This window comes from Podarcis muralis, chromosome 14, assembly GCF_964188315.1.
Source record: "Podarcis muralis chromosome 14, rPodMur119.hap1.1, whole genome shotgun sequence".
Taxonomy (NCBI): Eukaryota; Metazoa; Chordata; class Lepidosauria; order Squamata; family Lacertidae; genus Podarcis; species Podarcis muralis.
Window position 1 is genome coordinate 34,193,843 of NC_135668.1, and position 144,179 is coordinate 34,338,021.

The window sequence follows — 144,179 nt, forward strand, 5'->3', positions numbered from 1 at the left end:
GGCTTCCATTAAGCTCATTAGAGTTCAGCCCCATTCTGAGCTAAGACCCCACTGTGCTTTTGTGATGTCACTAGGGATACCATGGAGACCTCCCTTGAATGCCATCATGAGCTTCCTCCAGTTTCATTGGTGCTGGTGCTGCTGGTCAGGCCTCACTTTGAAGCCTCCACAATTTAGTTACTGCTTCAAATATTTGCAAGCCACTTTTAATCTCTAATTTATCACAGACTATAGTTTTCGCAGCTCAGTGCCATTCAACTACCAACTTACATTTCTCCCCCTCCTGCATGTACTTTCCAACTAAGATTTCACCCCATGCATCTGAACAAATGGGTTTGAGTCCATGAAAGCCTATGGCAAAATAAATATTAGTTTTTTGGGCTACCACAGGACCTTTTAGTTGCATAGGCACCATTTGCACAATACATTTGAGGCACTACTTTAAACATCCATGTCTCCTCTCAAAGAATCTTGGGAAGTGTAGTTTGCTTAGAGTGCTGAGACTCCCTATTCACCTCACAGAGCTATAATTCCCAAAGCAGTTTAGCAGACAATCCCTCTTCCCAGGGAATCCCTGGAAATTGTAATTCTATGAGGGGAATAAGGTTCACCCAAAACTCTCAGCACCCTTAATAAACTACAGTTCCCAGGATTATTTGACGGCAGTCATAGGAGCCAACTCCTAGGGGCTGTGGGGGCTTTGGCCCCTACAATAAAATATTTGAGGCAGCCAGACCCCACAAAGTTGATGGGCATTCCCATTCAAATGATGTGTGTGCACTGCTTCATGTGATCGATTATGTGGGTGGGGCTTACTTGGGCCCCCACAATATTTATTCAAGTTGGTGCCCCTAGTGGCAGTGATTGTGGGGGGAACATCATAACTGTTTAAGGTGGCATGCTACTGCTTTAAATGTATTTAATTATTATAATTAATTTATTAATCACCTTCTACACTGGTGTCTAAAGGCAATTTACACATAGGACAATTAAAAACAGTTTAAAAACCTCTTGTGTCTGCCCCTCAGGAAATGTTTACCCAAGGGAATGAACAAAATATAAGCCTTAACAATTTTGAAAGAATAGCATTAAAAATAAAGAAATGAAAGAAACAAACTCTGTGTTAGAAAATAATTCCGCTAGCATAAAAAGAAGCACACCAAAACACTTCCATAGTAATAAAACAGCAGCATGACCAGTAAAACATATAACATGCACATTTGCAAGTGGTGAATTTTCCACAAGGCATATTATAGCTTTCTAACTCTGAAGAGCTTTGGAGGATTTAATAAAATAAAATAAAATAAAATAAAATAAAATAGCAGAGGTGTTTTTTTTTTTAAAGCTAAAAGTTCATTTTAAAAATCTTGTTAAATGTATATCTATATCTCTCTATCTATACAGATTTTTAGTTCAGGATAATATTCCAACATTTGCAGCAGTGAGTGAAGAAATAAATAAATAACCAGCACAACCCTTACCTGATTCGAATACGCTCAGATGAGAGCAGTTATAAAGGACTGACTAAGTGCAAGTAACCCAGTACACGACCAGGCAGAATTTGAAAGGATTTGGAAGCAGAGAACTGTATGAGAACTGTAGCTAATGAAAGAACATGTGAATAAGTAGGCTCAATATAGAGGATAAAAATATCACAGCTCGATGGCCTGGATCACATACTCTGTTATTTCAAACCATGGCTTAAGGGAATGCCGCTGCCTTGCACCTCACCTGTTATTTTGCTGCTGCACCATACTAAGCTAAGCCATGGTTTGGCTTAGCATGTCATCCCAATATGGGCTTGTAGTTTATCTCTGCTGGTTAGAAACCATGAGCCATAAACCAAGAATGAACATTGGCTACAGCTCGTGGTTAGTTCGGAGCATTTCATTTTCTCCTGGAGGAAGATATATGCCAGCTGCAGCAGTAGCACAAGTTCTTTCTTATTTTTGCAACCGGAAGCAATGACAACTGTCTTGCTATCATTTTGCCTACTCTGGATGCCTTAGACCAGATGTAACCAATATGGTGTCTTCCAGGTGTGGTTTGACTAAAACTCCCATCAGTCAGTGACAACTGGAGGGCTCCATTTTGAATGGTTTCTTTAAATGTAAAGGTTCATCATTGTTCCACTCGATGTGTATGTCTTTAAGGGGCCAGAGCAAGGGCCAGAGCAAGGTAACGAGACCCAGCTTTACAGCTGTGAAACATAGCAGGTGCTGCTGAGTTGTATTTGATTAAGGTGTGTCAGCATTTGGGTGTAGTATATAAGGAGCAGCACCTAGCTCTCCCATTACCCTGGGGGATGGGTTGGTGGTTGGGTCATGTTGATGTATTTAGTGTAAATGGAGTTTTTGTTTTTGTAATTAAAACCTTGTTTAAGTTATTTTTGAGTCCTTTTCTTTTTAATGCATGATCTCCCCAGCAAGCTCTCTGCTGCGCTACCATACTGCAAATAGCCAACAACCTCTTCCTTAACCTAGCATTGTTCTAGAATGCTCTCTCTCTCTCTCTCTCTCTCTCTCTCTCTCTCTCTCTCTCTGTGTGTGTGTGTGTGTGTGTGTGTGTGTGTGTGTGTGTGTTGGGCATTGGCAGCTACTAGGGGGGAAAATGTTGAGAATATTTCTGCAAAGTGGTCCTCTTTTACTGGGAGGGAGGCAACTGGAAAAAGAAGAAATATCTCAGAACTTCTCTTAGGAAAAAACCTTCTCTTGGCCAAATTCCAATAGTCTTATGTAATCTCCTTCCCCTCAGGATTTCTCCACACCTTCACAGGAGCTTCTACATTCCATAGGAACTTCATCGAAATGTCACAGTTCACCTTAAGCGGGGTTTTTTGAAGGTTTGAAGAAACTGATGTACTCTAGTTGTTGCTGACCTTCAACTCCCATCACCCTGACCATTGGCCATACTGGCTGGGGCTGATAAGCATTGAAGTCCAGCGACATCTGGATGGGCACAGGTTTCTCACTCTTGCTTTGTGGAAATCAGGTGACAGGCTAGGGAGCATGTAGAATCCTTTTGAGAAACTTTAATATTCTAACCTAGAGTCTTTGGACTCCCCCTCAGTTTCCTCAAATGTTTCAGGAGCTTCAGATGTCTCTTTAAGTGAAATTTAATTGTGAACTTGATGCTGCAGCAAACCTGTCCATATTTTTCCTTCCTGGCAGAAGAAGAAGGTGCACCACTTGCAGGCAATTCAAGGTAGATCTGTTTAACTACAAGAGTTCATATCGGTTTCCCCATTGCTAGAAATGGCCGTAGAATTAATGGGCCAGGGCTTAAATAAGCTTAATAACTAAACTGTCATAAGCAGAAAAGTCAAATGAGCAGGCAGATGTTCCATTAATTATAATTAAGCTGCTGTTAATAGATACCTGTCTTACCAGCTCTTCATTCAGTGTAATGGAAGGAGACAGATTAAACCCCAATGCTAAATCTGAGGTCCGTCTGTTTACCAAATAATTACACACACGCACGGGAAGTCCCAGAAGATAGTTCTCCATTACACACACACACACACACACACACACACACACGAAAAATGGCCCCTTATCACTTAAACAGTTGGAAAGCTCTTTTAATTCAAGGCAGTGGCACTCAGGGAGATGTTTTATTATGCCATTTTTGACAAGGAAAAGTGAGGATGGAATTCAATTTTAGTTTTTGGGATGGAGCGAGAGTGAGATAAAGCTGAATGAGAACATATTGTAGCTCCTGCGTTCTCTCGACAGTGTGCCTATTTCAGGCGAAGAGAGCCATCTGAGAACAGTAGGGGAGAGATTGAGAGGAGCCAGAGGGAGGTAAAGAGGAGAACGGAGGGCAGAGGAGATAAGCAACGTGTAAGAGCAGGCAGGGTGGGTGAGTGGAGGGGAGCAAATGCTCTCCCAGAGCTCTCACCAGGTGGAATGAGGAAGAGGAAGGAGCGGTGTGGGCAAAGATAAGCATTGATAGGAGTAGGTTAGACATTGTTTCACAACAACACATTAAAAGTCTGCATTTCAGCTTGTAAGGCCTGGCCAGCAGACAGCAAAAGTCCCAAAATATAAGAGATCTCGTGTTGCATTTCTTTTTTTGGATCTTTCACACGGTTGCTATGTCACAAGTGGAACATGCTTACCGTCGGCTCTTCACAAAGTGGGACAGAAGGTCCACAGATGGTGGAAGGGTCTTGAAAACAGGGTTAAAAACGGCTCAGTTTGCTTTCAACCTTTGCCTTGGGCAAGGTGCTCACTTGGAGCTCTCCGTGGTGATGACGCTCCTGACCAGCCTTGCTGCTTTGGAGCTGCCTGTGATGCTGCCTTGGAGCTACTGTAGTTGCTTGCTCACTTGGAGCTCTCTGTTAAGTACTACAAGTCTTGACTTCCCTTGAGACATGCCCTGTCCTTGCCACTGCAGAATCTCACCTGACCAGGACAGGAAATGTCTCAAGCACAGTGTTTAGGAGGTTCTTAATTAAGCCAGCATGTGTTTGGAGTGAAAGGCTTCTTCAAGGGGGCAACATTTCTTACACAATTCAGCAAAATTCCTATAATTTTAATTCTAACCTTACTTCTCATTGAGGCTTTTCAATGTGCCATCTCCTAGCACCATTGAGGTCCCCTGCTTCCTGTTTTTCTTCCTCCATTTTGGTGCTTCTATTCATTTCCCCCCTCCACCATGAATGGAACATTTTTTTGGGATGTGTGTGTGTGTATTCCACTTGCCCCTGATACATATGTTTTGTACAAAAAATTTTATGTGAGCACTGCACTGTAAATTATGGAGATGCACACATTTGGAAGGACAGCAGTGGGTTTTAAAAAAAGATTTTATTTATAGTTTTCATTTATATACATTCTAACAATAGCATTTCAACCCTTGACTTCCTTCCTCTTCTTTCTGCGGTTCCTTAAATTTATTTTCAGCATTTCCTGCATATTCTAGATTATCTTAATTTACACTTTTATTCCTCTGTTTTGATATATATTCTTTTTGAAACAGCAAGTTTCAAATCCCACCAATGTCTTTATCTGTTTACAGTTTGTTTGTAAATAATCAATAAACCATTTCCATTCTTTTATAAAAAGTTTGTTATCTTGATTTCTTATTCTTCATGGTTTTGGTTCATGTATTGTTTTGGGAAACATGAATTAGATAGGTTCTTATTAAAAGGCAAACCATGTGGAATGCCTCTCCCATTCCTTATCCAATGAGCAGCCATAGCTCAAACCAGAATAGTAGAAAATGGCTGAGGAATAGCACCTGATATCTCAACCGCACCTAGCATGGTAGAATCATAGAATCATAGAATCATAGAGTTGGAAGAGACCACAAGGGCCATCGAGTCCAACCCCCTGCCAAGCAGGAAACACCATCAGAGCACTCCTGACATATGGTTGTCAAGCCTCTGCTTAAAGACCTCCAAAGACGGAGACTCCACCACACTCCTTGGCAGCAAATTTCACTGTCGAACAGCTCTTACTGTCAGGAAGTTCTTCCTAATGTTTAGGTGGAATCTTTTTTCTTGTAGTTTGGATCCATTGCTCCGTGTCCACTTCTCTGGAGCAGCAGAAAACAACCTTTCTCCCTCCTCTATGTGACATCCTTTTATATATTTGAACATGGCTATCATATCACCCCTTAACCTCCTCTTCTCCAGGCTAAACATGCCCAGCTCCCTTAGCCGTTCCTCATAAGGCATCGTTTCCAGGCCTTTGACCATTTTGGTTGCCCTCCTCTGGACACGTTCCAGTTTGTCAGTGTCCTTCTTGAACTGTGGTGTCCAGAACTGGACACAGTACTCCAGGTGAGGTCTGACCAGAGCAGAATACAGTGGCACTATTACTTCCCTTGATCTAGATGCTATACTCCTATTGATGCAGCCCAGAATTGCATTGGCTTTTTTAGCTGCCGCGTCACACTGTTGGCTCATGTCAAGTTTGTGGTCAACCAAGACTCCTAGATCCTTTTCACATGTACTGCTCTCAAGCCAGGTGTCCCCCATCTTGTATTTGTGCCTCTCATTTTTTTTGCCCAAGTGCAATACTTTACATTTCTCCCTGTTAAAGTTCATCTTGTTTGTTTTGGCCCAGTTCTCTAATCTGTCAAGGTCGTTTTGAAGTGTGATCCTGTCCTCTGGGGTGTTAGCCACCCCTCCCAGTTTGGTGTCATCTGCAAATTTGATCAGGATGCCCTTGAGTCCATCATCCAAGTCGTTGATAAAGATGTTGAATAAGACCGGGCCCAAGACAGAACCCTGTGGCACCCCACTAGTCACTCTTCTCCAGGATGAAGAGGAACCATTGATGAGCACCCTTTGGGTTCGGTCAGTCAGCCAGTTACAAATCTACTGAGTGGTAGCATAGTCAAGACCGCATTTTACCAGCTTCTTTACAAGAATATCATGGGGCACCTTGTCAAATGCCTTGCTGAAATCAAGGTAGGCTACATCCACTGCGTTCCCTTCATCTACCAGGCTTGTAATTCTGTCAAAAAACGAGATCAGGTTAGTCTGACATGACTTATTTTTCAGAAATCCATGCTGACTATTGGTGATCACAGCATTCCTTTCTAGGTGCTCACAGACTGTTTGCTTAATGATCTGCTCCAGAATCTTCCCTGGTATTGATGTCAGACTGACTGGGCGATAATTATTTGGGTCCTCTCTTTCCCCCTTTTTGAAAATAGGGACAACATTTGCCCTCCTCCAGTCTGCCGGGACTTCGCCTGTTCTCCAGGAATTCTCAAAGATGACTGCCAGTGGTTCTGAAATCACATCTGCCAGTTCTTTTAATACTCTTGGATGCAGTTCATCTGGCCCTGGAGACTTGAATACATCTAGACTAGCCAAGTATTCTTGTACTATCTCCTTAGTTATTCTGGGCTGTGTTTCCTCTGCTGAATCATTTGCTCCAAATTCTTCAAGTCGGGCATTGTTTTCTTTATCGGAGAAGACTGAGGCAAAGAAGGCATTGAGGAGTTCAGCCCTTTCTGTGTCCCCTGTTTGCATTTCACCATCTTCTCCTCAGAGTGACCCCACTGTTTCTTTGTTCTTCCTTTTGCTACGAACATACCCATAAAAGCCTTTTTTGTTGCTTTTAACCTCTCTAGCAAGCCTGAGTTCATTCTGTGCTTTAGCTTTTCTGAATTTGTGTCTACACGTGCTGGCTATTTGTTTGAATTCCTCTTTGGTGGTTCCCCCCCTTTTCCATTTTTTGTACACATCCTTTTTTAATCTTAACTCAGTTAAAAGTTATTTAGATAGCCACCCTGGCTTCTTTAGGCACCTTCCATGTTTCCGTCTCATTGGTATTGCCTGAAGTTGTGCTTTTACTATCTCCCTCTTAACAAACTCCCAGCCATCATGAACTCCCTTTCCTTTTAGTATTACTGTCCATGGGATCTCACCCAGCACTTCCCTAAGTTTTATGAAGTCGGCTTTCTTAAAGTCAAGAAATTGAGTCCTAGTATGCTTGGCTGCTCCTTTCCGCTGTATAGTAAACTTCAGAAGAGCATGATCACTCGCGCCTAATGATCCTTCCACTTCTACCCCACTAACCAGGTCCTCAACATTGGTTAGGACCAGATCTAAAATGGCTGTTCCTCTTGTTGCTTCTCCCACTTTCTGGACAATGAAGTTGTCTGCAAGGCCAGTGAGGAATCTGTTTGACCTTATGCTCTTGGCTGAGTTTGACATCCAACAAATATCCGGGTAATTGAAGTCCCCCATTACTACTATCTCCCTTCCTTTTGCATGCTTGGCCATCTGTTCCAGGAAGGCATCATCTATGTCCTCCGTTTGGCTTGGGGATCTATAGTAAACTCCCACAATGAGGTCTCTGTTATTCTTCTCTCCCTTAATTTTGACCGAAATGCTCTCACTTTGGCTTTGAGGTTCTAAATCTTGGATCTCTTCACAGGTATACACATCCCTGACATATAACGCCACCCCTCCTCCTTTCTTGTCTGGTCTGTTTCTCTGAAATAGATTGTATCCCTCCATTATTACATTCCAATCGTGGGACTTATCCCACCAGGTTTCAGTGATGCCTATTATGTCATATTTAGTTTGCTGTACCAAGAGCTCAAGCTCATCTTGTTTATTTCCCATGCTTTGCGCATTAGTGTACAGACATTGAAGTCCATTAATCATTCCCCCGTGTCTCTTATTTAAGGATTTTTTCCTCCCACCACTAGGTCTGCATGCTGTTTGCTCCATTCGGTCTATGACATTTGGATGATCATCTTCATCAATGGATAGACTCCTACCTTCAGGTGCACTGTCTCCCTCCCCCACATTAGTCAGTTTAAAGCCCTCCTGATGAGGTTTCTGAGATTTTTGGCAAAAACATTCCTCCCAACCGCTGTGAGGTGCAGCCCATCGCTTGCCAGAAGTCCATCTTCAAGAAACTGCAGTCCGTGATCTAAGAATCCAAACCGTTCCTGTTTACACCATTTGCGAAGCCAGCTGTTCACTTCCAATATTTTTCCCTCTCTCCCTGGGCCACGTCGTTCAACTGGGAGGACAGATGAGATGACAATTTGTGCATTTAATTGCTTCAATTTCCTGCCCAGAGCCTCGTAGTCTCTTTTGATCTTCTTCTATTGCTTGCAGTGTCATTGGTTCCCACATGAACCAAGAGGAAGGGGTATTTGTCAGTGGGTTTTATGATTCCTTGCAGTCGTTCAGTTACATCTTGGATCTTAGCCCCGGGGAGACAGCACACCTCCCGAGACATCTTGTCAGGCCGACAGATCACTGCTTCTGTTCCCCTCAGTAGGGAATCCCCTATCACCACTACACGCCTTAGTATGGGCTAAACCATTGAAACGATCCATCTTGAAAAATATATTCTTTTGGTGGGGGTGTTTTAAGCCCTTTCAGAAACTTGACCATAGGTGCTGAATGGTTGTATCAACTCAACTTGGATTGCCAAGAGGATTGTCCTGTGATGAACAATGATTTATGAACTTAGACTGTATTAACTCCAGCATCGAGGAAATGACCATCTTCCTCTTCCCGTCTCCCAGCTCACCTGAATAACTTGGTGAGCCCTCTTAAATAAATTAAAGGCATAAGTGAAAGTGACGGCAAACATCGTTGGAGTATTTAAGTAAGCTACAGAGAACTACCCTTGATAATTTATTCTTGCAAGCAACCTAATGATCACCCAACAGGTTTGGTTAAGAAAACGGTTTATCAGGCCCCCTTGATATAGTAGGGTGAAAAATGCACTGAGCACCTCCACATGATGGATTGCAAGGTTTATTCATACAGAAAAGGATTGAGATTTTCCCCTCTTCAGGGTGGATTAAGGTGTTTAGACACACTCAGGACTGATTCCTTTAAAGACAACAGGGGACTACTTTCCCTTCTAGATAAGGACTTACTTTTTTTTATTGAAAACCTAGCACCCTCAAAATAGTTGCTGCAACTGAAGTGCTGTTATGCTGTCAAAATAATGCCATTATTAACAGCTTAGCTCGACAAATCTCCCACTGTTTTTGATAAAGGGAGTCGTCCTCCTGATTTGTATGACTTAAGCAAATGGTTTCCAGAAAAATATGAGTTTTTAAACATTGGGATACACTTAAAATTTCCCCCTTTTTGCTGGCCCTCCCTCCCTGACAGCTTTTCTCAGGCACAAGAGGTTTAGGGTGGAGCAGGTTATTGTGGCAATCACACATCTCCTCCCTCCGTAATATGTAGGAAAATGATACCCCTAAGTTGCAGAGAAGCTGGTAAACTGTGGGCTGGATGAGGCAACTCTTAGGTTTATTTTTAGCTGGTTTGCTGACCCAACTTATAGTGCTCACTACCGATTCCTCATCATCCTGGAAAAAAGTGACAAGTGGGGTGCCGCAGGGTTCTGTCCTGGGCCCATTGTTGTTCAATGCCTTTATAAATGACTTGATGAAGGAAATGAGGGGGTGCTCCTCAAATTTGCAGGTAAAACCAAACTGGGAGGGATAGCTGCATTTTTTACATTGTAATTTTAAGTTGCAAACTGCCCCGAGATCTATGGGTATAGGGCTGTATACAAATTTTAAAAAATAAATAAATGCTGCAGAATAGCTAATGCCGCAAGATTCAAGATGACCTTAACAGATTGGAGAACTGAGGCCAAACAAACAAAATGAAATTCAGTAGGGACAAATGCAAGGTTCTGCACTTAGGCAGGAAGAACCAGCTACACAGATATAAAATAGGGGACACCTGGCTTTCCAGTAGTACATATGAAATGCATGTAGGGGGTCAAGCTTAACATGAGTCAACAGTGTGATACAGCAGCAGAAAAAAGCTAATGCTATTCTAGGCTGCATCAACAGAAGTATAGTGTCCAGATTAAGGGGAGCAATAGTACCAATCTATTCTGCCTTGGTCAGACGACATCTGGAGTACTGTGTCCAATTCTGGGCACCACAATTTAAGAAGCATGTTGACAACCTGGAATGTGTGCAGAGGAGGGCAACCAAGATGATCAAGGGTATGGACACTAAGCCTTGGAAACATACCCAGCTTCAAGGAGCTGGGTATGTTTAGCCTGGAAAAGAGGAAACTGAGAGGAGATATGATAGCCATCTTCAAATATCTCAAGGGCTATCACATGAAAGAGGGAATTTTCTGACAGTAAGAGCTGTTCAACAGTGGAGTGGTCTCCCTTGGGATGCTGTGGACTCTCCTTCATTGGAGGTTTTTAAGCAGAAGTTGGTTGGCCATTTGCCATGGATGTTTTAGCTGAGATTTCTGCATTGCAGGGGGTGATTCTAGATGACCCTTGCGGTCTCTTCCAACTCTACAATTCTATGATTCTATGATTCAATGACATCATTACACTCCAACTTACAGCTACTGGAGTGAGGAAATTGAAGCTCAAAACACAATTGTGTCACATCATTGGTTTGGTATTCCTAAATTATCCAGAGAGCCATGTGGAAGAGATGTAGCTCTTGTCCTGGCTAGTAGTAACTTGCTTTCAGTGGTAATTCCATAAATTCTGTAAAATCTCATTGCAACTTGCTTTCCCCTGCAGATGTGGGGCTCTATAATGTTTAGTTGCAGCTTGTTTTCCATGTTGCTTTTAAGTCCAGAATCCCTTCATTAGACCTGTATGTCAAATATCTAGCAGTTTGGTTTTGTGAAGTTAAAGAAGATGCTGATGATAGCTGCTGCTACTGTTTATCTAGCAACTTAGTTTGATTGGCTTTTGATCTGTGCCATAAAGCATTCAATTTAATCATTTTTTGTAATTGTTGACGATATTATTTTGGAAGTGCTCATGCAACAGAGGAGGAACAGGCAAAGTTGGGAAAGTGGATTTAAAAACTTGGGCCTCCTTCTCAAACGAGAAGGCTAAAAATTCAAATCGGATACTGATGCAAAGACAGAAGTTGGTAACTTCTGCCAGACTCTGTCAGAATCACACACTATGGGAATTGGGGCGGTAGAAGTGGCAGGTACAGAGCGCCCGAGGAATTAGAAGGTCATCTCTTCTTTGCAAACTTGCATTCCTTCCATTTATCAAGTCATACGCCAAAGTAAATGGGGCAGAATTAGCTGGTAATGAATTAAGCCGCTCCAACAGCCATCTAAACGCAGATGTGAGACTCGGTAGGAATTAATGGATTAAGAAGTGGGAGGGAAAGGGGAAAAGACTGGAGCCACAAATGGCTAGGTATTTTCATGCCATCTCAATTATTCACAGTCCAGTTCCTAATCAGCAGAGTGGCAAAAAAGAAAACAGTTTTCCCTGGGAGACAATTTACTTTTAATTCTTTATCAGTGAGATTATTCTAAACTCCTCGTCTTGGAGCCAATCAACTGTTGAGTTATAAAATCACCAGTCAACACAGAAAATTGTGCGCTGGCCAGGGGAGATCCTGTAAAAGGTCTGCTTGAGAATGTTAAGTTGGATATTGTTTGCAGCCTCAGTCTTGCTCATTGTTTTCGGCATTGTAAATCAGGCTTCCTACTTTTCCATCTTCACTTATCTGCTGGGGAACCCTTGTATGTCTCCCATACCCCAGAAGGTTACAGAGGTTTCTGGGATACGTTTTAGCATACACCCAGAGTAGGGATTGATGGCTTGAATCTGTGTCAGTTTTGAAGGCGTCTGTTCATAAGTCCACTTCATTCCATTTCCATGTTAATCTGCAAATTGTATTTCAATGCACATTTGCTCACAAAGTACACATTTACAAATGTATTTTAGGAATAAAGGGACACAGGAAGCTGGTTTACACTGGGCCAGGCCCATTGGACCACTTAGCTCAGTACTGTCTCCACTGACTTGCAGCTTCTCTTCAAGGTTTCACACAGAAGACCTACCTGGAGATGCCTGATGGGACCTTCTGCATACGCACCCAATACTAGGGCCGGCACTGTTATAAAGCACTTCCCATTCAAAAAGCAATTTAAAATGTCTCCCCCTTCTTTTTGTCCCTTGGTTACAATAGAAAGCCAATGTTTTGGAATGGTGGGGTCCTTCAGCATCTACACACCTTCATGCTGCAGTGCTAACCTTCCAGAATTATGCTAAGTGGAAGTGCTCCCACAAGAGGCAATGCTTGGACAGGCGGATACAGCTATCAGTAGCTCTTGACCCCAATGGCTGCGTTCTCCCTCCACTGGAGTCAGCATGCTTCTGAATACCCATTGCTGGAAACTGCGGGAAGGTTGATGCTGTTATGTTCATGGACTTTTTGTGGGCTTCCTGAAAGTGGCATCTGGTTGGCTGCTGGGAGAATAGGCTGTTGAACCAGATGGGCCTTTGGCCTGATCCAGCACCCAGGCTCTTCTTATGTTCTTAATCTTTGTTAGCAAATGAGTCCAAGCATATGAATTACACTCCGAGTCAGAAGATTACAGCCTCTATCCTATTAATATTTAGAAAGCGTATTTAATAAATACCGTATCTCACTTGATGTTATCTGCATTTGTGATACTGGGGTTTTCAGGGAATTGAGAGGATAGCTTCTCATCCCGACAGTTTGTCAAAAAGCCAACAACAAGGCTGTCAGATGTTGCACTCCTAGTATCTGGCATTCTACGGGGATCTATATTTAGTCTCTGACCGTGTTTATCTGTATAAAATGATTTCTATCTATCATCTAAAAATCACTCAGAAGGGCCTGTGTGTGCACAGCAAACAATATTGGAGAAACAACCTTATCCGGCTAACTCAAGGGAAAAGATGGCAAACACTCCGCGTGCATTGTAATTCCCAGTATTAAATGAGGCTGGTAGATCTATCCTGCTTTTCATTTTACCTTCTGTGCACATCTCAGTTTATCCCCCCTTTCATTATCCTTTCCTCTGCCTTTTTCCTTGGTCACTGTGGTTTTCCGGGTTTCTGTCAATGCACTTCACAAGTTTGGGGTGAATGAAGGGAAATAAAAAAAATTGTCTCCTTCTTAATCTGGCAATTGAGAACCTTAAATAGGTTGCAAAGGTGGCTGGGGTTGGGGACTGCATTCCTGAGGAACTGCCAGGGGGGGACCAGGCTCCTTGGGGATGCCGGTATTATTATTGATAGTAGTAATAACAACAAGAGCAACTCACCCTTCACTCTCAGGTCCCAGGGTGTTCACAACAATTGAAATACAACATTAAAAACAGTTACAGGTAGGTAGCCGTGTTGGTCTGCCGTAGTCAAAACAAAATAAAAAAATTCCTTCCAGTAGCACCTTGTTGTTGTTTAGTCATTTAGTCGTGTCCGACCCTACGTGACCCCATGGACCAGAGCATGCCAGGCACTTCTGTCCTCCACTGCCTCCCGCAGTTTGGTCAAACTCATGCTGGTAGCTTCAAGAATACCATCCAACCATCCCGTCCTCTGTCGTCCTCCTTGTGCCCTCCATCTTTCCCAACATCAGGGTCTTTTCCAGGGAGTCTTTTCTTCTCATGAGGTGGCCAAAGTATTGGAGCCTCAGCTTTATGATCTGCCCTTCCAGTGAGCACTCAGGGCTGATTTCCTTAAGAATGGAGTAGCACCTTAGAGACCAACTAAGTTTGTTATTGGCATGAGCTTTTGTGTGCATGCATCTGAAGAAGTGTGCATTCATACAAAAGCTCATACCAATAACAAACTTAGTTGGTCTCTAAGGTGCTACTGGAAGGATTTTTTTTATTTTGTTTCAACATTAAAAACAGTTTGAAACAACTTACAGAACTAAAGTGGGTTCTACAAATATATAACTCAAATGTCAACAGCTAGGGTAAAGCATCTTCAGTATTAGCCAAATGGTGTGCAATGAATTGCCAGATGTACCTCCACAACTTAGGGGCTGCCACAGAGAATGTCCTCTCCCAGGCAGCCACACCTCAAGCCTCTGAGGCCGAAGGAATTTCCAAGAGGGCCCCCTCTGCCGATCTGAGCACCTGTGAGGGACTGTAGGGAAGGAGGTCATCTTTCAGCTATTTGGTGCCTTCTAGGACTTTAAACGCACCTTGAATCTGGGCCTGGAAACAAACGGGCAGCCAGTGGAGCTGCTTTAAAATGGGGGCTACATGAGACCAAATTGGAACTTCAGCCAGTAATCTGGCTGCTGTATTTTGGACCAAATGAAGTTTCTGCACCATTTTCAAGGGGAGCCCCACACAGAGTGCAGGGACAGCAGCCAAGATGACAGCAATCCCAAAAGGGACAGATGAGGGTGTCATGTTTAGCTTTCTTTCTCATTTTCCCATTCTTTCTCAAAAGAAATTGACTTTTAAATTCATTTAGCAAAGCATATCCACAAAGGGGAATACAGAGCTTAACAGTTGTTCAGGAAAGAAAGAAAAAGATCAGCTGATGGTTGTGGTTTTAAATGTTCTGGTGTAAGCAGTCTCTCCACAGGATTTCAGTGTTCCATTGTCTTAACAAAGACAATAAAATGACACAGTGTTGTATAGAAGGTGTGTGTCCTTCCCCTCCAGCTTTCATTGATGTTGCTTTTGTGGTATGGCTAATTTGTCCATATGCACAATGTCCCATCCTTGCAAAATCCAAGCTTCAAAAAGATTTGCATTTAAAGCTTGTGCAGCTCCTTGATATCACTAATCCATCTGCAGTTAATAATTGTTGATGGGATATTTTAAAATTATATTCTTAATCTAAGGAGTAACATAAGATAATAGGGCTAGTTTTGAGTCTTGTTTTAGTGATTGTCCTGTCATCTGATTAATGATTTAAAAGATTCCCCCCCCCTCAAAGGGAATAATTTTGGGGCAAAACCACCACATGTGTATTAGGGAACCAGGCAAACCGCTTTCCTGCCAGTAGAATTTGGATGTATTGTAGTTAACTTTGTTCAATTTGTCTGATACACCAGTGATGTGCTGCTTTAGAGCATTTTCTTGAGTCCTAATTGAGATAGATACAAATGGCAGTCTATCCCAAATTTGTTTCCAAAGTTATTCCTCTAGCTCTTCTCCAAAACATTCCCCCCGTTTTAGCCTTAATTAAATATGGAGAGGGGTAGCCAACTGTGTGAGGATTTTATAGAGTTGGAAAATGATTCCTTTTTCCAGTGTGTTGGTAGAAGCAAATCATTGTTCAAAGCTGTTTAGGTTACATAGTGCCCTTATGTTTGGTTGCTTTGGGAAGTGTATCTGGTGTATCTCTGACCAGCCCCAAGATATATCTTCCAGCATAAAGCTTATTTCTGGAGTTGTAAGGAGCTTTTGATTAGTGCAGAAATCTTTAAGTTTATACAGCCCCATTGGTTCCCATCTAACAAATGAGCCTGAGCTGGCTGCAATGCGAAAGGAAGAGTGCTAGGTGAATCAAGGGGTAAGAGTTTTAGCTTCCATTCCTTCTATACTTTCAAGTCTGATTTTAAGTTCTTAAGTTCTTAAGATCTTAAGTTCACCCCACATCTGCAACTATTTTCTTTTCTTTCTTAAATCTGCATGAAAATTTGTAAGGATTCTCATGTGCATTTCTCTGAATGCAAAATTTCTGCATGAACTTTTCCCTATGACATGGATTTTTGGCTATGGCTTTCCCCTAACAGAGTGCATTTTTGTTATGTTATTTTCACTAAGATGTGCATTTTTGCACTCTCTCTTCATAATACACACATTTTTATTTCCACACTTTGGCTGGGGATCTATAGGGTAGTATCTGGAGAAAGGCATATTTTGAAGAATGTAAGAGGAGCCCTGGTAGAGTAAGACCACACCCCACCTAGCCCAATTAGTGCCCCCCCCCCAGATATCCAAGGCAAACCCACAAGCAGAACCTGAGTGCAACAGTGTTCGTCCCACTTCTGGTTTATGCATTAGTTCAGGAAATGCAGATTTGATAGGCTCGTATTAAAATATGAACCAAGTTTAAATGCCATCCTAATGAATTTCTCACCCAAATCTTAACCTCAGGCAAAGCTCAGGTCTGAAGAGTTTATAGTTCTTCCTATGGAGGCTTGGGAGCACAATATAACTGTGGGCGGTGCTATTTTTCTAGGAAAAAAAGTGCTGGAACTCATCATGGCAATGAAACCCACTTGAGAGGTGCCGGAACTCACCTGAAAGGTTTTGGAACCTACCTGAGAGGTGCTGGAACTGAGTTCCAGTGAGTTCCCCCTGAAAAAAAGCCCTGACTGTGGGGATTTTTCAGACCTGAGTGGCTTGCCAGGAGGAGGAACAAAAGACAGATGTGTTTTACTGCTGGACCAGGCAGCTCCACACATAAAAGGAGCCTGCTGCATCAGACCAATGGCTCACCTAGTCATTTGCAGTTCTGAAGAAGCAGCCAGAGCTGGGGAACCTGTGGATTTCAACTCCCATCAGTCCCAACCAGCATTATCAAAAGACAGAGACCAATGATGGGAGTTGTAGTCCCACAACATCTGCAGGGTCACAAATCTCCTGCCCCACATGTAGTCAGCAGTATGTTAAATAGACCAATGGATTGACTACATACTCAGAGGAGACCCACTGAAATTAATGGAGAATGAATAACTTAAGTTCCTTCATTTCAATGAGTGGTGGTCTGGGGTCACACGGGGTTAAAAACTTATTGCTATTTCTGAAGCAAGGTCCCTGGCTAACTAGCGCTAACCAATCTGAATTGAAAGGGGAGCTATTTAGTCACTATGATGTCTGCACTCCCTTTGTCCAGATTGGAACCAATTAGAGTGAAATGAGGTGTGTCACCAACTAAGGACTGGTTCATAGGGTCACTCTGGAAAAGATGCCTGGGAAGAACATTGAGAAGGAATTGTTCTGTACGCTCCAAAGTCAAGAATTTAGGAGCACCTTGTCTTTAGTTTCAAGAGAATGGTACACGTTGTGTTATGTGCAATGGAACTTCAAGGAAAATGCAGCCTAAATCACTCTTAAAGAAAATATTGGAGCACTCCATGTCATTTGCATATAAGTGCACATAAAATAGTTGATTTAGCTAAAAGGCAAGACATGGAGATCTGCACTGATCATTACAATGTATCCCAAATCATTATGATTATTACTGTATAATTATAACAATGGGTGTATTCTGAGTATGACATACAACCCCCTTTTAAAAATGTTTTGTACAATTTTGAACGATTCCTAGAGGCTGATTTTCTGTTTCAAGCTCAATTGTGGGGGGTTTTTCCATTAAAAATTGTTAGAATAAGTCCCGGACTAGTATTTTCCTCTTATTATGTATAAGATGCAAGAATCTGCACTTATGCTGGGAAAGTGCTGGTTTACTGGTTTTCCCCTCATCCTCATCGCTATCTGCTTTCAGCAGAGTCAGCTGCCATCTGAAGGTGAAAGAGAGGGACCAAGCAAAGCTTGAATCAGTATTTTAGTGCACTCGGGCATTTCCGACAGGGGGAGAGAGAGAAACAGCCCCTCAAGGATTAGCTTAAGAGATATCAAGGGCAGGTGACGGAGAAGCTGAATAAGGGGAACAATGAAGAAAATGAGCGAGAGCCATCGATGTCGAGATGGCAGATGCTCTACTGGAGAGAGACGTTGGAGACTAAAGGCACGATGCAGCATTTTTTCCCCAGGAAGGAAAAGTGGCTCTATCCCCTTGAAGCTTGCCCATAAACCTTGCTGTTTGGCATGCAGATGTCCCCAGATGTCCCAGGCAGAACTAAAAGCAAAGTCCCTTTTTCCCACCTGGAAAAGCAGGGCAAACTTTGAATTCAGAAGGCTCATTTGGAATAGGGATCCTTCCCACAAAAAGTTTAAAGCATTGCTCAGCAAAAAAAACCCTATTCTTTGGCAGAGAGAGAGAGTGTGTGTGTGGCATGAGAGTGCAAAGGACGATTCCTTTGGGGGACTGGAGGGGGACTGCTTATTCTTTCCAGCTGCAGATTTTTCCATTGCATTGCATTGAAGTCCACTCTGCAGGGTCTTCTAGCTTCCAGGCAGTGGAGTTTGAGAAATGCATGCAGTGAGATGGGGGACTAGAAAATTCTCATTTTACTTAAACTCTGCATATGGGCTCCACTGTCCATCCCCAAACGGTGAAATCTTTTTTGGCTGTATAACACCCTGCTTCTCCCCAGAATGTTCCCCCCCTTTTTTTTTGCTCATGGATCTAGGATTAGCGTTGAACACCCAGATGACATCAGTGGCAAGGAGTGCCTCTTTCCTTCTCTGGATGGTGTGCCAGATATGACCACTTCTGGACCAGGAAATACTTGCCATAATAATCTATGCTCTGGTAAGCTTGTAGCTAAGAGTACTGTAATGTCATTCTATATAGAACTAGCCTTGAATGGGTCTGAAAGCTGCAGCTGGCATAGAATGCAACCCCCCAATATATTTGAAAAATATATCTAACCAAAATCATATAATATCTGTACTGGCTCCCAACACACCACTGAGCCAGCCTGAATCTTGAGATCTGCAGGGCGGGGTCTTTTTGTGATTCCACCAATGGGTGAAGCTTGTTTTGATTTGATGAGCTAGACCTACCCTGAATTCATAGGATCAGCCATGTAATTAATTTAGGGCAAAGAAACGAAAGAGAAAATAATCAAAGAAAGGGTCTAGTAAATGAGGATCAGACCAGGGGGAAAATGTATCTAAGGCTACATTCAAACAACAGATTATCCAATTTTCCTGACATTTCCATAACTGATAACTTCTGTGTTATATTTGAGCTTGCACATGATGTAAAAGCCACTTCTGGGAAACTAATGGAATATAGCACATCTTCAGCACTTATTTCCCTGTTAATTGGTTGCAGAAATAATCCAATTGCAGCCTCCTTAAAACAGAAAATTGTGGGTGTAAAGTGGTGAAATTTGCGGCAGTGTACTGGCTTACAGTTCTTTTCTACTGTTTTCATGGGGGAAATAATGGGGGAACAGAAGTATGCATATGCAGAATGCGTTGGGGAGTGGTAAGGTTGCCCAGTGAAATTCATGGTTGTGTCATACCACACCAATTAAATCACCAAAAAGGAGTCTAAAATGTGCAGATTTGGACAATTAAGGGAAGCCAACTTCAACAAAATTAGTAGTCCTGATGGGAAAATGGATGCAATCCTAACTTTGTTGATAAGTGCTGAATTTCTTCAAATTCGGTTGTCATTATTTGAAGGGGGCCATCTCTCAGATTATGAAAAAAATAATAATCACTGTTCATCCTTTTAAGGTTTTCTTTTGCTGTGTCTTCTAGCAACAGCCATGACAAAAGCACCACACATCTCTTTAACCTTCTTCTGCCATGTGTGAGTCCTTTTCAGATGTGAACCGCTTGCCTGGGTCCCCAGTAGTATTTGCTTGATAGATTGCTGGTGATTTCTTCATTGGAGCACCTTGGAGCCCTGGCTTTAAACCCCTGACAGCGTTAGCATAAAAGATTTACATTATGTTATGAGGGCCACACAAGAATAATAATTTTAAAATACATTGCCTTGGCTGCTGGTGCACCATGGGAAATCTAGAAACGGCAGGCGGTGTGTGCTTGCTCAGTAATTACAAAATGGCAGCGCAGGGGGGAAGCTTTGGAGACAAGGAGCTGGAGACGAAAGCCATCTGCGTGCCTTGGCGAATTGAAATTACAGTAATATATGAAGACATTACCTGGAAAACCCGGTGCTATTTAAATGATTTACTAGTACGCCCCAGCAAGCTTTAATTTAAGGATAAAGTCATTCGGCAAGCTAATCTGATAGAGGCGGCATTATTTCACGCAGTTAAGTTAATTTACACTAGCCGGTTTGTTGTTGCAGTTGGCATTATTATCTGCACAAACACCCGATCTGCCTTGACAGAAGCAATATACTGTTTAATACAGCATCTTAATTCAGCCAGCAAGCTATCTGGGATAAAGGTTTGTTTATAACCAATAATGGAGTGCAAAGTCATTTGCGGGGCTAAGCTGATAACATTGATGAGAAGCAGAATGTTCCTCTCCCCACCCCTCCTTTTTTAAAGGAAGGAACTATCCATTCATTTGTTTGCTTGTATAATAATGTTAGCCCGGTGGGTTGTTTACCCATTGCTCTCACTTTCCTCTCATTACAAAGTGCCCCATGGTGTTCTTCTTATTTTTCTTGCCATTTCTCTTCCAACTTCGGCCAGGCTACTAGCAAATACATTTCCCACCCCTCTCGCTTCAAGTCAAGTCAGGATTGTCTGACAAAGCCTCCAGGACTTCTCATTTAATGGGAACTAATTTTGAAAACATCTGATAAGTACATTAAGAAGCAAGGTTTTCCCCCCCTCTCTCATCCCCACTTGCCCCCAATTTATTAATCTTCCATTTAAAAAAATTAAACCAACTAAATTGTCAGTGGCATATATCAATAAGGATATTGGTTTTTCCTCAAGGATACTGTGAGTTCCAGCTAGGGCTGTGCTGAACATTTCTCTTGCATTTCTTCAAACCATTCTTTCTCAATGAACAGGGAAAAAACAGTATTTGAAAATCATCAAAGGGAGAAATCAACAGAAATGGAGTGGAGGGTTTTGTTTTTTTTTGACATGCTTATCTTACTTTTGAAATGGCTGAGGGGGGTTTGAGAGCATCCTTCTATTAGTCTGCAGAACATCTCCACTTTGCAGCCTCCTCAGATGCTCACTCTTCAGTTCAGTCCCAGACATCATGAGGTGATGGCTTCCCTGAAGCTTTTTCATATCAGGAAGTGTGGGCAGCTGGGGAGGCTGCAATGCCCTAGAGAAATGTTTACTGGAGGAAAAAACACACACCATTCTTGGCCACCCCACAATAATAGCCTAAGCTCTCTTGAACCTGAGATGTGTGTTTGCAGGACCTATCCTATTCCTGTGGCTGTAATTTATTTTAACTGTTTTTAGGACTAAGTTTTTATGTGTTGTAACCCACCCTGGAATCTGCTGGCGAGGAGCAGGTGGTACCACTACTACTGCCACAACTACTACTACTGACAAGAACAACATATGGCAAGTGAAACTTTCTCTCAATCATCTGCTTAATCTTGGGATATTTGGATTTACACCTAACGGTCATATATTGTCTACATGCTTCTTTATTGAAATAGTGGTGATTCAGATGTTTCCTGCTGTACTTTGCATTTTATAATGTGCATGTAAGGAAGTTACTTAATGTTTTTTTTAAAATATGGCTTTCTTCCTTTCTCCATTCCTTCTTCCTCTCTTTTTCTTTCTCCATTTTTCTCTTTTCTTTTGGTATTTTTTCATTGTCATTTTTTTGCATGCATTCACTGCTGAAAATACAATCAAAAGTTAGTTACAAAATAGTAGTAAAAATAGTAGTAACTCGCACCAACTAAAATTGGAAATAGATTGTCAAGTGTCCTGAGAAAAAGTCAGAAAAACGGAAGTCCCTTTGCAGGGGAAGAAAACTTTTGAGAAATGGGAGGGCAGATTTTGGCACAGCACTAGTTCCAACACAAGTGATGTTTTCAAGGCAGGGGATAGGAGTTTAGATCCTGCACACAGCAGTACAATAAATTTCCTGATGGTAGATCTATGCATAATTTGGAGCCAGTGGCGTAGCGTGGGGGGTGCAGGGGGGGCGGCTGCACTGGGCGCAACATCTGGGGTTAGGGCAAATCCATGGGTTAGGGGGCGCAAATCCACAGGTTAGGGGGCGCAAATTACTTGCCTTGCCCCGGGTGCTGACAACCCACGCTACGCCACTGTTTGGAGCAGATCAGCAACAGCTTCCAACTCTCCCATAACTGTATATACTGTGACACAGTGACACACCTAAGGCCTATTCATTGTACTGTGTGACAGAGTGGGAATTTGAACCAGCATTTGCAATGTCCAGATTTGGATCGCTAACCAAAAAATAATAATAATAAAAATTTGGCTGGTGCTCACTGATTTGTCCCATGCCCAGAAGAGAAATCAATCCAGCAAATAAAACCAGTGTTTGTGGTTGTTGCTTTCAGCCTGCAAATGTTCTGTAACTGATTGCATGTGAAGACAGGCTCCGGTGGATTGAGTGGATAAGACCAAAAAGTGAGTTTGATGGTCAAGAAGGCAATTTCTCCACCTGCTGTAGAGGAAAGTGAGGGGCAGATGGGGCTCATCAACCTGGGAAAGTAGCCCATCTTGGAGATGGGAAACTCAGATCATAAAACCTGTGATGGCCTGGGACTTGGGCTCGGACTTGGAACCAGAGGAGACACAGTCTGCACCGGATCCTTTGTCTCAGGCATCATCTGAACCAAGTCTGGGGCCTGATCCTGAAGAGTCCCAGTCTGCACAGGTTCCCCTGCAACAAACACCAGCTGGGCCGAGTCAGGGGTCTGAGCCTGCGCTGGCTTCAGCTGGGCCATCACTTACAGCTGCTCCACTACTGGTTTGGTCAGGGGAGTCTGAGGTGGCCCCTGGGTCTAGTAACCCACTGACATCTCCCGAGCTGCAGAGACTAAGGTCTGAGAGAAGGAGAGACCTGAGTACTCGCAGGAGGAGTGCTCGCCTTCAGATGAAACAGGGAGGTGTGTCGCCAGGGGATCAGGACTGGCTGCTACCCCGACAAAGATAAAAGGCTGTCGGACCCCACCCCAGGTTGCGGGAGCAACATTGCTGTATGCTAGATCCTGCCTGAGATCCTGAACCTGTCTTTGCCTGGTTTCCTGCCTCATGTCCTGCCTTGGCCCTGTCAGACTGACCCCCAGCGGAATCTTCGGATTCTGGACCGGCCCTGGACTGCGTTTCACAGGTTACCCCCGGGCCCAGCACAAAACCTATGCTGCCATGCAGGATATCTCTAGGAGAAAGCTAATTCTACACAAAGCTGGAGTGGAGGCCCTAAGACAGCTGGATGGTGCCTTCTATGCCTCCTTCCAACTATGCCTGCAGCCAAGCTGGTGCCAAACATAATGCTTTCCTTTCCTTTCCTTTGGAGCACATCAGTGAGGCCAAGAGGAAGGTCCTGTCATCACACTTCTGTGACACTGGGTAGACCAGGACTTCCAAACACACTGCCCAGTCTTGTGCCTTGGGGAGGTTACTTAGGTGTTGCTAAGGGAGTGGGGTGGGTAACACAGCTGGAAGTGTTGCATCTGATGAATACAGGGTGGAATGGAAAATGATACTTCCCTATCCAAGACAGAAACAAGCTATCGGAGAGGGGGAACTATGGATGAGGCACCATCAACTTCAATCTATGATGCATATATCTTTGTTGTTCCTAAGCCTGTCAAAGATCTTACTAAGTGTGTGAATCATAGGTCAATTTCTTCAACAAAGCAAACAGAGTTCAGGCAATGATGAGAATAATAGTACATGCAGATCAAGTGGGTTTTCTTAAGCATAGACGGGGAGCAGACTATTTAAGGTTGGAAACAATTGGGCTGCTTTAAATCATAGAATTGATCCAGTTGCACGTAGTTCCCTGGACAATGAAAAGGCATTTGAGAAAGGATGTTGCCAATTTATATCTCTTACTTTGGAAAAACGTGGATTTCCTCAAGAATTTATGAAGTGGATTGGAAAACTACACCTTGCTCCTAGATCACAAGTAAAATCAAATGGAATCCATTTGGTTTGTAGAGAGGTGGAAGACAAAGCTTTCCTCTTTCTCCATTTATATTTGATTTATGTTTGGAACCACTGGCATGTGCAATTAGGACAGAGAGATTTTGGGTTTTGTTCATGAGGAAGCTGGATTTAAATTAGCTTTGTATGCAGATGATTTACTATAATTTATTAGTAGTCCAGAAGCATATATACCAGATATAATAAAGATAATTAATAGTTTTGGTAGTATTTCAGAGCATATGATTAACTGATTAAAATCTGAATTAATGCTAGTGGGCCACATACTTTGGATACTAACTAGGAAATTCACTGATGCTCAGAAACATCAGCTCAGTACTGTCCACATTCACTGGTAGCATTTCTCCAGGGTTTCAGAAACGTGTCTCTCCAGCCTTACTGGGATATGCTAGCAATCAAACCCATGTCTTTCTGTATGCCAGGGGTTGCCAACATGGTGCCCTCCAGATTTTGCGGACTGCGGATCCCATCATTTGTACCCCTGAGCTGCTGCTCCTCCCTTCATACTGAATGCTTTGAGGTAGCTGGAGAAACTTGTTCAAAATGTCTTTAACAATGAAGTTGTCTCCCAGAGCCAGCATCAAGAAAATTGGGTGTAGGTGTAATGGATTGGTGTTGCTTTTGGAGAATTACTGTATATTCATACTTGCTTCCCAACTACTCAATCTGCATATACAGTAAATAAACAGTGTGTTATAAAAGTCACCATCAGTGAGGAAGAAAGACACGCACACAGAGAGACAGGCAGAGGGAGAGGTTGAAAATTAACACAAAATTATTTGGGTGGATAAATCAATTCAATATTTTATGGATGGATTAGATTTATGTCCCGACAAAATGGATTAGACAGTTCATGGCACCATAAGGTAATGAGACAGAGGGCTAAAACACAGTGGGAAACTGTGGCCAAAAACATGATTTTCACAGTTGGAAGCAGAGTAAGGGGAAGTCAAGGATAACAAACCCCTTATCTTGGATTTTTGAAGTGCTTTTAGCTTGTTTGCTTTCCATAAAGTTTATACTAGAACTCAGCATAAAAAGAAGTTCAGATGTGACACAGAAGTTTGTTTTCATTTTTAAAATCTGCTAGGAAAATGCATTTCTTCACATCTTTGACTTTTTCTCTCTGAGATGTTCTCACTATTCTGCCAAAAGTACTGGTTGCCTAAGACAGGGCTGTTTTTTTAAAAAGATTCAGCTGGACAATGAATACCATCAAACTTGCTCTTTAAGAGGTTTTATTTACAGGAGGAAGGCAACAGAGAAAAAAGCAAGAGGAAACAGAAAACATCTTATAGCTGTATCTGTTGCCAGATAATCTCTTTCTTTCTTGGGCAGGCAGTGGGTTGAACCCACTGTAGGTGATAGGCGCAATATCAGTGTAGACAGCAAGATCTGTAGTGAGATTCCCATTGGCCCTAGGTGGGCTTAAGCCTCATATACAACCTAGAAGTGTTGATGACACTTGATCACCAGTGCTGAGGGTCACATTCTCATGACCTTCTCTATGTTTATGCCTGGCAATGTCAGGGGAGTAGTCCTAACAAACAGCAGACTACCAAGGGGGTGTGGCGGCTGAGTTCTTCCCATGCTCCTGTACTGTCCTGTGATTCATGTGGGGACCCAGGTGGACCCATCTTTAAAGGTTGCAAGGCCCTATGTCTCCTTCAGTCAGGTGGCCTTTCAATTAAAATTGCTGATTCTAGCAAGCTGTGATCAATTGCAGACCTGTACTCTACAATGCTGCCAAAATTTAGCTATCATCAAGTGCTAGGTCCAGACCTGCACCTGGGCACCTCTTAAGGCATCCAAAGGGGAAATTTACAGAACACCTCTCCTATCTCCTTATATTACAATGGTCTTCCAGATAGGTCCTAATACACCCCATCCTCCCAGCTATAATTCAAAACTTTGTAATAGTTCTCCATGCACAGAATGAGATGTATATAAGGTGCTGGAAAAACACCCAACTCAAAAGAAGAACAGAGTTTTACAAGCTTCACACCATCCAAACAGGAGAAGACTGCCCCTTAATTTTAGGCAGGTACCTTTGCTGGATTGCTTTTAGTGCCTGCTAAAAATGCATATAAATTTAGGCAAGTAAACCCAGATATGTAATGTTGATGCATAATTTTACTGTTCAGTTTTATTATATTTGTTTTAAAACTACTGATTAAAAATAATTATATTGTTTTATATATGTTTTTATTATGCCATGAAATCCCCGCAGGATGCTTAAAGGAAGCAATTCATAAATAAAATAAAGCCTCATCCTCTTCACCCCAAACACTTCTCTCATTGGCTGGGGAGCAGGAGTGGCACCAGCCAAGAACAAACCAGACCTTCCTTCTTTTCACTATTCTCTCTCATTTGCCTCTGATAGCACAAACAGAGATCAACAGCATATTTTCTTTTTCCAAAGTTCCTCTGGACTGGGGTTCAGAATCTGAGAGTGTATGGTTTGATGTCCTTCAGGGCTTGAAGCCAATGGGAAGACTGCAAGTATTGTCCGCTGTGCCATTGTTCATTATGCTTTCTCCTGAAGGACGCTGCTCGATCAGACCAAAGGCCCATCTAGTCTAGCATTCAGTTCCCAGCAAGATTCCCACAAGCAGGACCTGAGCATAATGGCATATTCTCTACTTATGATACCCCAGCAGCTGGCATTCTGATAGTGGAGTTAGAGCATAACCATCACAGCCATTGATAGCCTTGTCCCCCTTGAATTTGTCTAATCCTCTTTCAAAGCTATCCAAGTTGGTGGCCACCATTACTTCTTGTGGAATCAAATTCCATGGTTTAACTATGTGCTTCCAAGTCTGTTGCTTGGGCCAAGCAAAAACTATGGTTAGGCAAAGAATTATAGACACTGAGAGACAACAGGACTGCCTAAGGTGCCCCGACTACAAAACTGCCGAAATCGAGATATATATAGCTGCACTGGCAGCATATCTCTTATTCTAGTATCAAAAAATGCAAGAAGGGCTTTTACACTTGCCAGAAGCTCGGCTCTGCCCTCGCCTGTCCTGGAAGGATCCTTTTAAAAAGTTCCATATGCCCAGAGACTTTGCGCCTGCCCATTGTTGGATATAGGAAGCTACGAACACATATTTTTTAGATGTCCCTTTTACAACAAGGCACGTAGAGAAACCATTGACCCCCTGCTGGTGAGGCTTGCTGACCTCCTGGTAAAGCAAAAATTTGATCTTCTTCTGTTAGGCAAAGATCACAAGACGACCCAGATGGTTGCCAGATTCTGTGCACAGTTCTGTAGGCGCAGACCACCCCCATGATTCAAACTAGTTTGTTAAGAAAATTCCCAAACTCAGATCCATGAGCGACTCTGGGTCATTTCTCTATGGTAGTCTATCTTAAAGTTTTTATGTGTTTATATGCCTACTGCATTTTAAAACTTAAAATCCATTGTTGTACATTGTTTTAAATGTTTGTTTTACTTTTGGGATTGTAGTTCCATTTGTGTTTCACAAGCTGGCCTCCGACCATTATTATTATTATTATTATTATTATTATTATTATTATTAATTGCTTTGTGTCCTGAATCTTTTGTCAGGTTGTCAAGATAAGACCAAAGTAGGCCAAATTTTGATGAAACATATTACAATTTTAAGTGGCAGTTTGAATGCAAATTCAAAATTGAGAAGGGGAATGACAACTTTTAGAATATTTTTGACAGCTTCATCCTACAACCTTGGTTTTTACTGAATGCAGAATTATTCTCATTATTAGAATCTGTCCTTTTCTAACTTATTTTCTGAGTTTACTTTCCTTCCCACTTTACCTTCTCATTCATATGTTTTCAGAGTTGTCATCTGAGTGCCTTGCACTGTTTCATAAGTATACTTAGTTTAATTTTATGCACATTTTCTTTTTTCTTTTTTTAATAGACAATAAAAAAGACAAATATTTAAGATGAGGCATATTTTAAGTGTGATATAAAATGTTGTTAACTGTGTGTACATGTACTTCTAAAGATATGGCAACTCACTTGCATAACTCTACATAGACTGCTTTGCTCTCTAGAGATCATTAGCCATGATTTCTTTTATTAAAGTAAAGAAGAAAATGACTTGGGGTACTGAGAAGTGTAAGCACAGAAGGAAGCAGGACTCTGTACTATGTGCTGTAAATACATTCAAAATACTGTGCAAGAAAATCTAAATACCTTGGCCTGTATGTATTTTGCAACTTGAGTAAACATACAGGATTTGTCTTATTTTGCATGATTTAGGTTGCAGTTCTTGCTACTTTAGCATAGGGGAGTTTGGAACAAAGGGCTCTTCAGGCAATGAACCCCTACCTGATGAATAACCTGATCTGCAGCAACTTGGGGCTCACAGGAGAAGTGGAGGCAAGATCAAGACCAAAAAGGCAGATCAGGACCATGGACAGCACCCAAAGGGTCTGATGGCTTCTCTTTGGAAGTGTTGTCTCATCTGCATCTTTCTCAAGGTAGAATAAGGGGCAGGGTTTGATGGTCATGATGATGAAAGTCTTAACCAGCAATTTCACTGGCTGATGAGATTTCAACCAGCATTTCCAACACATTTTCAAGTCTGTATTTCCAACCAGAGAGACTAGAAACTTTTAAAACATACACATCCTGAGAGAGAGAGAGAGAGAGAGAGAGAGAGAGAGAGAGAGAGAGAGAATGAGAATGAAAGCTCCATTCATTCCCAATATATTATTGCCTTATATCTGAATGGCACTGCTAGTTAAGGAAGACATGGTAGTCAATATACTTTTTTGAATAACAGCTGCTGAGGACAAACAACTTTGGGTGAAGGTTTTCTTCACATCCTGCTCCTGCTCACGAGCCTCCAGGGACATCTGGATGGCTGCTTCTACTAGAATGGATTAGAGTCATTGCTAACTTTGACTAAAGTAAACTCCTGATGTGGATTTCATCATGCAATTGATCAGGACATGTATGATTATCTAATGCAGGGGTGGATAATCTGTGATCCTCCAGATGTTGGTTGGACTACTTTATCCCAGAGCTTTGGACACACTGGGTTGGAGCTGATGGGAGTTGGAATCTAACAATATCTGGAGGGGCACAGGACCCCACCAATTCCTTGACTGAAGGAATTTCAAGGTAAGTAAAAAATGTTTCATTAAAGCAACCTTTCTCAGGCAGTTCCTGCTATTCTCACCTGAAACCCATGAAAATCATGAATGCATATTAACAGTAAAATCCTATAGATGTTTACTCAGAAGTAAAGCGCACTGATTTCAAAGGGATTTATCCTAGGTGAATATAGGATTCCAACACAAGACTTCAATCACATGAATATCTACTTAGAAGTAGGCCCATTGAGTTTGATGCTCACTCCTGAGTAAGTGTGTATATATATGCATACTTACCCAGAAATAAGGCTCATCAAACACAATTGTAATTACTTCTGAGTTGTCATCTTGAGCATTTCACTATGAATTCAGCATGGCAGGGAATGATGGAACTCTCCATGCAAAAGGCCAAGTTAACAGAACCTCAGAGCAGAGTTGTCACCCTTTTTTGTTTGTTTGTTTGTTTGTTTTATCTCATGTGACATTTCAAGGCAAATTTGTGGGTTCCTGTTTGGGAGAATTGTGTGCAATACCTTGAGCTCCTTGCAGGAAAAGTGGGGCTATAAATGTAATAATAAGTAAGTGTTTGAAGAACTTGAAATTTCTGAAGAACACAAGGGCAGGAGGGAAATGAGGGCAGGAACAGCTCGCGGGGTGGGATAAGGGACTTGCCACCCCAACAGTGGAATCACTGTCACTTACATAGTGCAAGAGCAGGGTGCTGGTGAGGTCAGGACTGTGCAGGCACACCAGCTGGAACACTAAACATAAGAAGATCTTGCTGGATCAGGCCAGTGGCCCACCTAGTCCAACATCCTCTTTTCACAGTGGCCAAACAAATGCCCATGAGACAGCCACAAGCAGGACCCAAGCACAAGAGTACTCTTCCCCCCTTCAGTTTCCATCAACTAGTATTTAGAAGAATGGCTGCCTCTGACTATGGAGGCAGCGCATAACCATCATGGCTAGTAGTCATGCCTTATCCTTGAATTTGTTCAATCCTTGGTATCACCTGAAGCAATGCAGCTGTTGTGGGCAGTTCTGCATCCCTGCTTTACTCCACTAGTGACTCCTGTGTGCTGGGTGGGGAGGTGGTGCAGAGAATTCAAATAAAGCCAGAGTACCAACATTCCTCAAGGGGATCTCGGTATATCTGTTTGCTGAAAGGGCCTTTGTCAGATTCAACATGCTTAAAGAAGCCACCCCCATCCTGGAGTGCTCCAGCAAGCACAGCTGGCTCTGATGGAAACTATAGTCTGAAACATTTGCAGGACACCAGGTTGGGGAAGGCAGCCATAAGTCCACTGACCATTTTTGAAACAATTTCTAAACCTGAAAGATAAAAGTCATCTGCAGAGCAATTTTTCAAGGACTGAGGAAGCTCCAATGCCATCATTAAAATGCAGAAGTGTTGGCACAATCACAAAGAGGGTTATACAAAACATGCCAGGGACAGAAATTGTATTAGGAAGCTTGTTTTTGCTATGAGGCGATACTTTGACTATGCATTGAAAAAAGAACAAATAGAATTGTGTTTTCATCAAGTTTTGCCTAAAGCCTGAAATAAAGAAAAAGGGAAGAGCTGGTAGCAGACCCTTTCTAGGGGTAAAAACCTCCCCTCCGAAAATTCCTATTGTGTATTTTTATTAACTTTTTTATTAGCAATCTTCTTACTGTTGATCTGCAAGTGAATAAAAGCCATTTACAAATGATCAGAACCGGATGGGGAGCTGTTGGAATCCTTCCAAATTATCAGCAGGGTTAGCGCTCATCTGCATATAGATTGAGTGAGTCAATCAGGAGGTGGCTCCAGGTATGTTTCTTGAGATATGATTACGGAGATATTTGGAAAGCCCTTTGCCAAACGCACAATGGACAGAACAAGCAGAGAGGAATGGTTCAATTTGTCAGACACTTCTAGGTAGTGCCTTTTGTTTAAGGGGAGCTGCATTGAGTGCTTGCATCCACCGCATGCCAGGGAGAGCGCCAAAGGGCTCCTTTCAAAGTTGGATTACAGCACATTTGAAACACAGGCACACACAGAGAAAATCCCCACATTATAATGTGATTTAGGATGCTAAGCTCACTTTGTTGGTCTCCCAGATGATTGGGACCAGGCTTATTTTTCTCTAGCGGTGACTATAAAATCAAGATGAAGTTGTTCAGAAACAGAGAGAGAGAGAGAGCAGAAGATGAGAGAGTGATGCAGTGTAAGAATATAAGAAGAGCCCGCTCCCCACTTGTGATTCTCAGCAACTGCTATTTAGAAGCATGCTGCCTGTGACAGTAGAGGTAGAACATAGCCTTCATGACTATTAACCATTGATAGCCTTCTCCATGAATCTGAAAGATCACATCAGTCTCTATGCCAGCAACAATTAGCCCTGCCCTTGCCTTAGAACATGGGCAGCTTAAGTAAGAACTGATCCTGGGGCTGGGCTAAAATTTAACCAACTGCAGAGTTCGAATTAGAACCAATTTATTTGCATCATCATAAGTGAGTGGAAGAAATTGGAAGCTGCTTTCAAGCAAAGAAGCCTAAGGCACTCAGCAACTTCAGCTGACACACAAAACAGCAGGGATCATCCCAGGCATTTTGCTGAATACATTCAAGAGGGAGACCAAAAAAGGAAAAGGAAAAAATGATAACTTATTCTTTTTACCTGTCTTCAGGCATTTGCCAGAATTTGGGAAGCCTTTATGCTTGGCATGCAGACTCCTCTGCCAGAGGAAATGGCTCAACCACCATACCCTAACTCAGAGGATAATGTTCCTTGCAGTATTGCTATTTCCTTAGCCACATAGAAGACTGCAGAGTGTGTCACAGGTGTGTAACCAGCTCCCCATCTCCTCCATGTCTGGGTCAGCCTATGTAAGGCTTCAGTTGACTCTTGTTGTTTAGTCGTTTAGTCGTGTCCGACTCTTCGTGACCCCATGGACCAGAGCACGCCAGGCACTCATGTCTTCCACTGCCTCCCGCAGTTTGGTCAGACTCATGTTTGTAGCTTCGAGAACACTGTCCAACTATCTCGTCCTCTGTTGTCCCCTTCTCCTTGTGCCCTCCATCTTTCCCAACATCAGGGTCTTTTCCAGGGAGTCTTCTATTCTCATGAGGTGGCCAAAGTACTGGAGTCTCAGCTTCAGGATCTGTCCGTCCAGTGAGCACTCAGCGCTGATTTCCTGAAGAATGGATACGTTTGATCTTCTTGCAGTCCATGGGGCTCTCAAGAGTCTCCTCCAGCACCATAATTCAAAAGCATCAATTCTTCAGCGATCAGCCTTCTATCTGGTCCAGCTCTCACTTCCATACATCACTACTGGGAAAACTATGGCTTTAACTATACGGACCTTTGTTGGCAAGGTGATGTCTCTGCTTTTTAAGATGCTGTCTAGGTTTGCCATCGCCTTTCTCCCAAGGAGCAGGCGTCTTTTAATTTCGTGACTGCTGTCACCATCTGCAGTGATCATGGAGCCCAAGAAAGTAAAATCTCTCACTGCCTCCATTTCTTCCCCTTCTATTTGCCAGGAGGTGATGGGCCCAGTGGCCATGATCTTCGCTTTTTTGATGTTGAGCTTCAGACCATATTTTGCGCTCTCCTCTTTCACCCTCATTAAAAGGTTCTTTAATTCCTCCTCACTTTCTGCCATCAAGGTTGTGTCATCTGCATATCTGAGGTTGTTGATATTTCTTCCAGCGATCTTAATTCCGGCTAGGGATTCATCCAGCCCAGCCTTTCGCATGATGAATTCTGCATATAAGTTAAATAAGCAGGGAGACAATATACAGCCTTGTCGTACTCCTTTCCCAATTTTGAACCAATCAGTTGTTCCATATCCAGTTCTAACTGTAGCTTCTTGTCCCATGTAGAGATTTCTCAGGAGACAGATGAGGTGATCAGGCACTCCCATTTCTTTAAGAACTTGCCATAGTTTGTTGTGGTCAACACAGTCAAAGGCTTTTGCATAGTCAATGAAGCAGAAGTAGATGTCTTTCTGGAACTCTCTAGCTTTCTCCATAATCCAGTGCATGTTTGCAATTTGGTCTCTGGTTCCTCTGCCCCTTCGAAATCCTTCAGTTGACTCTAGCTCCTAGCAAAGACAACATCTTCTTCAGCTGTTTTGGGACTACAACTCCCATCATCCCCAGCTAACAGGACCAGAGGTCAGGGATGATGGGAATTGTAGTCCCAAAACAGCTGGAGGGCCAGGTTTGGCCATCACTGCCTTAGCAGGACTCCTTGAAGCTGTCCAAGGTCCTGTTCCTCGGTAGACATTGCATACTTTCCCTCAAGTGTCCAATGGAATTCTATAATTTCTACATGAAGCTAACCAGGAAGATGGTTCAGAAGAATGCAGTGAGCAGGATGTTGGTGAGAACAGCAGTCTGATCACATATTGTTTCTCTTCTTAAACACCTACACTGGTCATCCATTGTCATATGCTTATGTAGACATTCAATGTGCTGAATGATCTGAGACCCAGATAGCGGAGAGAGTGACTTATCCTCTACTAACCAGTCTCTTCATTACAATCAGCAGAGGAGGTTCTGAATGAGGTGAGCAGTTCAGGAACCTGTGGAAGAGCAGTTTTGGTCCTGGCTCTACAGCTGTGGAATGACCCCAAGGTGCGTCTTTCCTCTGCAGTGCATTCATGTCAGCAACAGGTGACAAGCCACGTCTTCCACAATAACATAAGAAGAACCTGCTGGATGATGCCAGTGGCCCCTCTGGTCCAGCTTCCTGTTCTCACAGTGGCCAACAGATGCCTGTGGGTAACCAGCAAGCAGGATTTGAGCACAAGAGCACCCTCCCCTCCTCTGGTTTCCAGCAACTAGTACTTAGAAGAAGAAGAGTTTGGATTTGATATCCCACCTTTCACTCCCCTTAAGGTGTCTCAAAGCGGCTAACATTCTCCTTTCCCTTCCTCCCCCACAACAAACACTCTGTGAGGTGAGTGGGGCTGAGAGACTTCAAAGAAGTGTGACTGGCCCAAGGTCACCCAGCAGCTGCATGTGGAGGAGCAGGGAATCGAACCTGGTTCCCCAGATTACGAGACTACCACTCTTAACCACTACACCACACTGGCACCACACTGGAGAAGCACTGCTGCCTCCAACTATGGAGGCAGAACATAGCCATCTTGGCTGGTGGTCACTGACAGCCATCATCAGGCTTTTTAGAGGTGGAAAAATATGATAGGTGAAAGTTGCATGTATGGCATTGTTACTGTATGACTCGAATACAGTAAGTCTTTCATGTGAATTCACTTTTAACGACTGCATTAGATATTAGACTTTGCTGTAGTTTATTTTCTAGTACATTGCCTGACAACTGTTAATTAAGGTGGTATAAAAACATAAATTCTGGAGGAGCAAGGGCTCAGTGACAGAGCATCTGCCTTGCATGCAGAAGGCCCCAGCAGCTCCAAGAAGGATTGGGGAAGGCTCCAGCCTGAAACCCTGGAGAACCAGTGCTAGTCAGTTTAGACAGTACTAGATTAAATGAACCATGGGTCTGACTTAGTATATGTCAGCTTCCTATTGGGGAAGAACCATAGCTAAGTGGTAGAGCATCTGCTGTGCACGTGGAAAGTCTGAAGTTCAATCCTGGTCATCTCTAGGTAGGGCTGGGAGAGACTCCTTGCTGGAACTGTGGAGGGCTGCTGCCAGTCACTATATACAATACTGAGCTAGATGGATCAATGGCATGACTCGGTATCAGGCAACTTCCTATGTTCTCCAGTTTTCCCATTTTGAGGAGTAACATTAAAGAACAGAAGGGAGTGAATCAATATGGAGGATCAGCCATTTCATGCTGTGGCTCACCAGTTGAAAACCAGCTGTGGGCCCATTTCTCGACACCAGGCAACAAGTATTTAATAACTCATTTGGGAAGACACTTTAGAATTTCACACTTTTTTTTTTTTTTGGAGAGGGCATTTAGAGAGCTCTCTTGCAGTTTTCTGTGGAGAATGGCTTTGATCAATCCTGCTCACATAACCCTGGCTTGTGTTTGATTGTAACTACTTTATTTATTATACATGTCTCCACACAGTGATAATTGGGTTCATAATATCCTGTGCAGCCTAATGTGAAAATGGATTTTTTTTCCTGAATGGAAATGACTTATTTTTTTTTTATTCCTCAGGGGGTTTGTTTTATCAAAACTCATGTAGTATTTAGCAAAGTAATCATTGCTCAATTGTGAAGCATGAAAAGTGTAAAATTATGATAATAGAAGTGGAAAGAATGAAAACTATAATAGAGCTGACCTCATTTTGCTTGATTATTAATGGTGTTTCATCTAATTTACAAGGCCTAACCTTGTGTGATACAAATGCAGAGTACAAGTGTACCTTTTTAGCTCACAAAACTTAATTAGATTTGTAATATATCATATCCTTATTTTTCCCCCTCGTTAAGCAACAGGAACCCAAGGAATTTTTGCCAGGCATAAGGTAAACAGTGTTTAAAGAGTCAAGAAGTATTTAGTTTTATTGGGGGTAGGGTGGGGCAGGGACAGGGGTGAGACAACGACACACTGAAATCTTAGACTTGATCAGCAGTAGGGAATCTTTGGGTCTCCTGATGTTGGGTCTCCTGATGTTGGGTCTCCTGATGTTGTCAGAACAACTCCTATCAGTCTCAGCCAGAATGGTCAAAGAGCAGGGATGATGGGAGTTGTACTCCAGTAACAACTGGAAGGCCATAGATTCCCCACCTCATCAAATCAACTCCTTGGTTCAATGTAAGAAATCAAGAAAACTAGATCATACCTAACACACCCTCTTTCAGATTCTTCAGAAAGAGTGAGATCATTACATTTCTAGGTAAGAACATAAGAAGATCCTGCTGGATCCTGCTAGTTCCATTCAGGGCCGTCTTTACCTGGGATTGCAAGGGATGCGGGGCACCTGGGTGTTGAATTCTGGGGGGCACCAGACGCCCACCGCTGAAGCCACCTAAGCTCTTAACTATCTACCTGTTATGAAATAATAAATAATTTTGATCAAGCTAGAAAAACAAAATACATATATACTGCACCTAGGTACAGTGGTACCTTGTGTCACAGACACTTCAGGTTACAGACGCTTCAGGTTACAGACTCCGCTAACCCAGAAATAGTACTTCAGGTTAAGAACTTTGCTTCAGGATGAGAACAGAAATCGCGCAGTGGTGGCACGGCAGCAGCAGGAGGCCCCATAAGTAAAGTGGTACTTCAGGTTAAGAACAGTTGCAGATTAAGAACAGACCTCCAGAACGAATAAAGTTCTTAACCCGAGGTACCACTGTTTTACCGAAATGTATACCTACTGTTTCACTAAAGGACTTTCGACTTTGTGCGCTCATTTACCAAAGATGCACTGCGCCAGTGGTGGCGCTTGTCATTCACAATGGCAGCGCTTGTCAGACTTGGGGGCGCTGGGTGGATCTTTGCACCCCGGCGGTGCATCTGCTAAAGACCCCCCTGGTTCCACTAGTCCAGCACCTAGTTCTCACAGTAGCCAGTCAGGTGTCTATGGGAAGCCTGTAAGCAGGACCTGGAGTGCAACAGGACTTTCCCGGCTGTGGTTTCTAGCAGCTCTGCCCTGGGAGTGGTGAACCCATGGCCTGCCGGCCAGATCTGGTCTGCCTAGCCACTGTACACTAGCCACTTTCTTTGCTTCTTCTATTTATAGGACAAGGAACAGAACATATCCTGCTAATTGTGACACATGGGATGCTCCCTCAAGCACTTGGGTCCAAGTAATTTAGGACTTTGTATGTTAATGCTTGAGTTGGGATCAGCCAGGATCAGGGTGATATGATCCTTCCTAACTGCACCCACCATCAGCAGCACTGAGTTCAGGGATACCCCCCAAGCTGTGAAAATGTTCCATATAGCAATATGCAGGAGGATCAATGGCTACTAGCCATGATGGCTATGCCCTGCCTCCACATTCAGAGGTGGACATGCTTCTCAATTCCAGTTGATGCAAACCACAGGATGGGAGAGTGCTTTTGTTCTTGAATTCTGCTTTCAGGTTTCCTGCAGGCATCTGGTTGGCCACCGTGAGAACAGGATGCTGAACTAGATAGCAGAGGCAGAGCTAGCTGCTCCGGCACCCAGAGCTGTGCACCCGGGGGCAGGGCTAGCTGCCTGCGGGGGTGGGACTAGCTGCCTGTGGGGGCACAGCTAGCCACCCGTGGGGACGGGGCGAGCGTCCCGGGGGGGCCACTGCCCACGGCATGCGTCCCACCCTCAGGGATGACACCCGGGGCTGACCACAGCCACCACACCCTCTTCCTTCAGCAGTGCAAGATAGGCCATTGGCCTGATCTAGAAGGCTCTTCTTATGTTCTTCTAGAAGGCAAGGGTATTGAGACAGTATAATGCTCTCTATCTATTTGCAACTGAACTTATGGTTGCATGTTTACAGATGTAGCAGATTAGAGGGGAAATGTTCCCTTGAACATGGCACTGTTTGCTCTGAGTTTATTATTCCCTGATACTTCAGTTATCAGCGCCTTTTGCTTGTTTACCATTGCTATCTCGATTCAGATAACTTAGAAAGGAGAAGAACCTCTGTTGACTCTAGGTCGGCTGTATTTATGAAGTCCCCCCCTCTCAGTGATCCTCGACTCCCTTTTGCTTACGCTTTGCTATTTTTAAAACCAGCTGTCTTAAACACCTGTGTTATCTCACTCCCTTTCACCATGCAGTCAAGTTTAAAGGGGATTAGCACAGGTTGGTTCTGTTTCAGGGAGTTGGTGGGAAGCAATTTTGTCAAGCAGGAAGCCACATTGGCTACTTCTGAGTCAACCACAGGGGAGGAATTTGGCAGCTTTTGAAACCTGGAAGCAGGAAAAAACCCACTGAAAATTGGAGAGGGGAGGGAGCCATCTCTATGTATGAATACTGGAGTGTGGGTTTGCATTTTTCATCTGTGTATTGCTAGGCTGAAAGAAATCCTCCCAAATGCTGCTCTGTAAAGGGATTTGCAGCTGCAAATAGGCTCTATATTATCTTCTTTGAACTAATTTTGGAAGGAGCAAGGGTGGGGGAGGCAGCCTCAAAAGATGATACCCAAAGCACATACCAAAAAGAGGAACTGTGTAAAATATCTGCCACAAAGTTGAGATCTGTTGAGTGCATTGAAATAATTTATATCTGAATCTGTGTTTTTGTAGGCTGTACTAAATAGACTCTAGTTGGAACAGAGGTGTCATTAATTTGGTTTGCTTTTTGCAGCGAATCAACCTAATTAGATGTTCCTGAACTTGAATGTGAATTGGAATACAACTGCCCTGGCTGCCACCCCAAAACATGCAAGCAGAGTCTCTTATTTGTATGAAACAAAGCTTTATTCAGGCTCTGCAGCAGGCTTAGCAGCAGACACAGGGATCCAGAATCATGGTTCTGGGCAAGTAGTCCAGAACTGAACAGAAGTGATGAAGATCCCCCAACAAGTTTCCATGCCATACCCACCAAGCTGTTAAAGTAAGGCATGGTGTGCTCACTTGTGAGACTTGCTCGCCTTTTGGGAATTCTGGGGTTGGAAATGTGCATTTCTTTGAAGTGGGTGGGTCTGATCACAAGCTTAAACCTCAGGGCTCCTTCCAACTCTACAATTCTATAATTTCTAACAGTGTGATGCAGCAACAATAACAACTATGCAATTCTAGGCTGCATCAAGTGAAGTATGGTGTCCAGATCAAGGGAAGTCGTAGTACCACTCAATTCTGCCTTGGTCGGACCCCACCTGGAGGACTGTGCACAGTTCTGGGCGCCACAATTTAAGAAGGATACTGATATGCTGGAACATGTGCAGAGGGCAACCTGGATGGTCAAGGGTCTGGAAACTAAGCCTTATGAGGAACTGTTGAATGAGTTGGATATACTTAGCCTGGAGGAGAGTGGGAGTTGGGACAGGAATCCCCTCTTCACAGAGGTGAACCTGGAACCTTCACTATGTAGTTTTTGCCATTTGGTGAAGATATACCTCTTTCTCTTTGTGAGCAGTGCGTTCAATCCTGCTGGTTGTAGGGGTTTTCTTTGCTAGTGTATTTCCTGCAGGAAATGCAATGGCAAAGCAGCACCTAATAGAAACTGAACCCTCTGCAGTGTGGTTGTGGGGCGGCCATATGTTTTATTAGGTTTTTTAAAAATAAATCTGGGGCTGGATTCTGGTCAGGCCAGGTGTTCCCTGGGCGGGCCTGGGTTGGTGGAAGGCATGCACAGCATAATAATATAAATAATATTTCAAAACAGTGGAATTACATTCATATAACATTTGCCTTGTGCAAATTTCACCTCTCTTCTCCCCCAACCTTATACTGTATACAACAACATCTCTCACATCAAATACAGAAAAAACTCTACGACCTGAAAATAGAGACAATGCCTGTATTTTTGTAACCCAAGAACATTTGTAATAAAATCTGCTTCTATAAAAAATTACCTAATAGTTACAAAACACACGCCCTTCTAATTTTCCACCTAAAATGGTCGGAACCAATTTGAACCAATTTTAGCTATTTGTTATTGCACATGAAATTTCCCCCCAGCAATGAAATAACAGCTGATGCCTTAGTTTGGATCTATCCTGCATTAAGAGAGAGGAAGAGAGAGAGACATTTAGAGATCTCCAGTATATCAGCCATCGTATTAATCACACCATTAATCTTTGTTTTACCACTGACAACTCCAGTACAACCCCAGATAACGGGAAAGTTGCAAAATGCCATCCCAGTATGTTCTTGATTAGTATTTATGGCCCTAAAAATTACAGGCCCGGAGGTTAATTGCAATGAGAGGACTGGCAACATGCCTTGGAACTATCATTCCTATCTAATTAATGTAACATAATTAAATAAGTTGAAGAGTTGATCGGATTTATTTTATTTACCTTTGGATATCTAACCTGCCTTGAAATCTCAAGTGCATACCCATTCTTTTTAGAAAAAGGTAAATTGAAACATCTAAAATGATAATGTGATGGATACAATTATCTGGTTAAACTGGGAATTGGGCAGACGGCCAATTCTAGAACAGGTTGCGCTCCCTGAAGTGGAAGGCACATAGCTTTGGGTTCCTCCTTGATCCGGCATTGAGGCCCAGGTGACATCAGTGGGAAGGAGTGTCCCACTGCAAGTGATTTACCCACTACAGCCCTTCCTGGCCACAGTAGCTCACCTTCTCATAACATCCCTATCTGATTACTGTAGTGTGCTTTATGTAGAGCAATCCTTGAAGACAGCCTGTAAGCTAGAACAGAATGAAGCCACCACAGTTTTGAGCAGTGCAGATATTTTGAATTATGCAATGCCATTCCCATTCTAGGATAGGGGCAAATTTACCCCATTCTTCTCCCTTGGTATGACGCCTTGGGAGGCTCTTCTCCTGAAACAGGGAAGGGGAACTTCAAGATTCAGGTTTCCCATGGGGCCATTTAGAACTGGGTGAGCATCCTATTTAAAGGAGCCCCCTTCCCAACATCTTTCTTCCCATAATTGCAATACTTGTCCTCCTAACCCTTTAGGGGCTGAGTAGGATTGTTTTTTTTAGGTATTTCTCAATTGGCCTTTGACATGCTTTTTTTTTTTTTTTTTTTGCCTACTCCACATTGCCTTCTTTGGGTTGAATTTTGGTGTGTTTGGGTAAAGGGCAGTATACAAATTTCAATAATAATTAAAATAGTAATAATAGTAATAATAGTAATAATAATAATAATAAGAAGAAGAAGAAGAAGAAGAAGAAGAAGAAGTTTTTTTGTATATTGGCACTTAATGTGGCAGATAAAGGAATGAATTCATTGGTAAGCACCCCAAGGCATGCTTCTGCTGTTAAAGAGCAGGCAGAAGGCTATATCTCTGATCTTAGCATTGTAGTGCTTAGCACTGAGATTGGAAGAGAAAATCCCTCTGCCTGACCTCTGAGTGTAAAAGTCAGATTTTCTCCCCATCCTCACCCCAGTATGGAGCAATACTGCTTTTTACTCTTACAAAGCAGGCAGAGGGGCATTCTCTCTCGTTGCAGGCTTAGAACTGAGATAAAGAGGTCACTCTCTAAGGTCCAGGAAGAGGAACTTCATCTCCTTATCAAAGTGGCATATAAAGCTGTGGAGCTGGAGGACCTTTTCCCACAGTTTGCCTGGTCAGAGCCAACCTTTAGGTTATCCAGCCCTGTTCTAAGCCTTTCTCAGGATGCCTCTGTCAAGCCTGCAAGTATAGCTCAGTTGGTTAGAGCATGGTGCTGATAATGCCAAGGTTGCAGGTTCAATCCCCATAAGGGACAGCTGCATAGTCTTGCATTGCAGGGGGTTGGACTAGATGATCCTCAGGGTCCCTTCCAGCTCCATGATTCAATGAAATAAAGTATGGCTACTAGTGAAATGGATGAAAGGCGTTCCTTGTAGATCTCAGACAAGCTGATACAGGGAGAGGTATGTATTTGGGTCCTCAGCTGTTCAGGGGTTTTGAAAGTTAACATGAACACCTTGAACCGACCCTGAATGAATTCCTCCACATCCCTCTTAGTTACTTTATGGAAACTACCAGCTGGTTTAACTGGAAACTATCAAGTTCATAGGTCAGACTCTTAGCTATTGGGCTGCCTTGAAAGATGTGAGGTACTGCTGAGCTTGAATAGGATTTTGAGGAGTTCCTTTCAGCAATTCTTTCTTTACTGATTCTGGTTCCAGTGTGTTGTTACATAGGAAGCTGCCTTATACCAAATCAGCCCAGTGGTCCATCTCAATATTTTCTACAGTGACTGGCAGGATTTCAGACAGGGAATGCTTCCCAACTCTACCTGGAAATGCCAAGGTAGATTCAGCCTGGGACATTCTGCATGCAAAGCAGATTGTCTCCCGCTGTGCTACAGCTAATTCATCCAAGCAAATTCAAAATGGGGCAACCCCAGCTCCTGAAACCCTAGCACTGAATGACTTATGAGCATGAGTTGAAGTTCCATTTGTGTTGCAAGCTAAACATTACTGACTGAGCACCTCTCTTTCTCTCTCTCTTGGAACAACCAGATAACTTATCTCAATGCAAACCTTCTTATCAAAACCCTCCATCCCAGAGGCTAGGTGTATTCTCTTGCCATTTATAATGATAAAAATTAACAGTGTTGTATTTATCAATGAAACCAACAGAAGTACATTGCCACCTACCATTAATCACTGTAGCTGCTCCTGATATGAGGGCAATTGGCTTTTCCCTGGGCACCTGCCTCTCTCTCCCAATAAATTATGACCCCTAGCAATCACATATTGCCAAAGCCAGAGAAGAAGCTCACAAACCCAGGAAATAAAAGGAGGCAATTCAGAAACAGAGCAGGAATCAATTTGGGTTGGGTGTGTGTGTAAAATATTCTCAGAGTCTTGAGTCAAGGCCAATAGTAGGAAACACAAAAATAGCTTACTGAGCCTCTGGTATGGGCAACTGGCTAATCCCATAGTAATCCTTACAGGGCAGGTGTATGGGTTACTGTGCTATGATTAAGAGGATAGGATGGTGGGCAAAACCACCTTAAGAAAATATAAGAACATAAGGAAAGCTCTACTGGATCAGGCCAGTGGCCCACCAAGTCCAGCATCTTGTTCCCACCATAGCCAGCTAGATGCCCCAGTATGAAGCCCACAAGCACAAGAGCTTCTCCTCTCGTGGTTTCTAGAAACTGGTATTCAGAAGCATTACTGTTTCCAACAGTGGAAGCAGAACATAGCCATCATTGCTTATAGCAATTGATTGTATTATCTTTCATGCACTAGTCTTTTTCTTTAAGCCATTCATCTTGTAAGGGACTTTATTCAGCCCAATGATGTAAACAGCCCTATGGAAAATCCCCTCTTGCCCTCTGTTCCCTGGAGAAGATGTGGTGTTGCACTTTCACCCCTGGGTCGGGCAAGAGGGGCCTGTTCCTGTCCATTGCATCTGCAATATGAAAAGCACGCAGCTATATGCTTACACAACTCCATAGTACCAGCACACCCACTCACCACATAATAAATGCAAGCAATCTTTTATGTTTGTAAAACATAAACATAAAAATCCCAAAGGCAAATGAAACCCACCTTAATTATGGATTTGCATATTCTTCTTGTGCTGCAGATGGCAATATGGATGAGGGAGAAAAAAAGCAGTATTAAGGGGAAAGAGGAGGCTGGTGTTATTTCTATAACATTATGTCTACTATCAACAGGGTAATGTTTAAAAGAAATTGCTTGTTTGCGTATATGTCCCACTGTTGCTACTAAATTTGGAAGCCAGACCTGTTCAATAGTCCTTTACTGTCATTATTCATGATGCTGTTCCCAACATGTTGTTAGTGGATAACTGAATTTTAAAGCACTGCTTGGACACACACAGAGAGAGTGCTTTGTTAAGGGGGTGGGTAAAATGGCAACACAAAGCAGATTCAAGACAGGCAAGAGTTTCACTCAGCAGAAAGTTAAAGTATGGAAGTTGCTGCCACCAGATGTTGTGATGGCCAGACATTTAAGAGGGGGTTAGACAATGTCATGGGATATAAGACTACTAACTGCCATGGTGTCATACCACGGGGGTCATCTAGTCCAACCCCCTGCAATGCAGGAATCATTTGCCCAACGTGGGGCTCAAACCCACAACCCTGAGATTAAGAATCTCATGCTCTACCGATTGAGCTATCCTTAAAATCATGCAGTCTCTTCAAGTCTTCTTTCAAAAACAACTGGCACAATATGGGATGAAACAGATCTCTGAGCAAAAGCAAAACTGAAATGGGACACAGTTAGGCTGCTCAGCCCTTTCCTTGGAAATAGGCAAGAAACTGAAGGCTGTGAGAAATTGGGGCGGCACAGTATCTTGGAAAACAGCAATAACAGCTGCAGCAGAGCAATGCAACAATTCTGCTTCACAGATAAGGCCAGGTAACTGAGAAACAGACGACAGGACTTCTAGAAGCATTGCACTATGATCTCAAGAGAGGCTAAGAAATAAAGCAACTTTGGAGAAAAAGGCTATGTTCTCTCCCCTCCCGCCCCCCGCTCGCCACACACATCTTGCCCCAAACTGCCTTGCCTATGTTCTGCATGACAGGAACCCATCCAGGAGTGAAAAATGGGTTCCATCACGTGACTGAGCTCTTGTGGAATGAGTTCAGTAGATACAGCAGCTTGACACCTGGCCAGCTGTGCCCCTGAGGGCAAGGTTAGAAAGCCAATCCCTTTTGTCAAATAGGAGTCTTAACCGCTTGACCAACTAGGTGACTCTGTACAAACTCGTCAGATGATTCCTCCATCCACCTTCTGATTGCTTTTCCTGATGCAGAATCCCACTGAGTGGGATTGTTGCATTCCTTCACTGAAAAGCTATCACACAACACCCTGTTGTTGTTGTTGTTGTTGTTGTTGTTGTTGTTGTGTGTAATGCAAATTCAGTGTTAAAGGACAAGCTATATGGACAGAAAAGTTCCAGGTTCAATCCTTGGCACCTTTCAGGCAAAGCCAAAATGCTGTCCAATTTGCACATTGCAAAAAATAAATATGGCATTTTCAAAAACCGGGCTTGAGCTAAAACTCCACAATTTTGAGCTTGAAACAACCTCCCTTATTTTGAGTGACATATTGACACTCATTGAGATACATCCCACCAGTTCATTTGCATTGCTCTTCATTGCTCCCACTCTCTGTTGCCTTGGCTTGCCCCCAGTGATGTCACCATTGGCTACACAGCTTTGCAATGCCAACATATTAGGATGGGCTATCTCCTTTTGACGGGACGCGGGTGGCGCTGTGGGTAAATCTAGGGCTCTAATCTAGGGCTTGCCGATCGAAAGGTCGGCGGTTCAAATCCCCGCGGCGGGGTGTGCTCCCATTGTTCGGTCCCAGCGCCTGCCAACCTAGCAGTTCGAAAGCACATCAAAGTGCAAGTAGATAAATAGGGACCGCTTACCAGCGGGAAGGTAAACGGCGTTTCCGTGTGTGGCTCTGGCTCGCCAGATGCAGCTTTGTCACGCTGGCCACGTGACCCGGAAGTGTCTTCGGACAGCGCTGGCCCCCGGCCTATAGAGTGAGATGGGCGCACAACCCTAGAGTCTGTCAAGACTGGCCCGTACGGGCAGGGGTACCTTTACCTTTACCTTATCTCCTTTTGACAACACTTTCCCTCACAGATACAATCATGCAGTCACATCCAACAGACTATATGGTGGTGTGACATGCTATTCATGGCATCCCTTACTGACTTTAACTTAAATAAATGCATGTTGTCTGAATCTGGAGGGAAAAGAAGGAAAGAAATACTTTGAAAGTGGGAGAAAAGAAGTGGTGTGGTGAGTCCAGACTCAATGATGACCACTTAAACAAAGCTGGGGTGGCACCTCATGCCATACTCCCAGATGGACAATGTGTGCTATTCATAATCCTGTCATTTGGTCAGGATACTAATTGTTCACGTGGAATATGGCAGTATTTTGGAATCAGAATTGTGGAGTTGGAAGGGACCCCATTGCAGAGTCTAACCCTCTGCAATGGAGGAACATGCAGCTGTCCCATACAGGGATTGAACCTGCAAACTTGGCATTATCAGCACCATGCTCTAACCAAGGGAAGAACCACTGTTCACTGCTAGAGCACGTTTTACATGCAGACAGTCCTAGGTTCAGTCTCAAGCATCTCCAGATAGGACTGGAAGAGACTCCTTGCCTGGAATCCTGAAAGCTGCTTCCAGCCAGTGAAGGCAATACTGAGCTAGAGGGACCAAAGGCAGCTTTTTGTGTTCCTTCCTAGGTTCCATCACTCAGTGGTTAAAGTGTCTGCTTTGCATGCAAAAGGTCCCAGCTTCATTCCTGGTAGCATCTCCAGGTAGGGCTAGGGAAGATTCCCTGCCTGAAACCCTGGAGAGCTCCAGACAGTCCATATAAGTAATGTTCTGCTAGCTGGACCAATGGTCCGACTTGGTATAAGGCAACTTCCTTTATTTCCTATGATCCTATTTGCTCTGGGAGTTGAAAACTACAAATATTTGCAGCCTGCCTTCATGTATTGGCCATACAAAACCATCTCAAATGGATGAGCACCTGGCGCATCTGACGAAAAGTTCCCCCCTGTATTTGTGCTGCTCCAGTGGCCAGGCAATTGCATCCTTAGCATTTGCATCCATAATTTTTCATAACAATAATGCGCCCTAATGCACACACTGTATTGCATCTCAGCAGGACCAAAAGGATCCCAGCATCGTTCCTGGAGCATTTAGAAGAAAGCAATTATCAGAGAGCACTGGGCACTCATCCGCCACCTACTGGGGAAAATTAATAAGCTTTCTGGGGCTTGTGGTTCACCTTTCACTTCCCGCATTCATCCTACAAACAAGAGACAAAGTCGCAGATGTGTAGGAGATCAAATTTTAAGTGGGGTTTTTAGCGGGTAAGCAAATATCACTGCAGCTCCACAAGTGCGTTGACTTCATTCAAAGAGATCTGGAGTTTAGGCTTTGCAAACAATCACACCAATATTTATCCGCCGTAACAAGTGTATTTTTGGGGAGCAGGAAGTATTCACCATTCAAGCAATATCCTGCATCTTGATGCCTGTAGTAAGAGGCATTACCAGAGTTTTTATTTATTTATTTAATGTATTTACAGGTATATCCGGCCTTTCTCACAAGCTGGTATTCAAGGTGGCTAATAATAGATTTATTTTTTTCTAGGGTGGGTGTTCTTAAATTCACTATTACCCTTTCCCACATTTCAGCCTTGAACACCACCAGTAGAAACTGAAGCATAGATTATATTGGCTCTCATACTCATCTTGCTCAGCCTGGTAAACAATTACCTAACTGTAAAAGCAGGACGCTCGACTAGATGGGCCATTTGCCTCATCCAGCACTGCTCTCCTTATGTTTTTATAGCACAGGGTTGTTTCTTTGTTTCCTTTAAAGAAAAAAGCTTCTCTTATCTGAAAGGAGACAGGGTTTGATGAGTGCTTCCAGAGTTTTAAAGTCCATCTGGGCCAGTAAAATGTATTGTCTCACCTGCTTTCAACCCCTTCCTTTGGTGATATCATCTAAGTTAGATAACTCCATAAATTTCAGTGGGCCCACTCTGACTAATGTTGAACTCTGCTATTAAAATTAAAGAACGACAGGCTAGATGCACATGAAATCAACCAATAAGCACCCATCATTCCTGATCATTGGCCAACCACATACCCCTGAAATGGAAGATTTTGTCAAACAGAGGACTGTCCCTTGTAAAGTAGGACACATGACCACCCGGTTTCAAACATCACCCGTTGTGGCATGTGAACTGGCTCTGCAGAAGTGGCCACTGAGTCACCAAAGTATGCTGAGGCCTTAACACTGATGCTAATTGATGCAACCAGTGAATGTCCAATATGTTTGGAGCTATAGAATGAGACTATTGCCACAGGCAGCATGAGATTATGCTTTGCAAGATAAGGGTTTTTTTGTTTTCTTTTTTTGTTTAAGTCTCTTGAATACAGGGCCATCTTCTTCTTTTCAAATTTTACAGTTGGCTGCAGCTGTCACAATTCATTTTTTATAGGACATCTTTTCCAGAGTGGTACGTGATAGCCCTGACCTAACATGTTACTATGTCTGAGGTGTCACATTTAAAGCAGGAAAGATAGAAGGTTTTATGAGGGGAAAGGAGGACACACTCCGACTAGTGTGTGTGTTTGACACACAGAGAGAGGGATCAATAAAGAAATTAATATCTGAATTGTGATTCACAAAACCTGCAACAGGAATTCCCCTTGCAATTTCTTGCCACAGACTTTTTTATATATATATCCTTCTGTCTATTGTAATTTTAGACAGTAATTCTTTTCCATTTCTGCAAAAAGACCCAGAGCATCTTAGTCTGTGTGTTTAAGTGCATGGGTTCAAGGGACAGCATAGGCCTATACAGCTCTTCTCAGAAGTAGGTCCCATGGATTTGAGTGGTCTCTACTCCAAGGTAAGGGACTGTGTGATTGCAGTCTGTGCCTATATCTAATCTAGGCCAAGCAACATTGTGGGTTTCATTGTCTTAAAACAACATCCTTCCTTATACTGAGACTGGGGGTGCTGTTTCAAAGACCAGCAAATGCAAAACCCCCGAAAGGAGATAAGTTGAATTAATGGTGGAAAGGGCTATTAATGGCTACTAACCATGATGGCTACGGACCTCCTTCTCTGAATATCACTTAATGGGGATCACAATGGACCTTTAGTCTGATCCAGCAGGGCTCTTATGTCAAGGGAAGAGCTCCCATAGGCTTAGACCAGGGTTTCCCAAACTTGGGTCTCCATCTGGTTTTGGACCACAACTCTCATCACCTCTAGTTAGCAGGACCAGTGGTCAGGGATGATAGGAATTGTAGTCCAAAAACAGCTGCAGAAGCAAGTCTGGGAAATGCTGGCTTAGAGCTTTATAAAAGAGCCAGCTTTTTTACTTTTCTTTTTTCTCAAACCCACTTTCCCCTGTCAAAAATTAATGTGAGAACTCATTCTTCTCCTCCATGTCCATTATCCTTCAATGCAATATTCTTGGTTTCCTTCACCGCACCAGATGGACACGGTCCAGTTCCTCTTTTTTTCATTATGCCTGAAGTCCTCTCCATTTTTTTATTTTGGCTTCCAAACAAGCCATGTTTTGAGAATTGTTGAAGACCAAGTGGCAGCAGTTACTATAGACTGCAGCTTAGGGAATTAAGAGGGAAATTAGCTTTTTCAAAGTGTGGGAGGGCCATTCAGAGCGTTCCAATGCAAACAGAAGCTACCACTAGGCTCTCCTTTTTTTAAAGGATGCGTTGGGGAATTCAGCAAAATCCATCATCTTCCCGCTAGCAATGTTGATGAATGCTCTCATTAACGTGGTCTGCTGTTCCATGTCATGTGCAGCGCTGGAAGAGGTTGAGCCTCTGCCTTGGCTCTGCAGCTTTTGCCAACAATGCTGGATGGATCCAAACCACAGAAGCGATAAAAGAGAAAGAAAAGAAATACTTTGAAGAAAGCGTCCCTCCCCCCTCTGACAATTGTTTCCGCTTATAAGGCAGAATTGCTTCAACTCTTAACACTCTCGGCCACTTAGAGGTCTTTTGGTCTCTGCCTATTCACCCCTTGTGTCCCCCAGCCAAAACAATTATACCAGGGGGTGGGAAACCTGCAATTTTAGGCTCACTTGCAATCCTAGTTTCAAAAGACCTCTCCAATTGATCAGTCTGGGTTGCAAGCAAGAGCAATCTTTCCATACCCTGGCAGTACACTGGGTGGGGACGAAGAGAGGGATTGTGTATGTGTGCCAGAGAGGAGGAAGGTAGGTATTGGAAAGAGAAAAGTGAGGGAGGGGGATGAGAGAAATTCATAAGAACATAAGGAGAGCCTGCTGGGTCAGACTAATGGTCCATTAAGTCCAGCATCCCGTTCTCTCAGTGGCCAACCAGGTATTTCTGCATACCAGCCTTTGTGCTCAAGTCTTGATTATTTGCATCTCACTGGCATCAGCTTGGCCACTGGGCCAGACTAGATGGGAAATTGCACTGATTCAGCAGGCTCCATATCCTCCAACATTTGTCTGATGAAAATAGGGACGTCCTAAGGAAAACCGGGACATTCCGTGATCAAATCAGAAACCAGGATGGCTTCTGTAAATTCAGGGACTGTCCCTGGAAAATAGGGACCTGGAGGGTCTGAGGTTCATCTTATGTTCTTATGCAGGGCGCTTGGTCCTAATTAGACCCATGGGTAGGAGTCCCCATCACTGCTTTAGGATCTCGCCCCCCCCCCCCCCGTAAATATATATATATATATATATATCCTGCAAATCTCAGGGTTTAGGGTTTCTCAAAAGGTTGCTAAGTTTATCGAGGGTGCAATGAGATTAAGGGCCACTATCTGAATGATAATCTTGGCCATTTGATTGCCCTTTTTACCCATTGCTGTCTGTTTTATTTGTATATATTTTATTTGTATATATTGCTTGTTTTTGGGGGCCCTATATATGTCCAGCTGTCCTTTGTCAACAACAAATTGTTGCTGTTTTTTGTGTTGAACTTATGCTACATTGTAATTTATGGACCTAATAGGTATCTAAGCCATTTACACATGTTGCCCTGCAACCAGTCCATGCAGAATGTAGGCACCCTATATATAGAAATGAGCGAACCAGTGATATTTTAGGGAGCAGGCTAGCAGGCGGGGCCCATTACTTACACCATAGGAGCCTACACAACACAAAACACTGTTGCTGTATGTAGGTTTTATTTTATTTGTCTTTTTATCTTATATTTTGGAAATGTACATCCAGTTTTTTTCCTTTAAATTTTTTTGGGGCCCCCAAGAGAGTGGGGCCCTAAGCTATAGTTTGTTTAGCTTATACGTAAATCCAGCACTGTGTGTGTGTAGGTTTAGAGAAATGTTGCCCCATATACTAGGATACACACTGCTGCTGGTGCCTAGTTGCAGAAGCTTTTCAGCTTCTAGCACAACCAACCTATGGTTGGATTAATGTGGACCCAATTCATTCATGACAGACTTGCTGAAATAGACTTCAAAATGTTCCAACACCATTCCAGTTGATCCTACTGCTTTGATCCTACAGCCCCCACCAGCTTCTTAGGTGAAAGAGAGAGAAAGAGAAGTTGCTCATTCCAGCAGAAGGGGGTTTGCCAATTAACTGTTCCATCACACATTGCCCTCCAAACAATTTCACAGCATCTCCTAGGCACACCAAACAGCTAACAATGCTGACTGTTGCACAACCTGCAGCAACTGGAAGTATTTAATGCTTTTAAATCCACACAATTCTGAAAAAAAGAAAAGATGGGTGTAACCTTATCCAGTGTGGTGTAGTGGTTAAGAGCGGTGGACTTGTAATCTGGTGAACTGGGTTTGATTCCCTGCTCCTTCACATGCAGCTGCTGGGTGAACTTGGGCTAGTCACACTTCTCTGAAGTCTCTCAGCCTCACTCACCTCACAGAGTGTTTGTTGTGGGGGAGGAAGGGAAAAGAGATTGTTAGCCACTTTGAGACTCCTTAGGGTAGCGATAAAGCAGGATATCAAATCCAAACTCTTCTTCTTCCTCTTCTTCTTCTTCACCCAGCACAATGTTGTGTTTCCATTTTTTAAAAAAGAATCTGTCTCAGGGATAATGCAAATTGAATGGTTAATGTGCACAGCAACCGGCCATTGTGCACATTCCCCAGAAAATATACAGTTTCTTTATCATGCAAAGATGATCATTCACTATGAGGTGTGATTAATGAGCACAATGGACCGTTGCTATGCACGTTAACCACTCAACTTATATTACCTATAACATACATAGAGAATGCAGCACTCCTCCTTTGAAAATAATCCACAGGGGACAGGCTTCTCCGTGTTTATTTCAAGCATATGTGCTGCACATTTTCTGTGGGTTCTGCCCCTTGAGACACTGGGATTCACCCTCTTACCCATGAGGGGTGTGGGGGGGGGGCTTGGGAAGCTAGTGGACTTGTGACGCTCTCACTTTTGAGGGACACCTGAACAACCACTGCTTTTTTAGGGCACGGAGCAGAACTAAGCATGGCATTAATGTATGCCAGCATGACCCTCATTATCTTTGGGGTCATTTGTCTCATGTGCCATCCATTTGAGGTATGTCCTTAACCATAGCACAAAGGAACAAAAGCTTGGTTGGAAATTAAAATGCTTCCCAGTTCTATCAGCTTTTATTGCATTACAATGAAGGTAGATAATTTAATTACATTTTCAGTGAAGGACGTTTTTTATATATTCAGTAGAACACTTGCCAGTCCCCCCCCCCCCCTTAAACTAGTGCTGCAGTTGTATTTAAATACCAAAGGGGACAGGGCTACTTAATTTCTTGATAGATGTTATTAAAAAAAACCCAACCACCCTACAGAACATTACTCAGCTGAAATGAGGACAAAGTTCTTCATAAACGCGTGGAAAAAATGAATGAAATGTAATATCAATATAACGTATGATATCCAACTAACTCATATTCAGGATTGAAATCAATGGGCTTCCAATGATTTTGATGAGTGTGACTTAGCTGGATGCCTTCACAGAGGGGGCTGTGGTCTTTCTTGATTCCACTACAAACTGACCTGATCTATATATCCTTGACTAATGCACTGATAAAGGACACAGTTACACACTGGATTTCACACTTTAGCAAATGCTGTGATACAGTTCGAAGTACTTATTTTTTAAAAAATGTATTTGGGAGGAAATAGGTTTAGAAAGACTTTTGCTTGAAAATTTGTTTTAAATGCATATATATTTAAATACGCATCTTTGTGTACTTCCTTTTAAAATGCAAATTAATGCAGAAATGGAACTAATGGGTGAATCTATGTGGAAGTGACATCCACCCCCCAGCTTCCCTGTAGACCTGCTGTTGACTCCATCCTGCAGATCTGTGGAGATTCTTGAGAAAATTTCTCAAAAATTGTAATTGATTTCTTTTCTTCACTTCTGTAACAATTTTTATTCAAGGCAGAAGGGAAAAGAAAAGAAGTCTCAAGCTAAGTTTATTAGGCCACGTCTACACAACACATTGGGTGCGGGTGGCGCTGTGGGTAAAAGCCTCAGCGCCTAGGGCTTGCCGATCGAAAGGTCGGCGGTTCGAATCCCCGCGGCGGGGTGTGCTCCCGTTGCTCGGTCCCAGCGCCTGCCAACCTAGCAGTTCGAAAGCACCCCTGGGTGCAAGTAGATAAATAGGGACCGCTTACTAGCAGGAAGGTAAACGGCGTTTCCGTGTGCAGCTCTGGCTCGCCAGAGCAGCGATGTCACGCTGGCCACGTAACCCGGAAGTGTATCCGGACAGTGCTGGCCCTTGGCCTCTTGAGTGAGATGGGCGCACAACCCCAGAGTCTGGCAAGACTGGCCCGTACGGGCAGGGGTACCTTTACCTTTACCTTTACACAACACATTAAGGGACGTGGGTGGCGCTGTGGGTTAAAGCCTCAGTGCCTAGGACTTGCCGATCGAAAGGTCGGTGGTTCGAATCCCCGCGGCGGGGTGCGCTCCCGTCGTTCGGTCCCAGCGCCTGCCAACCTAGCAGTTCAAAAGCACCCCTGGGTGCAAGTAGATAAATAGGGACCGCTTACCAGCGGGAAGGTAAACGGCGTTCTGTGTGCTGCGCTGGCTCGCCAGAGCAGCGATGTCACGCTGGCCACGTGACCCGGAAGTGTCTGCGGACAGCGCTGGCTCCCAGCCTATAGAGTGAGATGAGCGCACAACCCCAGAGTCTGGCAAGACTGGCCCGTACGGGCAGGGGTACCTTTACCTTTACCTTACACAATACATTTAAAGCACTATGATACCATTTTAAAGAGGCATGGCTTCCCCCAAGGCTTGTTAAGGTTGCTGAGAGTTGTCAGGTGCCTCCTGTTCCCCTCAAAGAGCTACAATTTCCAGAGTGGTTTAACAACCAATATATCTTCACAGGAAGCTCTGGGAATTGTAGTTCATTGAGGGGGAAAGGGACTTTTTTTCTAGAAGAAAAGCATTGGTTAAAAATGTGGCACTTGCTGCAATAGCTTCATGGTTAGTACTGGCCCCTTTTCTTAACAAAAGAAAACCACTGATTACACCCCAAATGAACCCCAAAGTGGGTTTTCTACCACTTCAGTCTATGTCCATTCCATGTAAGATCCAGAAAGTGCAAAATTTGAAGGATAATTGTATTTTGATCCATGGTGCAATTAAAGTCTGTTTGCTTTAAAATGCAGAGCAAATGAATTTCTCCGCCATTCCTATTATAACATTCGGGGAAAGGAGCACATTTGCATTGCTGAGTTATGGAGTTAAAGTCACACTTTAAGAAGTTGCTTCCCTGGAAAATACCATTTTTTGGGGGATGAGAAAATGAAAATATAATTCATCATTCCCTGGAGATTAAACCAAAATCCATTCACCCCCCCCCCCCAAGATAATGGTGCAGCTGAAAAACTTCACATGGGGGACCACCAATGATTTACTGCCTCATTTCACTTTTAATTTAGTGACTGTATTCATTCAAAAAAAAAAAAAAGGGGGGGGGGAGAAAGAAAGAAGTAAGGTGAACCACATGAACTGAAAATTTTAAACACCTTGTTAGCATTACAGATGGTTTTCTCTACCAAATGCATTGTTTTGTCAAGGAAACAGAGTGTTTCATGGACAATTTCTTCATGAATATGCGGTGGGCTGTGTGCAGGGCTTTACAGGACAGAAATAGAATATATACAGGTTTGTTTCTTGCTACAATTCAGGGTCAAGGTGAACAGAATAGTGTTACTGCCTTTGTATTCCCCATGAAGGACACGGGTGGTGCTGTGGGTTAAACCACAGAGCCTAGGGCTTGCCAATCAGAAGGTCGGCGGTTCGAATCCCCATGACGGGGTGAGCTCCCGTTGCTCAGTCCCTGCTCCTGCCAACCTAGCAGTTTGAAAGCACGTCAAAGTGCAAGTAGATAAATAGGTACCGCTCTGGTGGGAAGGTAAACGGCGTTTCCGTGTGCTTCTCTGCTTCGCCAGAAGCGGCTTAGTCATGCTGGCCACATGACCCGGAAGCTGTACGCCGGCTCCCTTGGCCAATAAAGCGAGATGAGCGCCGCAACCCCAGAGTCATCCGCGACTGGACCTAACAGTCAGGGGTCCCTTTACCTTTACCTTATTCCCCATGAAGTGTGTGGAGGGGGCTGTTATTTGCTGACTTGGAGGGCAAGGTAAAGCCATTTTTTTGCTCTTATCTTGAAAAAAAGAGGTGGTTGAAAGGGTTTTACTTTTCTTTTTACCCTTCCTTTAACAACAGCAGCAAAGGTGTGGTGGCATCTTGAGGCAGTACCAGTCTGCTCCTGGATGGTGTTGTGGTTAGATTCAGGCTGAATCTACACATATATAAAAACGCCGTGAAAAGGCTTTAAAAAAAAGTTACACACACACACACACACTGAATTTGCCATTAGCTCACCATTGCCATCTAGTATCACATTTGTATAATGCACTTGAAATGCACTTGAAACGTTATATTTGCAGCTGTAGAGCTGAGTCCTCAGTCAGCCACAAAACCACAAAAATATAGAAATAAAAACAGTATCAAGGTACATTTCAGCTTGGGTGGTTCCCCAGCACACTGTACCTCATGCTGTGAGCCATCCGTAGGAGTTGTGAGGAAAAGGGTTGTTATAAGATTGTGGGGTTGGTTTAGATAATACCTTCAGGTCCTCTCCAAGCCTGTGGTTTTGCTTCGGTAAGATGGGAGTATGTAGTATAAGGAACTGCTGAAGTGGCCAACCCAGTTAAGTTAAATTAATGGCCTGAACCAAGCCTGTTAAGCTTCTGATTTCCATGTCTAAATAGTTGGTCATATACAGATGGGAACAGCTAGCTAGTGATGTTTCCAGAAGGAGGGGGCAAGCTTTCCCCTCCCTCAGCTGGAAGTCATGTCGCCCTAGGAGTAGAACAATAGGCCAGGGGCTAGTCTGGTTTAGTCTCAGATGGAACTGAGAGCTGGGAAAACACAAAGACTGGACTTGCTTTTTCTGCTGAGTTCAAAGCTATGACTTTGGTATCCTCCCTAGAAACCTTATGGGGAAGTAAGATCTCTTAGAGCATTAATGCTGTGAGTCCTTGCATTTTATGCTCAGGCTGCATATGCGTGTTGATAAATCCATAAAAAGACACCGCAGTCTTCATTAACTTTCATTCCAATGAAAATTTGCCCTGGAACCCCTGAAGTCTCTTGCTCCTCAGAGTTTGGGGTGTACATAACAGTATAAAATGTTAATAAAGTATATAAAATTTTTAAGTGGGCTTTTCAAACATAGTTGTGCCTTTTCTCCCCTACCCGTTTTCTTCATTCAAGTCAGGACTAGTTGTGGCTCATGTTTTGCTTGGTCCAGCTTTTCTTTATGCATCATTAAAAGCCCACCACCAATAGTTCTCTTGTGGGTTTCAAGCAGGGGCAGTATAAAAATTTAATAAATAATTTTAGTTATAATTATAATATTCCCTCCCTATTCTCTCACCACAAACCTCTCATAAATAGCAATGCAATTAGCAGTAAAACGATCCACTGGAGATGAAAAATCAATGATTTAATCGTACAGGAGAATTTAAGCCAATATTCTAGTGCATGTTATAAAGGCCAATCACATTTGGTACATTAAAATCAACATAAACCGAAAACTAGCCTTGCAAGTAATAAATGCATTTTCAATAAAACCTCACTAGGAAAACACCTGGTCTTTAAATGCATCACACCTGCGAATCAATGCACCACCCATGTGAGGTGTGAGGTCTAATAATGCACATGATATTGAATAGTTAAATCATTATGCAAGTCTGTGACTTCCTCTTTAATGTCCATGGGGTTGGTTTTTTAAAGGATTTATATGCAGTGCATTGTGGAATAATTCCCCTTTCAGCTACTGTTGATCCAGTTGCTGAGAAGTGATAGGAAGCAGTATCCTGTACAACTATGTCACTACAGACTACATCCTTTGTGCCACTACAAACTACTGCCATCACTTCAAAATATCTTAACTCCAGGCAAATCATTTCCTCTTTCTGTGGAGTTTCTTTTATATATATATAATTTTTTATTAGTTTTTTAACATATCATTTTCAACAACAATTAAACATATTTTTACATCTTCCATCAATCACATCTGAAAATTTTCCAATCTACTCACCTAATATACGTTTCTTACTTTCATTATTACCTTTAAATCTCATAACTAATATCTCTAATCTTTCTCTATTTTGCAATATTTCATATATTTCTCCTTACAAAACTTCTTGTAGTCCTACTAGCGTGATTTGTTGCTTACAGTTGCTCTTCAAATAGTTCGCATATTTTTTCCAATCTTCTGTGAATGTTTGGTCCCGCAGGTTTCGAATCCTTCCTGTCATTTTATCTAGTTCTGCGTAGTCCATTCATTTTGTCTGCCATTCTTCTTTTGTCGCCTTCTGTGGAGGTTCAGCAGTCATTCAGAGCTTTCTGGAAACAGGAGTGCTGTTATAAAAGTCAGAACTCAAACCAGGTGCCTCTGGGGCACCACATTTCATAGAATCATAGAACTGTACAGGTTGAAGGGGCCTCAAGGGTCATCGAGTCCAACCACCCCCAGTGCAGGAATCACTGCCAAAAAATCCCTGACAGATGGCCATCTGATCTCTATTTAACAACCTCCAGAGAAGGAGAGTCCACCACCTTCTGAGCTAGTATGTTCCACTGTTGAACAGCTCTTGCCACCAGAAAGTTATTCTGAATGTTCAGTCATTTCTTGCAATTCCTACTCCCTGGAGCAGCAGAAAACAACCATGTGACAGCCCTTCAGATATTTGAAGATGGCTACCATATCACCTCTCTGTCTTCTCTTCTCTGTGCTAAACACTGGGACTGAAAATATTAAATACTAAGTGGGTTTTTGATATTTCAGATAATAACATAAATCATGCATGCTTCTTTGCGTGCAATATTGTCCCCTAATAATATTAGGAACATGCCAGTAAGTAATCACATAGTTTGAAGATGGTGTTAACTCTTAGCAAAAACATGATTTCCACAGACTTGGTTGGATGTAATGCCTGATGAGCAAAGTAGCTCATTCATTCCCAGTGGTTTTACTCCATGAAAGTCAGTTGTTGAGACTGAAAGTACCCACCTCCTCACAGCTGTCTTAAGTCCCTTCATCTCCAGGGACTTTTCCAAGCAATTGGAGACAGTGCCTGTGGCAGCCAATCTTTCCCCAGGCTCTGACCCTTCTTTCCTTGGTGGTTCCTTAGCTGGTTCCTCCCACCATTCCTCTGAGTCCAACCAGTCCATGACAAATATATTGCATGTTTGCATGTAATTTGTTCTAATATATATGTATTATTACGCACACTTTCCCACAATATACACTTTTCTCAATATATTTGTTGGTTGGAGGATTGCATTACAAAATTTAGAGTAGCAAAAATTTCAGAAGATGTCTGTCTTCTGATTCACGTGTTATTTCACAAAGTGAAATTTAGGTAAATTTGCATTAAAATAAAATAACATTTCTCCCTTTCTCCAATCAGAAAGTTACCTACTAATTGCAGACTTCCTGAATGTTCTGATGCTGTTCATAGCTCAAAGGAGTATCAAACATGTGTGGATTTTGAGGGACAAAGATATTTAAATTATGCCTTTAAATATATATCCAAGTGTGATTTTCCCCCATGCAGATTTTTGTTATTGTTTTGTATTACAAATTAGTGAGAAAAACAGGATGGAAGAGATTTATGGACAAAGAGAGGTAAAAGTGACCTCAGCTAGAGCTGAATGGAAATTACTCAGAAGATGTTTTATGATAAAATTAATGAGATTTCCCCCCCTCACCCCGCCACCCTCAAAGCCCTAGAATGATATGGGTTGTAGATTGCGGATTGTGTTGGATGTAAAATAGACTGATTCACTTGCATTTGCTTGCACGTCCTGTGTACTGGAGTGCGCTTGAGCCCCTGAATGAGGACCTCAAGACACAAAACTTCCTTGTTTTTCCAGACTATAGCTTCATGGATTGCATTCTAACTTTGCAGTCCAAAGGCTTATCCTCGTAAGATTGCTGGCTTGGATAATTAACACTTGAAAAGCTAACATAGAGAGAAGCCTGTCACCGTGATAAATATCTGGGCTGAATTATTGATAAAAGGAGTCAGGGTGTTATGATGTCTAAGAATGTCCAAATGGGTTTTGAGTGGGGGTGGAGGGGGGCTCGGAACACCACATTACAGCACATGACAGACCGCTGCAAAATCTTATGTCACATAAGTTCCATAATTGCTAGAGAAATGTGTGCTTTTTATAGCGTTGGCCCATGAAATTCATAGAATGTGTCAAGGGATAAGTTACTGCAGTCCCGAGGCTGTAATCAGATTATTAGTGGGAAGTTTGACAATTTTTGCTTGGAACACGAAATGAATAGCTCCAGTTCCTAAGCTGGAGCTGATTTCGCTGAGTCCAAACCTGCACACAAATCAGGCGTACCTGGATCCACTGAATTCAATGGGTTGAAGAGTGCTTAATGCCTATGTGTGTTTATGTATTAGGGCCAGGGATGGCACAAGTATTCACCCAAAACTGGCTCAGAATTGAATCCTTGTAGTTTGGAGAACCTGATCCATGCTGGTTCTGCTTCAGCAAGATTTGTCCTTCTGTATGTTTGGCACATGATTATCAATTGGATTACTTCTATGTACTACCTCCAGTGAGAGGCAGTATACCCCTGACTACTACTTTCTGGGAATCACAAATGGACAGAATTCTGTTGCATTCATGTCCTGCTTGTGGGATTCCTATAGGCTGTTGGCCACCATGGGAACCGGATCCTGGACTAGATGGGCCTTTGGCATGATCCAGCAGTCAGGCCCTTCTTATGTTCTTATGAAGCTTATTGAAGCAGTTGCACCCTCTCATTATGCGTATGGAGGGTTATCTGAGCACATGGGGGGGGGTAGACTGAAATATGATACTACAGGATATGGAAAAGCATGAGACTTGGGGTTTGGTCTAAATTGAGTGATTGACAGATTGCAGATTAAAAGTCTCTACACCTTTTGAATGCATTAGAAAGGAAGAAGTAGGCTGAAAGTCAGTCTGGGAGAATTAACTCTATTAATCCATGTACCTTGCCCAGGGAGTTATGCAATTTCTAAACGATACCTTTTTAATGTACCAATTACACTTTTGAAGGCAGTTGATAAATGACTTGCTATCTTTATGTGGAAGGACAAAAGAAGGAATGGGAATGCCGCATCAGACACTGCAAATATCAAAAGATAAAGAGCTCCAGGGTAAGCTTGCTTCATCTTCTTCACCTGCAGAAGCAGAAAAAGGAAGCAATTTAATGTGCTCTTGGATCAGAAAATTGCAAATGTATCATCTAGGACTCACAGGTTCAAATTCTTCTTTCTTAAGGACCTAAGAGAAGCCCTCTCCCACCAGAGCAATGCATCCTATTCCATGGGCACTGGAGACTTGTTGGGAAGTAGACCGTGTCTGGTGAAGTCACAGCAGGTCAAGATAGGCAAAGTTAAGTCACAGGAGGCAAGGTCAGCTCAAGAAGGTCAAATCCAGTCAAGGTACGAGCGGCAAGGTCAGAAAAGCTTTCTTATGTAGGCAACAGATGAAATCAGGACCATGGATAGCTCCAGCGTAACCTCAGTAGCTAAAGCTATCTCTGGCTAAAGTACCCATAGGAAGATGTTGTCAAGTCATATGTAGGCTGACAGTACATGTAGCGTTTGCTACACCTTCCTGGAGGAGCTGTCTTGGTTGTCAAAGGACCCTCCCCTTTGAGAGGCAGGGGAGATGGAGAAACTGCATGGGAGTCATCCTCTCAGTTTGCTGATTGTGGCAACTATGTCCTTGGCTAGGAGGGCTCCAAATACAGTAACTGCAGATTTCTCCCTGCAAAGGAACAGGACTAAACCTTGCCCCCCTCAGAATCCTCCATCACATACTCCTGAAGTCAGGAGTCATGACACAATACACCATCTATTCCAGCATCCTGTTTCATTTGTGGCCAGCCAGACACTCTGGGAAACATACAACACGGGGTATGGTGACAACATCCCTCTCTCAGAAAATGCTATCCTTGGAAAACAGGAAGGGACTGAGGATATATGGATGACAATCATGGCAACAAAACAAAGCTCTTTTCTGTGTGGTGCAGCTGAGTTGGTTTCAGCTGCCTGCTGAGAAATCTCTTTTAGGAGGGTGGAGGTCATTCAAGGTCTGCCAAAGCCTGCAGTCAACTCTGGATGGCATTAAGGATACACCAGGAAGGAGACAAAGGGAGAATTAGTTGGCTCTGCCTCTCACTGGTTCTGGCTCCGCTGACTGTGGGTCTCCCTGCTTTCTGCCCCACCAGCCACTAATGGGCACCGGCTGCTGCTGCTTCCCAGGAAAGATCTTTTCACGAAGGCTGAGCTGGTAGAGATTGTGTGCCTTGCCTGGCTCATTCCCTTTTCACAGCTCCCTGGCTTTTCAAGACAGCAAAGGGTGTGTTTACATCAAATTTTGGAAAAGAAACAACATCTCCCTCAGATTTCTATGTATACCCAGGGAATTCCTAGCAGCCAACCCATCCATGCCCAAAATTATCAGCAGATCAAAGACATTATATTTATCAAGCACTGCCATAACACATTTAATAGCGGCATGATGGATGCTGTTGCAGCGGGCACAGAACACTTTGATGTACATGGCCTTCTTTGATTAATGAGGGCGCCTGCTGAGATGCTGCATATGGAGTAGATTAGTCTTTTCAAAAATGGCTGGTTTTGCACTATTGGACTAATTATTTCACAAGCTTGGGGTCAGTTCCAAATTCCATCTCAAAAAAAAAAAAGGGGGGGGGGGAGGCCAAATTCTAATTATAGCAAAAGCCGTTTGGGCCTCCTATCCCCGTTTCCCTGCTCTGGAGAGAGGAGCAACTCTGTTTTATCAGAATGCACCGATTTCAGCCCTCCAACTTCAGATAAGAAAATAATGGCATGCATTTTTTTTCACATAAAAGGGAGAAATTCTAAACACATCTGTGCGGCCATAAGTGACACTGATGTCCATTAGAGTTGCCTAGGTAGAAACAAAAATTTCAGGTTGGTCAGGTTGAGGACAGGCAAGCAGAGTCTGCTTTGGAGAACAACACATTTTGCCACCTGACAGGGAAATCCTAGAATAGTCATATTTTCAGAGCAGGGTGGCTGCATCCACACCATGCATTTAAAGCATTTGGCCCCCACCCACCAGTGGCATGTGGTACCAGGTGTGGCATGTGGCACCTGAAAGGCTACTGAGGAAGAAATGAGGCCATCAGGATGGAAAAGGCTCCCCATCCCTGATGTGAGCTTCCTTGCAAGAAGGGTCAGGTATGAGGCAGCATTGCAGCAAGGGATAATGGGTGGAATTGCTGGATGCTGTTGTCCTGCTCTGGAGTGTGGCAAGGCTCAACTGGGATGTAGCACAAGCTGAGGCTCAGACTGGACATATGGCTGGATACAGGATGTGCTGTGGGAAACACAAAGCTCTGAAGGTTCTCAAGAAAGGAGAAAATGGAACTCCTTTATAGCAGCAGCACCAGGTGCAGATTATTTGTTAGGAGTGCCCATGCTACAAGATTACACGATCACCCCTGAGCGCCCTCTCCCACTTCAGGAGTCCATTTGCCCCCTGGTATACTCCAGAGCTTAGGGCAAGGAAAATAGCTGGGAGACGGCTTGAACACAAGTGGAGGAAAGATCCAAATGAATGCAACCGAACACTGGTAAGGGCTTATTATCAGGCCTACCTAGTAGCAGTAAAGGCAGTGAAGAAGGCATATTTTGCTGCCTCTATTGCATCCTCCTTATGTTGTTCAGCAGATCTGTTCCGGGTTGTATGGGGCCTTTTACAGGCTTGCCCAAAAGAGGTGATCAAACCAATGGTAGCTCACTGTGACTTATTTGCAAAGCATTTTGAGGCTTTTTATTGCACTTTCATTATGCACCTTTAGGCACCAGGCAAAAACGTTCTTTTTTAACCAGGACTTGGGTTGATTTGATTGACATCCTATGCCCTTTTAAAATCTGGGGTTTCTTTGGGAGGGGGGTTATTGGGTTGTTGTTTTTATTTTGATTATATATTTTGTGGTTTTATATTTTGATTTTGTTCTGTGAACTGCTCTGAGAGCTCTGGTATGGGGTGGTATATAAATTCAATAAGTAATAAAAATAAAAATAAAAATGCTGCTCTACTTAAAGGGGCACAGCCTTCTTCAGTAGACTCCTACTGCAATGGAGCAAAGGAGGCCCAGGTCTCCTGTGGTCTTCTACAGGGAAGTACAGAGTGTTGGATGTGATACATAAGTAGCAGTCAAGTACAACATTCCTTGTTTTCCTAGAGTGAACATGTGGGGGAATGTTTGGTCCAGCCAGTCAAAAACTTCCTGTTTCCTCCTGACTGGAACATACTTCCTTTGCATGTGACTAGAGGTGGGCGTGGCCTTACCTGTCCAGGGACCAAAAAGGACAAGGCACACAGCACTCTCTCTCTTTGAGTTCCTCCACTGTTGGAGCAGCTTTTAGCTAGAGATGCTCACTGGGACTATCTCCATATGGGATAGCTCCACATGTATACACTTTGTAACTAAATCTGCCTTCAGGGATCCAACTGTGAACTGATGATGTGAGTAAACTACTTTTATATACTTTACACAAGATTGTGGCATGTTTATTCTTTTAAGAGGGATATAAGGGAATTTACTGGGAATCTAATATTGAGAGGCTTAAACAAGCCTGCAAGCAGCTAATCGCTGTGCGTTTAAAAGGGGAATGTTAAACTCTGCTAAGTTATAGAACTTGCTAGCGCAAGTTAGAATGGATATTAACATACAGTATATCCTCTTCTGTCTCCCTGAACATTCCCACACAGAGAAGATGGGAGTGCTACAACCTCTGGCCAAGAAGGGAGAGCACTGTCCCCCTGGTTCACTTGGTAGCAGCAGCTCTGGAGTTGGCTTCCGCTTCAGATGTTGAGTTCTAACCTCTGTAACCTGATGAAAAGGACTCTGACTCCTGGTCCCTGATAGTCATGAACTGGGGATATATCCACCTTCTTTGTTTTCACTATCTAGACCACCCATGTCCTAAAAACCATAACTACAATTCTCTCATTCACTTTCTCTCTCTCTCTTTCCACACACACACACACACACACACGCACACACACACACACACACACATTTTAGTAGTGCATGGGACTTTGTAAATCTTATCTATTGGCTTTTTTTTTTTACTTCCGAATGTTACCATGAGGGGAAATGGTGCCTTAAGCAATTTACCCACTTAACTTAAAAAAAGAAGGGAGGGAAAGAACCCTTAACTGCTGTGTTGTTTTTTAAAGAAAGTTTTGAAAGAGTAAATATTTTATCGCATGAACCAAGATGGTGTGTGTTGCTCTCTCTGGCTGAGTGTGTTGCACTTGGAAGCATCTGCTTTTCATAGATTGCCTGGGCAAAAGCAAGACACTTAAGGAAAAAGAGACTGCAAATCTCTCCACCCCCCCAGCACACAAAAAAGGTGTAAGGGTGGGGGCACGAGAAAAAGGGAATCCCATTGATGGGGAAATAATTTCTTAAGTGCACTGGCTGTTCAGGAGGTTAGGCATAATTCAATTTTAGCTTCATAATTCAGCATTCCTTTGGTTCTTAAACATTTTATTTCCAAGCAGTACGTATTCCATCCACAAAGGAGCTGGACTGGTGCCCTGTGTTAACCTTCAAATTACATAACGCTGTATGACAAGGTATCACTTAAGTAGGGCAGTGGAGGTTTGAAAAGCTTGTACCCCAAGTTGTGCTCCCCCCACCGACTCAAAATACACTGCGGAATGAGAACTCTTGTTGCTAAGTTCCAAACAAGAGCTGCAAACTTGATGAGGGATGAGCAGATCAGCCTGCTTTTATTCCATGTCATTTTCACAAGTCTTCAGTTCTAAGTCTGTCTCATCCTGTTTTAGTGGCTAAAAACCAGGACTTTGCACAGCCCTGCTCCTATTGACTTGCGCTAACTTGGGAAACACCTAACCTAGACCTGGCCCCAATTCACTTTTTTGGAGCAGGGTCAGTGCTAATATTAAATTAGGAAACAGCAGAGTGAAAGAGTGTCCCAAGGCTCTGGACTGGGGGGATCTGGACTGATTTAAGGAAGGTATTCACACTGAACCAGGAGGCTGAGGGATAACCCCTAAATCACCCCAGTTCCCCTTGTTATTTGGCCCACCAATCACTGGTATTTATCACATTTATCGATCAATCTATCTATCCAATTTCTATACTGCTTGATATATTTAAAATTGCCAGGTCTCACCTCCTTCCTGCCCCTTGAAGCAGCACCATGCAGGATTGGATCTTGCCACTTAATTGGATCTGCTTAATTGGGTCCTCCCTGTGAGTGGCTCCTTTGTGAGCCCCGTCTCCTGAATGCAGGCGAGGCATGCAGGATCAGATCCTTCCACTTAACAGCCATCAAAAAAGGGGATCCAATACTGTACAGTGCCAGACTACTTCCCCCTGTCATATTTAAACCCCCATTTTAGCTCTATGTTAAAATAGGGTTTAATCCCTCCTTTAAAAAACCCTTAGTTCTGTCCTCTCAATTAATTCAGGGATAGATCTGGGGTGGGTTGTCATCGTGGTGGCACCGGGCAAATGGGCCTGTCCTGAGGGCCACAGACAGGGGCACAGCCCCACTACCTACCCACTCTTCTTCTCTGGCTGCAAGTCACCCTTGGGACTGAAAAGTCTCCTGCCAGATATTTTGCCTGGGTTTATTCAGATTCACTGCCCTTGCCATGTGTGCTGTCTGGTGCAAAATCTGTTAACTCCTTTCCTCTCTGTGAGTGCAATCTGAAAAAGAGGAGAGATAAAACAGAGGTTTGGAGGGGGGGGGGACACACACACACAGAATATCTGTCAACCACCACAAATCTATGATGAGTGTGGAGAAAGTGTAATATTTATTTGTCTCCAAGAGTGCTGAATCAGCAAGACTCTGAAACCCACATGCACACGGTTCAAGCGAGCAACTATAATAAGATTGGTTCCTCTGACCAAAATCAATCTATTAGCTGGTATGAGCTTCGAGACCTTGAGGAGGACTCTCTCATATCTTTCCTTAAATTGTTTTATGTCCTGTTAAAAGGTGAAGCAAACATATTATGTGTCTCCCATGAGCATTCCACTGTTTCTCTCTTTCTCTCTCGCCTTCCATCAGTAAGAGGGAAAAGAGCAACAGACTGCCAAGGTGTAGGCTCAGCAAGAGACCCTACACTCAGCATGCAAAAAGTCTCAAGTTCATTCCACTGATGCACTATATTCTATTTATTGAAGATTGGGGTTGGACTGGATAGTTCCCCACAGCCCAGTGATTCTGTAGAAGTGAGATTGCTATCTGGTATGATGGCCAGACCATTTTCTTTTGTTAAGTAAATAGCCCTGGCTGGATCCCATTTGTTATGTATGTGAGGGACAATATGTTGGTACAGAAATCCAATAGCTGAAGTTGCTTCTGGAAGATGAGACCCAGTGTAAAAATGAGGTCATTTTTCCATCTTCCATAGCTGGAAGTGATGTCATCCAAGTGTATGTGAGAGAGGGTGTGTGAGGGTGTGTGTGTGTATGAGAGAGAGAGAGAGAGAGAGAGAGAGAGAGAGAGAGAGAGAGGAGCCCTAAACCACGGGTAGGCAAACTAAGGCCCAGGGGCTGGATCTGGCCCAATCACCTTCTAAATCTAGCCCGTGGATGGTCTGGGAATCAGCATGTTTTTACATGAGTAGAATGTGTCCTTTTATGTAAAATGCACATCTGGGTTATTTGTGGGGCATAGGAATTCATGATATATATATATTCTGGGCCTTCACAAGTTCTGAGGGACAGTGGACTGGTCCCCTGCTGAAAAAGTTTGCTGACCCCTGCAAATTGTCAAGCTTGGAGTCACACAGTCAAACAAGGATTAGACTGCAGCCAACATAAGAGAGAGCTAAACTGAACTATGGGAGATTTAATTATGTCTTATGGGTGTCTAATGCTGTAGATGTCTACCTATACATAAACTGCACATGTGGGTAAAGTTGCTGGACCCTAACTCCATTAGCAATGCTGGCTAGGGATGATGGAGTCCAGCACATCTGGAGGATCGCAAGTTCCCCATCACCTGCTGCAAATGAACTACTTATCCCAAAACACCAATAAGACTCCAGTGACCTAATTTCAATGGGATCAGAGGCTGGGCACACCGGGAACCCCTGGAGCGCTTATTGCTTAGAGAATTGGGAGACGGGCAACAATATTTCTTTTGCCGACCGTGTCAAAGGTCTCAAAGAATATGTACCTTCTGGATGAACTGCTGCAGTTCAGCACAATAAAGCCAAGTTTAAACCTTGGCTAACAGACAAGACAACAAATGAAACTTTAAGCAGCTAAAAGCTTTTGAAGCCATAGGGAACATAGTGGAACATCGTTTTTACAAGCTGGCCTCATTGCGGATGGGAGGGAGGGAGGGCTTTAATGAGTGGAGTGGAGAGGATGAAGAATGAAAAGGTTTGGGTTGCAATTCATAGCTGATGAATCCAAAAGGCCAGTGGCAAAATTTCAATAAAAAAATAAAAAAATGCATGCATGGATGAGATCAGCTCTCTTCTTTACAGCTCCTATGAGTGATGGATCACAGTACAAACACAGGGTTCTGGGTGTCTGTGGCAGCTGCTTTATACTGCTATGGCAATGGGAATATCTGTGATTTTTTCCCCCTGGAGTGTATATACATAGAATAAAATTTATCCATTAAATAAGTGAAAAAACTAGTGTTGTGCTTTTGAACCATTCCTTTACAGGGGGTGATGGGTTGTGTGTGTGCTTGGTTCCCTTTTTGAGCATTTGAAAGGAAGGCTTGAAAAAATAAATTGTTTTTGTAGAACTTCAACCTCTTTCAGTCCCCTCCTTCATCAGGAAAAACCACCCTTGGCCCTTGCAGAGGGGGAAACTGCCTGACTGCCTTTAAGGGGATTTATGGTACTGGAGGAGGTTTGGGGCTGGAGTTAGAGAGGAACAAATCTATTAGTTTTGTTTTCTCTTTCTCATTTTCTCAGTCAGAAGTTCAGTTCTCCACATTTCCACATCAGTTTTCATTACAAAAAAGGCCATCATCGTGAAAATTCACCTGCATTTTAGTGCAAATTTCTTCTAATATATGCATTTTTTGCAAAGCAGTTTTCCCTAATACTATACATCTTTTTATATTTGCATATGTTCACTACTAGATACATCATTATCCACACTGAGGTTCCCCACTTCTGCTTTAACAAGTATCTTTAATAACATAGGGACTGCAAACTTGGTTTTTTGTTGTTTAGTTGTTTAGTCGTGTCCAACTCTTTGTGACCCCATGGACCAGAGCACGCCAGGCACTACTGTCTTCCACTGCCTCCCGCAGTCAGACTCATGTTTGTAGCTTCGAGAACACTGTCCAACCATCTCGTCCTCTGTCGTCCCCTTCTCCTTGTGCCCTCAATCTTTCCCAACATCAGGGTCTTTTCCAGGGAATCTTCTCTTCTCATGAGGTGGCCAAAGTACTGGAGTCTCAGCTTCAGGATCTGTCCTTCCAGTGAGCACTCAGGGCTGATTTCCTGAAGAATGGATAGGTTTGATCTTCTTGCAGTCCATGGGGCTCTCAAGAGTCTCCTCCAGCACCATAATTCAAAAGCATCAATTCTTCGGCGATCAGCATTCTTTATGGTCCAGTTCTCACTTCCATACATCACTACTGGGAAAACCATGGCTTTAACTATACGGACCTTTGTTGGCAAGGTGATGTCTCTGCTTTTTAAGATGCTGTCTAGGTTTGCCATCGCCTTTCTCCCAAGGAGCAGGCGTCTTTTAATTTCGTGACTACTGTCACCATCTGCAGTGATCAAACCTGCTTTATTTTGTTTAAAATAATAATAATCTCCAAAAGCTGAATTCTGTGGCCAGGATCTTCTCTTGTGGGCTTTCTATGGCTTCTGTGGGATTCTAGCATGCACACAACCATTACCCACATCATCAACAGGAAGCGAATCTCTTTTCATTAGGCCGATCAGAAATAGCTACAGGTTGCCTTGCTTGATTATTATGTATACTGCTGGGTTTGTTTTGCTTTAATGGGAACTGGAACCTAAATACCACATTTGGCTCTCTTGCCCTTTTGCAAATAAGTCCTGGAGGAATTTGAGGGAACAGATACTGTAGTTAAGGGCTTAGCATTGCTACCAACCAGCGCCAGTCTATGCATCTTAGTGAACTGTGCCATTTAGTAAAGGGCAGATGGAAAGATAGGCTAGGGGAAGGAGGGGAGAGAAATAAAGAAAAGGGCCATATCCAATCTTACTCAGTGTAAAATATAATTGGCTGTTTTCTGCCTGTGTAAGATATCTTTTTAATGCCTTCTGCCACATAGCCTCCCATTCTGATGTTCCACATTTTATAAAAAAATTTCTCATGAATAAAATAAAAATCTTTTTTTGAGGAATCATTCACGATTACTAAGTTCTATAACAGGTGGCAGTGACCTGGAAGACCACATTCCAAGTCTGCTTTTTATACCAAAGATGTGAGCTCTGAACCTTACACTGGTTTGGCTCTATCGGCAATGTCAATTCTCTCGCATACTAAACCAAAGCCATATGTATTAGCCATGGATCACTGCCTTGCCGTGGCGAAGGGGCTTGAATAACTCAGAGAAGCTATGAGCTATGCCGTGCAGGGCCACCCAAGATGGACAGGTCATAGTGGAGAGTTTTGACCAAACGTGATCCACCTGGAGCAGGAACTGGCAAGCCACTCCAGTATCCCTGCCAAGAAAACTCCATGGACAAAGACAACAGGCATATAAAAGTTATGACGCTGGAAGATGAGCCCCTCAGGTCGGAAGGTGTCCAACATGCTACTGGGGAAGAGCGGAGGACAAGTACAAGTAGATCCAGAGCTGATGAAGCGGCTGGGCCAAAGCCGAAAGGACGCTCAGTTGCGGATATGCATGGAAGCGAAAGGAAAGTCCAATGCTGTAAAGAAAAATATTGCATAGGAACCTGGAATGTAAGAACCATGAACCTGGGTAAGTTGGATGTGGTCAAAAATGAGATGGCAAGAATAAATATTGACATCTTGGGCATCAGTGAACTAAAATGGACGGGAATGGGCGAATTCAGTTCGGATGACTATCATATCTACTACTGTGGACAAGAAACCCGTAAAAGAAATGGAGTGGCCCTCATAGTCAACAAAAGAGTGGTGAAAGCTGTACTGGGATGCAATCTCAAAAATGATAGAATGATCTCGATACGAATCCAAGGCAGACCTTTTAACATCACAGTAATCCAAGTTTATGCACCAACTACTGGTGCTGAAGAAACTGAAATTGACCAATTCTATGAAGACTTACAAGACCTTATAGAAATGACACCAAAGAAGGATGTTCTGCTCATAATAGGGGATTGGAATGCTAAAGTAGGGAATCAAGAGATAAAAGGAACAACGGGCAAGTTTGGCCTTGGAGTTCAAAACGAAGCAGGGCAAAGGCTAATAGAGTTCTGTCAAGAGAACAAGCTGGTCATCACAAACACGCTTTTCCAACAACACAAGAGACGACTCTACACATGGACATCACCAGATGGGCAGCATCGAAATCAGATTGATTATATTCTCCGCAGCCAAAGATGGAGAAGCTCTATACAGTCAGCAAAAACAAGACCTGGAGCTGACTGTGGCTCAGATCATCAGCTTCTTATAGCAAAATTCAAGCTTAAACTGAAGAAAGTAGGAAAAACCACTGGGCCGGTAAGATACAATCTAAGTCAAATCCCTTATGAATACACAGTGGAAGTGAGGAACAGGTTTAAGGATTTAGATTTGGTGGACAGAGTGCCTGAAGAACTATGGATGGAGGCTCGTAACATTATACAAGAGGCAGCAACTAAAACCATCCCAATGAAAAGGAAATGCAAGAAAGCAAAGTGGCTGTCCAACGAGGCCTTACAAATAGCGGGGGAGAGAAGGCAAGCAAAATGCGAGGGAGATAGTGAAAGATACAGGAAATTGAATGCAGATTTCCAAAAAATAGCAAGGAGAGACAAGAAGGCCTTCTTAAACGAGCAATGCAAAGAAATAGAGGAAAACAATAGAATGGGAAGAACCAGAGATCTGTTCAAGAAAATTGGAGATATGAAAGGAACATTTTGTACAAAGATTTCCATAATAAAAGACAAAAGTGGAAAGGACCTAACAGAAGCAGAAGACATCAAGAAGAGGTGGCAAGAATACACAGAGGAACTATACCAGAAAGAAATTGATGTCTCGTATACCCCAGGTAGTGTGGTTGCTGACCTTGAGCCAGACATCCTGGAAAGTGAAGTCAAATGGGCCTTAGAAAGCATCGCTAATAACAAGGCCAGTGGAAGTGATGATATTCCAGCTGAATTATTTAAAATTTTAAAAGATGATGCTGTTAAGGTGCTACACTCAATATGCCAGCAAATTTGGAAAACTCAGCAGTGGCCAGAAGATTGGAGAAGATCAGTCTACATCCCAATCCCAAAGAAGGGAAGTGCCAAAGAATGCTCCAACTACCGCACAATTGCACTCATTTCACACGCTAGCAAGGTTATGCTTAAAATTCTACAAGGCAGGCTTAAGCAGTATGTGGACCGAGAACTCCCAGAAGTGCAAGCTGGATTTAGAAGAGGCAGAGGAACCAGAGACCAAATTGCAAACATGCGCTGGATTATGGAGAAAGCTAGAGAGTTCCAGAAAGACATCTACTTCTGCTTCATTGACTATGCAAAAGCCTTTGACTGTGTTGACCACAGCAAACTATGGCAAGTTCTTAAAGAAATGGGAGTGCCTGATCACCTCATCTGTCTCCTGAGAAATCTCTATGTGGGACAAGAAGCTACAGTTAGAACTGGATATGGAACAACTGATTGGTTCAAAATTGGGAAAGGAGTACGACAAGGCTGTATATTGTCCCCCTGCTTATTTAACTTATATGCAGAATTCATCATGCGAAAGGCTGGGCTGGATGAATCCCAAGCCGGAATTAAGATCGCCGGAAGAAATATCAACAACCTCAGATATGCAGATGACACAACCTTGATGGCAGAAAGTGAGGAGGAATTAAAGAACCTTTTAATGAGGGTGAAAGAGGAGAGCGCAAAATATGGTCTGAAGCTCAACATCAAAAAAACGAAGATCATGGCCACTGGTCCCATCACCTCCTGGCAAATAGAAGGGGAAGAAATGGAGGCAGTGAGAGATTTTATTTTCTTGGGCTCCATGATCACTGCAGATGGTGACAGCAGTCACGAAATTAAAAGACGCCTGCTCCTTGGGAGAAAGGCGATGGCAAATCTAGACAACATCTTAAAAAGTAGAGACATCACCTTGCCAACAAAGGTCCGTATAGTTAAAGCCATGGTTTTCCCAGTAGTGATGTATGGAAGTGAGAGCTGGACCATAAAGAAGGCTGATCGCCGAAGAATTGATGCTTTTGAATTATGGTGCTGGAGGAGACTCTTGAGAGTCTCATGGACTGCAAGAAGATCAAACGCATCCATTCTTAAGGAAATCAGACCTGAGTGCTCACTGGAAGGACAGATCGTGAAGTTGAGGCTCCAATACTTTGGCCACCTCATGAGAAGAGAAGACTCCCTGGAAAAGACCCTGATGTTGGGAAAGATGGAGGGCACAAGGAGAAGGGGACGACAGAGGATGAGATGGTTGGATAGTGTTCTCGAAGCTACAAACTTGAGCCTGACCAAACTGCGGGAGGCGGTGGAAGACAGGAGTGCCTGGCGTGCTCTGGTCCATGGGGTCACGAAGAGTCGGACACGACTAAACGACTAAACAACAACAACAAACAATGATGGCTATGTTCAGCTTCAATGGCCAGAGGTAGGAATGCTTTTCAGTACCAGCTGCTGGAAAGTACAGGAAGAGAGTGTACCCTTGTGCTTGGGTCCTGCTTGCAGGTTACCCACAGACATCTGGCTGGTCACTGTGAGAACAAGATGCTGGACTAGATGGGTCATTGGCCTGATTCAGCAGGCCCTTCTTCTGTTCTTAGGTTCATTGGATGGAAACGTTCTGAGGCTGGGGGGCTTGAAAGGAAGAAATGGTCTGGGGGCGGTTTGGAAGAAATGTTTGGATTCAGTTTTGTCACTGAAGCACCTTTTTTTTTACCAGCTGGTATGACAACTTCAGTCATTCCTGGAGCTTGGCCACAGCAGTTCAGAGTTTGGATTGCTAGAAAAGTGTTGTATGTGGGGCTTCTCTCGTGCTTGACCTGCAAACTGCAGTTAGTGCAGAAAGCTGCAGCACAAGTACTGACAGGAGTGAGACCTCTGCTCCAAGTTCTGCACTGGTTGTCAATTTGTTATGGGGTCAAGTTCAAAGTGTTTGTTGTTGTTGTTGTTGTTGTTGTTGTTGTTGTTGTTGTTGTTTAGTTATTTAGTCGTGTCCGACTCTTCATGACCCCATGAACCAGAGCACGCCAGGCACTCCTGTCTTCCACTGCCTCCCGCAATCTGGTCAAACTCATGCTGGTAGCTTCGAGAACACTGTCCAACCATCTCATCCTCTGTCGTCCCCTTCTCCTTGTGCCCTCCATCTTTCCCAGCATCAGGGTCTTTTCCAGGGAGTCTTCTCTTCTCATGAGGTGGCCAAGGTATTGTAGCCTCAGCTTCAGGATCTGTCCTTCCAGTGAGCACTCAGGGCTGATTTCCTTCAGAATGGATAGGTTTGATCTTCTTGTAGTCCATGGGACTCTCAAGAGTCTCCTCCAGCACTGTAATTCAAAAGCATCAATTCTTCGGCGATCAGCCTTCTTTATGGTCCAGCTCTCACTCTTTATTGTCACAGCTCTCAAAGTGTTACTATTGGTATATAATGGTTTGGCCGGAACGATAATGAACAGTTGGGGAAAAATACACACTCCAACCACACACAACATTACCGACTTCCCTAGCTGGAAAGGAGTGATCTCTGAGCCACCAGTCAGTTGTTCCAAGCTGTGCCGTGGAGTAGAGGACTCCAACTCTCAATGCAGCAGGACCAAGGCAGTGACCTCAGCGCAGGGCCAAAAGCGGGAAGCAGTGGTAGCTAAAGCAGACCCACAGCCCAAAGCAGGTAAACAGAAGCGAGATCCATGGAAGCAGGAAGAAGAAGGGAGATCTTCCGGTCGCACAGCTGTTCAAATGCGCTAAGCCATGCCCCCTGGACAACCAGATTGGCTGGCCGGGGGCTGTGATGTGGTTGGGGCTCCCTCATGATGCAGGGACTTAGCCCTGCCCCTGCGGTGAGTGAGAGACCACATGGCCTGTCCACAACACCGCCCCACTAGGAAGTGGAGCAGCCTTCTCAGCTGTAAGAAATTGATCTTTTAATGTTGCACTTAGGAAATCTTTGCCTATTGGCATCAGGCAGACAACTTCACTGTACCCTTTTTAGTGCCTGCTTAAACCGGCGCTGTGGGTTAAACCACAGAGCCTAGGACTTGCTAATCAGAAGGTCGGCGGTTCGAATCCCCGAGACTGGGTGAGCTCCCGTTGCTCGGTCCCAGCTCCTGCCCATCTAGCAGTTCGAAAGCACGTCAAAATGCAAGTAGATAAATAGGTACCGCTCCGGTGGGAAGGTAAACAGTGTTTCCATGTGCTGCTCTGGTTCACCAGAAGTGGCTTAGTCCTGCTGGCCACATGACCTGGAAGCTCTACGCCGGCTCCCTCGGCCGATAAAGCAAGATGAGCGCCACAACCCCAGAGTCCGTCATGACTGGACCTAATGGTCAGGGGCCCCTTTACCTTTTAAACCCTTTTTGTTTAGGCAAGTCTATCTGGACACACAGATGTTGATTTGTTTTGATCTTTTTTTTAAACTGTTTAATATACAACTTTTATTTTTTTTGTAAACGTCAAGCAGCACCAACAGAATATGGGCCTGTTCCTTCAGAGGGGTGTAAGCCCATCCATAACAGGCAAATTTCCTAATTCCCCAAACCAGGAACTGCTCACTGACAAGGGCTTATCAGGATTCAGTTTCAACACCTTCATCCTCATCCAAACAGTAGTCCACTGCTGACTCATATGTAACAGAAAAGGCGATTGAGGTGTTGTCAGCATACTGATGTTACTGTAACCCCAATCCCTAATGACTTCTCCCAAAAGTTTCAAGTTGTTTTGAAAGGTTGAGGTGGCCAAGATCTTCTGCACCCCCACATTTTCTGACCTGGAACTCCTGCCTTTAGAAAGAAATGTGTGAGGGTGATCTAGCTATTTATTTGATGATGGGGGGAATGTCTGAAAACTTAGAGGAACCCCACAATTACACAGAAACAAACATATTTTTTTTGTCAGGGCTGCTGAACTTTGGGTAAAAAAAAATGAGGGGTGGTTTGTTTGTTTTTTAACATTGCCAAAAATGTTAGTGAAAATCTGTAAGTAAGTTTCATCAAAAGCCAACTCGTAAGCTATATTGTGTTTCAGGAAAGCTTCCCAACAGAATTTATTACAGTGATCTTAATTAAATTAATATTCCTGAGTGCAAGGCTTCCGGGATATGAAGCTGGTATGAGGTTCATTGACTTTTACTTAGAGGGTAAAGTTTTCAGTTTTGCATTCTCGTGGGGTCATATGAAAAATTTATGATAGAAGCAGAATTTTTGCTGGAGGCAATGGCATCCTCCTGCAATTAAAACACTTTCAATATTCTTTCTTCTCTCTCTCTCTCCCCACCTTTCTCTTTTCATATAAAACAGTGATAGTAGCTTTATTCTGTTGTGCCTTTTTTAGCCCAAGTTTTGTAAGCAGTTTACAAATCATTATGTCAGGGATGGGGAATCTCAGGGCTGAACGTGGCCCTCCCTGGCTCCCTATCTGGCCCCCAGGACTCTCCTAAGGCCACACCTCAGACTTGTTTTATACCCTCCTTGTGTCCATGAGCTTGGATAATGCCTCATGGTTGTCTAGATGGGGGGCAGAGAAGGGAGTGTGAGTGTGTGAAGGTACTGGCCTACTTTAGAAAGGCAAAATTTGCACTTGCTGCTCTGCTTGTTTCTGCCACTGTCTTTGGCCATCACTGGCATGTGGCCCTTGAAAGGTTGCCTATAGGAGGATGTGGCCCTCCAGCTGAATAAGATTTATGGCAATGCCACCAAAGACCAGCAGAAATTGCTCAGGGATGGCAGATGAAGCCTACAACCTGACTCTCCAAGATGCAGACTGTTACAACAGCTTCACTCACTGGTGAAAACTGGGTGAAAGAAGTTTGCTGTTGTGCTTTGTAAACAAGGTCGAGTTTACAAAGACTCCACCTTATTTACAGGAAGTGAAATTGGAAGAGTGTACATCCAGTCTTTTCCAGGGGATCAAGAACACACATTTCTATGGCTTTATTTATTAGAAAATGTTTAGGGGTACTTTCATTTTGACTCAAGAAAATCACCATTTTATAGTTCAAATCAGGGAAAATAAGTACAGTAAATGGACAAAGGTAGAAGATTCACAAAATGTTTAGGGGTATGCATCCCCCTGCGTCCCCCCCCCCAGAAAAAAGCACTGCACATTTCCATGCAGATTTGAAAACTGATGGAAACCCTCTAACCTGGGAGCAAGTCCCATTGAATTAAATACAAGTTATTTCTGCATAGAAATGGTTAGGATTGTGCTGTTAGACAGGTTTTATACACTTTAGCCACACCCCCGCCATACATACACAGCAGAATCATACCACTTTAAACAGGCATGGCTTCCCCAAAAGAATCCTGGTGACTGAGACTTGTCAGGAGATCCCTACTTCCTTCCAAGAGCTACAATTCCCAGAGTTCCCTGTAAAAGAGGGATTGCCTATTAAACCATTCTTGGAATTGAAACTTCATGACAGGAACTGTGCTTTAAATGCATGCTGCAGACCTGCCCATCTTTTTAGGGTACTTTCTTTGTGCTGTCATGTATCAAGGAGTTCCAGAGGCCTAGGTTCTCGGAGAGCCCTGCAGATTTGTATTAATCCCCCGCTCCCCATATTTCTTTCATAGTATATTCATGGCAAAGGTTCCGCAGCTTTGTAAAAGGGATTACCGAAAAAGGAGGGGAGAAAGATGAATGAAACAGGAGAATGAGAAACCAGATGGTATTGTTTTCCTATGCAGGTGCCGTTCAGCAATTTTCCCTACCAGCAGAATGGTTGCCTTTTGCATGATGTTTTCCCAATTCGCCAGACAATCAGAGAAAGGAAGAGAGAGAGAGAGAGGCAGGCAGCTGCTCCCTCTTCTACCATGTTGTGCTGAGACAGCAGGTTATCAGTGGTGACTCTGAAGTCTGCCGACATCTGACATGAATTCCTGGCATGCTGACTTTTGAGGGAGAGAGGAAGAGAGAAGAGAAGAGCACGGAGGGGGGAGGGATCGATGGGGACAGATCTTGGAGTAACTGAAATAGTTGCTAAGCTTAACACTGCTGAAACTGGTCAGGCTTGATTGGCTGACAAACCCAAGGAGGTCAGCAAGTGGGGCAGTAAGACCTCATCAGCAAGAACAAAAGGAGATGATTAGAGCTGGCAAGAGAATATAGAACAGGAGGTGACAAAGCATCACACACATATATATCTGAAGCTTCATAGCCTACCGTTTCTGGGGGGAAAGAAGCAGAAGCTGAGATCAGATGAGAAGAATGAATGTCTAAGAGCTCCTTTAACTCTGGGATAAATGCAAATGCACTGACGCTTATTGGGACTATTAGTGCAGAAGGTGGGGAGGCCAGCAGTAGGTGGCGCCAGAGCCAATGACAGGGGGAACCAGAGTTATTGGATGGCAGGGACGCCTGATTCTAATTTTGCCCCATTGTCCTCCCTGCTGAGTTCCACTAGGGCACTAGGAGGAAGACACTGACAGCCAGTGCCACCCATTGGGCTAATGGCAAAATGGCAGGCAGGTGGGGATTGACTGAGGTTGGCAGAACAGTGCTCCATTCACCGTAATGGGACAACCTCCAGTGGGGAACATACGGCTTTTAATTTAGATGTTTAATGTAAGCAGATGTCTCCAGTGTTGGAATTTGGTTCTTAATTTCCAGAATCAGATCCGGGGGGGGGGGGGGCTCCTTGACTGTCACATGTTATGGAAGCTGTTCCATCCCTAGATGAATGGAAACTACTTGACAGATTTTTAAGGCCCGGCCCTAACCTTAGAGAAATATCTTAGGGGCCATTCTTCCTAAACTTTCCTCCTACCCCGACCATTCCCTTCTGTTGGAGAACAGAGCTATGCATGTTACACGGGCGAAATTCAAAGGTCTGCATGAAAATGTGAAATGAAGAAATTTCTCCTCCCCCCCCCCAATAGCTGGAGGGCCGAAACAATCTTAAAAGGGCAGTTCCACCCCGAACATTGAAGAAGAGGACTTAATGCTGGTGGCATTCAAAAATTGGGTCAGGGGAGAAATTGCCAGCCAACAGACAAATAATGCTTTGAGGTGGGGATCCACTTTTTGTGCCAGCCAGTGTCCTTATGAAAGTACCCCGTGGATGGCTTCAAAACAGGATTAGACAAATTCATGGAGGGATAAGGCTATCAATGGTAATAACTCTGATGGCCTGTTTTCAACATCCATTGTTGGAGGCAGTGTGCCTCTGAACATCAGTTGCTGGAAACCTCAGGTGGGGAGAGCACTGCTGCACTCAGGACCTGCTTGAGGGATTCCCAGAAGAAGCATCTGGTTGTCCACTGTGTGAACAGGATGCTGGACTAGGTGGGCCATTGGCCTGGTCCAGCAGCCAGGATCTTCTGGTGTTCTTCCTTGCATCCTTTGCATCTTCCCCATCAGCCTGAGTGTTTGTCCTCATCTAGAATGCAAAAGGTGAGCAATAAAGCTAAGTGCATCCCTTGAAGCAGCCTCCAAAGGGCTTTTCTCTCGTGATTCAACACGCCCATTAAGACATTCAGGAGAAATGGTATCTTGTAAACTTCAAGGCAAACATCTTTGCTACTAGGCTTCACCTTCTTCACTCAATGTTCTCTAAAATAGAAAAGAGTTTTGGTGTCACTTTAAAGGTAGTCCATACCCCACCTCCCATGTCAGCAGTTGTCAACTTTCTTCCAAACTTACGCCACTGAAACAAAATCGAGACACCTGGACATCCTTCCAGAACTAAAAAACAAAGCACAAAAAACCCCCAAACACAAAACCCTCTTGCAAACTTGAAAGATTGGCTTGATGCAGCAATTTCTTGCTGTTTGTCCATTCCTTAATCCATTTTTAATCCTCTGGATTAATCTGTAGCATCTTCAATTTGTTCTGCCATTTCTCATGTGATGCTATATGAAATCCTTGACAGAAATCTGAAGAGATTAGATCAAACACCTTTTCCCCATCTGGAATACCCTCTACCATCTCTCCCCCTCCTTGTTTTACTTTGTTTAAAATTTCAGGTCAATCTAACGCTTCAGTTATCAGAAACCACATTTGGGGTTCCCAAGCTGGAATGAACAATCGTTAAAGGAGGCATAGCCCAGTTTTATCTGTGCCTTAATAAAACAATTGGCTCTCCTGTCCCAGCCAATCAGAGAAGTCTTTTACACCAAAATAAGGGAAATCTCATCCAGGAATGGATGTTGACAGGATTGCTCAGTGTAAGGATTTAAGAAGGGACACCACATGAGAGAGATGAATGCATTGGAGAGTAGACAGATGTAGATAGAAGTGAGGGGACTCCAGCTCCCATCATCCATGGCCTTTGGCCATGCTGGCTGGGGCTGATGGCAGCAGTAACATCCAGTTAGCTGCCCCTGTTGTACAGAGAGAAGCAACATGACTTTGTGACAGGTCCCAGATGGCATAGATGCCTGCCTGCCTTGTTTTTTTTTTTTGCCATTTAACTGACAACCAGAGTCTCCAGGGAGAGCCAGAGGAATGCCGTTGTGATGTCCCTTTATGAACCAGTGATCTGTGTGAATCCCCTTGGAATGCTTGCAGAATGCCAGGTCTGAGTGTTTTCTTGGTGCCTTGATGTGAAAAACTATCCAGTAGCCATCCATAACGGTATCCTCCAAGAATATGTCTAACTCTGTTTTAAAGCCATCCAAGTTGGTGGCCATCACAACCTCCTGTGGGAGTGAGTTCCATAGTTGAACTATGTACTGCACAAATAAGGCTTTTCTGTTGTCTGCCCTGAATTTTCCAACATTCAGTCAGAATTGAAGGTCCAGTACGTTTGACCCTGAGTCCTAGCATTATGAGAGGGAGAAAAAAGCTTTCCTTTGCCCACTTTCTCTACTTTCTCCTACCACTCTAGCAACTTGTGTTTGGAGGCAGCCCCTGAACTGTGTGACTAAAAGAACCCATTGAGATAGATTAGGCACCCCCTTATCCTCATGCGCATTTATCTGAAGGCAGCCAATTTTCCCAGTGAATAACCCTGCCACAATCATTTCCAGGTGGATTGTATCAAATGGCTGGGAGAGTTTGTGTCAATGAGTTTAACCTTTGTACTCATTTAGAATAATGATCTTGGAGAAGGAGAGGGAGAATGAAAAGGCTGGTTTTCGAAGCTTTGCTGCAGGTGGGACCGGGGGGGTCCTCTAGGTGAAACCCAACTTCTCATTTGGCCCAACCTGCATAGCCAATGGCTAGGGGAAAAGGGCCCCGCAACACTGGCAGAGACACTGGTTCCTCACCTCTGCTTAACACAGCAGGCCTATCAGCAAGGTTGGGGAATCTCAGGACAGAGGCCAAATGTTGTTCTCCTGATGTTGCCTATCCAGCCCTTGGGACTCTCTCTCCTTGGGACGGGGGTGGGGCGATTTGCCCATGGGGCAAGGCGATCCACCCGGGGTGTGTGTGTGCTGTGGCAGTCCACCCAGAGAGGTTCTGCAGTGAGCTGCCCATGGAGTCCGCCTGGCGGACACAAGCCCCACACTGCCGTTTCAGGGCCCCAAGTCACCGCGTCACTCCCAGGAGAGACGTGTGGCTCAGGCGTGCTGCAGGCCAGGCCCCGCAGTAAGTGCCACCCCCCGCGGTGTGCCACTTTGTCACCCCCTCAGGGATGACACCCGGGGCGGACCGCACCCCCCACACCCCACCTTCCTACGCCCCTGCTTCTGGATCTGGCATGTGCACTGCAGGGGATGGCTTGTCTGCAGTGCCTAGATGCATTTGCTGGGTTCAAAGTCCAGGTTCACCTAGTAAGTTATTTCCTACCCATCCTTGGCTTGGGAGCCTCAGATTCCGGCTGTGTTACATGCCCAGATGGCTGGAGGGATGCTTCCCCTCATCTCCCTGTAATTCTTTGAATTTGGTTATTTGGTTTAAGGTTGGTGTGCAGTTTCTTCAACTTTGCATACTTTAACCTTTACTCTAGTTACATTTCTTTGTTTTCTTTAGGGTTTGTGCATGTTGGTGGTAGAACTTTAAAGGACAGCTGTTTCACTTTTGTATTTTTTGGGATCTGCAAATTAGATTGAGTGGTAGGGTGCAAATGCAAAATGAGCTGCATTTATTCCCCATCTTAAACAACAACAACAACAGCTTATTATTTATAGCCCACTCTGGGCGGCTTCCAGCAAAATATTAAAATACAATAATTCATCAAAAATTAAAAGCTTTCCTAAACAGGGCTGCCTTCAGATGTCTTCTAAAAGTCAGATAGTTGTTTATTTCCTTGACATCTGATGGGAGGGCATTCCACAGGGTGGGTGCCACTACCAAGAAGGCCCTCTGCCTGGTTCCCTGTAACTTCGCTTCTGCAGTGAAGGAACCGCCAGAAGGCCCTCGGCGCTGGATCTCAGTGTCCAGGCAGAACGATGGGGGTGGAGACGCTCCTTCAGGTATACTGGGCCGAGGCCGTTTAGGACTTTAAAGGTCAGCACCAACACTCTGAATTGTGCCCGGAAACATACTAGGAGCCAATGTACTTCATCCTTGCAATGAAGTGTTGAGAATTCTCTCCACCTCTGTTCCACAGACGTATAGTTCCCAAGGTCCCCTGCAGTGAAGCAGGGTTGTTAAACTTCATTTCAGCCAGTCATGTCACTGCACCATTAGAGTTCAGAGAACCTTGCCTTCACTTCCATTTCATCTATGCATTCCAGGTTATTCACCCCTCTTTCAGTTTTCCTTGGGGGTGGGGTGGGGTGGGAACAACAGACGGAGAATTCCCCCTCCCCAATTCATTTTACATGACAAATTTATTTATTTATTTATTTATTTATTTTAAAAAGAAAACAATGAATTGGATGCCGAGAACATTACAGTGACCAAAGCCCTAAGAGTTATGGTTGTTTACCGTAAGACTAAGACAGTCCCATTAAGAAGAGTGATGGTAAACCGCATCCCCACATTATTCTTAGGAAAAGACTTGACAAATATGTTTTGTAAATGAAGGTGCCACAACAGAGAAAACATAGAACACTTCCCCCTACTCCCCTTGTCCCTGTGAAATAGTTTCATCTTGAAGCTAAGAGTCCGTGTCTCAGAGGCAATCTCTGCTCCCCCAACTCTGCACATCCCCAAAGCCTAGAACAGGTAAACTGCCAGCGAAACACACAGCAGGTATGTCTGTGTCCAGAATGCTTTAGTGGAACCCAGGGATGGGTATCTCTCCTTTTAGGAATTCTGGAGAAACACAGAGAACTAGAAACTTGTCACAGTTGGTGGTTCCTGGTCTTCCAAACTCTATATTGCCAATATCCCATAACACAACTCTCTCTCTCTCTCTCTCTCTCTCTCTCTCTCTCTCTCTCTCTCCATGCATGCCTTGAAAATAAGTCTACAGCAAGGGCAACTAATGGACCCCCAGATGTTGTTGCCCCCCTACTCCCACCAGCCCCTGCTAGCAATGCTTAGGGATGATGGGAGTTGTATTCCAGGAATATCTGGCAGGCCACAGTTTCCCCATCCCTGGTGTAACCTAAGCACTTTTATCTACCTCTTTATGGCATCTATATCCCACCTTTCCTCCAAGGAATTCAAGATGGCATGCCCTGTTCTCCCTCTTTCCCATTTTATCAACACAACAACTAGTGCTATTTTGTGGGGGAAAGGTGCTGGAACTCGCCATGAATTGTCTTATAATGACAATGGCTCCCACCTGAAAGTTGGTGAAACTGAGTTCCAGTGAGTTCTGGCTGAAAAGAAGTCCTGACAACAGCCCTGGGATGTAGGTTTCACTCAGAGAAGGCAACTGCCCAAGTTTCTCAATGAGTTTCCCAGCTGAGTGGGGATTTGAATTCTCATCTCCCAGGTGCTAGCTTGGTGTTCTGATTGCTTAGACAAGTGGGAGGAGGTGAGACTAAAACCCCCCAGCTCTCCAGGTGACTTTGGGCCCTTCAGGTGTTGCTGAACTACACCTCCCATTATCCCTGACCATTGCCCATGCTGGCTACGGCTTATGGGAGTTGTAGTTCAGTAATATCCAGAGGGGGGGACGTGGGTGGCGCTGTGGGTAAAAGCCTCAGCGCCTAGGGCTTGCCGATCGAAAGGTCGGTGGTTCGAATCCCCGCGGCGGGGTGCGCTCCCATTGTTCGGACCCAGCGCCTGCCAACCTAGCAGTTCGAAAGCACCCTTAAGTGCAAGTAGATAAATAGGGACTGCTTACTAGCGGGAAGGTAAACGGCGTTTCCGTGTGCGGCTCTGGCTCACCAGATGCAGCTTGTCACGCTGGCCACGTGACCCAGAAGTGTCTGTGGACAGTGCTGGCTCCCGGCCTATAGAGTGAGATGAGCGCACAACCCTAGAGTCTGGCAAGAATGGCCCGTACGGGCAGGGGTACCTTTACCTTTAATATCCAGAGGGCTAAATCTTCCCCACGACTGCTGAACATGCAAGAAATGCATGCCTAGTTTGGAGCTCCATTGTCCAGGAGAAAATTGGACGAGGAGTTTCTGAAGCATCCTTAATTACAAATCAGACATGATTGCTACCCCAAGCATTCTTTGATGGTGCTCCTAACTGACCTAATTCTGAATTGAACTGAGGGAAGGTTGCCCATCATTACTTAGTACCATATCCCTATTAGAGATTACGATGAGGATGAGGAAAATTTGTTGCCCTGATTAAGAATATGCATTTTTAAGATCTGGGTTGTTCATTCTAAAACACTACTGCTGAATTCATCTTTCAAGCAAAGGGAAGGGAGGGAATAATGTTATTTGTTGGGTGGAGGGGTTCCAAAGAGGTACATGAAGGAGCAACCCAATGAATATTGCATTAGAAGAAAGAGGAAACAGCAGCAAAGTTGGACCCCAGCAGAAGAGCAAAACTGCAAAGCAAACACTTTATGCCACAAAAGTTTAAAGTTCCCCCATTGCTTTTGACTGCTGGCCATTTCTATTATTAAAGCATTTGCTGAGACGTTGCATTTTGATGCTAACGTATTTGTCACTAGGGGGGAAAAAGTTGAATGATGTTGGAAAACAAGCTCATAAATCCCAGCTCTAAATACCTGATGTTTGCAGCCCAATCCTAAGACTTACTACATCAGCACATTCAGTTTCAAGACAGGGGTGCGACTTCTGTAGAAGCACACAAACCAAAACATGAAGTTTGCTCCTATGATTCAGATAAGAGCAAAACGGCCAGCATTTCTTTATTTTGAATTTAATGTACTTATTAAAACATACTTGAAGTTTATTATGGGTCATCTGGACTAGCTACCAATGAATATCTGGATCCAATTCAAGCAGCTGGCCTTGAGCTCAAACTTCTGAGTTCCTACAGGTCTGAGAAAGTGTCTTCTCATTTAATGTACTCTGTGGTGTCCCTAAATCAGGGGTAGTCAATGCAGTGTTTTCCAGATCTTATACTACAACTTCCATCAGCTCCAGCCAACAATAAGACAGTGGTCAGGGATGATCCCATAACGTCTGGAGAACACCAGGCTGGGGAACCTGAATAAAAAACCTTGCTCTGCACCCACCAACTCAGATCAGATTATAGATGGTGCAGAATGGGCTTTTTAAAGCTGTGGTGCCTGTTCTTTGGAACATCCTTCTGAGGGACTTCAGGGTGGCATCTCTGGGTACATGTTCCCCCAGGATCTGAAGTTTATTTGTTTCCTTTTTGTTTCTCTGCCCTCCCTGACAATATTGCGCTATATCCAATGTTAGTCCTATTCAGAGTAGACCCCAGAGTAGACATAACACTGGTCTTGAAAGACCTACATTGGCTCCCGGTATGTTTCTGAGCACAAGTAAAAGTGTTGGTGCACACCTTTAAAGCCCTAAATGGCCTCAGCCCGGTATACCTGAAGGAGCGTCTCCACCTCCATCGTTCTGCCCGGACACTGAGGTCCAGCGCCAAGGACCTTCTGGCGGTTCCTTCACTGTGAGAAGTGAGGTTAAAGGGAACCAGGCAGAGGGCCTTCTTGGTAGTGGCGCCTGCCCCTGTGGAACGCCCTCCCATCAGATGTCAAAGAAATAAACAACTACCTGACGTTTAGAAGACATCTGAAGGCAGCCCTGTTGAGGGAAGTTTTTAATGACTGATGTTTTAATGTATTTTTAATCTCTTGTTGGAAGCTGCCCAGAGTCGCTGGGGAAACCCAGCCAGATGGGCGGAGTATAAGTAATAAATTATTATTATTATTATTATTATTATTATTATTAGTAGTAGTAGTAGTAGTAGTAGTATTTGAATGAGATGCTCATGATGGACGTAGGCTCATTCATTTAAATGGGTCTATTCTGATTAATCCCAAATAATTTTGTTGTTGACTTCCTGGTGACACCTCTCATTTGACCCCAGCAACATAATCATATGGCTTACCACAGAGGATCAGATGGAACTAAGCTGAGAGCAAGATGCCACCAAGCTTTGGGAGGTAGAGAAAGAAGTACACCTACTGTAATCAATTGACATATTAATTCAGTCCATCAATTTTAATGGGTCTGCTCTGAGCATGGCTAACTTCGGATAACACCCCTTTGATTTATTCATTTGGCTATTCAGTCTTTAACCCCTGGGGGGTGTTGTTGTTTAGTCGTTTAGTCGTGTCTGACTCTTCGTGACCCCATGGACCAGAGCACGCCAGGCACGCCTGTCTTTCACTGCCTCCCGCAGTTTGGTCAGACTCATACTGGTACTATCCAACCATCTCGTCCTCTGTCGTTCCCTTCTCCTTGTGCCCTCCATCTTTCCCAACATCAGGGTCTTTTCCAGGGAGTCTTCTCTTCTCATGAAAATTCACAAGCATTTTAGTGCACATTTTTCCTGATCTACACATTTCTGAATGCATGTTTACATTTGCTAATATGGTGTATTAGGGTATGTTATTTTCAGTAATATAAGCATTTTAATGCAGACTTTCCCCTAATCTACATCTATCTATCGGGTTCGAAAACTTCATTGCCAAGTTTGGAGAAATGTAAATGCTGAAGGAGATCTGTGCTTCATTTTACATATTATTCAAGGAAGTGCAAATCAGGAAGGTTTGCGTTAAATGTATTTTCTCCCCCATCCCTAGATCAAAATCAGCAAACATTTGTTAGCTTGCTAATGTCAAGAGGAGCAGAAATCTACCAAATCCTACCTGGTTTGCTCCTTGCCATCTGTTCTGTCTTTAGGAACACAACACTTTTTCATGGAACTGACATTTCCTAGCCAATGAACTAATGAAGGATTATTATTTCGCTGTTCCCATTTGAGTGGAACATTGTCTACTGTTGGGTTCTGTGTTTTGTCTTCATTCTGTCTAAGAATCCTCTCTCTCTCTCTCTCTCCTCTCTCTTTCAAACAGGCAGATGAATGGGATGGCTTGACTTGATGCATGGTTCTTGGTTCCAGCGCCAGCCTCTTTAACGGTAATCATAAATGGTTTTTGAGATATGAAACAAGTGTTTGAGCATGGTCCATTGAGCAGAATAGAGAACAAAGCTCTCTTTCCTGGTGTCATTGTGCATGATATATGTAATGATTGCCACCGTACATTCTGATCAGGAAGGCATTTAGTAATGTGGTACACGGAATGCTGCCTGGTTTATACCCCCTGAATGAGCTAAGGAGACAAAAAGGCTGTTAGTTTCCCAGACTCAAAGCATATGCTCCCACTTCTCATTGTTACAGAGGCCATCTCTTAAAACAAGCACATATGTTGTTGTTGTTGTTCCCATCAGTAGTCCCTTTCAGTTCTCAAAGTCCATTCTTTTGGGTTTTTTTTTTTAAAAAATGATATCTGGGACACAGTTTTGCCAGATTTAAAGATTGCTTGCTATTTCTGGGCCATCATCAATATATATGCAGAGGGCAACTCTTGTTTAAAGGCAAGATAAATAAATGGAAAGATATCCATGCCTCCAATAAGCTTACAGTCTGAGTCAGAAAGTGGAGGAAACAACAGAGGAAAAGGAAGGTGATTCTATGAATGGGAGCAAATGGTAAGATATGAACTGAAGTCTGCAATCCTAAATGCACTTTCCAGGTTTAGGGCAAATATATTAGTTTCAGTTTCTCTCAGTTTCCCCAATCTTCAGCTCAGTTCTTCAAATTTCCACATCCGTCTGCAAGCTTTGTTAAACATGTCCTCCCCCAAAATTGCCAGCATCTTCTCCTAATGTACACTTTTATCCCTGCGCCAAATTTGTCTAACCTACACATTTTTGCAATGCCCAGAACAAGAATGGATGAATCTGATCATTTTTGTTCCACTCAGTTTCTTATTTTTCCATATCTTGAGTTCAGTTAGCCCCATTTTCACTTTTATTTTATTTTATTTGTTACATTTTACATGGCATGCACAGTTCTCCCCCTTCTCAATTAATCCCCACAGTAACCCACTGAGGTAGGTTAGGCTCAGAGAGGTAGTGACTGGCCCAAGGTCACCCAGGGAGCTTTTTGGCTGAGTGGGGATTTGAACCCTGATCTCCTAGGTTCTAGTCCAACGCTCTAACCACTACACCACCCCTGGCTCTTATCATTAACTCCTGAAGACAATCAAGGGGATGCTGTTATATTTCATCCCATTTAGTTATTCTAGTATTTTGAAACAGCAAGTCACCTTGGGTGCTTGGGCAGAAATGTGGTCTATTAATGCAATAAACAAACCAATTGCAAGTGAAATAGACTTCTTCTCTTCTGCTTTCTCTGAACTGTCATTTCCGGAAAAGTGCAAACACAGTACAGAAACTAGATTATTGCTCAGGCAAAAAAGAAGGCCAGACCTGGAAATGTATGCCCAAGCCAGGTCAAGATGTTCCAAGCTATCTGCATGGTAGAGCCATGTTAGAGACTGATAAGAAGGACAAGGTCTTATCATATTGGCTTGAATATAAGCCTCACTCCCCCCCCCCCAAAAAAAAAAATTCCGACCGTGAAAAGTTGAAGTGTGGCTTAAATTTGCGACCTTACAAAAATTGGCTTTTACAGTATCGCTGCTGAAACAGACATACAGTAAAACGGAACGGGTGTGAGTGCCTGCGGAATTTTAAGGGAGCGGCTTATATTCGGGTATTTTTTTTTCCTCCCCCCCCCCCCTGAATTTTACAGGTGCGGCTTATATTCCGGCCAATACAGTATTTCCCCTCCATTATGGTTCATTGTCTTGCTCACCACCAGGGGGCACCAATACACAGATCAGCAAGATCCTGTTAAGGCTTCACCTAAATAACCCTCCTAATGTTGCTGCCCCATCAGTAGAGGGTAAAATGAGAATATAACCATTTCCGTGCTTTTCTAGGGAGGTGAACGTGTGTGTGTGTGTGTGTGTGTGTGTGTGTGTGTGTGTTGGGGGTGAGAAACTTACCAACAGCAGTCATCTTCCTAGACCCACCTGTCCCAACTCCTTAACGCAAAATAAAACTTTCAGAACATACTCAGATATCATTTACTGCCGGCTTTTGGGATTTATAGTTGTTGTTGCTGTTTAAAACAAATGTGTAGCTTTTAAAAACCAATTTCTCTGCAATCATGGACTGACACTTGCCATTTCCCCACCTCCAGAAATTCTCCTTAGGAATTGCTATACGATTATAAATACCTAAACATTTATCTCCTCGTGAGCCATCCCTACTATCTACCATCTTTTGCACCAGTGACTGGAGGCTTGTAGCAGTGTCTGTTCCACAGACTGAAGTGGTCAAGTGGGCATATATGAGGTATGACAATCTCACAGGTAAACTGGTCCAAAAATGGTTAAGGGCTTTATATACTAATAGTCTTACCTTGAACTTGGCCTACTAGCAAATTGGCAACCTGCATTGAGATTCCTGCATTGCAGTGGGTTAGACTAGATGACCCACAGGGACCCTTCCAACTTTACAATCCTGTGACATTATGCAGCTGTTGGAATGCTTATTTCCACAAGGTGGCTTAATGGACACCTCAGATATATATATAAATTTTCCGTTTTACAATTTAGAATATTCATTTAACCAACCTTAAAATATCAATGACTTTCCTTCTTCTCTTTCCATGGTTCATTTTGCATAACATAAATCCTTGCATATTTTAAATAAACCAAGCCATTCAGTATTCCATTATTACATCCATCAAAACTTACTTGCACTGTTGAATTTATCTTAATGCTGCCCACGTTTTCAAGTGTGCACCCCCCCATATATTCAATAAAAAAATTCCAACCTTCTTTAAATGTATGTTCTTCTTGTTCTCTTATTCTATATGTTAGGTCCTCAAGCTGTGCATATTCCATCAGTTTAAGTTGCCATTCTTCTTTAGTTGGAACCTTGCTCGTTTTTCATTTTTGAGATAACAAAACACAGGCCATAGTAGTAGTAGTTGTTGTTGTTTAGTCGTTTAGTCGTGTCCAACTCTTCATGACCCCATGGACCAGAGCACGCCAGGCACTCCTGTCTTCCACTGCCTCCCACAGTTTGGTCAAACTCATGCTGGTAGCTTCAAGAACACTGCCCAACCATCTGTCGTCCCCTTCTCTTTGTGCCCTCAATCTTTCCCAACATCAGGGTCTTTTCCAGGGAGTCTTCTCTTCTCATGAGGTGGCCAAAGTATTGGAGCCTCAGCTTCAGGATCTGTCCTTCCAGTCAGCACTCAGGGCTGATTTCCTTAAGAATGGATAGGTTTGATCTTCTTGCAGTCCATGGGACTCTCAAGAGTCTCCTCCAGCACCATAATTCAAAAGCATCAATTCTTCGGTGATCAGCCTTCTTTATGGTCCAGCTCTCACTTCCATACATCACTACTGGGAAAACCATGGCTTTAACTATACGGACCTTTGTTGGCAAGGTGATGTCTCTGCTTTTTAAGATGCTGTCTAGGTTTGTCATTGCTTTTCTCCCAAGAAGCAGGTGTCTTTTAATTTCGTGACTGCTGTCACCATCTGCAGTGATCATGCTGCAGTAGTGGCATACATAAATAAACTTTTTTGACACCTGGGAATTTCCATCTGAATTAAGTAAAGGTAAAGGTACCCCTGCCCATACGGGCCAGTCTTGACAGACTCTAGCTGGCCGGGGGCCAGCACTGTCCGCAGACACTTCCGGGTCATGTGGCCAGCGTGACAAGCTGCATCTGGCGAGCCAGCGCAGCACACGGAACACCGTTTACCTTCCTGCTAGTAAGCGGTCCCTATTTATCTACTTGCACCCTGGGGTGCTTTCGAACTGCTAGGTTGGCAGGCGCTGGGACCGAGCAACGAGAGCGCACCCCACCGCGGGGATTCGAACCACCGACCTTTCGATCGGCAAGTCCTAGGCGCTGAGGCTTTAACCCACAGCTCCACCCGCGTCCCTATTTCCATCTGAATTATGCCCAACAAAAAGGACTCTGTTTTTTTATTTTGTTTTTTGGAAAAGTGCTTTTAAACATTCCCCCCCCCTTTCATTATGAATTATTTCAAAATACCCTTTTACCCTTTACAGGTCCACCACTTTTGAAAGAACGTACCCTCGACGGTTAATGGACACCTGCTTGATGGCTGTGACCCTCAGTAAACTCGAGATGTTTTGTTTTTGCTGCACTCTCCTACTGTAAGGAGGAAACAGCAGCAAGCTTTGCAGAGTGCCTTGTAATAATGAAGGGTCCACGTGACCACCACAAGTGTTCTCCTTGCTGCTAGATTGAATGCTCACACATGACCCTTTGGCTTGTTGGCAAGTTTCACGCAAGCTCAGGGATCCCTCCTGGTTGCCGCCTTGTTACTTTGTGTCTTAATCTGATTGAATGTATTTGTCACCCTTAAGGCCCAGTTCAACCAGGGCAGCTGAAGCTAAGCATGTTGATTGATCATTTGTATTATCTTTAGGCCGCTATGTAATGATGAGGCATTTGTTTCCCACTAAACGGACCAGATTTCTTTCCATTTCTTTCTATTGCAATTGTTTCTTTATGGAGTGAAACAGAGCAACAGAAGGTTCTACCGTGCGGCAAGAGAAGGTGCCACGAAAGGCTGAAAACTTGGGGTGGACAGATATCCCAAGGGGATTCGCCTCATTCCATATATCCCTGACCCCTTCTGCACTATTGATTTAAGACAGTATAATGGCTTGCCCCCCAAAGAATCATGAGAACTGTTGTTAAGGGTGCAGAGAATTTTTAGGAGATGCCTCCCAGAGCTACAATTCCCAGCACCCTTATCAAACAACAGTTCTCAGGATTCCTTGGGGGAAACCATGACTCCTAAAGTGTTGTCATACTGCTTCAAATGTTTGGTGTGCATGGAACACACACACACCCTGCCCCACCATGGGGTACAGAAAGCTGCCTTATTTGCAGACTATTTATTCAACCAGCCCAGGGACATCTACTCCTCTGGGACTGGTTCTCTGAGGTCTCAGACAATGACGTTTCCCAACCACTGCTCCCTGTTCCCTTTCGTTGGAGATGCTTTAAATGTAAACGTTGCACTTCCAGGGATGCTGTGATAGATCAGGTGCAAGGTGGGACACTGTGCGCCACAGGAATCCTTGCACAAATTGCCAAATCCCACAGAGACATTAGCCGCAACTGTGCCTTTCCTTTAAAAAAAGAAGCAAGGGAAAAGAAGTCTGGGTCAGGCAAAATATACACTGAAGAGGAATCAGCCTTGTCAACATTGCTTGATAGATGCCACGCTGGGAAAATTGGAACTATCCTTCAGTGGAGTCCAATACCAATTTTTGCCGGTGAGAGGAGAGGGCTTTTGGGTAAAAATGAATCTTGGAGGCTCTGCCATTTCCGAGTCCCACGCTCACATTTTCCTTTCCCTTCGGTGATGAAGTGCACCGCGGCACGCAAGGACAGCAGTTGGCGGTAGACATAAATAAGCGCTTTGACTAATTTATGGCTATATTTACTGTCCATCTTTGAGATGCACCAATTAACCCTCACCTCTGATAGCCAGCCATCTCCTCCAGTGGCATTCCCTGCTCTGGGAGAGTGCACTTTCCTGCATGCAAAATAGAGAGCCGTCAAATTGAAAAGGTGTTATTTTTCGCTTTTAATGGCGTTTCCGCCCTGTCAGCCTTGGTAGGGATGCTTCCGAGCCTTTGGTGGTGATGTAGGTGTGGATTAAAGAAGCTTGCCTTCCTTGCCACTCTGGATGTGGATATGGTAATAATAATAATAATAATAATAATAATAATAATAATAATAAGAAGAAGAAGAAGAAGAAGAAGAAGAAGAAGTAAGTGGAGGAATCTCAGAACCAGACCAGGATGTAGTTTCCACATGCACATGAACAACAGTTTTGTCCTTTGGAAACGTAAAGAAAGAAAGAAAGAAAGAAAGAAAGAAAGAAAGAAAGAAAGACCAGTGCAAAACAGCAACAAAATCTCTCTTCAGACTCTTAGCCATCGTCTCCCCCCCCCCCGCCCTGCCCTGCCGCCAGCTTTTACCTGTCACTAACATTTGGAGGTTCCTGAACCTCCCGTGGATTGCTGGGTGCATTTCAGCATGATATACTATTCAGGCTAGGCCAGCTTGCTCCCTGACACAACTTGCACCAATCATTTATCATTGTCATTTGTGATTTATTTACTTCCAATCCTTTGCAAGTTGCCAGCCTGCTGTGGGAGAGAATTCAGAGGCTGTTTGGTGGGACGACCAATTAATGCATGCATGCTTCTTAACACTCAGCACGCAAACTTCATTTGGGATATACAAAAAACAAACAAAAACAGCCTCCTTATTACTGAATACATATATATTTTCTGTCTAGAAGTATACGTTTGGCTGGTGAAATGCCCCCATCTTGTTTTGTAGACATATTTGTTGTGAAGTGTGTGTGTTAGTGATTTGGGGAGAGAGACAGGCAGGCAAAACAGTTCTGTTGGACTGATGACTATCCTTTTAGATTTACCAGATCAGTGACTTGCTTGGAATAATTGGGAAGAGGGGGTTATAGACCAATGGCTCCCAGAGTTTTTTGGGCCACTGCCCACTTGGTTCCATAAACTCATCTTCAGTGCCTGTTACCCTATAAAAAGCATTATTAAGAAAACCAGTTTGCATGACTAAGGAAGATAATAACACAATAAAATTTTGAACATTAACAATTTATTGCACTTTTATTCAAAATCCAATTAAAACAATTTAATTTAATTTAATTCATTCAACAAAACTGATGACCTTGATCTAGTGATACCAGCTTTTCAAAGTCTGATAGTCATTTACACCTCCAGGGCCCCCTTGCCACTTAGTGTCCCCCGGCTCCGGCCCCAGGCAGTGCCACCTGCTTTGGGAATAACAGTTATAGTGGTACCTCGGGTTACATATGCTTCAGGTTACATACGCTTCAGGTTACAGACTCTGCTAACCCAGAAATAGTGCTTCAGGTTAAGAACTTTGCTTCAGGATGAGAACAGAAATCGTGCTCTGGCGGCACGGCGGTAGCGGGAGGCCCCATTAGCTAAAGTGGTGCTTCAGGTTAAGAACAGTTTCAGGTTAAGTACAGACCTCCGGAACGAATTAAGTACTTAACCCAAGGTTAACTCCTTGGGAGAAAGGCGATGGCAAACCTAGACAGCATCTTAAAAAGCAGAGACATCACCTTACCAACAAAGGTCCGTATAGTTAAAGCCATGGTTTTCCCAGTAGTGATGTATGGAAGTGAGAGCTGGACCATAAAGAAGGCTGATCGCCAAAGAATTGACGCTTTTGAATTATGGTCTGGAGGAGACTCTTGAGAGTCCCATGGACTGCAAGAAGATCAAACGTATTCATTCTTAAGGAAATCAGCCCTGAGTGCTCACTGGAAGGACAGATAGTGAAGCTTTGGCCACATCATGAGAAGAGAAGACTCCCTGGAAAAGACCCTGATGCTGGGAAAGATGGAGGGCACAAGGAGAAGGGGACGACAGAGGACCAGATGGTTGGACAGTGTTCTCGAAGCTACAAACATGAATCTGACCAAACTGCAGGAGGCAGTGGAAGACAGGAGTGCCTGGCGTGCTCTGGTCCATGGGGTCACGAAGAGTCGGACACGACTAAATGACTAAACAACAACAACAACCACTGTATAGACAATCTAGAAGTAAATCTTTTTCAGCTATGAGAGCGAACTGTCGTTCTAGTTCAAGGATGGAATTCTGAAGAAGGTAGCCCCTGCCCCACAATTATATGATACCTGGTTGCCAGTTCATTTATGGGCCCCATTCAAAGTTAGTTGATGTGGTTTCCTCTGGAAGTTGTTGGACTACAACTCCCATCATCCCCGATCATTGCTGATGCTGATGGGGACTTATGGGAGTTGGAGTCTAAAGGGATAAGAGAGTCAATTACCAACTGAAATCATTTTTGGTATGCAGAGTGAGCAGCATTTAAGCTATTGATTCTTGGTCGGAGAGCAGACTTGTTGCAATCACATGCAGAGAGAAGTGCTTGTAGATGTGAAAATAATAAAGTTGCTTACCAGAGGAAATACAACAAATAGAAAAGTTTCTATTTCTAGTCTAAGTAGTTTAGAGAAGAACAAGACAACCATGCTGGCTCCTTTATTCTCTCAAGGTGATGTCTCATCTTGAGATCTGACAGAGAAGCGTGAGAAGGAAGTTGTAAGCAGGATGCAACCTGAGAATATCAGGTCTAACATCAAAGAAAGAGACAAGTAGGCTGGTAGGTTAAACATACAGGGATAGTCTGGGAATCTGAAAGCCCCTCTCCATCTGCCTTAAGCCATGCAAAATCCCTCTTCTGCAAGTCAAGTTGCACCAAAACCTTCAATGCGAAGGTTACCACATTGCCTATGCCTACAATAAAGCCTGCATTATAATATTTTCGGTGCCAGGGAAAGTCTTTCTTCCTCACCCCAGCCTTTTGAGTAGTCTGAGTTGTTTAGTAGTATGCATTAGCAATGGTTTTACAATTTTATAGTTTTAACATTTTTTCTCATTGAGATTTATTGGGGCTGTTCTTTCCTTAACAGGGTCCATTTCAGACTTTGCTTAAAGTTGAGGGTGAGAGCCAGCCACCACGAGAGCCAGTGTGGTGTAGTGGTTAAGAGCGGTAGACTCATAATCTGGTGAACCGGGTTCGCGTCTCCGCTCCTCCACATGCAGCTGCTGGGTGACCTTGGGGTAGTCACACTTCTCTGAAGTCTCTCAGCCCCACTCACCCCACAGAGTATTTGTTGTGGGGGAGGAAGGGAAAGGAGAATGTTAGCTGCTTTGAGACTCCTTTGGGTAGTGATAAAGTGGGATATCAAATCCAAACTCTTCTTCTTCTTCTTCTTAAAGTAGAGTTTTGCTGGTGGTCTTTGCTTAATGTGTGCATTTTACAAATTATTTTGAGGGCATCGTTAGGTTTTTGTTTTAACTGTAATGGGATGCTGTTTCTTTTTTTATTTTTTGAATAACTTTTAAGCACCTCAAAGCATCCTGAAACTTTTGCATCAGGCAATACATCTGTTTGTTTGTTTGTTTGTTTGTTTGTTTGTCTGTTTAACAACAGCAGTAGCAACAACAACAGCTATGGTTTTTTCTAACTGTAAGGGAGATTTTGTATTCAGCAATGCATAAATTTAAACAACCAAAACAGCCCTGATGGTTTCATTTGAGTTAACAGAATTTGTGTATCGCATAATTATAAATAAAACTGTAGCTATGTTCTGGGCCTAACAAAGTGAGCATGCCTCTCTTACATTAAGAACTTAAGAGAAACCCTCTAGGGGGTTTTCAAATAATATACAAAAAATCATTCACTTATTTCCGTTTCATTTCCCTTCATGCCTTCACCCTCATCCCCACCCTCTTTTTGCCTTTCTCATTTTGCCTTCCTTGAGTTGTACAGAACAACTTTCCCCCCTGCATAAAAAGAAGAGAGCGGCAAGCAGGCCTCTGCCTGGCTTTGAAGCTCACTGGGCCAGGCAATCTTAAAGGAGGTCAGTCGCTGTGTCAGTTGCTCAAGTACAAAAGATGCACACTGTTAATTTTGTTAAGTAGCCGGAGAGGCAGTATCCAAACTTCACAGCGCTGAGCCCCCCCCTCTCTATCTCCGCCCCCCCCCCGGCATTAATGCGATAAAAGATTTAAGAGGCTGGCATGGTAGAAAGAAAAGGAGAAGGAGCGTGAAGCTTTTAAACCTTTGGTAAGGGATAAAAGGGAAAAAGTATTTAACATTCTTGGTGGTTCAGCTGTATTCTATTGATTGTGAGAGACAAGATTTGGGATCAAGATTTCAGAGTGGTTTTCCCCAGCCTCCTCCCCCTCCTCTACCTGAGCCACCACGGACAGACTCTTAAATCATTCTGAAATACGTGTTTACACTACAGAGCATTATAAAACGCTCCAGCGCCGGCCTCCGTGTTATAATTAGGCCATAATTAATTAATATATTGAGTTGTAGAAATTGAACGCCCTGTTGTCCCGCCGACTGATTTGATACGAACGCTTAAATGTCAACATAATTTCTACCACGACGTGTGTTGAGGCACTTCATAAACGTCCCCGTGCCTGTCGGTGTGATTTAGGGGTCTCACAAACCTTTTGGTTCCATCTAGCGTCTCGGAAAGACTTCATAAAAGCGGGCTAACCTTCTCCTTTTCAAACATAATTGTCACCAAATGCCAAAGAGAACTGCAACCATCTCATCAAGCAAATATATATAGTTATACCTGAGGTTAAAAACCTAAGCCTGAGATGGAAACTTTCAAGTGAGAACTGGCAGCTTGAAGTTTACGGTTCCCCAAAACAGAGGGAAGGTGATTTGGGAGTGCAGGAGAAATAGAAGAAGGGACATTGCAGGCTGTATATATAATTCTAGCCCTCACCTGTGATGGTGATGCAATTTCCTCCTAGAAGCCCCCATATCCTGCATTCTCCCAATGCATTCTGGAAAAAATAAGTTGCCCACCAGTGGCAGCCCCAGAGTGATGCTATGTGAAGAAAAACATGGTTATGTGAGGGAGGATGCTGTCTGCCAGTTTCAAAAGAGAGGAAGTGGCTTTCCATGTGAATAGCAATCGTCCCCAAAAGTTTGAGGGTTTGTTTGCAAAGGAGAATTCTCTTGAGCCCTGGTGGCTTCATTTGGCGAGGAGGTGTAGACAAGCAGGAATTCCATCAGCTCATATTTATGGTGAGTTTTATGGGTTTTTATTTTGATGATTTAGATACCACTTCATTGTTATTGTTTCTAAAGGAAGTTGGCATTGGTTTGCATCTCCCAAAGAATGGCACTGGGCTTCAAGACAAGGTGAGAGATGGATGGATAATCCCTTCTGTTTCCTCTGCCCACAGTTAGGAAGAGAAAGGAATTCTTTTTTGCAACACTGCAGATCCTTCACGAATCAGTCCAGTGGTGGGGTACTTTTTGGGAAACCTTCTTGGAGCAATGTACCAATGGTGGGTGGGACTATATACAAAAGTAGGCAGAGCAATGAATGCAAATTTTACCTTTGTACATTAAACTAGTTTAAACACACACACACTCACACTGGACTCAGCTAGATTGGTAATGAAAAAGAGTTTTATATGCATTGTATATGCGATATAACACTGACACCAGATGGCGATATGGAGTCGTGACTTTCCCTATTGGATTTCCCTGTATGAGTTTGCAATGCGTTTAACTGAATCGCTTCTTTGATGTATCTAGTTCCAGCCAGGGGTGTAGGAAGGGAGGGCTGTGGGGGCGGTTCTGCCCCAGGTGTCATCCCTGAGGGTGTGTGTGTGACAAAACACCCCCTGGGCAGATAGCCGGCCCACCCCCCTGGGCGCCAATCACCGCACTGATCATCCCCAATGGGCGCCAATCACAGTGCCAATTGCCCCAATGGGTGCAGATCATCACTCCGATCGCCCCGATCATCGCCGCACCGATCGCCCCCCGGGTGCATAGCATGTGCGCTGTTCTGGGTGCCTGAGCGGCTAGCTCCTCCTCTGGTTCCAGCACCTCTCTATCCTCCTTTGAGATAAGCAAGAGGCATTATTTGAGTTCAATGACACATTCCAGCCAGGGGAAAACACTGAAGGAGTTCTGAGGGCCAGATCAGAGGCCTGGATGTCTACATTTGGCTCCAGGGCCTGAGGTTCCCCACCCTGAAGTAGTCTAATAAAAGGTGTGACATTTTCACCACTCTTCTGGTCTCGTGTTTCTGTTCTGGCATGTGTGCAAAATATATAATGTTAAATATTACTGATGGCATTTAAAAACCTCCATAATAGTTTGTTACCTGTCCACCTTTAGCCAGCTAAGTGAAGTTAGCAGCAGAAAGAAAGAAAGAAAAAGAAAATTGTCCAATGCAGGAGCAAATCCATAGAAATGTCAAGGTGTCTTTGGGATTAATGGCACTTTAGTCTAAATTGTCTTTGCAGTTTGTCAAAGTTATTGTTCTCATTGGGTTGTAAATTTCTCCCCTCGCTTTGATATTATTGGCAAAAGGAGAGAGGGGCATAAAATTAATTAAAATCTTAATTACACAAATTCTTTGTGGCATTCGCCTGGTAGGTAAAGTCAGGCATTATTTCAGTTATCTTTTAAAAAGTGAAAGAAAAAGGAAACAAGAAGGGAGGGGGTGGTTATTTAGCAACAGAGGAAACTTCTTGGCGCAGGATGTTGTTAGCAAATAGTCAACGCAACATCTGATAGTCAAACCAAATGTATTGCACTTATAGCAGTGAAACCTTCAACCATGATTGGCTGTGCTGGTATGCTGGCTTGAAATAGGTAGGACAAATGTGTATCTCACTATCTAATTTTTCCAATCATAAATTCATTTCACTCCGTTTTTGCATCATTTTTTAAATTTTACTTTAGAAACATCTGCATGAAAATTTGTTCACATTCCCATGATCATTTCTCCTAATATACACATTGTCCTACAAAATGTCGCCTAATGGACACACATATTTGCCAGTAGCTTTCCTGAATATGGTGCATTTTTGTTTGCCATTTTCACAAATATATGCATTTCCTGTGCACTTTCTTCAGTGTGGGTTTTTTTGTTTGGATTAACTACATTGCAACATTCAGATAATTCCACATTTCAAAGGGTTGCTGTGTTTTGGTTGGTGGATTGGTTTGGGAAGTTGGGAACTGAATATTTGGTAGGTTTGCAAAAAGCATTATCTCCCCATCTCCAGGACACCAAAAATGCACTGTAAAACCTGGAGACATGTGCCACCCAACTGGGAGAACTGGCAGTGTCAGATGGGGTCTCTCGGCTACAAAATGTGAACCAAACACATTCTTCTCCCATCTCTGATCAGTTCTGGCTACATTGTGATGTCACTGAGGGTGAGGGAGAGTGAGGGACAATGAGGGCAACTTCCTTTTTGTGTGTCTGCAGGGTGTGCTGGCTAAAGGCAGACAGTAGCGGAGGAAGGGGGTGCGGGTTGTGGTGGTTAGCCCAGGAGTCATCCCTGAGGGGGGTGACATCATTGCCCCAGCCCCCTGGGCCACTCACCGCTCGCTGTGGGCGGCACCCCCCTGGGATGCTCACTGCTTGCTGTGGACGACTAGCCCCACCCCTGTGGGTGGCTAGCCCCGCCCCCGGGTGCACAGCAGCTAGCTCCGCCTCTGAAGGCAGGTAGATTCCTTGCTGCCCCCAAAGCTGTCCACAACCAGTCATGACTAATTTTGTCTCAACCTTGAAACATATCCATTTTGAAACAAACTGCGTGCATTCTGCAGTCAGCAAAAGCTGTCATCCTGCATGGGGTGAATTTTCCATTGAAGAGATTTTATTTTAATTAACTGCTAATGGGATTGTAAAGTCTTAGTTAACTTGAAAGACAATTTCCAGAGGAATGTATAGGATTCACTCCCCCCCACCTCTTCCCCTCACTTTTTCAGATTCTCCCTCCCCTCTTTTCTTCATGTCAGAGAAAGGTGACTTGCTGTCAAGAAACAGCAATGCCATTGGAGTAAATTAAAAACCCCAAAGATCAAAGCTCTCCAAATCATGCTGAGATCAAACTGAGAACTTGAGAAAGTTGAGGAGGAGGAGGAGGGAAGAGGAAGAAGAAGGGGGGGCGACTTGGAGTCTTCCTAACTTGTCTGCAAACAGCTAAGTATTTGACAGGAAAATAAAGGTCCCCTGTGAAATGCAGAGCTTGGAAGTCTCTATGAGCTCCTGTGCTTTCTGTGAGCTGCAGAATATATGCCTGCATGAAACTTGTGGCACTCAAAGAACATTGGCCACAATCCAGGAAAAGTGAAGCACTTTTAAGTCTTGCTGATCTCAACATGAAAGTTAGATAAGTACTTAACTCTCTCCCCCTTGTAAAATCAATAGTGTCAAGATTCTGGTTTTCAGCTGGATACCAGATTGGTCATTTCTAGACTTTGCAAGTGCTGAATGTATAAATATCAATTATCGTTGGGAGAGCTGAGATGCAGGGCTGGTGCCATCAGCTCTTCTGGAAAGATTAGCTCCAATAAGTCTCCTCTCCTTCAAATGTCACATAGGGATGGGTTGCAGCTCAGTTGTAGAGCATCTACTTGGTGTGCAGAAGGTCCCAGGTTCAACCTCGGTCATCTCCATGCCCCCATTCTGAAATCCTGGAGAGCTGCCACCAGTCGGTGTGGATTTGAAGTGTATTTACAGGATTTACAGGATGGCAAACCGGAGGAAGTTGCCCAGGGCAGCAAATTGAAGGAAGCACCAATGAGTACCCAACTTGCTCTACTGAAAATGCCACTAATTTTATATTAGTAATTCCTAACTTGATGGGTGGAACACCCTAGCGTACCATGGGGAGAAAAAAAGTTGCTTGTATAGTCAAAGTCTCCTGTGTACCCAAAACTGTGCACCCACACAGGAGGTTTTCTATTGCATATCTCCATGTCAGCACTCTCATTTTAACACGAGTGAGCATAAGAAGTTCCCTGCAGGATCAGACCAAAAGGCCTATCTATTCCAGTATTCAGTTGCTCATAGTGGCCAGCTAGATGCCTCCAGGATGCTCACAGGCAGCACATGAGTGCACAGGAATGTAAGTACTCGTTGGATCAGACCAAAAACCTATCTAGTCCAGCATCCTGATCTGACAGTGACTTAACCGCACCAGAGGCTCATGGAAAGCCTGCAAGAATATGAATGGAAGAACCTCTCCCCACTTGGTGTCCCCAGAATGTGACATTCAGGTTGGTATACCACCTCTGATACTGGAGATGGAATACAGCCATTGTGGCTATTAGCCATCAAAAGCCTCAAGCTCTATGAATTTGTCTAACTCTCTTTTAAAGCCATCCAAGTTAGAAGCCATTCACTGTGGGAGTGAATTCTATAGTAACTGTGCACTGGGTGAAGAAGTACTTTCTTTTGTCAAAAATCTGATCTGCATTCTTCCTTCCCTTTTGTCAGATATGCAGCAAAGTTTCTTTTCTATCTCCCCCCCACCAAAAAAATAAAATAAAATCAGTTTGCTACAATTCCAAGTCAGTTTGTGGTGTTACTTTAAACAAAAGTCCTCACAAATATCTCTTGGCATTTTTTGTGTAAATTTTTCCAAACACACACTTTTGCCAGAAGTTTCCCTGAATATAATGCATTTTGTGTTATTGGCAGGGATACACACACACACCCCTATACTTCCCCGATCTGCACAATGGTGTACACATATTCAGTTGAAGGACTGCATCACAAAATTCAGAGAAGTGTGAATTTGGGAGGATAACTGCTTTTCAGTTTGCATATTGTTTCAGGAAGTGCAGAGCAAGCCAGATTTCTCCCAAATCCTTAGCTCAGACCTGGCAACACTGGAGTTAGTGGGGAAAAGTGATGCTGGTTCAAACAGGGCCTGGGGTGCTCTGTGAAACCCATCAAAATGGTAGCTGCCATTGCATTGCAGAACATTCAAATCTTCTTGCACGGGTCCCATTTTCACTTAGAATCAGTGCTGGATTTATCTCTGCCACGAATTTTCTCCTATCATTTCTATGCAGGGAGGCAAAATGCGTACAGGCAGAAGATGAAAATCCTACTGTCAGGGAGCAAATGCGGAAAGAAACAATGGAGATCAGTTCAGCATTTCAAAGACTTAAGCAGGGATGCCTCTTTTCTAAACCAAAACAGGCACAGAAAGCGCTTTACGTTGCATTATAGCAAATCCGGGGATGAGACTGAGAGAACAATATATCCATGTATCTTTCATGCATGACTGCCGTTGTAAAGCAGGATGAGAAATTATTTGACCTACAAAGTACAGCAGGGAGCGCATACATTTTTCAAAAAAGCAAATTGCAGGACTCGCTTTGGGATTCCTAGAGGCATGTTAGAGAGGTAAGAGAAGAAAGGGGGGGGGGAGGAGAGGGAGGAGGAGAAGCAGCTATCAAGGCAAGATAGAGCTGAGCTCTCCAAAGGGAAAGAGGGTTCCTGTGAATGGAAGCCAGAAAGAGAGAAACTGTGGCCTTCCAGAGGCTGTTGGACTCCAGTTCTCATCTTTCCTGAACACTTATTGTGCTGTCTGGGCATGATGAGAGCATTAATGCATCAAGGCAGCAATTTCCATTCTAACCTGTACTTCTCCCAATCACCAGTGTTTCCATTCCACTGCAGTTCGGTTTCTGCTGAATGTGGTGTTATTTGGCTCTGTGCTATTTAATGTAAGTTACGTAACAATTTCATAACTTACATTCCTTTTAATGTAAATAAAAATTCAAAAGAATGTTTAAAGAGTGATAACTTATGCATCATTTGTGAACAAACAGTACATCGTCAATGTGAACAAATATCAGTTACATTCACTTGACTGATTTCCATTCCTGACCACAAACAAGCACATGAATGGCAGCATTTTCCACTTTCTTTTCTGCTTTAATTGGCATCCTCTGACATCCCTACATGGCTCTGAAGACACCTGGAGCACCACATCTTCCCCACCACTGACATTTAGAAACAGAAGAAGCTGCCTTATGCTGAGTCAGACCTTTGGCCCTTTGAATATTCCTGCTACCTCTGTAATACAACCTTAGCCTCATCTTGACAACACTTTGCTCATATTATCTCCCCATGAGCTATTTCCCCATTGGTAATAAGGACACAGTGAACAGCCATGTTGGTCAAGCTCCACTCCAACTGATGAGTGTTCCTTCAAGCCTCTGTAGGGCAGTCCTGCACATGTAGGCTTGCCGCATTTCAGAAAGTAAAATTCCTGACACCTTCAAAGTTGTTTTTAGGAAACCACCAAATTTTTTTTAAAAAATTATTTTGTTTGTTTAACTAGAGTTGTTGAGCTTCAAACAGATGGGAAGAGGTGGAGGATCAAGAATGTCTCACAGCCTCCTATTGTTAGCCCCTCGAGCCTCAAGCACCTTATTCCGCTGAACATGCTGGGAAGGCGACCACAAGCAGCAGAATCATCTCTGGCACCTCCCTGTAGGCTTCAAGGATTCAAGGAGGAAGAGAAAAAATGTGGAAGTTTTTTCTGCCCTGAACTGCAGTCGAGGCACATGTAACAGGGTTTTATGAATAACTGCCACCCCTGGTGGAGAAGACTTACTGGCTTTCCTGTCGCAGGACCATGACACTGCGAGCAGTGGCGTCACAATGGGGGTGGGTTTTCACCCCTGGTGCCATGTCTGGGGGGGACAAGAAGGCAACCCACGGGAGCTCGCGGCGGTGCAAGCACCTCTGACTATCCTTGCTTCACGCCCTTCTTGGTTGTTTCACCCAGACTGGAATGTGTCCTTGAGCTCTCACAGTGCCTTTTGCTTGCCTGGCTGGAGGATAGAGAGAGAGAGTCGTGTGAGTGTGTGTGTAACTAACTAGCCTGTGTGAGTAGGAGCCAGAGGGCAGCAGGTCTTGGTTGAGTTGCTCAGCTCATGTCAGCTGAGCAGCCTCAGCAAACCTCTAGCTCTTGAGGAGACCCTCCTTCAGGCTCTGGGGAGGGTCTCCGTGTGAGCTAGAGGAGCAGTGGGGCTCCCTCAGCTGACGTGTGGGGAAGCGGTGGCTGCTGTTGTGCTATCCTACACAGCCCCGCTGCCCCTCTGGCTCATGAGGAGACCCTCCTCCATGAAGACCCAAATTAAATGGACAATTGCTGAAATGGCACCTCATGGAACTGTAAGAGGGCGAGAGCCCTTAAATTTGCACGAATTTCCATATCAACAGACCTTGAGGCAAGTTGGGGGAGCATTAGGAAAGGGGCCTGCCCTATACAGGCTCTACTGGACAAGCTTGTGGTTATCGCTAAGTGTAAAATCTAAATTTTGCCTGGTGTTATTGCACCCAGCATTCCTGCCCAAAACCCTCATTCATTGCCACAATGTTTCCATGGAAGCAGTTCTTGCAAGATGGATGGCATCCTAAATCTTCCCTGGGCCTACGAGACTCACACATTTATGGCATGTAGGGGACCATTAGGCCCTGAGAGATAACACTCATTTTAGCTTTCCCCATCTCCAGTCGCATTAAACCCCACAGATGATGTTTTCTAAGAAGCCCAGCACAGCAGAAATGTATCAAGGGATTCTTGATGATGGACAATGTTGCCTTTCCACTTAAATCCTGTCACCCCACTTCTTGTCCAGTGGTCAAACCCATCACACATTACAGCTTTCTCTTTGTTTCAGTCTGAACTCCTGGACTGGAGAAAGAAAGAGCAGCAACTATAATCTTGCACTAGGGATTGGAGGAGGGTGGGCCAGAAATTTGACTTAGGCCACACATGTATGCACACCATACAGCTAAAGCACTGTTATACCGCTTTAAATAGCCATAGCTTCCTCCAAATAACTCTGGGAGCTGTCGTTTTTTGAGGATACTGCGAAATATTAGAAAGCCCCCTTTCCCCTTACAAAGGTACAATTCCTAGAGTTTCCTTTGAACAGAGATGAATTGTTAAATCCCTCTGGCAGTTGTAGCTCTTGAGAGGGGAATAGGGCGTCTCCTAACAATTCTCAGCATCCTTAAAAAGCTACACCTCCGAGAATTCACTGGAGGAAGCCAAGGCTGTTTGAAGTGGTATGATACTGCTTTAAATGTAGGGTGTGGATGTGGCCTTAGATCCCATCTTTGAAACATGGCTATCCTTCAAAAACTCAGTTCTGAGGATACCATTATCCAGTCCAGAAGTGTGTAAGAAAACTGTGTGTTTGAGGGAAATTTGCGTTAAAAATGCATATATTTGTGAAGATAACATAGTGAGTTGCATTATATAAGGGGAATCCCTTTGCCAAAATGTGTAAATCAGGCAAAACTGCATACAAATATATGCATTTTTTTTGGAGAGAGAAGCACACTGAAATGCTGAATTTTCATGAGGTTTTTTTAAAAATGTTTTGAAATATTACAAAACTGATGCAGAAGTATGGAACTGAATAAGAAACAGGAAAAAAAAAAAAGAAATTGGCAGATTTCTCTTACCCAGGTCTGAGTGGCAGCTAAATTGTGGGGGTGGGGAGAGAGAAGAATGCTGAAGGACCTCTGTGGATGCAGCCCATCTTGATGGAGGACTGGGGCGGAGCCTGGAAGGTCTAATTTTAAGGATGCTCCACGCTCTCCTTCCCAAGTGTCACTGGCATCCCCTACCTCCCTTTGTTCCAGTCAAGATTAGCTGGCTGCTGCCACAGAGGGCCGAAGCAGGAATGATCTACTTGTGCTCTGGTGCGCGAGGAGAGTGCAATTATTTTTCACCTACTCTACAGAAAGGGAGGGCATTTTAGTTGGGTGCCAATGTTACATAGGTTCGTTGGACAGGGATATACAGGAAACGGAGCAAATCATGCCACCTTCTGGTGCTTCCCCAAGCTCATTGTTGTCTGAAGGTTTATCAGGTGGAAAGTTTACCTGGCCATTCTTTCACCCTTCATGAGAACCACCAAATTTTATTTATTTGTTTGTTGCATTTCTATCCAAGGAGCTCAGGGTGGTATACAGTGGTACCCTGGGTTACAGACGCTTCAGGTTATGGGCGGTTCAAGTTACAGACTCCGCTAACCCAGAAATAGGACCTCGGGTTAAGAACTTTGCTTCAGGATGAGAACAGAAATCATGTCGCAGTGGCGTGGCAGCAGCAGGAGGCCCCATTAGCTAAAGTGGTGCTTCAGGTTAAGAACAGTTTCAGGTTAAGAACGGACCTCCAGAACGAATTAAGTTCTTAACCCGAGGTATCACTGTACATGGTTTCCCCAACCCTCCTTCTTGTCCTCACAAGAACCCTGTGAAGTGGGTTAAGGTGAGAGATACTGATTGGCCCAAGGTCACCCAATGAGCTTTATGTAGGGATTTGAACCTGCATCTCTCCCAAGTCTAGTCCTGCCATTATACCACACTGGCTCTCAAAATGGAAAGTAAAATGGATGGGTTGTAAATGTTGGATGCTGGGTCATTCTGACAGTTTCACCACTGTGCAAGTCAGGTGTTTTTTTGGGGGGGGAGAGACCTGAAAATAAATTCCCCAAGTAATAGATGGATACATTTACAATGGATTCTCCTACAACTGTCCACACATGCACACATATGTCCCAGAGCAGAAATGCCCCCCCCCGGCTCAGTGTGGAAATGATTCATTATTCCTATTAAACACAAACAATCACTTTCATTTGCTCACAGAGCCAAACAATTGCAAGCAGTAAATTTGAACCAGGAAGAGCGCATCGAGTAAACCTTATTTTTACCAAGCGAGCATAAGGAAAAGCTTTCTTGGCAAAGCGCTCAACTCGAATACAACAAAAGGCAATTTAATTTAGTAATACAGCTGAATGAAAAATGGAGACCTCAGGTTTAATAAGAAGGGGGAGGGGAAGGAAGCAGAAGACCAGCATATATCATCCCAAAGGATAATTATGAGAAACTATTTTGTATGATCCAGCTAAATCAAAGCTTTTAATGCTTTCTTACACCTGTCAAAAGAGGGAGATTTAATGTCTTAAAAATGGGGATTTTGCAGACTTCACTGCCAAGAAAAAATGATTTGTCCCTTGATAAATTATGGTTGGGCTTTCCACCTGGGTGGCAGCGGTGGGGGGGGGACTATACTGACACTGAAATAAAGGCCAATGAACAGTTAGATAGGCTCAACTGTTCCTTTGTGTCTAATACCTGATTGGTTGTTGCTGTTTTTAATTATAACTGTAGACCCACATGCAACCTCGCCTTGCCCTAAATTTCATTCATGGATTCTCTTTTTTTCTTCTTCTTTAGGTCTAACACATTTTTCAAATCTGAAAAAATGCTGTAAAAAAATGTCCCACAAGTTGCAAAGCAATCAATTAAAGGGAATGTTGTGCTGACCATCACTTCACCACTAGTTTTGCAGTGAAGTTCACTATGAATAGACAGTACATGAGAGATAGTATTTTTAGTATTAATAAGGCTCAATTTGCAGAGAGAACAGCTGAACAGGCAGTTGACATCAAGCAGGAAGAGAGTGGGGCTAGGGGCCTTTAAGGGTTTTCAGCTAGGGATGCATTGTTTTCTGCTCTGTCCCTTATCCATCGCTTGCATAGAATCATAGAATTGTAGGGTTGGAATGGACCCTGAGGATTGTCTACCTGCAATGCAGAAATATGCAGCTGTCCCATACAGGGATCAAACCTGCAACCTTGGCATTATGAGCAACAAACTCTAACCAAGTGAGCTATCCAGGCAGTGGTGTTCCATTGCAGTTGGTGCCAGCAGGAGACACAAAAAGGATGAGGGGAGGATGGAACTAGCAAGTATACTTACAGCAAGCTCTGCCCCAGGCACTGATACCATGTCTTCTCTGTCCTCCTCTTTCCCCAATGCAAACAGGTTCCTGGCTCGACCTCTCCGCAATCAGGCAGGAGAATGGGATTGCAGGGTCAGCAGGTGAGCCCATTCAGAGGAGCCCATTCAGATGAGGGGCCCACGCAGTGCTCCTTGGCCAACAGCACCCTGTCCCACAAACCGCCACCCCACCGGAGTCAGTTACAACAACACCAACAGAACTCCACACCCATTCGCATTCAGAGATGAAAAGCTGCAACCCAGATGCCTCTTTCTTTCTGCGATGAGTGGGGGAGAAAGGGAGAGAAATGGGACAATTCAAATTGAGGCTTTTGACAAGATTTCTTCAGGAATGCAGCATGTTCTCCCGTTTATCTTCAAGCCTAACCTCCTGGCCCTTCTACAAAGCTATTTCAGAAATGGATGGTGGAGGCAATATCAGCCGCGGCAACCCAGGTGACCCCTTGGAAATGTGATGTTTTGCTGGACAAAGGTTTTAAGGGATTTGCTCACAGATGAGTCAAGGCGTTATCGAGAGAGTTAACCTTGCTAATTAAATAGAAAGAAACACACACTCCGAGGAACATTCAGCTCTGGCTGGGCTACAAGGTACCTGAGTTAAAAGTGATCTGAAGAAAGCAAGTGTCACCAATGAAACTAGGGCCCTTTGCTTTTTAGGCTGCAATCCTAAATAGACATTCTAAGGAGCAGTGGGGGCTGGTGCGGCAGAGAGCAGGAAATCCAACAGTGGGTGGTGCCAGAAAGCCACTTCCGACCTCGGGAGAAGGTGATGTTGCTGGCTCCCAGCCCCACGTGAACAGGAGAATCCTCTGTCGCGTCATCGACAATCGGCTGGCGCAGGGGGTGTGGCTTGCTGCATTTAAGGCAAGGGCGGCGGAGGAGCCTCCTCTTTGCCTCTGATCAGCTGGGGAATTTCCCACCCACCCTACCTTTAAGGTTTCTCCTTTGACCTTGCTATGGACTTCAGTTGGTCACCGTTAAGGGGCCTGGTAGGAATTTTTACATGTGGCAAATTGGCTCCAGCCATTTGGTTTTTTTGCCTACCTCGTAGCAAATCGTCACAACTTCCGCAGTTTGGCGGTTAGGCATTGGTCGGGGTAATTGTTATGTAGATGAATGGGAGGAGGAGCGCCATCACCTCCCCCGGTGAGTGAAGGGTAGTCCGGTAAAGGATTCCGGGGGGCGTGGCTCCATCTGAAGCCCATGGCACGCCCTGCTGGTGTTAACCCTTCCCGGCCTCTCAGGCAGACAGACTGAAGCTGGATAGTTGATTAGGACCAATGCCTAAGCCAATACCACTCATCACCTGTAACCAATAAAGTTGTGGCCAATTCTAGCCCATTAACCTAAATAATGGTGTCTCATGTCTTTATTTCTACTGGTGGGAGGCGGGAACTCGCCACGCAACCAACGTCAGGCAAATACAACTGATTTTGTTTCCCATCTTCGTAAATTAGAAGGCAGGCAGGCAGTCAGTCAGGCAGGCAGGCAGGGGCTGGCTGACCGTAGAGTTCTAGGTAGGGATCTTTCCCAGCCCTACCTGAGGATGCTAAAGATTGAAACTAAGACCCTCTGCATGCAAGAAGGAGATGCTGTACTTGGGGATGCTGGGAATTGAAGCTGGGGCCTTCAGCATGCAAAGCAGTTGCTCAACCACTGAGTTATGGATCCCTTTCACAACCGGTCATGCCTCATCTTCCTGGAAAGATCTATCTATCTCTCCATTATCCGCATCCAAAGCAGGGCACTGCTTCCCTTACCATCAGTCCACAGAAGTGGTTTGTTCAGAGCTGACACTGTCAGCTCCAGTGCTTTTAATGGGCCCCTGTGTATAAGCCAATTTTTATTTTGCAAAACAAGAGCTCAGTTGAATTTGGCTCCCATGCTGGAAAGTTTGGGTCATCTTTCTTTTTTCTTTTTTTTAAAAAAAGCACAACCATACTGGCAGTGGGTGATGGAATTTGTAGTCCAAATAACCATGCTGATTGGAGCTGATGGGAGTTGTGGTCCAACACTTCCAGAGGACAACAGGTGTAGGAAGGTTGGTATACATCAGCTACAACTCATTAGGAAATGCAGCAGAGAAGAATACAAATCTCCTTTATTAATTTTTCTGGGAACAGTGTGAAGTTTTGTTTGGTTTTGTAGCATGTTAGCACAACTAAGGGAACACGCACAGAAAGGAAGTATATGCAAAGTTTCCTTTGCTTTAGATTAAAGTAGCCAGCCAATTCCCAACCCCATATTTAAAGCTCCCTCGGTTCCTTTGGCAAATTAAAAGCAATATATTTTTGCCACAGCCTCTGTGACACAGAGTTCATATGTTTGGAGCCTACGGCTACCTGCACAACTGGGGAAATTGAATACAATAGACAATGCCACTCCTACAATAATGTATTTAAAAAACTAGGCAGTGGATCCTTAGGCATGCAAAAATTGTGCCACACCTTGCAGAAGATTTGTGCCAATAGAATGCTTCAAAAGCTGTTTTTTCTGAAGCAGGAGAGTGCCATTTTCACAGACTTCATTGCTTAACATTGCTACGGAGTTTGGGGAAGCTTCTGAGGGTGAAATTAGATGCAATACAAAATGTAGGTTTGCCCACAACCATGAAAATCAACACCTCCCCCAGGTCTGGCCCTTCTTTCTTGGGACGTAGATTACTTGGAAAGATGATGTAAAAGGGAAAACAAAATTATTTCAACCTGAAGAAGATAAGAGTATAGCACAGTAATTGTCATGCTCTGCACCATGGCAAGGGTCAGCCAGGGTAATTTTCAGGCTAGACCCAAGGCAAGGTGTGCCAAGGTGATGCTCTAGGGAACACAGACTGCTGAGGTTGCTCCAATGAAGAATGAGCAGAAATGGAGTTCTTTCATAGCACCACCACCAGGTGCTGCATAATCGTTAGCATCACCTGCATTGTAAGATTGTACACTATTTAAAGGGGCCCAACATTCTCCACTCATCTCCAACTGTAAGGGCAGTGCCAGATTTATGGCAGTGTGGGCAGTTCCCCTGCACAGGGCACTGAGCCGAAGGGACCCCAAATTGAGAAGATCCATAATTGAGAAGATCCACTCGGGGGCACCAAAGTTTGCCCTTGCATAGGGCACCATATTACAAAAGATTACCTAAGTCCACCCCTGGTGATGAAGTGGGGGAGGCTCAGACCTCCCAGAGTCTCATACAGTGCAATTCTTGGAGTCAGGGAATGGCAGTGCTACATCTTGGGGGGGGGGGGGCACTGGTGCCACAGCTTCATGGCATACCAGTGTCTCTGAGGCTGCTCCTTCATGCAATTTCAGTTTGAGGTCTTTGCCTCCCATCACTGATGAAAAGAATCCAACCCTTGGTTCGACAGCTGTTGAGTGAAGGTATTGATCCTGTGGGGTTGGGCAGGGAGGAACATCCAGCAACCTGGGCACCTACCTTCTCTCAGGAAGATGCAGTCAACAGTCAGGTAGGTCTCAGCCTTTCTGCAGGTTTTCTCACTGCCTCTCCTTCTGGCCTCATGCCCCACCCCCTGACATCTATGGATTGCTCTGAACCAGGCATCCCCAAACTTGGCTCTCCAGATGTTTTGGGACTACAATTCCCATCATCCCTGACCACTGGTCCTGTTAGCTAGGGATGATGGGATTTGTAGTCCCAAAACTTCTGGAGGGCCGAGTTTGGGGATGCCTGCTCTGGACCATCCAACCCAACCCATGGCTGTTTTTGCCCAACTTAATCAATACCCAAATCCCTCTGAATAGGCCTGATTTGGCTTGGGACAGCTGATTCCTTTGCACAGCCCTAATTACCATGTCATAACAGTGTTACAGTTTGGGGGATGCTTGTCGCGTATTCCACGCGGCGTTTTCAGCAAAGCATTAAGAGTTCCAGGTTTTTCAGTGCAGTCCTTTTTAATGTGAGCTATACACAGGCTATATACAAAAGAAACAGTCCATACAGAGTACTTACAAATGAATACTCTCCACCACAGCACCACCACACTACAGCACAACCACCACGCTAACTGTTAAACAGGCTTTCCTTTTAAAACAGGTGATAGCCAATTACACTAATCACACTCCTGCTGAGTCACTCTGACCCAGCAGAGTATTGCATCATCCTGTTGAAGCCTGCAGACTTATCCAGTATCCTGCGAATCCCAACACTCCTCCTTAAGTCAAAGGCTTGAGACCTAATAATTCTCTTAAGTCTCGAAATTTAGGAGCATCCAAACATTTCGTATACAAATCTGCCACATTACATTTTGTGTTACAGTGCTGTACCTTTAACACATTTCTTTCCAAAGCATTTTTCACATTTCCGTATCTTATAGCAATATGTTTACTCTTGCTTTTAAAGTTCTGTTGGTTGGCAAGCTGTTGTGCAGCCATGTTGTCACTTAGCACAGTGATTGGCATTTCAGAAGGTATTCCAAGCTCTTTTGTTAGGCAAGCAAACCACTCTATTTGTGACACACATTCGCTTATGGCTGAGTACTCTGCTTCACAAGTACTTGTGGCAACAAATGTTTGTTTCTGGGATTTCCACTGAACCAGGGCATTTCCAATATATATGGCATAGCCAGTGGTAGACTTTCCATTTTCTCTGTCCCCCCAGCTGGCATCAGCGTATGCATACACTTGCTGATCATATCCTGTATCCAGCACCAGTTTGTAATCTTTTGTGCCTTTTAGATACCTTAGGATCCTTTTAAGTGCTACCCAATCTCTCAGAGCCGGGTCTGCACTTCTTTGGCTTAACATGTGCACTGCCAATGTTATGTCGGGTCTTGTCCAACAACTTAAATATAACAGAGAACCCAACAGAGAATGAAACGCTGTTGCATTCTCACATTTTTGCCCTTCTGGTTCATTTTTGTACTGGGGAGTTATGGGAGTGTCAACCTCATTTGCCCTCTCCATTCCATATGTTCTCAGTAACTTTTCGATTTTTTCCTTCTGACTCAGAGAGTAGACGCCCTTTTCATTTCTCTGAACCTCTACTCCTAAGTAATTCTGAATCTCTCCCAAATACTTCAGTTTGTATTTGTTACCTAGGCTGTTTATAAACCAAGACACTTGCTTTTGTGCAGTTGTTATTAGACAGATATCGTCAACATACAAAAGTAAATAACAAACACTTCCTTGCACCATTGCTGAATATAAACAGGAATCAGCCAGGCTTTGTTTGAATCCCATCTTTTTCAAAGTTGTGTCTATGCATTCATGCCATAGACGTGCACTTTGGTGTAAACCGTATAGTGCCCTTTGCAGTTTTAACACCATGCTGTCTTTTTCCAGCTCATAACCTGGTATTTGCTGTAAATACACCTCGGCGTCAATAGGAGCATTTAAATATGCTGAGGCAACATCAAAATGATTAACTTTTAACCCTCTCAGACTTGCCATTGCTAAAACTGATTTTACTGTTTCAGCCTTTGCTGTTGGGGCAAACACTTCATCATAATGTATCATTTTCCTCTGTGTAAAGCCCCATGCAACCAACCTGGCTTTCCTCTGACAATTACCATCAGCTAGCTTTTTCACTTTAAAAACCCACTTACAGCTTATGGGCTTTTTACCTTCAGGCAATTCTGTAGGTACAAAGACATTGTTGTTTAGCAGAGAGTTATACTCTGCCTGCATTGCCTTTAACCACGCCTCTTTCTCTAGAGTAGGTAACTCTTGCACTTCTTCAAAGTTTTCTGGCTCAGTTACACAAACCTGGTTTATGGTGGCTGGGAACCCATAACGGTCTGGAGGTTGACCTTTATTACTTCTTGCAGACCTCCTTGGTTCATTAACCTCACCCCCTGGGCTACCTTCAGGACTGCTTTTGGGGTGGATTGACCCTGGAGATTTACCTCCTCCTGTCCCTGTTGCACTTTCTTCTCTCCCCTGCTTTATGCTAGCAGCTGGAGAAAAATGCTCAGTCTTTACCTCCTCCCTTTCAGTTTCTCTGGGAGAGCTGCCAATTTTTAACTTTGTTTCAACTGCCTTATCAGGTATGCTCGGCAGTAAAACTTTTTCTGGCAGCAGGTTTGCATGTATCTTGGGCCAATTTCTTTGCTCATTAAAGCTGGCTGATCGACTATAACTCAAAAGGTTTTTATCATCTTCAAACCTATAGGCTTTCGTACCACTTTCATACCCAAGAAATAGCAACTGCTGTGCCCTTTTCCCACCTTTTCTTCGGTTCTTTACAGGTATGTCAACCCATGCCTTTGTCCCAAAGATTCTCAAATGTTGCAAACTGGGACTTTTGTTATAGAGAATTTTATAGGGTATGTCATCTAGTACCCTTGACCACAAGCGATTCCCAATATAATTTGCGGTCTTAAAACTCTCAGCCCAGTACTTAATTGGAAGATTTGCATCTGCTAACAATGCTTTCATTTGTGTCTGCAAGACACCTCCCCTACGCTCTGCTACCCCGTTCTCCTGAGGCGTCGCCACATTGGTAAGCCTATGTTTAATCCCTTGGGAACGCAACCAGTTTCTTAGGGAGGTTGCCATAAACTCTCCTCCCCTGTCTGTCTGAATAGAGCACACCTTTTCGCCAAGTTGCCTTTCTACCCTTCTTACCCAGAACTTCAAAGTTTGGGCAACGTCAGACTTTTGCTTTAATGGATAGACCCAGCCAAATCTAGAATAGTCATCCACTAGGATCAAACAGTACTTGTTGTGGGAGACACTTGGTGGAAAAGGACCAGTTACATCAGCATGAATCAACTCCAGTGGTTTTTTGGTTTCTCTCTGGCTTGCTCTTGCTACTGGGCAAGCCCTGCTTTTAACCTCCTTGCAGATATTGCAGTCTAAGTAATTATCACAACTTTTAATGTTTTTCATCCCCCCACACAACTCCAATGTTTTGTTCAGCACCTTATAGCTTGCATGAGCCAGACGCCTGTGCAGGAGATGAATACACATATCATGGGTTGGGACATTTTGCACATTCGCAACCTTAGACTCACACTGCAGTACATACATATTAGTTCTAAGGTTAGCATTTGCCAACACTGCCCCATTTTGCTTTATCTGGCACTGATCTCCCACAAAGTTTACTTCAAAGCCTGCTTTTGCCAAGTCAGGAATGCTCAGGAGATTGTTTTGCAAACTAGGCACACACAACACATTCCTGAATGTGTGTCCCAGCTGTGGGAACACAACCTCCCCCTCACAAACCACATTAGCTTTCTGGCCCGTAGCAAGACTTACATGTTTTTTGTTTGAAGCCCTAGCACCAGTTAGCAATCCTTTTCTTTTACAAAAGGTTTGAGAAGCTCCACTGTCCAGAACCCACAGCTCTTCATTTTCTTGACCATCTGCAGACACCCAAGCGGTAGACTCCCTCTGCTGCCTCTTGTGCTTCTGCTGTTTTTGTTGTTTTCTTGGGCAGTCCCGCAGCAGATGTCCACTGGACTTGCAGCAAAAACACCTTTTTACTTTGTTGACCACCGGCTGGTCCGCAGCAGCTCCTCCTGGCTGTTTCTCCGGCTCCCGACACCTCTGCTCTTCCCGGCTGTTGTTCCCTCTGGGATGCTCCAACAGCTGGGCTGAGGTCATCTTTCGCTCTGCACGCCTGTCCTCCTCTGCATACAACCGTCCGGTAACGTATTCCAGAGTCAGCTTATCAGTCTCTACCGACTCGAGGGAGTTGACCAGCATATCATAGCTGTCATCAAGGGAACTCAGGACTATAAAGACTTTGTCCTCTTCCCCCACAGGCCTCCCTCTTAAGGCTAGCTCCTGGAAACAGCCTGTTAGGAATTTTAGGTGGTTTACCAGGGAGTCCCCCGGTTTCTTCCGACACCGGTACAGTCTCCTGGTCAGTGTTATCAGTGAGCCAGCTGTCTCTCGCACATGGACAGCCTTGAGCGCATTCCACGCCTCACTTGCCGTCACCTTATCAGCTACGTAGACTAGCTGGCTGTCGTCCACTCCAAGGATGATCGTAGCCAAAGCTTTCTCATCCCTTTCAAGCTGGGCCTCTGCTAGTGCCAGCTCTTCATCGTCGTCCTCCCACTCCTCCTCCGGGGGCTGCGGTGGATCTTCCACCACCTTCCACAGGCCCTCACGCTTGAGGAAGTGTTGCATGCGGACTGACCAGGTGCTGTAGTTCGTGGCCGTCAGCTTCTCCAGCAACACACCAGTTCTGGACTGCTCCATCCCTGCAGCTCACCTCCAGCACCCACGGCTAGATAACTGCCACCTGTACTCTTGCGCAGCGGAAGCGTGCTGGGCCCATAACCCTGTCGCGTATTCCACGCGGCGTTTTCAGCAAAGCATTAAGAGTTCCAGGTTTTTCAGTGCAGTCCTTTTTAATGTGAGCTATACACAGGCTATATACAAAAGAAACAGTCCATACAGAGTACTTACAAATGAATACTCTCCACCACAGCACCACCACACTACAGCACAACCACCACGCTAACTGTTAAACAGGCTTTCCTTTTAAAACAGGTGATAGCCAATTACACTAATCACACTCCTGCTGAGTCACTCTGACCCAGCAGAGTATTGCATCATCCTGTTGAAGCCTGCAGACTTATCCAGTATCCTGCGAATCCCAACAATGCTCTCTGTGGGTAACTTCCACATCTGTGATCCTGTCTATGTGAGATTAGAATCTCTAAGAGGAAAGCTGCTGAACCACTCAGATTGGTTTCTCTGTAAGATAATGGCCTTAGCTGGTGTCACGGACTGGCTGGGTGCAGAGGAGTGAAGAGAGGCACCAGCTGGTGAACCACCAAGGGAACTCCCAGGGGAAAAGAGCCAGCGGATTGGTGGTGGGATGATGATGAGTGGTGGTCGGATGATGATGAGTGGTCAGAGTGAGAAGAGCAGAGTATGGCCATTAAGAACAGAGTGGGGGGCAGGTGTCGAAAGCTGAAGAGGCAACAGGGTTTAGTGAGCAGGAAGAATCTGGAGCAGAGAGCAGTCTAGACAGAAACAGAAGAGGAGGCTGGAGTGAGAGGCAGGCTGCTGAAGAATATAAGAAGTTTCTCTCTCCTTCTGCAACCAGCTCCCCTTCCCTTTGGTCTCTCAGAATACACAGGGAAACGAAGAGGGTGCAGCAATGAGATACAAGGCCTTAGGCTGCTAGGGAAGGGACTGGGGGAGGAGCCTTAGAGAGTGGTGGGAAGGCAGAGGCCTCCAGTCCTTGCAACTGCCTCATTGGGGCAAGACCTACTGGGAAGAGTTGCTGTGATCAGTAGGCCTGCACCAATTTCATTTCTTTGAATAAGGAGTTAACTTCGCTGACACTGGTGTTTTTTATTGCTGACCTCCTCCTGACACCAGCTCTTGGCAGCTGGCCGGTTAAGTACTGCCATTTTACATGTCCAAAAAGGTATGTCTGTTGCCATAAAGAAAAATGGGTGGGCCTTTTTCCGCTTCACCTGGCTAGATGCTATATTGTTCTAGGAGGGAAAACAGGCCGAGTGGGACTGTGTGTGAGAGACAGAGTTTTGGCTGGTGCTGGAAGCTGGAGATAGAGGCATGTCTTGCTTTTGGGTGGAGGCAAAGATGTGACTTGGTGCCTCCCTTGAATCTACTGGAGTGTTAATGCTGTGAGCCCCTCCACCCCATGTTTAGGCTTTATATATGTATAAATAAAACCATATAACCTAAAGATGCCATAATCTCCTCTGACCTCTATTCCAAGGAAACCAAAACCTGGGAAAGCACAAGCCTCCCTTGAGTCTCTCACCACTTGGAGATTGGGGTGTGTATAACAATATGAATGTGTCATTACATCTACCTCTGCCCGTCCCTTTTATTCTCCTTTAGTTCTTCTTCTCTCCCCACCCTAACACACACAGGTGAACACATGCACACAAACACAATTCACAGACAGACACACACTCTTACACGTATATTTCCTTTCCTTTCTTCACTATCTATTCAAAAAGGAAAATTGTTGCATTGTTAGTCTGAGTGATGTTTGCAGTGGGGGCCTCAGAGATGAAATTACATGCTCTGAGACTGACACATTTCATGCTAGGAGATAGAAATTTTAAAAAAGTGTTTTCAGCTAATACACACTGGCAGGCTGAATTCTCAAACCTCGTCCCTTAAAAGCAGAACTTCTTTAAGAGAGAAAAGGGAGGAGAGGGAGAAGGAGGGAGGGAGCGGGGAGAGGCAGGGAGGACAATTTGATTTACTATAATCCATTGCTCGCAGAACTAGTGAGATATACTTTTTCTAATCACCCACTGAGAGAACATTTCTCTCCTCCCCGCTTCCTCCTCCCCACCAAAACTCTTCCTATTTTAGAGATTAGGAGTGAAGAAGGTGAAGCTTAGTAGCAAAGATGAGTGCCTTGGAGTTTACAAGATAGCATTTCTCCTGAATGGCTTAATGGCCATGTTGAATCAAGAGAGAGAGGCCATTTGGAGGCTGCTTCAAAGGATGCACTTAGCTTCATTTGCTCGCCTCTTGCATTCTAAAGAGATGTGGACAAACACTCAGGGTGACGGGGAAGATGGAAAGGGTGGAAGGAAAAACACCAGAACCAGGCCAAAGGGGGGCCATTTGCTCCAGCATACTGTTCTCAGAGTGGTCAACCAGATGCCCCAATGGGAAACAGCAAAGAAGACCTGAGCACAACAGTGCACTCCCCCACTGGTGATTCCCAGCAACTGGCATTCAGAGGCATATAAAGGTAAAGGGCCCCTGACCATTAGGTCCAGTTGTGGCTGACTCGCTTTATTGGCCGAGGGAGCCGACGTACAGCTTCCGGGTCATGTGGCTAGCATGACTAAGTCGCTTCTGGAGAAGCAGAGCAGCGCACAGAAACGCTGTTTACCTTCCTCCTAGGTTGGCAGCAGCAGGGACCGAGCAACGGGAGCTCAACCCGTCACAGGGATTCGAACTGCCGACCTTCTGATCGGCAAGTCCTAGGCTCTGTGGTTTAACCCACAGCGCCACCTGCGTCCCCTATTCAGAGGCATAGTGCCCCCCAAAGACATCACCACCATGGCTGGGAAATGCAATATGCCACAAAAAATTGGCAGCCTGGTCTTGCTTACCCTGCCCTTTCCATCACTTTTAGAACATTGCCTTCCACTGTCAGAGCAATAACATGGCAAAGCATGGCTAAATGTGGTTAGGTAAAACACTTTCCCCCTTGCTTGACATCATGCCTCTTAAATTGTAAGCCATTATTTTAAACTGCAAAATGCCTTGATGCCCATGGTGGAAGGACTACTGCTCAATGGGAGAGCCTCTGCTTGGAATGCAGAAGGACCTCAGCACCTTCAGGTAAGGCTGGGAGAGACTACCTGTCAGAAACCCTAGAGCAGGGGTCAGCAAACTTTTTCAGCAGGGGGCCGGTCCGCTGTCCCTCAGACCTTGTGGGGGGCAGACTATATATATTTTTTGGGGGGCGGAATGAACGAATTCCTATGCCCCACAAATAACCCAGAGATGCATTTTAAATAAAAGCACACATTCTACTCATGTAAAAACACCAGGCAGGTCCCACAAATAACCCAGAGATGCATTTTAAATAAAAGGACACATTCTACTCATGTAAAAACATGCTGCTTCCCAGACCATCCACGAGCCAGATTTAGAATTCGATTGGGCCAGATCCGGCCCCTGGGGCTTAGTTGGCCTACCCATGCCCTAGAGAGTTGCTGCCGCTCAGTGTAGACCAGTGTTTCCCAAACGTTTTTTGAGCCAGCTGCCCCTTGGTTCTATAAACTCATCCCCATTGCCCCCTACCCTATAAAAAGCATTATTCAGAACAGTGATTAGTATGTCTGACTAAGGAAATTAATGACACAGTAAAATTCAAAACAGTAACAAGTCATTGCACATTTATTCAAAATCCAGTGAAAACTACTTAGTTTAATTTAACAAACCTGATGAACTTTTCAGGTTTAACAAACCTGATGAGCTTTTCAAAGTCGGATAGTCATTTATACCTGCAGTTCCTCCACTGCTGCCAACTTGCTCTTAGCACCCCTTACATAATCCCACTGCTACTCAGACAGTACTGAGCAAGATGGACTCTGTGTGCGACAGCTTCCTGGGTTCCTAGTTTTCCCAAGGACTACCCAATATTTCCCCCCTCTCCCAGAAATTTGATCCAGGATAGCAATTCAAACATTCAGCTTCCACTTCTACTTTACCAGCACTCCCCACAAAGATGGGCTGACAATCACTTCTCCCTTTCTTCTACTGCTGTCTTCCCCACCACCACCCTTCCCACCCCAACTCGAGCTTATTTAAAGAGTTCAATTACACAAAGCATTTCTATAATGGTGATATAATGGATGTTATTTGCTTTCAAAATGTATTATCTTTTGGAAATATTAGTCACCCTTAAATAGACAGAATAAACCATTTTACCAAATTAGAGCAATAAAGATCTAATATATAACAATTTGGGAAAGTTTCTCTCAAACAAGCATTGTGCTGACTTAAAGGAAAGACTTGGGAATCACTCGTAAACCTACATCTTCCCAGCATGCTCAAAAGCTACTGTGCTTACTACTACTACTACTACTACTACTACTACTACAGTGGTACCTTGGTTTAAGAACTTAATTCGTTCGTGAGGTCTGTTCTTAACCTGAAACTGTTCTTAACCTGAAGCACCACTTTAGCCAGTGGGGCCTCCTGCTGCTGCCACGCCGCCTCTGCACGATTTCTGTTCTCATCCTGAAGCAAAGTTCTTAACCCGAGGTAATATTTCTGGGTTAGCGGAGTAACCTGAAGCGTATGTAACCCGAGGTACCACTGTATTACATTATAATAAACAGCTATGCAAAAAAGGAGTGATCGGTGTTGGTATGGCAAATCCCAGAGTTTGGGCACCAGGTTTTTTTGAATGCCTCCTTGGTCCCCCCCCCCAAAAAAAATAAAAAAATTCAGACCCTACGTAATTCCAGGGCTTGGCCCAATCTTAAATATATCAATTTCATTTCATTGTGCATTGTCTTTTTCTCTCTCCCCACTCCATCCCAAACAGTTAAATTTAGTTCCCATAGAACACAGCATCCATGGATGCTATCATGCATGCTTATGAAGTTAGGAGTCATGGGAATATATTTTCCATGGCTCCCAATGCCGTTGGGTGATATAATACAGTATTGTACAGGGCCCAAAGCTCTGTTGCAACATATCCTGGAGCTGATCTTGAATCAAAGAATCATAGGACTGTAGAGTTGCAAGGGATCCCAAGGATAATCAAATCTAACTATGCACTGTTACTGTCTTTTTTCATGCATCCACTCTGCTCTGTGGTCATTTGCTTCTGAATTCCAGTTTAACCAGAGCCCTATTTGGACATTTGGTAACTGTAGGTGCGGGACATGTAAAGAGTACAGTCAGAGCATATGGCTCAACTGCCCCCAATAATTAATGTGGAGACAATGTTCCCTAGTCAATCCATCATCAGCTGTGTCTGAAGGGAGATGATTCAACATATATAGGGTAATTTCTATGGGGCTGGGAACTGTGATTGGCCTAGTTCTTGCCCCCATGTAGGAAACCCTGTGAGATGGAGCCAATCACATGCCAGTAGAGGGACACTACCAGCAAGTGAGGCATTGCTGAGGAGGTCGGCATAGCCCCACACATTTCCACTCCGCTAGATAAACATGTTCTAAACAAACAGTTGCTTCTGGCTTGGATCATAAAAAGACTCGTTTTGCTTCATTTAAAGGAGAGTTGTTTCCAAAATTCAGTGGCATTGGCTAGCTTTCTATTGTATCCATCCATCTTTTCTACTCCTCCAACACACGGCTGTCACCCTAAGGCTCTGTGAGTTTAACAGCTGGATGATAGGCAAAAATTCATCAGGTCCTGCTTTCCCCCAGAGGCAACACTAGGGAAAATCAGCAAATTCCTCCCTGTATTGTGTAGCTCTTTAAAAAACACATTGCTTTTGTCAGGGAGGAACCAGCATCAGACCTACACCCAATTAACTTGGTATTTAAAACATTGCAACCAGCAAAGAATACGACTTCATCCTGATCAAAAATGTTGGCTGGGCTGATCCAGAAATAATACAAAGAAAAGCGATGAAGTCATGCATTCACCAAGTGTTAAAAAGCCCATCCAGATTACGTCCGAGCTGATCAGGTCTCTAATCGTGATGAAAACTTTGTCCTACGCCAGGATACAGGTTCTCATTGCTAATCTCCTTGCTTTTTGAACATTTCAATTTGAACAACAGGAGGAACTTTCTGACAGTAAGAGCTGTTCCACAGTGGAGCAGTCTCCCTTGGGAGGTTGTGGACTCTCCTTCCTTGGAGGGCTTTAAGCAGAGGTTGGATGGCCACCTGTCATTGATGCTTTAGCTGAGATTCCTGCATTGCAGAGGGTTGGACTAAATCCTTGGGGTCCCTTCCAACGCTACAATTCTATGATCCCTAGAACTGAGTTCGTCTTTTTCCACCACTGCCACACACTGGGTTGACATTGTTATCAAACTATCCACTGTTACCCAAAGGTCTTATTCCTGGTCCATCACTGCTGGTTCAGATCCCATGAGCATATATGCCAAATTAAGACTTCATTTTGCTCTGACATGCAATACTATTCTCATAATCCCTGAACACTGGCCATGCTGGGCTGGAGCTGATGGGAGTCAGAGTCCAACAATTTTTGCTGGTCACTCCTGCTCAGTGCTTTTTTCTGGGGGTACACATACCTTTAAACATTTTGTGAATCTAAGTTTGGCCTCATTGAGGGGCAGTATTTCAATATCAGTAAGAAAATGAAAGTACCCCTAAACATTATTTTTAATAGAAAAAAAGCACTGCTCCCGCTGTAGATGATGGTTTGTCTTATCCAGAAAATGCTGTTTGGCTCCCCCACCCACAAATGCCTACCATTGACTTTAACTTTCAAGGCAGGTGTTCGCAGGTTCCTATCCTTGCACTCATTACAGTTAAGTGACATCTGTGCCACAAGAAACATACCTCTGTAGTGATCAGAAGTACTCTCTCCCCCAAAAAGGAAATGACAGAGAACAGATGCAGAGTTGATAATATAAAATGATAGACAGGGGCCTTGAGATTCCTGTCTGAGAACCTGCATTGTTGAAGGTGAGGTGGAAAGGCTGTTTGACCCTGCCCCCCAGCTGAGCCACAGAGTCACAAAGGCATCTCCTGGGTCTCCCCAACACCCCACAGCTTCCTTGTTTGACTGAACATCAGTAAGGAAGGGTTGCATCAGCAATGAAAGTCTGGTTGGGGAAGTGAGAGGAGTGAGTGTGTGCAGCTTTGCCAATTATTTTTCTTCTTCTGACTCTCTCTCCCCCCTACTCCAATGTAGATATTCCTTTCGGCGGTTCTATTTCTTTGGTGCCTATAAAAATAAGTTTAATGATGGAATTTAACATAATCAGAGGCTGTCTAATTTATGCCTCTGACGCCTGTTTGCAGCCAGATGTAATTCCGCTCAGAGTTGTAACATTACAGTTAGTAATGACTCTGGCTGACTGCTGTTTTTTTGGGGGGGAGAATTTGCAATTTATTTAACAGCTGACTGAGCAATGACCCCATATAATATTGCTATAATCAAAGTATACACACACACACACACACACACACACACACACACACTCCCCTACCCCCCACACCTAAAAAAAACACCTCTCTTTTAAAGACTTGGATGCAACAAATATGGGGTTAAATGAGAAGGATTTCCTGCATTATGCTCATTACCTCAGAAAAAAGGTTGGGCACATTCTTGGAGGGTGCGTCTATTAGCAGCTATGAGCCATCGTTGAGCATATGTAATAAGTTTGAGCTTTGAGTAACTGAGCTCACTACATGCCACTGACACTAAAAGTGTGAGAAGGATCCTCAGAGTAACAGAAACATCAGGCCCGTTACCCGTTACTCCTTGTGCCAGTCAGCATAAATAGACAATACTGAGCTAGATGGACCAATGACCTGATTCGGTCTAAGGCAATTTCCTAGGTTCATCTGAAGTCTAGACTCAGGCAACTGCCGAAGGCCCATTTCTGTTGCTATGGACCCCTTTTTCTGGTCTCCTTATAAGCACTGGGCAGCCACCATTTCAGTGACCCACTGCATCAGAGTAACACTACATTGCTCCTGGTCCTTGTGGATAACTAACTGATATCTGAAGTGTTCAGGGCCATCTGTCTCCATGAGACTGTGGACCACTGATGCCTGTGGAAGTGTGGGCCACTGATCTGCAGGTCACTACAGGCCACTGTTCTCTAAGCCCATGTGGGCAGTTACAATGGTCAATGCCCAGTGTTCACCACCCTCATCCTTTGGTAAGTCTGCTCATCTGCACTTGCAATGGGTGAAAATAGAGGAGGGAGAGGAGAAGGCAGGAAGGTGCTTTCCACTGACATGGAAGGGCCAACAGCATGAGGTGCCACCAGAGGCCTCCATCCATGGGTCACCTCCATCCTGGAGATGGCTTTGCCTCACCCTTAAACTCACTTGATTCCGTTTGGCAAGCCATGATCTCTCCACCACCACCAAGTATAGCAACAAATATATGACCCCTCTTTGGGAGTGGAAAATCCCATGTATTCATTGTACCCCTAAGTCATGCTCAGCCCAACACTTTTGCCTACATTGCACTTAGCTGTGATAAAAAAGAATGGCAGGGCAGAACAGAACCTTTAAAAACACACACAAACACCCCTCTTCCATCACTTCCATTGAAGCGTTAATATATAAGAGGAACTTTATTTTACCCTTTCAAAGGAAGTGATCAGAGCTTCATTTTTGATTAGGATGGTTCTTCTAGGGGTGTGTGTGTGTGTGTGTGTGTGTGTGTGTGAAATAAGTAAGGATGGAGAACAGTCATAACCTTCGATCCTCACTTTATATTATTTATTTTTATGGACCTGTATTTGAAGTTTATGGGAGAGGTATAGCCCACCTGGCTATGCTGCCTTTGCTTTTGACAGCCATCTTCATGATTATTTGCTGTTTCTCCTATTAATCTTCAAATGGAACTATCTCAATTTCAATGATACCATTCAGCTTGCTTTGAGAAATAATGGGAAGAAATGGTCCCAAGGTTTTCTTGCACTGCTCTCCTCCATAAATCTTCAAACTTTTAGAGTTCCTCATCTACTGCTCAGATATATTTGGGCCTTTGCACCACATCTAGGACTCCCCCAACAATCGTTAGCAAGCAGACTACTCCGTTATTTCTTCCTGTAAATTCAGTCTTGCTATATCAGCTACTTTATACCAAATTTATTTTTATTTTATCTCCAATATTCATCTTTGGAAGTGGAGTAATTTCAGTGATTGCTCTGATAGATGCAAGTAATCTGCAATACTTGCTTATAGAAATACATTTTATTACCTTACCTCAAGTCAACCCAGTTGCAACATATTCTAAAACTTGAAAACTGGTTTTTTGTATAGGATTACTTATAAACACGGTAAACGAATTAGTGCTGGGCTGAACTCTGTAATCCATTTTCTTGAAAAAAAGGTTCCTAGGAAAGAGGCTCCTGTTTTGGTAGGTATGGGGGTTTGAGGTTACTTTATTGTTAGTTGGCCAAGGGTGGTGTTCATTAGGGTCTTGCACCATATCTATATGAAGGCTGGATCCCAGGCCGATTCAGGCCAATTTGGGTCAAGCTGAGATTTGGCTGGATTGGATTGAGGCAGCCACAGATGCAATGGTCAGCTTCTCATTGCAACAATATTCCTTCTAGAATATACAACAACAATAATAATAATATTTAAATATGCTTCAAACAAAACATTGTGGATCTATTTGACTGCAGTTTGACAGGTTTCCTACTCAGGGGAATTTCTCATGTCTGCATTTTTAAGACCAGTTTTTCAAACCTATTTCCCTGTAATTTGGCAGGGTATGTTTGCCCTGGTGATTCCTGCAAATTTCATTCACTTCTGCAGAAGAGGCAAAATTACACTCATATTTCTGCCTTCCTAACAGTGACTATGGGATGCAGGTGGTGCTGTGGTCTAAACCACAGAGCCCAGGGCTTGCCAATCAGAAGGTCGGAGGTTTGAATCCCCACGACGGGGTGAGCTCCCGTTGCTCGGTCCCAGCTCCTGCTAACCTAGCAGTTCAAAAGCGCGCCAAAGTGCAAGTAGATAAAATAGGTACCGCTCCAGTGGGAAGGTAAATGGCATTTCCATGCGCTGCTCTGGTTTGCCAGAAGCGGCTTAGTCATGCTGGCCACATGACCTGGAAGCTGTCTGCGGCCAAACGCTGGCTCCCTCGGCCTATAGAGTGAGATGAGCGCTGCAACGCCAGAGTCGTCTGTGACTGGACCTAATGGTCAGGGGTACCTTTACCTTTTAACAGTGACTGGAGGAAACAAAGTGTACACGAGACAGACCTCACGCTAAATCAGGCATTCTACAAAGAGCTCTGAACCTCACTGAGTGGTGGAATCCTCGTGAGAGGATGGCATAGAGGTGGGCTACAGTGGTGCCAGAGGGGTTGCCAGGGCTGGAAGTGAAACTGATATGGGGGCCAGGGATGAAATGGTTCTAGTGCACCTGGGTGACATTAGAGGGCACAGAGTGGAGTGCTGGGCCCCTCCCCATGATCTGACTCCGCCTTTGTAACTCCTTCCAGGGGTGACTCCCTCTCAAGGCCCTGATGCAGCCTGCCATAACCCACTGGATCTATCAGCAGGCAGCTCCTCCAACTGCCCCCTGTCTTGGTTCCATTAGCCCTCCTTGCTGTCTCCTCAGAACTCATGACAGCCCAGGAGACCAGGTGGCATTGTATGAATACAGCACCATTCCAGGGACTGCTGCTTCTCTCAATGCCTGCCTTCATAGAGTCCCAAGCTGCCCCAAGCACAAATGGGGCTTTAAATAATAGTGTGAAAAGAATGGATTGTATCTGAGTTCTATTCAGCGCAGACTCGCTGAAATTAATGGACCATAGTTAGTCATGTCGATTGCTTTCAATGGACCTGCTCTGAGTTAGCATTGGAGACGGCCCAATATTTTCTATTTTCTTTTTCTAAAAAAAAACTTTAGAAAAGCTCTGTTTGTGCTTAGAAATACACAGGACATTTGGACTATGGAGCAAAACAAAGACCCATTGGCTACCTCATATGTACAGAATAGCACTTTTTATACATTTGTATCCATATACGTAAATTATTGTATGCATATTTTATGTAACTCTATGCTCCATTTTTTTATCCTCTTTGCTGGTGAAGTTAAATGATCCCCAGCATCACCACCACCCCATGAGTTGGTGGCAGAGGGGAGATTTCAGCCAGGGATCTGGTGGTTTTGCAGCTCAGTCTCTGAGGCATTATGCTTCCATTGTTCTCCTGTGTGCCCTCTCCTACTCCAGGCTGGCAAGCTTTTCTTACAGCTAGGAAAAGCATTTCTCTATTGTACTGCACTCAGCAGGAAGACAGGCTTCATAAAACCCCAGGGGGGTGAGCGACCAGAAACAGACGAACAAATCAGACATAGATTTGACTGCGGTGGAAGTATTGTATTCTCAAGTCAGCAGTTTCAGGACTCAGGCTTTTGTAGGTAGCTCAGGGGCTTGCGCGAACACAATGGAAGAAAATTACATTAAAACTGTGTGCCGAGCTAATAAATCATACAGTAGCCTTGTAGAAAACGATGCCTCCAGAAAGATCTGTCTGCTCCTGAATGAAAATAGATTAAAGCTTTCTTAGGAATCCCAGGGTTTGGCTTATTTGCTCCTTGCGCCCACAGCAAAGTCTTCTTAATTTTCAGGGCCTTTTTGTGGAATTAATAAGGGCAGCTTGGCCAATAGGGAAAGCATCAGCGTGTGACAAATGGGGCCAATCGTGACTAGGGATGTAAGCAGGCATCATTTTCCATTCCGCCCTGTATTTGTCACGTGCAGTGCTGTTTCTGTACCACTGCACTTCTGTACCACTGCACTGTACCTTCCACCAGAAAGCTATGCTATTTGTCTTGCTATTCACTGTGGAGAAATTATGTAACTTACATAAATATTATGTAAACTGAACAAGTTATGTTGCCATTAGGCTATTCCACTACCACCCCTCATTTCAAGGCAAAGGAAACACCATGCATATGGAGGAATAAGCATGGAATAAATGTGATAAACATGATCAACTACATATCATTCTGTTGAAAGCAACAACAGTGAGTACTGTTAGGGGTTAACAAGATTCATTTCTGCTTGTCTCCAGTTCTGATAAGCATATGAACTGGAGAAGATGCTCCTTCCTTCCCTCCCCTTTCTGTCTATGCCAGACCCAAACTACGAAGGCACCCTCTTCCATTTCCTTTATGTTTATGTGGGCCATCTGGAATGTGGAAATAGCAGTGGTTGTCTCAACAGCTTTGGCTTTCAAGGACTTCTTCCAGTCCTGATATGCCATGAAGCACTTCTGGAAGTTTGAGGAGGAAAGACAAGAAGGATATATCCACCTGCTCTCCCTGTTGCTGCTATGACAGCCTTAGAATCATAGAATCGTAAAGTTGGAAGGGACCCAAGCATCATCTAGTCCAACCCCTGCAATGCAGGAATCTCAGCTAAGGAATCACTCCTTTCTTTAAGGCAGACCATTAGCCTGATGCAGAAGTTTCTTCATAGGTTCTTAATCTCACTCAATAAAAATTCCTGAAAACTGAACAAAACTGAGCAGTATACAAAACAGAGAATTAAGAAGATACAGAAAGGTATGTGTGTACATGCATATAGTGGTACCTCAGGTTACAGATGCTTCAGGTTACAGACTCTGCTAACCCAGAAATAATACCTTGGGTTAAGAACTTTGCTTCAGGTTGAGAACAGAAATCGTGCAGTGGTGGCGCGCTGGCAGCGGGAGGCCCCATTAGCTAAAGTGGTACCTCAGGTTAAGAACAGTTTCAAGTTAAGACCGGATCTCCGGAACGAATTAAGTTCTTAACCAGAGGTACCACTGTATAGAACTGACACCGCAACACCATTGGATAAAATGGAAACATGCAGAATGTTAGAACATAAGAGCATGTTGGATCAGGCCAATGGGGACCCTTCTAGTCCAGCATCCTGTTCTCACAGTAGCCAACCAGATGCCCACAAACAGGACCTGAATGCAACAGTGCTCTCCCCACCTGTGGTTCCAGCAACTGGTATTCAGAGGCAGTCTGCCTCCAACAATGGAGGTAAAGCATAGCCATCATGGTGAGCAGCCTGTTGTAGCCTTATGCTCTGTGAATTTGTCTACAGTGGTACCTCTGTTTATGAACGCTTCTGGGTACGAATGCTTCAGGTTACGAGCTCCGCTAACCCAGAAGTAGCTGCTCCTGGTTGTGAACTTTCCCCCAGGATGTGAATGGAAATTGTGCGCCAGAGGTGCACGCGCAGTGGGAAGCCCCATTAGCGAAAGCGCACCCCAGGATAAGAACAGTTTCAGTTTAAGAACAGACCTCTGGAATGAATTAAGTTCACAACCAGAGGTACCACTGTAATCCTCTTTTTAAATCATCCAAATTGGTGGCTGTAATGATTATAGGGGTTGCTCGTGCGTAAGTTGCCGCCACTCCTGGCTAGTGTGCCTGGTTAAGCCTTTTCTGTCTGGACAGCCCTTCACTTCGTGGCTGTTTCAGTCGCTAGCAGAATCCATCAGTGGGCGTTTCTTAAATCTTTTCCAGCATAAAAGCTGTTTGACTCCAAGTCTCCTCCTACTCTCTCTGCGCGGAAGTCTTCTGCGCAGAGAGGGTGTGGGTAGCGGAGGACCCGTGCTCTCCTTGCTGGTCTCCAGCGAGGAGTCCTGGAGCCCCCTTGCCGATTCTCCCATCTGCCCCCCTTTATCCTTGGTGTTACGCTCATTTCCTTCCCCAGCTGATGAGCGGCCTCTCTCCCTGCTGGGCCCTTCTCCAGCATCGCTTGGGAGCCTTGCCTCCGCCTCTGGCTCCAATGTCAGTTCCCTGACAGTGGCCATCAACACCTCTTGCAGGTGTGAATTCCATAGTTTAACTATGTGAAGAAGTGAGAATTTGCTGGTTAATAAATGACCAGGAGGGTCTCCTCAGAAGACCTTAAACATTGGCTTGGTCTGTACTGGAGGATGCAGTCTGCACAAACACATGCAGGGGAAAAGAAAATGAACACTGAGAGCAAACCCTCAAACAAGAACAAACCCACCCAATATATTATCCAACCTGATACAGAGCAGAAGAGTCCCTAGGCTTTTGAGCTGTTTAATTATCTGAGCTGGTCTGGGTGACATTTGCTTCCAAACACCTGATTAAGTATCACAACACAGCTCTCATTTTTCAGGGGCAGCAAATGCTTTCAGGGCAAAGATCAGATTAGCGGTGATGTCTACATACATTTCCCTATCTAGAAGTCAACTTGCATAAATGACAAGCAAGAGCAATATATTCCTGATAAAAGGGAGAAATGAATGGTTTATATCTTCCTCCAGATTTTTATTCTGCTATGTGTGACAATCTGCATGGTTTGTCAGCCTCCATGATGGCAAGAACAATCCATTCAGGATGGCAGCAAATCTGAGGCCTATGGTTTGAAGGCATGTGATGGAGTCCACTTGCTAAAGCTAAGCAAATCTGAGTCTGATAATTGCCTGTATGGAAGACCACCTGGGGTGGCACCCATATGGATGCTGCCTTGAGATCCATTTTGGAAGAAAGGCAGGATATAAACGTAAAGATGAGGAAACAAAAAATAAACAGTCTATGCCTGACTGTTCCTTTTATAAATATGCAATCATTGCCGCTACCATCAAGTCAACAAAAACAAAATAGGATCTAAAGGCAGCTTAATAACAATAGGTGGAGCAAGAGTTGCTGATTGGTGGAGACTCAGTGAAGGTAACTTCTTTCTGACTTTTGTACAGTGCTACAAGCGACAGGCAAATCTGTCAAATTCAGTTCCCCAAAGTTTTTCATTTCCCTCACACTTAAATTCAGTTCTCCACATTTCCTAATCAGTTTGTGATTAGAAAATCCCTCATGAAAATTCATTGGCATTTTCATGTCCATTTCTTGTGCGTATTTTGCACATTTTCTTAACATACATATTTTTGTAAAGAAATTTCCCCTAATATAATGCATTTTGTATGCTATTTTTACAAATATGCGCATTCCTATGCACACATTACCCCAGTGTATGCTTTTTTGTTGATATTACATGGCTGGAGAACTGCACTGCAAAATTAGGAGAAGTGGAAATTTCAAAGGATTGTTGCGTTTCGGTTCACTTCTTATTTCATAAAGTGTGAATTAGGTAAGTTTGCCTTTAAATGTGAATAGAATGCAATTTCTCCCCCATCCTAGATGTTATACACACACAGCAGAAGCCTAATAATGTGTTCTCAATCACACCCAAGAAGTACAAATAAGGTTTTTTTAATTCTTAAACTGCATAGAAATATTCTCTCTCTGTTTAAAAGACCAGAGAAAATCATGAGAAAAATAGCAGAAAGGAAGGAACTAGGATGGGAGAATTAAGCAGATGTGGGAAGAGCCAGGGGCCACAAAAAATGAGGTTGGGGCCTCATGTGGTCGCCATGCTGCAGGTTTGCTCACCTGTGATTTATAGAATAGTGCCTAGACTGGTCTTGCCCTGAGGCCAATGTCCACCATGAAAAAGTACCATCTATCTCCATTTCCCAGAGGAAATCAAATCTATATTTCTTTCTACTTTTCCCCATTCATCCTTACTGGGCCTTCCATGGATGAATAGAGTTGGTTAGTAATTCAGAGGAGTATTGATTACTGTATATTAAATCAAGCATGAGTCAACTTTTGACCTTCAGCTCCTCCCTTCAGCATGGCAGGGTGAGTTCCACTGCAAAGGCTCAAAACAGCCTTGATGATGGAATAATGCTGCTCTGCCCCTCTCTAGGGAAAAGGGTCCAATTCTCTCTTCTTTCCATCCAACAGCTCCTGGCTGGCCTCAGTCCACCAGGAAAAGTTCATTATTCCAGCAGGAAGTGAATCCTGACAAAACCTTGAGAGCTCCAGGCACTGCCATAAAATCAGATTAAAAGGCAATTGAAAAACATTCAGGAAGACACTTTTAGAAATGTACTGACTCCTGCAGCTGGGGTGGGGTCCTGGTTAATGGGAGAGGGGAGGAAATGTATTTGCACACGTTGTGACCATCAGGGTTCTTAAACAGACTGCATGATCCCATTGAGACTGGGAAGGCAGGGAGTTCAACAGTAGGTGGCACCAAAGCCATTGACAGGCAGGGCCAACTACCCCAATTTGCCTCCTCCCTGCTGAGTCCTAGAAGGGCAGCACTGAGTTTGATTAAGCTGACAGCCAGGACCACCCTAAGGACTGCTTATAAATAAGAAGAAAGGCAGGTAGGGGTTAGCTGATAGCGGACTGCAGTTGGTGGGGGCACTGCCCCATTTGCTCAAATTGACCAGTCTCCACTGCCACACGGGAAATGAGGCTGGAGTCCAAATCAATGGGTCTTTATACCACAGGTCATCACAGAACACCATATGATTCTGGTCTCTCCTAGGCTCTGAACACATGTGGACTTCAAATAGGGAAATGACACACTGCCTTTGAGGCAATATAACAGGAGGCACAAAAGTATCCTGTATTTAAAAGGACCTTCAATGGCGTGTGAGGTCCTAATCTGTTTAACTGCCTATTTCCAATCCCCTGGCAATGTGAGGTGAGGCAGGGGTGAATTGGTGGGCGAGGCGGGCTGACAGAGCAATAGCCCCTGGCGTATTTTTCTGGGGGGCACTTCTCTGGTTGACCTGCCAACCTTGCGCCATTTTGAAAGGCTGGGATCTGATTTGAATTATTCACTCACTGGCTGGCTCAGGGCTGGCAGGGCGGCGTGAGAAGGACGCAACAGCCACACGCTCTTCAATCCCAGCCTAACCCTTTGCAAAGGGTGAGGCTGGGATCGAATGGTGCATGGCTGTTGCATCCTTCTCGCACCACCCTGCCAGCCCTGAGCCACCTTGCGAGGCTGGGATCAAAGTGGCTCAGGGCTCGTGTTGCTCCAGCAGTGTGGGGGGCAAGGGCTGGGCTGCCACAGCAGGCTCCGGTCACCCTCCGTGTCCCTCCCCCCACATGTAATGTAATGAAAATTGCTTAGAGTTACCTTTGTAAGATAGCAATTAGCAAATACAATTGATGACAATAACGAGGAAATTACAGAAATGCAGGCACAATGTGCATTATATGCTGAATTTTATTTCGTACTGTAGATTTAATTTGCTTTTTCTGTTCACTGCGCTGGGCTCTTATGAGAGAACAGGTGGGCTATAAGGGTAAAATAACTGTCCTGTGCGGAGTCAGATCATTGGTCTTTGCAGCTCAGCACTGTTGACGTTTATTTACGGTGACTCTCCTGGGCTTCAGATGATACACTCCCAATCCCAGCCCTAACTTAAGATGCTGATGTTTGAAACTAGATCCTTCTGCATCTTTCTACCACTGAACTACCTTTCCTCCACCAACAACATCACCAACGTTTCCACTAGTTTCAATGGAAGAGAGTTAAACACACATTTTAGCAATTCTTCCATTAAAATAAAAAAGAATAAAGTCTGTCGGGCTCTATGGAACTCAATAAGTCTTCCTTCTGAGTGTTGGATTGACTGTACAACAGCCTACCAGTGATTCCTTCCTAATGCAACCTTCTGTCTTATTGCCACCAAAAGGCATCTGAAGGCTGACAGATCACATGTGCAAAATGCTTTATGTAAATAACCTACACAAATATTTTTAAAAGGTATAACTCACCCTGCCATTTCCACTCCACAAATCTCTCCAGATTTAGCAATTCCTATTTTTAGTTGCAAAAAACCCAAGTTTTTAGAATACCACTTGTATCCCAGACGCATCCTTTTCTCTCTTGAAGACAGTTTTCTAATTACAGATACATGCCGGGAGACAATATTTGAATTTGGTTAATTTATAAGTTACCTTGAAGGAAGGTTTTCCCCAGTGAATTTAAGACATTATCTAAAATTCCATGTTTCACCCACAGCTGTCAAGCAAGCAATTTTGCCACCGAAGGATCTCCATCATGTGCAATGCTAGCCCACGAGAGAAAAAAAAAAGGGGGGGGGGACAACAATCCCATCATTAAAAAGACAGCAGAAGTGGTGACTGATGCCCATTGGCACCGGTAGAGTAGAAGATAGGAAGACCAACAGTCCGGGTGGAACATGACAGGCTGTTCCATCCTCTGGACTGGTTGTAAGAAGGCAGCCAGCCAGGGGTTAGCTAAGTGCAAACTGGAGCTGGTGGGGCACTGTTCCAGTCACCCTAATGGACCAGCCTCCACTGGTAATGCTAGGAGCACAAGAACATCAATGGCTACTAGACCACTGGGTATGTTCTACCCCACAGTTGGAGGCAGTATGCCTCCGGATGTCAGTTGTTTGGAGTAACAAAAGAGGAGAGTCCTATTGCTTTCAGGTCCTGCTTGAGATTTTCCCACAGGCAACTGGTTGGCCATTGAGAGAACAGGATGTTGGACTAGATGGGCCACTGGGCTGTTTTTATGTTGTTATTAAATGATGGTGTGCAAAAAGATGAATGAGCCCTACCACATTAATCATCCACAGACAATCCTTCCAGACCCACAGTTGTCAGGCTTCAGGGAATTGGCTCCCCCCCCCCCAGGGCAGTAGATAAAAAAATCAAATGAAAGGAATGTCTTACCAGTTAGAAACTTTAATAATCACAGGGAGAGAACAAAGAACACATCTCCTAGAAATAGTGGTGCTCCCAGGTAAAAATCATACCCCCTTCTGTCCCTATTAATCTATGTAGCTCCTATGTCTTGTAATCTGAGTTTGTACCCTCTGCGCTTTCTGTTCTCAGACTTTCTGAGCTCTTCGTGGCCTTGGGGAGATCGGAGGAATGCTGTCCAATGACTGTGTTTCTTCTCCCAGCTGTTCCATATCCAGTATTTCCCAGCTTCTGCCTTCTGAACTATGCCCCTCTGCAAACCACTGTTCCAAATCTATACTGTCCTTCTGCTCCTGGGAAGATTCAGGAGCAGGAACAGGGGGTGGTGGTGGCTCCCACTGGCGGAGGAAGAGAAGTGCGGGGGGAGCATACCACCCCCGGCAGCGTGATCCCAGTAGGGTGCCATTGAGGCTGCCCCCCCAGCCTGTGCTGGGTGCCACACCCCTGCAGGTGGTGTGCTCCACCCCCAGGACACATGCCAGCCCCACCCCCACCTGCTCTCCACCCCCCAATGCTCTGCCACCGGTGGCTCCCACCATTCCTCCTCAGTGCAGCCCTCCTCAGCATGGTCCCTGAAAACAGTTAAAGGAGGGTTGCAGCTCAGTAACAGAACAACTGCTTTGCATGCACATGATCCCATGCTTTATCCACAACATCCCCAGGTAGGGCTGTGTAGAACTTCCTGCCTGCAATCCTGGAAAATGGTTGTCAATCAGTGTTGACAATATCAGTCTAGACAGAGCAATGATCTGACTCAGTGTAAGGCACTTTTCCATGTTCCTTCCTATGAGAGAGGAATGTGATATACACATTTTGTACAAACTTTTTTCATTTTGTACACACTTTTTCACTGCAAAAGAGAAGTGTGAATTTTGAAGTAAATTTATGTTTTAGTTTGTTTATCCCCACCCCCCACCCCCCGGTAGTGCTAATCAGGTATTAGTAAGGTTGACATTAAAATGCAAGCAGAACTGAATTTCTCTCATTCCCAATGCACTTGGGCAAAATCCCTAACTAACAGCCTGATTCTATGGATGTTAACTCAGAAGTAAGTCCCATAAGCCAACAGCAAAAGGTGATTAAGACCTTGCTATGTTCAGCCACTAATGACTTTGCTTTCTTTTCAAAGAAGATAGTATTTGAACACAGCAAAAAAGGCTAGATCAGCATCAGAGACCCACCCCAATCCCTCGCCATAGTTCCTGCAAGCTGTTTGGAGTTTAAGCCATGTAAGAAACATTATAAGAATGCATGGTCGATTCGTCATTCTTCTGCTGTAAGATTGGTTAATTCCACTGACAATAACTTATTCCAGATGAGACAGACTTGCTAGAAACACTAAGAGAGATCAATACTAAAAATACATTAGATCTGAGTTAAGGCTTTTGACTTTCTTTCTTTCTTTCTTTCTTTCTTTCTTTCTTTCTTTCTTTCTTTCTTTCTTTCTTCCTTCCTTCCTTCCTTCCTTCCTTCCTTCCTTCCTTCCTTCCTTCCTTCCTTCCTTCCTTGTGGAGGCTTTGCAGGCCAAACAATGGTGACTCGAGTAATTTAGTCACTTACCATTAATATGGTGCAGTCCTCAAGGATGCCCTCTTTTGTGCAGCCTCATTGAAGTGGGTGAAAAATGCTTGCTCGACTCCATGCTTTTCGAAGGAGTGGGTTGCATCAATGCCCCACTTCATCTGGCATTCTGCTCTCATGAGCAGAGCATGAAAATTATGGCCTTTACCGTCATGACTCATGGGCATTGTTACAGCTCTCCTATCCCGTATATTTTGTCTAATGCTCTTTTGAAACTCATCTAAGCCAGTGACTGTCATAATCTTATGGCAAGGATAGGGGAGCATTTTAGCTCAAGGGCCACATTGCCTCCTGAGCAGTCTTCTGGGGGCCATGTGCCAGTGGTAGCTGGACCAGACATTAACAGAGACAGAGTGAGAAATGTGGCTTTGCCCAATAACCTGCATTCCAACACATAAGTCATCCATTTCTAAACACACACCTGCCCTCCATCTTCCATCCAGGCAAGCCAGAGGCATTCTCACAATTCAAAGGCACATTACAGTACACTAAGGCCACATTTGAACCATACATTCAAGGCACTACTATGCCACTTTTAAAAGTCATGGCTTTCCCCAAAGGATCCTGGGAACTGTAGTTTGTTAAGGGTGTCGAGAGTTGTTAAGAAGTCCCTATTCCCCACAAAGAGCTATAATTTTCAGACTTTCGTGGAAAAGATGGTTAATTGTTTAACCACCCTGAGAGCTTGTCTGGTGAGGGAAGTGTTCTGTGGATGAAGTATGGCCGCAGAATTATCCTGTGGGCTGGAGAGTGACAGGCATTTACCCCTCAGGCCTGAGGTCCTCCATCCATGTCTTATAGCAACACATTCTCTAAGGGCATAATCATGTGGTCCTTCAGGAAGTTGTCTAACAGATTTCCAACATTGCGGCCTTCACTTTCAATAGGTAGGGAAAGAGGAAGTCTGCCCTTAGTGACCTCTTTGTTGTGGCCATGGGACCTCCTGTGATTTGTCCTTTGCTGTTGCCAGGGAGGAAAAATGGGACACATCTAGAGTGGATATGCAGATTCCAAAAGGCCCCTCATTGCCAGCAAACTCACAAAAAAACACTTGAGAGGCAGATTAAGGGGTGAAATGGTGCTCAAATCTAAAAAATATCAACAGGGATCAGGCAATAAAATAAAACACTTAAAAAAAAAGAACTGCAATATTCATTAAAGATAACATTAGAAGTTATGCAAAACCAATCAACTAAATAATAAAAGTCCCGACAGATAACATAGGAATACATCTTTCCTATCTCCTGGGCACTTTTGCAGCCACAAACTGTAGCCACACAGCCAAGGGCTGGAGGTAAATTCTCTCTCCTCACTAAGTGAGCCTTTGGTATGTGAACCTGACACCTGCACCCCAAAACCACTGTCCACCATTTGCCAAGGTGCTCATGACAAGTCTAAAGGGCGTCCCCAAGAACCCCCCAAACTAAAGGCAGTGGAAAGTTAGGAAAAGTGGCCTTTACTTCAATCCTTCCTCTGATGTTTATTTCTCTACTTCCCTCATCTGCCTGAATTAAATGCCAATCAAACCAAATACTGACCCACCTCACTTCAAAAAGCCAAAGAAAATCACCCAACAAGGTGGAGTAGGTGACTAGTAAACCCAACAATATAAAGAGAGGGAGGGAAGAGGGGAGGAGGTGCTGAAATGAAGAAGAAGAAGAAGAAGAAGAAGAAGAAGAAGAAGAAGAAGAAGAAGAAGAAGAAGAAGAATTTCTCTCTCTCTCCACCTGTGGGAGAAACAACTCAAGGCTTCTCAGAGGGAAACTGAAGAGCAGGAGCCACATCCCCCTAACATAGCCCTAGAGATGGCATGCTTGTTTTCTAGCAACCATTTCCCCCATCTTCTAGCCTGGCCAATGGGAGACCAATAATGATTTCTAAAAGTGCACGTATAAAAACGAAATGACACATGCAAATTTTATGCAGATTTGTGCCTTCTTTTGTTCTCCCTCCCTCTTCTCCTCCTTTTTGGTGCTGCAGAAATGGCCAACCTAAAATCTGCTTGTATTCATAGGAAACTCAACTGCAAGCGATAGATTTCCCTTTTACAAAACTTCCGTTATCACTATCGTTGAAGAAGGAAAACAGAGTTAAAGCGGGGGGGGGGGGGGGGGACCCAACAGAAAGTCTGGATCACCCACTCTGTGCCAGGATGATAAGTGAGGAGCAAGATTTAGGCCTGTTTAATCCAAGATTTTAAGGTTGCCTAGCAACAGGGAAATGGCTGCCTGAGAGCTCATCACCAGAGTTGTTTTAATATTTACTTTGTCCGTATCCAGTGCACAGTAAGCACTTGCTGAGAGAAAAAAAAATAATAATGGAAAAGTCAGAGAAAGTCTCCCAAGAAAATTTGCTAATTGCATTGAAATGCTCTTAACTGCCCTTGAGGTTCTTTGGTTTTTTTTCTTCAGCTGATGAAGATTCTGTAAATTTTCCTCAAGTTTCACCTTGTGCTAAATTCATGGACAAGGTAAAGATAAGATGAGCCTCCATAAGAAATTATTTCCAATCTTTTTTTAACCTTCAACTTCCCTTAAGATTTCTATAGTCCACAGATTCAGACAAATGCTCAGACAGGACTGCTGACCTCGCCGACCTCAGTGACCTCATTGCCCCTCCCCCCAGTAAGCAACATTGTCCCCCCACCTGCTGGGGAGCTAGTATAGGGCCATGAGTGGCTACTAGCCATGATGGCTATGCTTTGCTTGTAGGCTTCACACGGGTATCTGGTTGCCCACTGTGAGAACAGGCTACTAGACAAAATGGGCCACTGGCCTGATCCAGGAGACTTTTGCCTATGTTCTTATTTTAGTGGCTGGCTCTTCTGAGGTGCTGCAATCCTGGAAGACACTCAAGGATGTTGGGTGTTGGTGCCAGACTTCATTAAATGTTTCTCTGCACCAAAAAACAACAACACAAGCAACTCCATAGAATTATGAAATAGAAAGTTGACATATCAAGGAGAGAGCTAGTCTAGAAACCCGACATGCTAATTTTCTGAGTGCAGGGCCTTATCTAGTAAGGTAGCATGGAGGAGCAATTAATGACAATGAATACCCACCAACAGTCTAAATTGGTGTAAATCATGACACAAGTTTACTTCCTCATCTACTCTTTGATAGGTCTAGGTCTGTTAAGTCAGGCATTTCGGAATATAAGGTTTTTATTTATTTTTTTCCTTCTTGAAAGTACCGTATTTACTTGAATCTTTTTTGGCCACCTTTTTTGGCCAAATTACGTTATGAAAATTAAGGTGCGCATTAGATTTGATGGCACATTGACATTCGCCAGCAAATACTTTTTTTGGTTTCAAGGTTCTGAAAATTGAGTTGCACATTAGATTCGATGGCGCATTAGACTTGAGTAAATGCAGTAATTATCATTCCAAAAGCAAAGACTGTAAATTGTTAAATAGAAGATAAATGGACAAAAAACCCCAAGCACATTCTCCAACTCATCTTAACAATGTGGATTTTTCTGGAGCTAAACGACTTCTTTGCTCAACAGTATCCTTTCATTATTCGACTGTCACAGCATCTCTCCCCCTCCTTCCTCTCCCCATGCCAAAATTGTGTTTTGATTAAATAAAAATTCCTGTTGCATATTTTGACACAGCTGACTCAAGATCTTAGTGCTGATGCCTTGATGCACCAGGTCCATAAATTGCAAATTGAAGCAATCACACAAACACAGGAACAGAGAAAAAGAGAGAAAGCAAGAGAGTCATTTAAAAACACACACAGAAAACAAGTTATTTGATTAAACCTGCATTAATTTGTTCTTCTTAGAATCCTCCCCTCCCTTATATGGTAGGGTGGAAGAGAAAAAGGCTTCATCAGAGCTCCAAGAACACACTATTGGCCTTCAGGAACTTTTGCTAAATAACTCTCATGAAAAAGAAATCGTATGAGGATGGGGGAAGGATTTATTTAGTTTACTTTCTGAACTGGAACAACTTCATCCAATGCTCGTCAACTTTCTTGTGGATCAGAATGCAACTCCTTGTGGATTTTGTACTCCCTCAAATGTCACAACACATTTTTGGTGTATTAAAAAGTGTGCACAAAGATATGTATTTTACATAAAATTTGACTATGAATGTGTATTTTACTGGTGAGTGCATTGGAAAGCATTAGGGACCCAAGTGCTTAAAAGAGCACATCTCTTAATATCAACCATCTCAGACCCTGCAATCCATAGTGGAAGCCCTGTGGTGGCTTTGCCTGGTTGTTGCTGACCCAGGACAGGGCCTTCTCGGTGGTGGTTCCCCATTTGTGGAATGCCCTCCCTGGTGAAGTGTGTCTGCATTCCTCATTAACTTTCAGGAGGAAACTAAACACATTCCTGTTGTGCCACATATTTAATGGAAGAAAGATACTGTTCATGGCAACTCTGAAATTATTAGCTGCGAGGATATGTGATGGTTTGTAAAGTGTAGATTTTTAAAAACTGATTTTGTTTTTACAAACAAAACAAAACATATTTTATATTTTTAATTATACTGTTTTGACATTTTGGTATTTGATGTCCTGAGCTCCTTTGTGGGGGAAGAATGGGATATAGATTGAATAACCAGCATCCGCATCCTTAGTGATACGGAAACTGGATTGCTACCATGTGCTCTACATGGTGCTCTCTTTGGAGACTATTCAGAAATGTCAGTTTCTGTCCTCAACGTGGCATCTGGAATGTTGACTTGAGCAGCTTATGGGAAGCCTATCAGACTATCAGATAGTGAGATGTGTAGTAGGAGCTCTTTGAACCCCAACATCAAGGGGTGGGGACAACACCAAGGTTCCGAGGCTACGCTTGGTGTTCCTGCCTTGCCCCCTCATTGACAGAGCTCTGTACCTTATTTAACCTTTCTATTCCAACACACACAGACTGTCGAGGTGATGGTGCTTTGTACCAGTCTGGAATTTCAAAGTACCTTAATTATTTAAATATTTCTAAACTTCTCTTTAATAAATACACTGCAAAGCAGTAGATAACATACAAAATTACAATAAAAGCATCAATGAATACTGGTGGTGCTAGGGAAAGGACTCCATGTTTCAAAGTCCTCTCTGAATAATACGGTTCTCAGTCATCATCTAATAGCCAGCAGGGCTGGTTCTTGCTGAGCCTTTACCAGCAGGGAGTTCCACAGAGCAGCTTAAATTGTTGCAGCCCACCCACCTCTCTCTCGCTTTAAAAAATAAAAACAGCTGGGCCTTTGATCTTTCGGCGTAGCTCAACTGTTTCCGCATCTTGCATCTTAGGCCAACATGAGTGTTGGCTTATGGAGAGAAAAACGGGACATCTGTTTTCTTAATAAATGCAACAGCTCCTTGCTAGAGCACTGAAGGTTGTGGGGAAAAGAATCAGGGCCATGCCAGCAGCATCCACCTGCCTCCAGCAGGGTCTGCCTAAAGTTTGAGTGATGCTGGACTTTCCCCCCTTTCTTTTCTCAGAGAGAGCCTGGAAGAAAGGTCTATTTTCCTAGGTGCCACCTAAATGAGATTGAATGCCTACGAGTCCTTTCTCCAGTTACTTGGAAAGCAATTTGGTGGTCATTCGGCTCCCCTTTTTGGCTGCCCTTAAACGGTTTGTTCATTCGCATCTGAGTTCCTTCATATCATCCTTATTGCACCCCGTAGAATTAATCGAGTGCAAGGTTTTCAGCGCTGCACTTGGCGCCCTTTTAAGCAGAGGCCCCTGTTTGCCTCCCCCTCCCCTCCCCTCCCTTCCCCCCCTCTCCCAGCTCCAGATGGAGTCAGGAATGATTAGCATTTGATGAGCTTCTGTTTCAAGGCTTCAGTCTCTTGTACTTTGAAATTGGAATTCCTTAGCCTGCAAGGGGACCCAGCCTCTGACAGCTGACTTATTGAACTTTCCTAAGCTGTAACAGCAAAGATGGCAAATCTATCAGTGCTGCCTCAAAGTGTAGAGGCATTTGTAAAAATGAGAAGTAAAGTGAGAAGGAGAGAGAGAGAGGCGAAGGAGGGAAGTGGAGAGGTAGCCATAAATTCTCCTGGAGGGACAGTGCTCCCAAATTTACCTCTGCTTTGAACTCTTTGATGGGCTTAATTAAACAAGGAGATGCATCTCATACCATGCCTGAGTTCAGCATCAGTTGTCATGTAGCTTCCTGGCCACGACTCTGATGTTTTTAATACTGCCTGACATTGATAAATTCAACAGGTATGGCTTCTCCTACCTAGTCATGAGAAAATCTGTCAATTTCAATTTCTCTCAGTTTCTCATTTTTCAGTCTACAGTTCTCTATGGTTAGCTGCTTTTTAAAAAAGAAGTCTTCATTTAATTTAAGTCCTTAATTCATTAAAGTCCCCATGAAAATTCAGCATTTAAGTGTGAAATTCTCCTATTGTACACATTTCTATATGCAATATTGCCCAATATACATATTTTTGCAAATGATTTCCCATAACAGAATATATTTTTGCAGGTTATTTTCTTGCATATAGGCAGGTGTTGTTGTTTAGTCGTTTAGTCCTATCTGACTCTTCGTGACCCCATGGACCAGAGCTCACCAGGCACTCCTGTCTTCCACTGCCTCCCACAGTTTGGTCAAACTCATGTTAGTAGCTTTGAGAACACTGTCCAACCATCTCATCCTCTATCATTTCCTTCTCCTTGTGCCCTCAATCTTCCCCAATATTAGGGTCTTTTCCAGTGCATCTTCTCTTCTCATGAGGTGGCCAAAGTATTGGAGCCTCAGCTTCAGGCTCTGTCCTTCCAGTGAGCATTCAAGGCTGATTTCCTTCAGAATGGATAGGTTTGATCTTCTTGCAGTCCATATAGGCAGGTATATACACACTTTACCACAGCAGATACATTTGTGTGGAGAAGTCCATGAAAAAATTTGAGAAGTGTGAATTTGGAAGGATAGCTGCGTCTTGGTCTGCACATGATTTCAGGAAGTGTGAATTGTATATTTAAATGTGAACCTTCAAATGTGAACTGGATCAAATTTCTCTCCTATTCCTACACCAGCATTTCTGTGAGAAAAGAAAGTACACCTCTCAGATTTGTCAGTTTATGCGCTCATCAATTCCAGGAGCACATTTGAAAATGAGTGGAGTCATGTAAATTACCCCCCAATGTATGGAGACCCCCTGATTTCCAGGGCAAAACTGCAATTTAATTAACTACAGGGGAGCTCCATAGCTTAATGGTAGAGCACATGCTTTGCATGCAGAAGGTCTCAAGTTCAGTCCTGCAAATCTCCAAGTACAGCCAGAAAAACCCACTTATCTGAAACCCTGGAGAGCATTGCAAATCAGTGTGGGCAACACTGAGATAGATAGACCACTGTTCAGACTGAGTATAAGGCAGCTTCTTGTCTTCCTATAATTAGCTGGCATTCATTCATGAGTAGATCAGACATGAATGCAATTCTTTGCCCAAGGAATAGTTCAGTTGGTAGAGTATGAGACTCTTAATCTCAGGGTTGTGGGCCCATGTTGGGCAAAAGAAACTTGCATTGGACTAGATGGACCCTGGAGGTCCCTTCCAACTCTACAATTCTATGATTCTGTGATTCCTGGATCAGTCAAGGTTTCATTTTCTCCCTACCTTCAATTGACTGCCATGGATTAATTGGCAAGAGCTGTTTAAGAATAGACATAGAACCTGCAGGCCTCCACTGATAATGTAAGCCTAACATCTGGACATTCCCCTCCTTTGTAACTTTGTCTCCTTTCTCCCCTCCCTGTGCATTTTCTGAGGCTGAAGCATTAGGAGGCAAGTGCCTTTTCGATCAAACACATCCCTTGATTTTCAGTGTACTTCAATTACAGACACACACCCCTGTCAGATGCTGCCTCTCTATCCACTGATATTTTATGAAACAACTCTGATGATACGGCAGAGGGGTGTATTTATTTATTTATTTTGCAATCAGCAAAGCCAAGTGCTCAAGCTTTTCCTCCCTTTTATTTTCAGGCTAAAGGTAAGGGATAACACATGGGTTTCTACGTACGTGTCCCTCTCTAACCTCCACCCAGGCAAGCAAAAATCATTTATCAGAGTTCAATGACACATTCTAGGCAGGCAAAAACAGTCAAGGAGAGGAGGGTGCAAGATAGGGCCAGTTGGGGATGTGGCTTAGAAGGAGACTTCTGAGAGCCAGATAGAGAGGCTTGAGGGCCACATTCACTCCCAGGGCTTGAAGTTTGCAATCCCTGGGATAGCATATGAGAATGCTCCCCACATTCAGTGGAGAAGTGGCCTTCCTAACTATAGGTAAAGGTAAAGGGACTCCTGACTATTAGGTCCAGTCGTGACCGACTCTGGGGTTGTGGTGCTCATCTCGCTTTATTGGCCGAGGGAGCCGGCG